At 47.4% G+C, this 143,444-nt stretch overlaps 4 protein-coding genes across 17 annotated transcripts; 3 read left to right on the top strand and 1 right to left on the bottom strand.

Moving 5' to 3' along the window:
• Positions 1–27,040: 27,040 nt before the first annotated feature.
• Positions 27,041–37,109, top strand: LOC140207107 (uncharacterized). 5 transcript variants are annotated; one of them, XM_072275438.1, is made up of 4 exons: positions 27,041–27,425; positions 28,016–28,146; positions 31,621–32,022; positions 33,183–37,109. In XM_072275438.1, exon 4 carries the CDS (start codon positions 34,030–34,032, stop codon positions 34,630–34,632), a length of 603 nt encoding a protein of 200 aa, XP_072131539.1. In that variant the 5' UTR covers positions 27,041–27,425; positions 28,016–28,146; positions 31,621–32,022; positions 33,183–34,029; the 3' UTR covers positions 34,633–37,109. The 5 variants fall into 5 exon arrangements, with proteins under 5 accessions (XP_072131539.1, XP_072131541.1, XP_072131542.1 ...); XM_072275440.1 differs by having other exon boundaries at positions 27,041–27,406; positions 31,621–37,109; XM_072275441.1 differs by lacking the exon at positions 31,621–32,022 and having other exon boundaries at positions 33,631–37,109.
• A 7,352-nt stretch (positions 37,110–44,461) lies between these two features.
• LOC140207105 (uncharacterized) lies at positions 44,462–52,365 on the top strand. Its single transcript, XM_072275436.1, has 2 exons — positions 44,462–44,549; positions 48,810–52,365. Exon 2 carries the CDS (start codon positions 49,177–49,179, stop codon positions 50,128–50,130), a length of 954 nt encoding a protein of 317 aa, XP_072131537.1. The 5' UTR covers positions 44,462–44,549; positions 48,810–49,176; the 3' UTR covers positions 50,131–52,365.
• Positions 52,366–65,751: 13,386 nt separating this feature from the next.
• On the bottom strand, positions 65,752–79,439 carry LOC140207730 (uncharacterized). 5 transcript variants are annotated; one of them, XM_072276282.1, is made up of 4 exons: positions 79,403–79,439; positions 78,630–78,846; positions 77,658–77,810; positions 65,752–67,805 (listed from the first exon to the last, which is right to left on the bottom strand). In XM_072276282.1, the coding sequence occupies exon 4, from the start codon at positions 67,246–67,248 to the stop codon at positions 66,616–66,618; it is 633 nt and encodes a 210-aa protein (XP_072132383.1). In that variant the 5' UTR covers positions 67,249–67,805; positions 77,658–77,810; positions 78,630–78,846; positions 79,403–79,439; the 3' UTR covers positions 65,752–66,615. The 5 variants fall into 5 exon arrangements, with proteins under 5 accessions (XP_072132383.1, XP_072132384.1, XP_072132386.1 ...); XM_072276283.1 differs by lacking the exon at positions 79,403–79,439 and adding an exon at positions 79,148–79,222; XM_072276285.1 differs by lacking the exon at positions 77,658–77,810.
• Positions 79,440–101,498: 22,059 nt separating this feature from the next.
• On the top strand, positions 101,499–129,073 carry LOC140207099 (uncharacterized). 6 transcript variants are annotated; one of them, XM_072275426.1, is made up of 5 exons: positions 101,499–101,655; positions 103,756–103,782; positions 104,676–104,835; positions 116,425–116,591; positions 120,898–129,073. In XM_072275426.1, the coding sequence occupies exon 5, from the start codon at positions 121,304–121,306 to the stop codon at positions 122,774–122,776; it is 1,473 nt and encodes a 490-aa protein (XP_072131527.1). In that variant the 5' UTR covers positions 101,499–101,655; positions 103,756–103,782; positions 104,676–104,835; positions 116,425–116,591; positions 120,898–121,303; the 3' UTR covers positions 122,777–129,073. The 6 variants fall into 6 exon arrangements, with proteins under 6 accessions (XP_072131527.1, XP_072131526.1, XP_072131525.1 ...); XM_072275425.1 differs by having other exon boundaries at positions 104,672–104,835; XM_072275424.1 differs by having other exon boundaries at positions 103,756–103,928.
• Positions 129,074–143,444: the final 14,371 nt, after the last annotated feature.

The raw sequence follows: 143,444 nt of genomic DNA, 5'->3' as shown, positions 1-143,444 counted from the left end.
AGCACAGAGTGTAAAGGGGACGGGGTGTGTGTGTGTGTGTTTGTGCGCTGAGGGTCGGAGAGACCGTCACGGGAGCACAGAGAGTAAAGGGGACGGGGTGTGTGTGTGTGTGTGTGTCTGTGTGTGTGTGTGTGTGTGTGTGTGCTGAGATTGGAGAGACAGTCACGCGTGCGCAGAGAGTAAAGTGGACAGAGTGTGTGTGAGAGTGCTGAGGGTCGGAGAGACGGTCATGGGTGCACACAGAGTAAAGGGGACGGTGTAAGTGAGTGTGCTGAGGGTCGGAGAGATGGTCACGGGTGCACAGAGAGTAAAGGGGACAAGGTGTGTGAGTGTGCTGAGGGTCGGAGAGATGGTCATGGGTGCACAGACAGTAAAGGGGACGGGGTGTGTGTGTGTGTGTGCTGATGGTCGGAGAGACGGTCACAGGTGCACAGAGAGTAAAGGGGACGGGGTGTGTGTGAGTGTGCTGACGGTCTTAGACATGGTAATGTGTGCACAGAGAGTAAAGGGGACAGAGTGTGTGTAAGTGTGCTGAGGGTCGGAGAGACAGTCACGGGTGCACAGAGAGTAAAGGGGATGGGGTGTGTGTGTGTGCGTGCTGAGGGTTGGAGAGACGGTCATGGGTGTACAGACAGTAAAGGGGACGGGGTGTGTGTGAGTGTGCTGAGGGTCGGACAGACAGTCATGTGTGCACAGAGAGTAAAGGGGATAGGGTGTGTAAGTGTGCTGAGGGTCGGAGAGACAGTCACGGGTGCACAGAGAGGAAAGGGGACGGGCTGTGTGTGATTGTGCTGAGGGTCGGAGAGACGGTCGTGGGTACACAGAGAGTAAAGCAGACGGTGTGTGTGTGTGTGTGTGTGTGTGTGTATGTGTGTGAGAGTGCTGAGGGTCGGAGAGACGGTCATGGGTGCACATAGAGTAAAGGGGACGGTGTGTGTGAGTGTGCTGAGGGTCGGAGAGATGGTCACGGGTGCACAGAGAGTAAAGGAGACAAGGTGTGTGAGTGTGCTGAGGGTCAGAGAGACGGTCGTGGGTCCACAGAGAGTAAAGGGGACGGGGTGTTTGTGAGTGTCCTGAGGGTCGGAGAGACGGTCATGGGTGCACAGAGAGTAAAGGGGACGGGGTGTGTGTGTGAGTGCTCAGGGTCGGAGAGATGGTCACAGGTGCACAGAGAGCAAAGGGGACAGGGTGTGCGAGTGTGCTGAGGTTCGGAGAGAAGGTCGTGGGTCCACAGAGAGTAAAGGGCACGGGGTGAGTGTGTGTGCTGAGGGTCGGAGAGATGGTCACGCGTGCACAGAGAGTAAAGGGGACGGAGTGTGTGTGAGTGTGCTGAGGGTCGGAGAGACGGTCACGGGAGCACAGAGAGTAAAGGGGACGGGGTGTGTGTGTGTGTGTGTGTGTTTGTGCGCTGAGGGTCGGAGAGACAGTCACGCGTGCACAGAGGGTAAAGGGGACGGGGTGTGTGAGTGTGCTGAGGGTCGGAGAGACGGTCACCGGTGCACAGAGAGTAAAGGGGACGGGGTGTGTGTGAGTGTGCTGAGGTCTGGAGAGACGGTCACGGGTGCACAGAGAGTAAATGGGATGGTGTGTGTGTGTGAGTGCTGAGGGTCGGAGAGACGGTCACGGGTGCACAGAGAGTAAAGGGGACGGGGTGTGTGTGTGTGTGTGTGTGAGTGTGTGTGTGTGTGTGTGTGTGTGTGTGTGTGCTGGGGGTCGGAGAGACAGTCACGCGTGCACAGAGAGTAAAGGGGACGGGGTGTGTGAGGGTGTGCTGAGGGTCGGGGAGACGGTCACGGGTGCACAAAGAGGAAAGAGGACGGGGTGTGTGTGTGTGCTGAGGGTCGGAGAGACTGTCAGGGGTGCACAGAGAGTAAAGAGGACGAGGTGTGTGAGTGTGTGTGCTGAGGGTCGGAGAGACGGTCACGGGTGCACAGAGAGTAAAGTGGACAGAGTGTGCGTGAGAGTGCTGAGGGTCGGAGAGATGGTCATGGGTGCACATAGAGTAAAGGGGACGGTGTGTGTGAGTGTGCTGAGGGTCGGAGAGATGGTCACGGGTGCACAGAGAGTAAAGGGGACAAGGTGTGTGAGTGTGCTGAGGGTCGGAGAGACGGTCACGGGTGCACAGAGAGTAAAGTGGACAGAGTGTGCGGGAGAGTGCTGAGGGTCGGAGAGACGGTCATGGGTGCACATAGAGCAAAGGGGACGGTGTGTGTGAGTGTGCTGAGGGTCGGAGAGACGGTCACGTGTGCACAGAGAGTAAAGGGGACGGGGTGTGTGTGTGAGTGCTGAGTGTCAGAGAGACGGTCGTGGGTGCACAGAGAGTAAAGGGAGCGGGGTGTGTGAGTGCGCTGAGGGTCGGAGAGATGGTCACGGGTGCACAGAGAGTAAAGGGGACGGAGTGTGTGTGAGTGTGCTGAGGGTCGGAGAGACGGTCACGGGAGCACAGAGAGTAAAGGGGACGGGGTGTGTGTGTGTGTGTGCTGAGGGTCGGCGAGATGGTCATGGGTGTACAGACAGTAAAGAGGATGGGGTGTGTGAGTGTGCGCTGACGGTCGGAGAGACAGTCATGGGTGCACAGAGAGTAAAGGGGACGGGGTGTGTGTGAGTGAGTGCTGAGGGCTGGAGAGACGGTCACAGGTGCACAGAGAGTAAAGGGGACGCAGTGTGTGTGTGTGTGCTGAAGGTCGGTGAGACGATCACGGGTGCACAGAGAGTAAAGCGGACAGGGTGTGTGTGTGTGTGTGCTGACGGTCGGAGAGACAGTCACGGGTGCACAGAGAGTAAAGGGGACGGGGTGTGCGTGAGTGTGCTGAGGTCTGGAGAGACGGTCACGGGTGCACAGAGAGTAAAGGGGACGGAGTGTGTGTGAATGTGCTGAGGGTCGGAGAGACGGTCACGGAAGCACAGAGAGTAAAGGGGACGGGGTGTGTGTGTGTGTGTTTGTGCGCTGAGGGTCGGAGAGACAGTCACGCGTGCACAGAGAGTGAAGGGGACGGGGTGTGTGGGGGTGTGCTGAGGGTCAGAGAGACGGTCACGGGTTCACAGAGAGTAAAGGGGACGGTGTGTGTGCGCGCTGAGGCTCGGAGAGACGGTCACGGGTGCACAGAGAGTAAAGGGGACAGGGTGTGTGTGTGTGTGTGTGTGTGTGTGCTGACGGTCGGACAGACAGTCACACGTGCACCGAGAGTAAACGGGACGGGGTGTGTGAGGGTGTGCTGAGGGTCAGAGAGACGGTCATGGGTTCACAGAGAGTAAACGGGACGGGGTGTGTGTGTGTGCTGAGGGTCGGAGAGACGGTCACGGGTGTACAGAGAGTAAAGGGGAAGGGGAGTGTGTGTGTGTGTGTGTGTGCTGAGGGTCGGAGAGACAGTCACGCGTGCACAGAGAGTGAAGGGGACGGGGTGTGTGGGGGTGTGCTGAGGGTCAGAGAGACGGTCACGGGTTCACAGAGAGTAAAGGGGACGGTTTGTGTGTGTGTGCTGAGGAGCGGAGAGACGGTCACGGGTGCACAGAGAGAAAAGGGGACGGGGTGTGTGTGTGTGTGTGTGCTGAGGGTCGGCGAGATGGTCATGGGTGTACAGAGAGTAAAGGGGACGGGGAGTGTGTGTGTGTGTGTGTGTGTGTGTGCTGAGGGTCGGAGAGACAGTCACGCGTGCACAGAGAGTGAAGGGGACGGGGTGTGTGGGGGTGTGCTGAGGGTCAGAGAGACGGTCACGGGTTCACAGAGAGTAAAGGGGACGGTTTGTGTGTGTGTGCTGAGGAGCGGAGAGACGGTCACGGGTGCACAGAGAGTAAAGGGGACGGGGTGTGTGTGTGTGTGTGTGCTGAGGGTCGGCGAGATGGTCATGGGTGTACAGACAGTAAAGAGGACGGGGTGTGTGAGTGTGCGCTGACGGTCGGAGAGACAGTTATGGGTGCACAGAGAGCAAAGGCGACGGGGTGTGTGTGCGTGCTGAGGGTCGGAGAGACGGTCACGGGTGCACAGAGAGAAAAGGGGACGGGGTGTGTGTGAGTGAGTGCTGAGGGCTGGAGAGACAGTCACAGGTGCACAGAGAGTAAAGGGGACGCGGTGTGTGTGTGTGTGCTGACGGTCGGAGAGACAGTCACGGGTGCACAGAGAGTAAAGGGGACGGGGTGTGTGTGAGTGTGCTGAGGTCTGGAGAGACGGTCACGGGTGCACAGAGAGTAAAGGGGACGGGGTGAGTGTGAGTGCTGAGGGTCGGAGAGACGGTCATGGGTGCACAGAGAGGAAAGAGACAGGGTGTGTGATTGTGCTGAGGGTCGGAGAGACGGTCGTGGGTGCACAGAGAGTAAAGGGGACGGTGTGTGTGTGTGTGTGTGTATACTGAGGGTCGGAGAGACAGTCACGCGTGCACAGAGAGTAAAGGGGACAGGGTGTGTGAGGGTGTGCTGCGGGTCAGAGAGACGTTCACTGGTTCACAGAGAGTAAACGGGACGGGGTGTGTGTGTGTGCTGAGGGTCGGAGAGACGGTCACGGGTGCACAGAGAGTAAAGGGGACAGGGTGTGTGTGTGTGTGTGTGTGTGCTGAGCGTCGGAGAGATGGTCATGGGTGTACAGACAGTAAAGGGGACGGGGTGTGTGTGAGTGTGCTGAGGGTCAGAGAGACAGTCACGGGTGCACAGAGAGTAAAGGGGACGGGGTGTGTGTGTGAGTGCTGAGGGTCGGAGAGACGGTCACGGGTGCACCGAGAGTAAAGAGACAGGGTGTGTGAGTGTGCTGAGGGTCGGAGAGACGGTCGTGGGTGTACAGAGAGTAAAGGGAGCGGGGTGTGTGAGTGTGCTGAGGGTCGGAGAGACAGTCATGGGTGCACAGAGAGTAAAGAGACAGGGTGTGTGAGTGTGCTGAGGGTCGGAGAGACGGTCACGGGAGCACAGAGAGTAAAGGGGACGGGGTGTGTGTGTGTGTGTTTCTGCGCTGAGGGTCGGAGAGACAGTCACGCGTGCACAGAGAGTAAAGGGGACGGGGTGTGTGGGGGTGTGCTGAGGGTCAGAGAGACGGTCACGGGTTCACAGAGGGTAAAGGGGACGGTTTGTGTGTGTGTGCTGAGTGTCGGAGAGACGGTCACGGGTGCACAGAGAGTAAAGGGGACGGGGTGTGTGTGTGTGTGTGTGCTGAGGGTCGGAGAGATGGTCACGGGTGTACAGACAGTAAAGAGGACGGGGTGTGTGAGTGTGCGCTGACGGTCGGAGAGACAGTCATGGGTGCACAGAGAGTAAAGGGGACGGGGTGTGTGTGAGTGAGTGCTGAGGGCTGGAGAGACGGTCACAGGTGCACAGAGAGTAAAGGGGACGGGGTGTGTGCGTGTGTGCTGAGGGTCGGTGAGACGGTCACGGGTGCACAGAGAGTAAAGCGGACAGGGTGTGTGTGCTGACGGTCCGAGAGACAGTCACGGGTGCACAGAGAGTAAAGGGGACGGGGTGTGTGTGAGTGTGCTGAGGTCTGGAGAGACGGTCACGGGTGCACAGAGAGTAAAGGGGAGGGTGGGGGTGTGTGTGTGTGTGTGTGTGTGTGTGTGTGTGTGTGTGTGTGTGTGTGTGTGTGCTGAGGGTCGGAGAGACAGTCACGCGTACACAGAGAGTAAAGGGGACGGGGTGTGTGAGGGTGTGCTGAGGGTCAGAGAGACGGTCACGGGTGCACAGAGAGGAAAGAGGATGGGGTGTGTGTGTGTGCTGAGGGTCGGAGAGACTGTCAGGGGTGCACAGAGAGTAAAGAGGACGGGGTGTGTGAGTGTGTGTGCTGAGGGTCGGAGAGACGGTCACGGGTGCACAGAGAGTAAAGGGGACGGGGCGTGGGTGAGTGTTTGCTGAGGGTCGAAGAGACAGTGACGGGTGCACAGAGAGTAAAGTGGACAGAGTGTGCGTGAGAGTGCTGAGGGTCGGAGAGATGGTCATGGGTGCACATAGAGTAAAGGGGACGGTGTGTGTGAGTGTGCTGAGGGTCGGAGAGATGGTCACGAGTGCACAGAGAGTAAAGGGGACAAGGTGTGTGAGTGTGCTGAGGGTCGGAGAGACAGTCATGTGTGCACAGCGAGTAAAGGGGACGGGGTGTGTGTGTGCGTGCTGAGGGTTGGAGAGACGGTCATGGGTGTACAGACAGTAAAGGGGACGGGGTGTGTGTGAGTGTGCTGAGGGTCGTACAGACAGGGTCATGTGTGCACAGAGAGTAAAGGGGATAGGGTGTGTAAGTGTGCTGAGGGTCGGAGAGACAGTCACGGGTGCACAGAGAGGAAAGGTGACAGGGTGTGTGATTGTGCTGAGGGTCAGAGAGACGGTCGTGGGTACACAGAGAGTAAAGCGGACGGTGTGTGTGTGTGTGTGTGTGTGTGTGTGTGTGTGTGTGTGTGTGTGTGTGTGAGAGAGTGCTGAGGGTCGGAGAGACGGTCATGGGTGCATATAGAGTAAAGGGGACGGTGTTTGTGAGTGTGATGAGGGTCGGAGAGATGGTCATGGGTGCACAGAGAGTGAAGGGGACAGGGTGTGCGAGTGTGCTGAGGGTCGGAGAGACAGTCATGGGTGCACAGAGAGTAAAGGGGACGGGGTGTGTGTGTGTGCTGAGGGTCGGAGAGATGGTCATGGGTGTACAGACAGTAAAGGGGACGGGGTGTGTGTGAGTGTGCTGAGGGTCGGAGAGACAGTCATGTGTGCACAGAGAGTAAAGGGGACGGGGTGTGTGTGTGTGCGTGCTGAGGGTTGGAGAGACGGTCATGGGTGTACAGACAGTAAAGGGGACGGGGTGTGTGTGAGTGTGCTGAGGGTCGGACAGACCGTCATGTGTGCACAGTGAGCAAAGGGGACGGGGTGTGTGTGAGTGTGCTGACGGTCTCAGACATGGTCATGTGTGCACAGAGAGTAAAGGGGATAGGGTGTGTAAGTGTGCTGAGGGTCGGAGAGACAGTCACGGGTGCACGGAGAGGAAAGGGGACGATATGTGTGTGTGTGTGTGTGTGTGTGTGTGTGTGTGAGTGAGTGCTGAGGGTCGGAGAGACGTTCATGGGTGCACATAGAGTAAAGGGGACGGTGTGTGTGAGTGTGCTGAGGGTCGGAGAGATGGTCACGGGTGCACAGAGAGTAAAGGGGACGGGGTGTTTGTGAGTGTCCTGAGGGTCAGAGAGACGGTCATGGGTGCACAGAGAGTAAAGGGGACGGGGTGTGCGTGTGAGTGCTCAGGGTCGGAGAGATGGTCACGGGTGCACAGAGAGTAAAGGGGACAGGGTGTGCGAGTGTGCTGAGGTTCGGAGAGACGGTCGTAGGTCCACAGAAAGTAAAGGGAGCGGGGTGTGTGAGTGTGCTGAGGGTCGGAGAGACAGTCACGGGTGCACAGAGAGTAAAGGGGACGGGCTGTGTGTGTGTGTGTGCTGAGGGTCGGAGAGACGGTCACGGGTACACAGAGAGTAAAGGGGACAGAGTGTGCGTGAGTGTGCTGAGGGTCGGAGAGACGGTCACGGGTGCACAGAGATTAAAGAGGACGGGGTATGTGAGTGTGCGTGCTGAGGGTTGGAGAGACGGTCACGGGTGCACAGAGAGTAAAACGGACGGGGTGTGTGTGTGTGTGTGTGTGTGTGTGTGTGTGTGTGTGTGTGTGTGTGTGTGTGCGCGCGCGTGTGCTGAGGCTCGGAGAGACGGTCATGGGTGCACAGAGAGTAAAGGGGACGGGGTGAGTGTGTGTGCTGAGGGTCGGAGAGATGGTCACGCGTGCACAGAGTGTAAAGGGGACAGAGTGTGTGAGTGTGTGCTGAGGGTCGGAGAGACGGTCACGGGTGCACAGAGAGCAAAGGGGACGGGGTGTGTGTGTGTGTGTGTGTGCTGAGGGTCGGAGAGACGGTCACGGGTGCACAGAGAGTAAAGGGGACGGGGTGTGTGTGTGTGTGTGTGTGCTGAGGGTCGGAGAGATGGTCATGGGTGTACAGACAGTAAAGGGGACGGGGTGTGTGTGTGTGCTGACGGTCGGAGAGACAGTCACGGGTGCACAGAGAGTAAAGGGGACGGGGTGTATTTGAGTGTGCTGAGGTCTGGAGAGACGGTCACGGGTGCACAGAGAGTAAAGGGGACGGTGTGTGTGTGTGTGTGCTGAGGGTTGGAGAGACTGTCAGGGGTGCACAGAGAGTAAAGGGGACGGAGTGTGTGTGTGTGTGCTGAGGGTTGGAGAGACTGTCAGGGGTGCACAGAGAGTAAAGGGGACGGAGTGTGTGTGAGTGTGCTGAGGGTCGGAGAGACGGTCACGGGTGCACAGAGATTAAAGGGGACGGGGTGTGTGTGAATGTGCTGAGGGTCGGAGAGGGTCAGGGGTGCACAGAGAGTAAAGGGGACGGGGTGTGTGTCTGAGTGCTGAGGGTCGGAGAGACGGTCACGGGTACACAGAGAGTAAAGGGGACAGAGTGTGTGTGAGTGTGCTGAGGGTCGGAGAGACGGTCACGGGTGCACAGACAGTAAAGGGGACAGGGTGTGTGTGTGTGTGTGCTGACGGTCGGAGAGACAGTCACGGGTGCACAGAGAGTAAAGGGGACGGGGTGTGTTTGAGTGTGCTGAGGTCTGGAGAGACGGTCACGGGTGCACAGAGAGTAAAGGGGACGGGGTGTGTGTCTGAGTGCTGAGGGTCGGAGAGACGGTCACGGGTGCACAGAGAGTAAAGAGACAGGGTGTGTGAGTGTGCTGAGGGTCGGAGAGACGGTCGTGGGTGCACAGAGAGTAAAGGGGACGGTGTGTGTGTGTGTGTGTGTATGTATGTGTGTGTGCTGAGGGTCAGGGAGACAGTCACTCGTGCACAGAGAGTAAAGGGGACGGGGTCTGTGAGGGTGTGCTGAGGGTCAGAGAGACGGTCACGGGTTCACAGAGAGTAAACGGGACGGGGTGTGTGAGTGTGCTGACGGTCTTAGACATGGTCATGTGTGCACAGAGAGTAAAGGGGATAGGGTGCGTAAGTGTGCTGAGGGTCGGAGAGACGGTCACGGGTACACAGAGAGTAAAGGGGACAGAGTGTGTGTGAGTGTGCTGAGGGTTGGAGAGACTGTCAGGGGTGCACAGAGAGTAAAGGGGACGGAGTGTGTGTGAGTGTGCTGAGGGTCGGAGAGGGTCACGGGTGCACAGAGATTAAAGGGGACGGGGTGTGTGTCTGAGTGCTGAGGGTCGGAGAGACGGTCACGGGTGCACAGAGAGTAAAGACCCAGGGTGTGTGAGTGTGCTGAGGGTCGGAGAGACGGTCGTGGGTGCACAGAGAGTAAAGGGGACGGTGTGTGTGTGTGTGTGTGTGTGTGTGTGTGTGTGTGTGTGTGTGTGTTTATGTGTGTGTGCTGAGGGTCAGGGAGACAGTCACTCGTGCACAGAGAGTAAAGGGGACGGGGTCTGTGAGGGTGTGCTGAGGGTCAGAGAGACGGTCACGGGTTTACAGAGAGTAAACGGGACGGGGTGTGTGAGTGTGCTGACGGTCTTAGACATGGTCATGTGTGCACAGAGAGTAAAGGGGATCGGGTGTGTCAGTGTGCTGAGGGTCGGAGAGACGGTCACGGGTACACAGAGAGTAAAGGGGACAGAGTGTGTGTGAGTGTGCTGAGGGTCGGAGAGACGGTCACGGGTGCACAGAGAGTAAAGGGGACAGGGTGTGTTTGAGTGTGCTGAGGTCTGGAGAGACGGTCACGGGTGCACAGAGAGTAAAGGGGACGGGGTGTGTGTCTGAGTGCTGAGGGTCGGAGAGACGGTCACGGGTGCACAGAGAGTAAAGAGACAGGGTGTGTGAGTGTGCTGAGGGTCGGAGAGACGGTCGTGGGTGCACAGAGAGTAAAGGGGACGGTGTGTGTGTGTGTGTGTGTGTGTGTGTGTGTGTGTGTGTGTGTGTATGTATGTGTGTGTGCTGAGGGTCAGGGAGACAGTCACTCGTGCACAGAGAGTAAAGGGGACGGGGTCTGTGAGGGTGTGCTGAGGGTCAGAGAGACGGTCACGGGTTTACAGAGAGTAAACGGGACGGGGTGTGTGAGTGTGCTGACGGTCTTAGACATGGTCATGTGTGCACAGAGAGTAAAGGGGATAGGGTGTGTAAGTGTGCTGAGGGTCGGAGAGACGGTCGTGGGTACACAGAGAGTAAAGCGGACGGTGTGTGTGTGTGTGTGTGTGAGTGAGTGCTGAGGGTCGGAGAGATGGTCACTAGTACACAGAGAGTAAAGGGGACAGAGTGTGTGTGAGAGTGCTGAGGGTCGGAGAGACAGTCACGGTTGCACAGAGAGTAAAGGGGACGGTGTGTGTGAGTGTGCTGAGGGTCGGAGAGACGGTAATGGGTGCACAGAGAGTAAAGTGGACAGAGTGTGTGTGAGTGTGCTGAGGGTCGGAGAGACGGCAATGGATGCACAGAGAGTAAAGGGGACCGGGTGTGTGTGAGTGTGCTGACGGTCGGAGAGACGGTCATGGGTGCACAGAGAGTAAAGGGGACGTTGTGTGTGTGAGTGTGCTGAGGGTCGGAAAGACGGTCACGGGTGCACAGAGAGTAAAGTGGATGGGGTGTGCGTGAGTGTACTTAGGGTCGGAGAGACGGTCATAAGTGCACAGAGAAGAAAGGGGACGGGGTGTGTGTGTGAGTGCTGAGGGTCGGAGAGATGGTCACAGGTGCACAGAGAGTAAAGGGGACAGGGTGTGTGAGTGTGCTGAGGGTCGGAGAGACAGTCACGGGTGCACAGAGAGTAAAGGGGACGGAGTGTGTGTGAGTGTGTGCTGAGGGTCGGAGAGACAGTCACGGGTGCACAGAGAGTAAGGGGGACGGGCTGTGTGTGTGTGTGTGTGTGTGCTGAGGGTCGGAGAAACGGTCACGGGTAAACAGAGAGTAAAGGGGACAGAGTGTGTGTGAGTGTGCTGAGGGTCGGAGAGACGGTCACGGGTGCACAGAGAGTAAAGGGGGGGTGTGTGTGTGTGCGTGCTGAGGGTTGGAGAGACGGTCATGGGTGTACAGACAGTAAAGGGGACGGGGTGTGTGTGAGTGTGCTGAGGGTCGGACAGACCGTCATGTGTGCACAGAGAGCAAAGGGGACGGGGTGTGTGTGAGTGTGCTGACGGTCTCAGACATGGTCATGTGTGCACAGAGAGTAAAGGGGATAGGGTGTGTAAGTGTGCTGAGGGTCGGAGAGACAGTCACAGGTGCACAGAGAGTAAAGGGGACGGGGTGTGTGAGTGTGCTGAGGGTCAGAGAGACAGTCACGGGTGCACAGAGAGTAAAGGGGACGGGGTGTTTGTGAGTGTGCTGAGGTTCGGAGAGACGGTCACGGGTGCACAGAGATTAAAGAGGACGGGGTGTGTGAGTGTGCGTGCTGAGGGTTGGAGAGACGGTCATGGGTGCACAGAGAGTAAAGGGGACGGGGTGTGTGTGTGTGTGTGTGCTGAGGGTCGGAGAGATGGTCACAGGTGCACATAGAGTAAAGGGGACGGGGTGTGTGTGAGTGTGCTAAGGGTCAGGGAGACAGTCACGCGTGCACAGAGAGTAAAGGGGACGGGGTGTGTGTGTGTGCGCTGAGGGTCAGAGAGACGGTCACGGGTTCACAGAGAGTAAACGGGACGGGGTGTGTGAGTGTGCTGACGGTCTTAGACATGGTCATGTGTGCACAGAGAGTAAAGGGGATAGGGTGTGTAAGTGTGCTGAGGGTCGGAGAGACAGTCACGGATGCACAGAGAGTAAAGGGGACGGGGTGTGTGTGTGTGCTGAGGGTCGGAGAGACAGTCACGGGTGCACAGAGAGTAAAGGGGACGGGGTGTGTGTGAGCGTGCTGAGGGTCGGAGAGACGGTCGTGGGTGCACAGATAGGAAAGGGGACGGGGTGTGCGTGAGTGTACTTAGGGTCGGAGAGACGGTCATGGGTGCACAGAGGGTAAAAGGGACGGGGTGTGTGTGAGTGTGCGCTGACGGTCGGAGAGACGGTCATGGGTGCACAGAGAGTAAAGGGGACGGGGTGTGTGTGAGTGTGCTGAGGTCTGGAGAGACGGTCACGGGTGCACAGAGAGTAAAGGGGACGGGGTGAGTGTGAGTGCTGAGGGTCGGAGAGACGGTCATGGGTGCACAGAGAGGAAAGAGACAGGGTGTGTGATTGTGCTGAGGGTCGGAGAGACGGTCGTGGGTGCACAGAGAGTAAAGGGGACGGTGTGTGTGTGTGTGTGTGTGTATACTGAGGGTCGGAGAGACAGTCACGCGTGCACAGAGAGTAAAGGGGACAGGGTGTGTGAGGGTGTGCTGCGGGTCAGAGAGACGTTCACTGGTTCACAGAGAGTAAACGGGACGGGGTGTGTGTGTGTGCTGAGGGTCGGAGAGACGGTCACGGGTGCACAGAGAGTAAAGGGGACAGGGTGTGTGTGTGTGTGTGTGTGTGCTGAGCGTCGGAGAGATGGTCATGGGTGTACAGACAGTAAAGGGGACGGGGTGTGTGTGAGTGTGCTGAGGGTCAGAGAGACAGTCACGGGTGCACAGAGAGTAAAGGGGACGGGGTGTGTGTGTGAGTGCTGAGGGTCGGAGAGACGGTCACGGGTGCACCGAGAGTAAAGAGACAGGGTGTGTGAGTGTGCTGAGGGTCGGAGAGACGGTCGTGGGTGTACAGAGAGTAAAGGGAGCGGGGTGTGTGAGTGTGCTGAGGGTCGGAGAGACAGTCATGGGTGCACAGAGAGTAAAGAGACAGGGTGTGTGAGTGTGCTGAGGGTCGGAGAGACGGTCACGGGAGCACAGAGAGTAAAGGGGACGGGGTGTGTGTGTGTGTGTTTCTGCGCTGAGGGTCGGAGAGACAGTCACGCGTGCACAGAGAGTAAAGGGGACGGGGTGTGTGGGGGTGTGCTGAGGGTCAGAGAGACGGTCACGGGTTCACAGAGGGTAAAGGGGACGGTTTGTGTGTGTGTGCTGAGTGTCGGAGAGACGGTCACGGGTGCACAGAGAGTAAAGGGGACGGGGTGTGTGTGTGTGTGTGTGCTGAGGGTCGGAGAGATGGTCACGGGTGTACAGACAGTAAAGAGGACGGGGTGTGTGAGTGTGCGCTGACGGTCGGAGAGACAGTCATGGGTGCACAGAGAGTAAAGGGGACGGGGTGTGTGTGAGTGAGTGCTGAGGGCTGGAGAGACGGTCACAGGTGCACAGAGAGTAAAGGGGACGGGGTGTGTGCGTGTGTGCTGAGGGTCGGTGAGACGGTCACGGGTGCACAGAGAGTAAAGCGGACAGGGTGTGTGTGCTGACGGTCCGAGAGACAGTCACGGGTGCACAGAGAGTAAAGGGGACGGGGTGTGTGTGAGTGTGCTGAGGTCTGGAGAGACGGTCACGGGTGCACAGAGAGTAAAGGGGAGGGTGGGGGTGTGTGTGTGTGTGTGTGTGTGTGTGTGCTGAGGGTCGGAGAGACAGTCACGCGTACACAGAGAGTAAAGGGGACGGGGTGTGTGAGGGTGTGCTGAGGGTCAGAGAGACGGTCACGGGTGCACAGAGAGGAAAGAGGATGGGGTGTGTGTGTGTGCTGAGGGTCGGAGAGACTGTCAGGGGTGCACAGAGAGTAAAGAGGACGGGGTGTGTGAGTGTGTGTGCTGAGGGTCGGAGAGACGGTCACGGGTGCACAGAGAGTAAAGGGGACGGGGCGTGGGTGAGTGTTTGCTGAGGGTCGAAGAGACAGTGACGGGTGCACAGAGAGTAAAGTGGACAGAGTGTGCCTGAGAGTGCTGAGGGTCGGAGAGATGGTCATGGGTGCACATAGAGTAAAGGGGACGGTGTGTGTGAGTGTGCTGAGGGTCGGAGAGATGGTCACGAGTGCACAGAGAGTAAAGGGGACAAGGTGTGTGAGTGTGCTGAGGGTCGGAGAGACAGTCATGTGTGCACAGCGAGTAAAGGGGACGGGGTGTGTGTGTGCGTGCTGAGGGTTGGAGAGACGGTCATGGGTGTACAGACAGTAAAGGGGACGGGGTGTGTGTGAGTGTGCTGAGGGTCGTACAGACAGGGTCATGTGTGCACAGAGAGTAAAGGGGATAGGGTGTGTAAGTGTGCTGAGGGTCGGCGAGACGGTCATGGGTGTACAGACAGTAATGGGGACGGGGTGTGTGTGAGTGTGCTGAGGGTCGGACAGACAGTCATGTGTGCACAGAGACTAAAGGGGACGGGGTGTGTGTGAGTGTGCTGACGGTCTTAGACATGGTCATGTGTGCACAGAGAGTAAAGGGGATAGGGTGTGTAAGTGTGCTGAGGGTCGGAGAGACAGTCACGGGTGCACAGAGAGGAAAGGTGACAGGGTGTGTGATTGTGCTGAGGGTCAGAGAGACGGTCGTGGGTACACAGAGAGTAAAGCGGACGGTGTGTGTGTGTGTGTGTGTGTGTGTGTGTGTGTGTGTGTGTGTGTGAGAGAGTGCTGAGGGTCGGAGAGACGGTCATGGGTGCATATAGAGTAAAGGGGACGGTGTTTGTGAGTGTGATGAGGGTCGGAGAGATGGTCATGGGTGCACAGAGAGTGAAGGGGACAGGGTGTGCGAGTGTGCTGAGGGTCGGAGAGACAGTCATGGGTGCACAGAGAGTAAAGGGGACGGGGTGTGTGTGTGTGCTGAGGGTCGGAGAGATGGTCATGGGTGTACAGACAGTAAAGGGGACGGGGTGTGTGTGAGTGTGCTGAGGGTCGGAGAGACAGTCATGTGTGCACAGAGAGTAAAGGGGACGGGGTGTGTGTGTGTGCGTGCTGAGGGTTGGAGAGACGGTCATGGGTGTACAGACAGTAAAGGGGACGGGGTGTGTGTGAGTGTGCTGAGGGTCGGACAGACCGTCATGTGTGCACAGTGAGCAAAGGGGACGGGGTGTGTGTGAGTGTGCTGACGGTCTCAGACATGGTCATGTGTGCACAGAGAGTAAAGGGGATAGGGTGTGTAAGTGTGCTGAGGGTCGGAGAGACAGTCACGGGTGCACGGAGTGGAAAGGGGACGATATGTGTGTGTGTGTGTGTGTGTGTGTGTGTGTGTGAGTGAGTGCTGAGGGTCGGAGAGACGTTCATGGGTGCACATAGAGTAAAGGGGACGGTGTGTGTGAGTGTGCTGAGGGTCGGAGAGATGGTCACGGGTGCACAGAGAGTAAAGGGGACGGGGTGTTTGTGAGTGTCCTGAGGGTCAGAGAGACGGTCATGGGTGCACAGAGAGTAAAGGGGACGGGGTGTGCGTGTGAGTGCTCAGGGTCGGAGAGATGGTCACGGGTGCACAGAGAGTAAAGGGGACAGGGTGTGCGAGTGTGCTGAGGTTCGGAGAGACGGTCGTAGGTCCACAGAAAGTAAAGGGAGCGGGGTGTGTGAGTGTGCTGAGGGTCGGAGAGACAGTCACGGGTGCACAGAGAGTAAAGGGGACGGGCTGTGTGTGTGTGTGTGCTGAGGGTCGGAGAGACGGTCACGGGTACACAGAGAGTAAAGGGGACAGAGTGTGCGTGAGTGTGCTGAGGGTCGGAGAGACGGTCACGGGTGCACAGAGATTAAAGAGGACGGGGTATGTGAGTGTGCGTGCTGAGGGTTGGAGAGACGGTCACGGGTGCACAGAGAGTAAAACGGACGGGGTGTGTGTGTGTGTGTGTGTGTGTGTGTGTGTGTGTGTGTGTGTGCGCGCGCGTGTGCTGAGGCTCGGAGAGACGGTCATGGGTGCACAGAGAGTAAAGGGGACGGGGTGAGTGTGTGTGCTGAGGGTCGGAGAGATGGTCACGCGTGCACAGAGTGTAAAGGGGACAGAGTGTGTGAGTGTGTGCTGAGGGTCGGAGAGACGGTCACGGGTGCACAGAGAGCAAAGGGGACGGGGTGTGTGTGTGTGTGTGTGTGCTGAGGGTCGGAGAGACGGTCACGGGTGCACAGAGAGTAAAGGGGACGGGGTGTGTGTGTGTGTGTGTGTGCTGAGGGTCGGAGAGATGGTCATGGGTGTACAGACAGTAAAGGGGACGGGGTGTGTGTGTGTGCTGACGGTCGGAGAGACAGTCACGGGTGCACAGAGATTAAAGGGGACGGGGTGTGTGTGAATGTGCTGAGGGTCGGAGAGGGTCAGGGGTGCACAGAGAGTAAAGGGGACGGGGTGTGTGTCTGAGTGCTGAGGGTCGGAGAGACGGTCACGGGTACACAGAGAGTAAAGGGGACAGAGTGTGTGTGAGTGTGCTGAGGGTCGGAGAGACGGTCACGGGTGCACAGACAGTAAAGGGGACAGGGTGTGTGTGTGTGTGTGCTGACGGTCGGAGAGACAGTCACGGGTGCACAGAGAGTAAAGGGGACGGGGTGTGTTTGAGTGTGCTGAGGTCTGGAGAGACGGTCACGGGTGCACAGAGAGTAAAGGGGACGGGGTGTGTGTCTGAGTGCTGAGGGTCGGAGAGACGGTCACGGGTGCACAGAGAGTAAAGAGACAGGGTGTGTGAGTGTGCTGAGGGTCGGAGAGACGGTCGTGGGTGCACAGAGAGTAAAGGGGACGGTGTGTGTGTGTGTGTGTGTATGTATGTGTGTGTGCTGAGGGTCAGGGAGACAGTCACTCGTGCACAGAGAGTAAAGGGGACGGGGTCTGTGAGGGTGTGCTGAGGGTCAGAGAGACGGTCACGGGTTCACAGAGAGTAAACGGGACGGGGTGTGTGAGTGTGCTGACGGTCTTAGACATGGTCATGTGTGCACAGAGAGTAAAGGGGATAGGGTGCGTAAGTGTGCTGAGGGTCGGAGAGACGGTCACGGGTACACAGAGAGTAAAGGGGACAGAGTGTGTGTGAGTGTGCTGAGGGTTGGAGAGACTGTCAGGGGTGCACAGAGAGTAAAGGGGACGGAGTGTGTGTGAGTGTGCTGAGGGTCGGAGAGGGTCACGGGTGCACAGAGATTAAAGGGGACGGGGTGTGTGTCTGAGTGCTGAGGGTCGGAGAGACGGTCACGGGTGCACAGAGAGTAAAGACCCAGGGTGTGTGAGTGTGCTGAGGGTCGGAGAGACGGTCGTGGGTGCACAGAGAGTAAAGGGGACGGTGTGTGTGTGTGTGTGTGTGTGTGTGTGTGTGTGTGTTTATGTGTGTGTGCTGAGGGTCAGGGAGACAGTCACTCGTGCACAGAGAGTAAAGGGGACGGGGTCTGTGAGGGTGTGCTGAGGGTCAGAGAGACGGTCACGGGTTTACAGAGAGTAAACGGGACGGGGTGTGTGAGTGTGCTGACGGTCTTAGACATGGTCATGTGTGCACAGAGAGTAAAGGGGATCGGGTGTGTGAGTGTGCTGAGGGTCGGAGAGACGGTCACGGGTGCACAGAGAGTAAAGGGGACAGGGTGTGTTTGAGTGTGCTGAGGTCTGGAGAGACGGTCACGGGTGCACAGAGAGTAAAGGGGACGGGGTGTGTGTCTGAGTGCTGAGGGTCGGAGAGACGGTCACGGGTGCACAGAGAGTAAAGAGACAGGGTGTGTGAGTGTGCTGAGGGTCGGAGAGACGGTCGTGGGTGCACAGAGAGTAAAGGGGACGGTGTGTGTGTGTGTGTGTGTGTGTGTGTGTGTGTGTGTGTGTGTATGTATGTGTGTGTGCTGAGGGTCAGGGAGACAGTCACTCGTGCACAGAGAGTAAAGGGGACGGGGTCTGTGAGGGTGTGCTGAGGGTCAGAGAGACGGTCACGGGTTTACAGAGAGTAAACGGGACGGGGTGTGTGAGTGTGCTGACGGTCTTAGACATGGTCATGTGTGCACAGAGAGTAAAGGGGATAGGGTGTGTAAGTGTGCTGAGGGTCGGAGAGACGGTCGTGGGTACACAGAGAGTAAAGCGGACGGTGTGTGTGTGTGTGTGTGTGAGTGAGTGCTGAGGGTCGGAGAGATGGTCACTAGTACACAGAGAGTAAAGGGGACAGAGTGTGTGTGAGAGTGCTGAGGGTCGGAGAGACAGTCACGGTTGCACAGAGAGTAAAGGGGACGGTGTGTGTGAGTGTGCTGAGGGTCGGAGAGACGGTAATGGGTGCACAGAGAGTAAAGTGGACAGAGTGTGTGTGAGTGTGCTGAGGGTCGGAGAGACGGCAATGGATGCACAGAGAGTAAAGGGGACCGGGTGTGTGTGAGTGTGCTGACGGTCGGAGAGACGGTCATGGGTGCACAGAGAGTAAAGGGGACGTTGTGTGTGTGAGTGTGCTGAGGGTCGGAAAGACGGTCACGGGTGCACAGAGAGTAAAGTGGATGGGGTGTGCGTGAGTGTACTTAGGGTCGGAGAGACGGTCATAAGTGCACAGAGAAGAAAGGGGACGGGGTGTGTGTGTGAGTGCTGAGGGTCGGAGAGATGGTCACAGGTGCACAGAGAGTAAAGGGGACAGGGTGTGTGAGTGTGCTGAGGGTCGGAGAGACAGTCACGGGTGCACAGAGAGTAAAGGGGACGGAGTGTGTGTGAGTGTGTGCTGAGGGTCGGAGAGACAGTCACGGGTGCACAGAGAGTAAGGGGGACGGGCTGTGTGTGTGTGTGTGTGTGTGCTGAGGGTCGGAGAAACGGTCACGGGTAAACAGAGAGTAAAGGGGACAGAGTGTGTGTGAGTGTGCTGAGGGTCGGAGAGACGGTCACGGGTGCACAGAGAGTAAAGGGGGGGTGTGTGTGTGTGCGTGCTGAGGGTTGGAGAGACGGTCATGGGTGTACAGACAGTAAAGGGGACGGGGTGTGTGTGAGTGTGCTGAGGGTCGGACAGACCGTCATGTGTGCACAGAGAGCAAAGGGGACGGGGTGTGTGTGAGTGTGCTGACGGTCTCAGACATGGTCATGTGTGCACAGAGAGTAAAGGGGATAGGGTGTGTAAGTGTGCTGAGGGTCGGAGAGACAGTCACAGGTGCACAGAGAGTAAAGGGGACGGGGTGTGTGAGTGTGCTGAGGGTCAGAGAGACAGTCACGGGTGCACAGAGAGTAAAGGGGACGGGGTGTTTGTGAGTGTGCTGAGGTTCGGAGAGACGGTCACGGGTGCACAGAGATTAAAGAGGACGGGGTGTGTGAGTGTGCGTGCTGAGGGTTGGAGAGACGGTCATGGGTGCACAGAGAGTAAAGGGGATGGGGTGTGTGTGTGTGTGTGTGCTGAGGGTCGGAGAGATGGTCACAGGTGCACATAGAGTAAAGGGGACGGGGTGTGTGTGAGTGTGCTAAGGGTCAGGGAGACAGTCACGCGTGCACAGAGAGTAAAGGGGACGGGGTGTGTGTGTGTGCGCTGAGGGTCAGAGAGACGGTCACGGGTTCACAGAGAGTAAACGGGACGGGGTGTGTGAGTGTGCTGACGGTCTTAGACATGGTCATGTGTGCACAGAGAGTAAAGGGGATAGGGTGTGTAAGTGTGCTGAGGGTCGGAGAGACAGTCACGGGTGCACAGAGAGTAAAGGGGACGGGGTGTGTGTGAGCGTGCTGAGGGTCGGAGAGACGGTCGTGGGTGCACAGATAGGAAAGGGGACGGGGTGTGCGTGAGTGTACTTAGGGTCGGAGAGACGGTCATGGGTGCACAGAGGGTAAAAGGGACGGGGTGTGTGTGAGTGTGCGCTGACGGTCGGAGAGACGGTCATGGGTGCACAGAGAGTAAAGGGGACGGGGTGTGTGTGAGTGTGCTGAAGGTCAGAGAGACAGTCATGGGTGCACATAGAGTAAAGGGGACAAGGTGTGTGAGTGTGCTGAGGGTCGGAGAGACGGTCATGGGTGCACATAGAGTAAAGGGGACAAGGTGTGTGAGTGTGCTGAAGGTCAGAGAGACAGTCATGGGTGCACATAGAGAAAAGGGGACGGGGTGTGTGTGAGTGTGCTGAGGGTCGGAGAGACGGTCGTGGGTGCACAGAGAGTAAAGGGGACGGGGTGTGTGTGTGAGTGTGCTGAGGGTCAGAAAGACGGTCATGGGTGCACAGAGGGTAAAAGGGACGGGGTGTGTGTGAGTGTGTGCTGAGGGTCGGAGAGACGTTCATGGGTGAACAGAGACTAAAGGGGACAGGGTGTGTGAGTGTGCTGAGGTTCGGAGAGACGGTCATGGGTGCACAGAGAGTAAAGGGGACGGGGTGAGTGTGAGTGTGCTGAGGGTCACAGAGACGGTCAGGGATGCACACACAGAGAGTAAAGGGGACGGGGTGAGTGTGAGTGTGCTGAGGGTCACAGAGACGGTCAGGGATGCACACACAGAGACTAAAGGGGACGGGGTGAGTGTGAGTGTGCTGAGGGTCGGAGAGACGGTCAGGGGTGCACACAGAGTAAAGGAGATGGGGTGTGTTTGAGTGTGCTGAGGGTCGGAGAGACGGTCGTGGGTGCACAGATAGGAAAGGGGACGGGGTGTGCGTGAGTGTACTTAGGGTCGGAGAGACGGTCATGGGTGCACAGAGGGTAAAAGGGACGGGGTGTGTGTGAGTGTGCGCTGACGGTCGGAGAGACGGTCATGGGTGCACAGAGAGTAAAGGGGACGGGGTGTGTGTGAGTGTGCTGAAGGTCAGAGAGACAGTCATGGGTGCACATAGAGTAAAGGGGACAAGGTGTGTGAGTGTGCTGAGGGTCGGAGAGACGGTCATGGGTGCACATAGAGTAAAGGGGACAAGGTGTGTGAGTGTGCTGAAGGTCAGAGAGACAGTCATGGGTGCACATAGAGAAAAGGGGACGGGGTGTGTGTGAGTGTGCTGAGGGTCGGAGAGACGGTCGTGGGTGCACAGAGAGTAAAGGGGACGGGGTGTGTGTGTGAGTGTGCTGAGGGTCAGAAAGACGGTCATGGGTGCACAGAGGGTAAAAGGGACGGGGTGTGTGAGTGTGCTGAGGTTCGGAGAGACGGTCATGGGTGCACAGAGAGTAAAGGGGACGGGGTGAGTGTGAGTGTGCTGAGGGTCACAGAGACGGTCAGGGATGCACACACAGAGAGTAAAGGGGACGGGGTGAGTGTGAGTGTGCTGAGGGTCACAGAGACGGTCAGGGATGCACACACAGAGACTAAAGGGGACGGGGTGAGTGTGAGTGTGCTGAGGGTCGGAGAGACGGTCAGGGGTGCACACAGAGTAAAGGAGATGGGGTGTGTTTGAGTGTGCTGAGGGTCGGAGAGACGGTCACGGGTGCACAGAGAGTAAAGGGAACGGGGTGTGTGAGTGTGTGCTGAGGGTCAGAGAGATGGTCATGGGTGCACAGAGAGTAAGGGGAACGGGGTGTGTGAGTGTGCTGAGGGTCAGAGAGATGGTCATGGGTGCACAGAGAGTAAACGGGACGGGGTGTGTGAGTGCTGAGGGTCGGAGAGACGGTCAGGGATGCACACACAGAGTGTAAAGGGGACAGAGTGTGTGAGTGTGTGCTGAGGGTCGGAGAGACGGTCACGGGTGCACAGAGAGCAAAGGGGACGGGGTGTGTGTGTGTGTGTGTGTGCTGAGGGTCGGAGAGACGGTCACGGGTGCACAGAGAGTAAAGGGGACGGGGTGTGTGTGTGTGTGTGTGTGCTGAGGGTCGGAGAGATGGTCATGGGTGTACAGACAGTAAAGGGGACGGGGTGTGTGTGTGTGCTGACGGTCGGAGAGACAGTCACGGGTGCACAGAGATTAAAGGGGACGGGGTGTGTGTGAATGTGCTGAGGGTCGGAGAGGGTCAGGGGTGCACAGAGAGTAAAGGGGACGGGGTGTGTGTCTGAGTGCTGAGGGTCGGAGAGACGGTCACGGGTACACAGAGAGTAAAGGGGACAGAGTGTGTGTGAGTGTGCTGAGGGTCGGAGAGACGGTCACGGGTGCACAGACAGTAAAGGGGACAGGGTGTGTGTGTGTGTGTGCTGACGGTCGGAGAGACAGTCACGGGTGCACAGAGAGTAAAGGGGACGGGGTGTGTTTGAGTGTGCTGAGGTCTGGAGAGACGGTCACGGGTGCACAGAGAGTAAAGGGGACGGGGTGTGTGTCTGAGTGCTGAGGGTCGGAGAGACGGTCACGGGTGCACAGAGAGTAAAGAGACAGGGTGTGTGAGTGTGCTGAGGGTCGGAGAGACGGTCGTGGGTGCACAGAGAGTAAAGGGGACGGTGTGTGTGTGTGTGTGTGTATGTATGTGTGTGTGCTGAGGGTCAGGGAGACAGTCACTCGTGCACAGAGAGTAAAGGGGACGGGGTCTGTGAGGGTGTGCTGAGGGTCAGAGAGACGGTCACGGGTTCACAGAGAGTAAACGGGACGGGGTGTGTGAGTGTGCTGACGGTCTTAGACATGGTCATGTGTGCACAGAGAGTAAAGGGGATAGGGTGCGTAAGTGTGCTGAGGGTCGGAGAGACGGTCACGGGTACACAGAGAGTAAAGGGGACAGAGTGTGTGTGAGTGTGCTGAGGGTTGGAGAGACTGTCAGGGGTGCACAGAGAGTAAAGGGGACGGAGTGTGTGTGAGTGTGCTGAGGGTCGGAGAGGGTCACGGGTGCACAGAGATTAAAGGGGACGGGGTGTGTGTCTGAGTGCTGAGGGTCGGAGAGACGGTCACGGGTGCACAGAGAGTAAAGACCCAGGGTGTGTGAGTGTGCTGAGGGTCGGAGAGACGGTCGTGGGTGCACAGAGAGTAAAGGGGACGGTGTGTGTGTGTGTGTGTGTGTGTGTGTGTGTGTGTGTTTATGTGTGTGTGCTGAGGGTCAGGGAGACAGTCACTCGTGCACAGAGAGTAAAGGGGACGGGGTCTGTGAGGGTGTGCTGAGGGTCAGAGAGACGGTCACGGGTTTACAGAGAGTAAACGGGACGGGGTGTGTGAGTGTGCTGACGGTCTTAGACATGGTCATGTGTGCACAGAGAGTAAAGGGGATCGGGTGTGTCAGTGTGCTGAGGGTCGGAGAGACGGTCACGGGTACACAGAGAGTAAAGGGGACAGAGTGTGTGTGAGTGTGCTGAGGGTCGGAGAGACGGTCACGGGTGCACAGAGAGTAAAGGGGACAGGGTGTGTTTGAGTGTGCTGAGGTCTGGAGAGACGGTCACGGGTGCACAGAGAGTAAAGGGGACGGGGTGTGTGTCTGAGTGCTGAGGGTCGGAGAGACGGTCACGGGTGCACAGAGAGTAAAGAGACAGGGTGTGTGAGTGTGCTGAGGGTCGGAGAGACGGTCGTGGGTGCACAGAGAGTAAAGGGGACGGTGTGTGTGTGTGTGTGTGTGTGTGTGTGTGTGTGTGTGTGTGTATGTATGTGTGTGTGCTGAGGGTCAGGGAGACAGTCACTCGTGCACAGAGAGTAAAGGGGACGGGGTCTGTGAGGGTGTGCTGAGGGTCAGAGAGACGGTCACGGGTTTACAGAGAGTAAACGGGACGGGGTGTGTGAGTGTGCTGACGGTCTTAGACATGGTCATGTGTGCACAGAGAGTAAAGGGGATAGGGTGTGTAAGTGTGCTGAGGGTCGGAGAGACGGTCGTGGGTACACAGAGAGTAAAGCGGACGGTGTGTGTGTGTGTGTGTGTGAGTGAGTGCTGAGGGTCGGAGAGATGGTCACTAGTACACAGAGAGTAAAGGGGACAGAGTGTGTGTGAGAGTGCTGAGGGTCGGAGAGACAGTCACGGTTGCACAGAGAGTAAAGGGGACGGTGTGTGTGAGTGTGCTGAGGGTCGGAGAGACGGTAATGGGTGCACAGAGAGTAAAGTGGACAGAGTGTGTGTGAGTGTGCTGAGGGTCGGAGAGACGGCAATGGATGCACAGAGAGTAAAGGGGACCGGGTGTGTGTGAGTGTGCTGACGGTCGGAGAGACGGTCATGGGTGCACAGAGAGTAAAGGGGACGTTGTGTGTGTGAGTGTGCTGAGGGTCGGAAAGACGGTCACGGGTGCACAGAGAGTAAAGTGGATGGGGTGTGCGTGAGTGTACTTAGGGTCGGAGAGACGGTCATAAGTGCACAGAGAAGAAAGGGGACGGGGTGTGTGTGTGAGTGCTGAGGGTCGGAGAGATGGTCACAGGTGCACAGAGAGTAAAGGGGACAGGGTGTGTGAGTGTGCTGAGGGTCGGAGAGACAGTCACGGGTGCACAGAGAGTAAAGGGGACGGAGTGTGTGTGAGTGTGTGCTGAGGGTCGGAGAGACAGTCACGGGTGCACAGAGAGTAAGGGGGACGGGCTGTGTGTGTGTGTGTGTGTGTGCTGAGGGTCGGAGAAACGGTCACGGGTAAACAGAGAGTAAAGGGGACAGAGTGTGTGTGAGTGTGCTGAGGGTCGGAGAGACGGTCACGGGTGCACAGAGAGTAAAGGGGGGGTGTGTGTGTGTGCGTGCTGAGGGTTGGAGAGACGGTCATGGGTGTACAGACAGTAAAGGGGACGGGGTGTGTGTGAGTGTGCTGAGGGTCGGACAGACCGTCATGTGTGCACAGAGAGCAAAGGGGACGGGGTGTGTGTGAGTGTGCTGACGGTCTCAGACATGGTCATGTGTGCACAGAGAGTAAAGGGGATAGGGTGTGTAAGTGTGCTGAGGGTCGGAGAGACAGTCACAGGTGCACAGAGAGTAAAGGGGACGGGGTGTGTGAGTGTGCTGAGGGTCAGAGAGACAGTCACGGGTGCACATAGAGAAAAGGGGACGGGGTGTGTGTGAGTGTGCTGAGGGTCGGAGAGACGGTCGTGGGTGCACAGAGAGTAAAGGGGACGGGGTGTGTGTGTGAGTGTGCTGAGGGTCAGAAAGACGGTCATGGGTGCACAGAGGGTAAAAGGGACGGGGTGTGTGAGTGTGCTGAGGTTCGGAGAGACGGTCATGGGTGCACAGAGAGTAAAGGGGACGGGGTGAGTGTGAGTGTGCTGAGGGTCACAGAGACGGTCAGGGATGCACACACAGAGAGTAAAGGGGACGGGGTGAGTGTGAGTGTGCTGAGGGTCACAGAGACGGTCAGGGATGCACACACAGAGACTAAAGGGGACGGGGTGAGTGTGAGTGTGCTGAGGGTCGGAGAGACGGTCAGGGGTGCACACAGAGTAAAGGAGATGGGGTGTGTTTGAGTGTGCTGAGGGTCGGAGAGACGGTCACGGGTGCACAGAGAGTAAAGGGAACGGGGTGTGTGAGTGTGTGCTGAGGGTCAGAGAGATGGTCATGGGTGCACAGAGAGTAAGGGGAACGGGGTGTGTGAGTGTGCTGAGGGTCAGAGAGATGGTCATGGGTGCACAGAGAGTAAACGGGACGGGGTGTGTGAGTGCTGAGGGTCGGAGAGACGGTCAGGGATGCACACACAGAGAGTAAAGGGGACGGGGTGTGTGTGTGTGTGCTGAGGGTCGGAGAGACGGTCACGGGTGCACAGACAGTAAAGGAGATGGGGTGTGTGTGTCTGAGCTGAGGGTCGGAGAGACGGTCACGGGTTACATAGAGTAAAGGGGACGGGGTGTGTAAGTGAGTGCTGAGGGTCACAGAGACGGTCAGGGATGCACACACAGAGACTAAAGGGGACGGGGTGAGTGTGAGTGTGCTGAGGGTCGGAGAGACGGTCATGGGTGCACAGAGAGTAAAGGGGACGGGGTGTGTGTGAGTGTGCTGAGGGTCGGAGAGACGGTCACGGGTGCACAGAGAGTAAAGGGGACGGGCTGTGTGTGTGTGTGTGCTGAGGGTCGGAGAGACGGTCACGGGTACACAGACAGTAAAGGGGACGGGGTGTGTGTGAGTGTGCTGAGGGTCGGAGAGACGGTCACGGGTGCACAGAGAGTAAAGGGGACGGGGTGTGTGTGTGTGTGCTGAGGGTCACAGAGATGGTGGTGGGTGCACAGAGAGTAAAGGGGACGGGGTGTGTGTGTGTGTGCTGAGGGTTGGAGAGACGGTGGTGGGTGCACAGAGAGTAAAGGAGATGGGGTGTGTGTGTGTGAGCTGAGGGTCGGAGAGACGGTCACGGGTTACATAGAGTAAGGGGGACGGGGTGTGTGTGAGTGTGCTGAGGGTCGGAGAGACGGTCAGGGATGCACACACAGAGAGTAAAGGGGACGGGGTGTAAGTGAGTGCTGAGGGTCGGAGGGACGGGCTGAGGGATCCACTCTGACCACCTGCCGGCCATCCGACAGGATCCAGATACACAAGGCCGGTGTCTCCGAGCTCCTTGTCGATACCTCACGCCTTCGCATGTCTCCTCCTACCTCTCCATGATATATCAGACTCCGGCAGTAGGAGACGCTTCACAAACGCCCCAACTTCCCTCGGAGGGAAATGGAAATGTCAGAAAACGGGACATTTACTTTGTGATTTGTTCGCTTTGACGGAGAGATCGACGCCAAAACGGAAGACGGTTTCTGCGGGGGTACCGCCCTCTCGGCTGGTCCGCTTCTGCTATTGGTTGTAACCAGTGATTGACATTCCTTTTCACCAATGGAAATATTTCGCAGATCCTGAAGCTTTGGTTTTCAGCGGTGGGGGAGGCGTGGTCACGTGATTGGTTGCTCAGCCGTTAAGCCGACCAAGCTCGAGCACTGCAGCGCGTGGGTGACGTAGGGTACGGCGCACGTGAGGGAAGATCCCGGTGTGGGTTACCCAAGTGGGATGTCAGGCGCTCGGGGGGGGGGGTGGCTGTGTGACGTGAGTGTTGGGGAGCGCTCGTATTTAAAACACCTTAATGGATGTTTCTTATGATTTCAGTGGTACAACAACATTAATCACGGGTTTCATCACTGAATCCAGTGTTGTGAGATGTAAAGTCCCCTGTTATGTGTCCGGCTGTGCCGTGTTGTTGGTGGAGTGGGCAGCGTGGTGTTTGTCTCGATTCGGGTCACAACACCAGAATTGCCAGCGGGGTCCACACACAGTGTGTTAGTGACCAGAAAACCTCCCGTCCCTGCAGTCTTTGTCTCCTGGTAAACTCAACACCCTGACAATGTGGACCATAGACACCCCTTCCTCACCCGTCCCGTTTTTACTCAGATATGTTTCCCCTTCCTTCTCGGTCCTGAAGAAGGGTCTCAAATTAAAACGTCGACTGTTGACCCTTTTCCTTAGATGCTGCCTGACCTGCTGAGTTCCACCAGCATCTTGTTTGTGTGGCTCTGGCTTTCCAGCACCTGCAGACGTTCTCATGTTTGTGATTTACCACTCCGTTGTCCCTCCAGCTCCGGCCACTGGTGGCGCTGCATGGACCTCCGGCTACCGGCGGGGATTTGCAGACCTCCGGCCACCGGTGGCGCTGTGTGGACCTCCGGCCACTGGTGGCGCTTTGTGGACCTCCGGCTACCGCCCGCGATTTGCAGACCTCCGGGCACGGGTGGTGCCGCCGCAAACCTCCTGCTGAACGCAGCGCGGTGCCGACCGCAGCTGTCGCCGGCGGCCGTGAGGAAGGGTCTGATCCGGATATTGTGTGAATCGGGGGCTTGCTGCAGTGGGAAAGGCCCGGGGTCGAGTTCTGCCGGACGGCTGCAGGCTCCGGGCTCTCCGGTCCCGCAGCCCTTGTTTTAGCTTTGCACCCGAGCCCGGCCTGTCAGATCAGTTCGTTGTGGTTCCCAGACTGGGAGGGGGTTTGCTGATCTGTATCCGAAAGTCTGTGCAATTCCTCGCAGTCATGGGCAGACTAATTACCATGCAAATGCGTGAAGTGTCCGGATGAGAAACTTCCAATGGTGTGTTGATAAAAATTTGGTGAGGGTCAAAGTTCATATGTCAGTTCTTATTGTTTGTTCTAATTTTGTCATTTTAGGATCTTTTGTGCAGGAGTATGTACTATTCATTCACTATCTGTGTATTGTTGGAGGATCATCAGTGATCATCGGAGAATTCTTCCCCACATGGTTCTGTCTGCGCATCCCTGCCCATCTTGTTCAACCTTTGTCCTGTCTCCCCACCCTCCCGCTTCAGTGAGATACATCAACCATCTGGGTCAACCTTGGTCCACCCTGTGTCCCACCTCCTTAATGTTATATATCAGCAATCTTTCTTCTAACCTTTGTCTTCATTGCGAAGTGTTCTTTTGCACCTTTGGCCTCGATGAGTTATTTCCAGAATCAGTTTCTGTTAGCTGGAATGCCAGAGGGTAATCAGGTACCAGTTCTGTTGTGCATTGGTGTGGAGATGCTAGTTTCTGAACTGTGACTGGCTGAAACACTGCAACATTTTACTGGCAGCGAAGAGTACTGGGAGAGTTGGTGCTCAGGCTATAATCCTGTGATCTACATTCCAGGCACACGGAACTGTTGGTGTTCTGGCTTTGACTTTGGTTACTGTTTCTACAGGTGGGGCTGGATGGTCGTCCTTCTGCAATGAAGCAGAAATTTCGAGCAGCTGGACATTGGTTGTGGGGAAATCCCGGATTGCACTACCCAGTCTGAGATGTGGGGACGATGTGTGAGGCTGTCAGGGTCTGGTGAGTGGCAGGTTCAGCTGTGTGACCCTGTGAGGTTGGGTCCTGGGATATCACAGTTTTTCATCCAGGTAAAATGGACCCGGGGATCAAGCTGCCAGGGTTTATGAGGTGTTGAGCGAGAGTTTCTGGTCTAGGATCAAATGTTTGTTTCTGGAGTTCGTCTGGAAGCAATGGCTGTTAATCTGAGAAGAGAATGAGTGTGTACTCCATCCCTCACAAGGAGAGGCTGTGATTAAATGGCCTGTTCTGTGCTTGCACCAGTAGAAATAGACCTGTGGGTTCAGTGTTCGAACTGTGTTTGTAAATTCCTCCTCACTGTCACCTGTCTGTCAGACAGTGGAAATCAAAGAGAAGCTCAAGTTGTTGGAGATCTGCACCAAAAGTGGAAAATTCTGAATCCATTCTGACAAAAGATTGTGAACCTGAATCGTTAAATTTGTTGCTGTCCCCACAGCAGTTCCTCTCCTGTCGAGCGATTCTGGTGATTCCAGTTTATTTTTATTACGTTGACTCTGGAATGGTTTAAATTTCCTGATTGTCTGTTATACTTGGGAATGTGTTCAGTACAGTTGTTGCTCAGAAGGTTCACACGAATAATCTCAGGAATGATCGGCTTTATGTATGAGGAGCATTTGATGGTTATGGGGCTGTGCTCAACTGAGTTCAGATGGGGTGATGAAAGGGGAGGTGGTTAAGTAAACCTACTGTCTGAAAAGCCTGGATACAGTGGACATGGAGAGGATGTTTCCATTCGACGGAGAGTCTGTGATCTGACAACACACTCAGAATAAAGATGCTTCCCTTTAAAACTGAGATGAGAAAAATTTCTTCAGCCAAATGTTGGTTCATTGATGAAACCTGTTAAGTTTCCTTTGTTCACCCCCTGAAATCATTAAAAGTGTCCATTAAACAAACTCTCACCCACACGTGACATCATTTTGGTGCCCCCACATAAACATCGGAGCAAAATTAGGCCATTGGTGTCATTGCTCCTGCTGTGCCATTTAATCATGCCTGTTCCAATTTTCCTCATTCCCAGTTTCCTTCCTTTTCTCCGTAAAGCATCATCATTCAAGAATCTAGCGACCTCTGCCTTTGATATCCATAAATACTTGGACTTCACAGCTGCCTGTGGCAAAGGATTCTACAGATTCACCACTCTCTGGTTAAAGAAATTCCCCCTCATCTCCTTCCTAAAAGAATGCCCCACTATCCCCTTTAATCTGAGGCTGCGTCCTCTGGTCCCAGACTCTTCCCAATACAGGAAAAATCCTCTCCACGTCCACACGATCAAGGCCATTCACCATTTGATAGGATTCAATGAAATCATCCTTCATTCCTCTGAATACAGGTCCAAGAGCCATCAAATGCTCTTCATATGGCAGGCCATTCAATTCTGCACTCATTTTTGTAAACCTGCTTTGAACTCTCTCCAGTGTCAGCACATCCTTTCTGAGATAAGGGGCCCAAAACTGCTGAAAATAATCCAAGAGCTTTATAAAGCCTCAACATTACATCTGCACTTTTATATTTTAGTCTTCCTGGACTGAATGTGAACATCATGTTTACCTTCCTTCCTAAAGACTCAACCCACAAATTAACCTTTAGGGAATCCTGAACAAGGACTGCCAAGTCCATTTGCACCTCAGATTTTTTTTGTACATTCTCTCCATTTAGAGAATAGTCAACCCTTTCATTTCTTCTAGCAAAGTGTATAATCATGCACCTCCCGACACAGTATTCTATCTGCCATTTCCTTGCCCATTTTCCTGATCTTTCTGTAGCGTCCCTACTTCCCCAAAACGACCTGCCCTTCCACCTATCTTAACATCTCCTGCAAACTTTGCAACAAAGCCATCAATTCCATCATCCAAATCATTGGCATATAACATGAAAGAAATGATCCCCAACATAGACCCCTGTGGAACTCCACTAGAAACTGGTAGTCAGGCAGAAAACGTTGTCTGTATTCCCACTCGTTTCCTCCTGCCAATCAGCCACTACCTTTTTCCTTTGTCTACCCTGCTTATTATTTCTTCAAAGCATTCCAACAAATTTATCAGACAAGATTTTCCCTTGAGGAAACAATGCTGACTCCGGCCTATTTTATCTTGTGCCTCCAAGTACCTCGAACTCACATCCTTACCAATCAACTCCAACATCTTCCCAACCACTGTCAGATTGAGTGGCCTATAGTTTCCTTTCTTCTGCCTCTCTCCCTGCTTGAAGAGAGGAGTGACATTTGCAATTTTCCAGTCTTCCAGAACCATTCCTGAATTCGGTGATTCTTCAAGGATCATTACTGATTCCTCCATAATCTCTCTGGCCATCTCTTTCAGAACAGTAAGTGCAAACCGTCTGCTCCAGGTGACTTACCTGCCTTCAGATCTTCAGTTTCCAAAGAACCTTCCCTTTTGTTGTGGTCCCTTCTGTACAGGTCCCACCTTGCCTGGAAGAGAGCCATGGAACCAAAAATCTTATCCCCTCCCCTTCCTTCCCCCCTCCACACGGCTGATGTCATGCATGGTTTTGCTACACCAGGGTCTGACTTCATGTGTGCTGTTCCTTACATCTGCAGGTTTGTTTCTCATGGCTGTGCAGTTTAATCTTTCTTCCATTCAGACGAGGGAGTGGGATCCAGATCTGTCACGTTCTCTCATTGTAGGTGGGCACTTTTTTTTTCATTGACTCTATTCCACTGTTACAAATTGCCGAAGGGCAGCCAATTTTTCGAGGTATATAGCCCTATTAATGAAAGAAGGAAGCCTTTTCTGTTTTTCTGGGCTTCTCAAACATTTGTACACTTCAGTGAAATCTTCCTCCAGAAGTTCCAGAGGAGAAGCTCGGTCTATCTAATATTTCCACACAATTAAAGTGGGGTGTCATTTACTATTGTCATGTACGGAGGTTTAATGAATATCTTGTCTTGCATACCATCCTCTCAGATCAACACATTACAACAGTAGAAAATAGTAAAACATTAACAGAGTGTAACAAAGCATTATGGTTACAGAGAAAATCCACTGCAGGTAGACGTATGGTGCAAGGTCACATCGACTTACATTATGAAGTGAAGAGTCCATCTTATACTGCTGAGGAATATTCAGTTTGCTTATAACAGCAGAATGCAAAATGTCCCTAGATCTGGTGGTATGTTTTCTGTTTTTTTATTTTCATTTATCTTCCACCCGATGGGTGGTTGATAATCGATAATGTCTGGTCTGGAGTTCTGGGAATCTTTAATTATGTTGCCTGATTTACTGAGGCAGTAGGAAGTATAGAGACAGTTCATGGAGGGGAGGCTTGCTTCCATGATGTGTCCACAGTTCTCTGCTATTTCTTGAAGTCAGTAGAAGAGAGTAACTGTGCAAAGGTGTGTAGTATCTGGATGGGATACTTTTTATGGTGTAAACGTAAGTTCGCTGGACCAATAACCGCATCACAAACAGTTCTTTACTTTATCCTTTTCACCAGTTTATTTGTTTGAACTCAGCCGGCGAGAAGCTCGGAGCCAAGCGTCAGAGAGACAGAATTCCTCTCCTTCTGGCGGCTCATGACGAACCGACAATTTACAGAACTAGCGAAACAAAGAGGACTTCAGTTCAACTGGTATTCCCAACGAGTCTGTTGGAGCAAAACTTAATTTCTGAGATAAGAGGGTTTTAATTACAAATGAATGTTCTGTCCAATCCTTATCAGTTATTCACTTTTGTTAGACAAAGGAGGGAGCTTAGTTCAGTTTGTGTCTCATGAGAACTCAACTCTACATAACGTTCCCAAGAGACATCTGTGAGTCGCTAATCTAAACAAGCTGCAAGCAGATTCCTCAGTGAAGGACAGAACAGAAATTTGCACACTATCCAGAACAGAGCACGCGTAAGTTGGCACTTAGTTTTAACCCATTATTTACAAGAGTCCAAGAATCATTTCTTACATCCCCCAATACCCTTAAAACTTCATCACCAGAGTGTTGTAGCAGATAGTTGCCTTTCTGACTGAAAACCTGTGACTAGTGGAATGCCACATGGATCAGTGCTGGATCTGTTGTTGTTTGTCATCTCTATCAGTAACCTGGATGATAGTGTGGTTAACTGGATCAGCAAATTTGTGGATGACACCAGGATGGGTAGTGCAGTGGACAGCGAGGAAGAATATCATGGCTTGCAGTGCAGTCTGGACCGCTGGAAAAAATGGGTTGAGAAATGGAAAACGGAATTTAATGCAGACCAGTGTGAGGTGTTGTACTTTGGTAGGAGCTGCCAGTGTAGGTCTTACACAGTGACTGGTAGGGCACTGAGAAGTATTGTAGAAGAAAGGGACATGGGAATACAGGTCTATATTTCACTGAAAGTGGTGTCACAGTTCAATAGGGACAGAAAGAAAGATTTTGGCACATTGGCTTTCATAAACGAAAGTGCTAAGTAGAGGAGATGGATGTTATGTTGACATTGTACAAGACATTGGTGAGGCATAATTTGGAGTATTGTGTGCAGTTTTGGTCACCAACCTACAGGAAAGATGTAAAAGAGTGTGAAAGAGTTCAGAGGAAATTCACAAGGATTTTGCCAGGTCTGGAGGTCTTGGGTTATAAAGAGAGACTGAACGGGACTGGGCTTTATTCTTTGGAACGTAGAAGATTGAGGGGAGATTTGATGGAGGTGTACCAAAATTATGAGGGTTATAGATGGGGTAAATGCAAGCTGGCTTTTTCCACTGAGATTGGTTGTGACTACAACCAGGACCATGGATTAAGGGTGAAAGATGAAACATTAAGGGGAAAATGAGGGGAAACTTCTTCACACAGACGGTCATCCAGGTGTGGAATGAGCAGACAGCCCAACTGTTGCATGTGAGCTCAATTTCAACATTTAAGAGGTTTGTATAGGTGCCTGGATATTAGGGGTATGGGGTAAACAGTTTAAATAGTTCAACACAAACTAGATGGGCCAAAGGGCCTGTTTCTGTGTTGTACTTTTCTATGACTCTGTGACAAGGACATGAAATAAAACTAATATTAATGTAATTCCTTTTAACAGCTGTGCAGACCAACCATTCATCGGGGCAGGAAATGTTTACATGGCTTTAAAACTGTGGCACTTCGCATTGACAGTAGATAATAGAAAATCCCAGCTGCACGTCAACAAAGGCTATTTGTGTGAGAGTGTTTCAGTTACGGCGGGGCCAGGCACCCATGCAGCTCAGTGGGAACAGGGAATATTACCAATGGAGAGTGTTAAACTGAGCCAAGTCACAGATTGGAGATGCAGAAATGCCCCATTCTTACAGAGACAGGAAGAGCTTCAGAGAGTTTAATGGTCATTCCAGATACCAGCACAGTGCCCGGTTAGAAGATGATTTCTCTCTGCAACTTGTGTTGAACCTCACTGTAACAGTGTGATGCCAGATCACAACTGGACAACTCGAGTGATCTCATCTTAAGTGTTGTCCTTCACTCATTGATAGATTTTATAAATCGTTTTTCAGGTTAAAAACGACAAGGAATATATCTACGGGAATCTCAAACACAACACACCAGTGTTGCTGTCTCTATCCAGATATTTAAGAAATGGAGCAGGGGATTCACTCGATCATCCTTCCTGCTCAGACTGTGAGGAGGGATTCACTCTATCATCTGACCGACTGGCACACCCGTCATTTTACACAGGGGAGAGGCCGTTCACCTTTTCAGACTGTGGGGATTCAAGGTCAATTCATGAAGTTACATCAGCAAGTTCACACTGGGACAAGCCATTCACCTGTTCTGTGGGTGAGAAGGGATTCAGTTGGTCATCCCAACTGTGGACACACCAGTCAGTTCACACCAGCCAGAGGCTGGTCATCTGCTGAATTTGTGGGGAAGGATTCACTCAGTCATCTGACCTAATGGCCCACCAACGAGTTCGCACTGGGGAGTGGCCGTTCACCTGCTCGGACTGTGGGAGGGGATTCACTCAGTCATCTCATCTACTGAGACACCAGTCAGTTCACACTGGAGAGTGGCCATTCACCTGCTCGGAATGTGGGAAGGGATTCACTCAGTCATCTGAACTGAAGGTACATCAGAGAGTTCACACTGGGGAGAGGCCATTCACATGCTCAGACTGTGGGAAGAGATTCACAACGTTTGCTAGCTTACAAGCACACCAGCGAGCTCACACTGGGGAGAAGCCATTCACCTGCTCAGACTGTGGGAAGGGATTCATTCAGTCATCTCAACTGAAGGTACATCAGCGAGTTCACACTGGGGAGCGGCCATTCACCTGCTCAGTCTGTGGGAAGGGATTCACTCAGTCGTCTAAAGTACTGAGACACCAGTCAGTTCACACTGGGGTGTGGCCATTTACCTGCTCAGAGTGTAGGAAGGGATTCACTGAATCATCCTCCCGACAGAGACACCAGTCAGTTCACACTGGGAAGTGGCGGGTCACCTGCTCAGACTGTGGGAAGGGATTCAATCGGTCATCTCATCTACTAAGACACCAGTAAGCCCACACAGGGAAAAGGGCCATTCACCTGCTCAGACTGTGGGAAGGGATTCACTCAGTCATCTCTATTGAAGATACATCAGCGAGTTCATAATGGAGAGAGGCCTTATGCCTGCTCAGACTGTGGGAAGGGATTCATTTTGTCATCCCAACTGAAGGTACATCAGAGAGTTCACAATGGAGAGAGGCCATTCGCCTGCTCAGACTGTGGGAAGGGATTCACTTTGTCATATCACCTACTGAGACACCAGTCAATTCACACCGGAGAGTGGCCATTCACGTGCTCAGTTTGTGAGAAGGGATTCACTTCGTCATATCGCCTACAGAAACATCAGTCAGCCCACACAGGGAAATGACTGTTCACCTGCTCAGACTGTGGGAAGGGATTCACTCATTCATCTCAACTGAAGTTACATCAGCAAGTTCACACTGGAGAGAGGCCGTTCACCTGCTCTGAATGTGGAAAGCGATTCACTCAGTCATCTAACCTTATGTAACTTTCGCTTCGGCTAGCAGCTTAATAGGGGGTGATAGACCCCCAGCCCAGCAAAACTTAAGAAATCTCGTTTGGGTGGATGCTGCGTGATGTGTCCCCTGTTACAAGTCAGTACCCGGAAGTAACAAACAGTACACAATATATGATTGAAAGATTGAGCTTTATAATTCTTACTTTGACTAGAAGGTTAGTGAAGTTAACAAAAAAAAAAAGAAAATGGGCCCACTCTCTCCATTCACGTCTTCTCATCTCTCCCCAGCAAAAGACCATGAAAATCTCTCTTCCAGACTCACAAGGAAGAACATTTCTGTCATTGGATAGCCCCACACTCCAAAACCCTGTTATCTCTCATCATAACCTAAACATTGCTGCTACAGAGAAATCGTTACCTCAGCAGTGAAGCATTAGAGGAAGGCCATTACATGAGCAGTGAAACCTACATCGTGTTACACTTGTGACACACTACTGGGTTCACACTGGGGAGAAAGTTTCAATAAGCTGCATGCTCGATATTTGTCCATCATTGTTTCAAAAGTAATTTCGAGAGTGACTGTCAGTGCTGAACTCTGCAATTATTGCTGCTGCTCACCACACCCAGTTCTGCACCCTGGTCACTGGGCATGGGAGGAGTTTCTTCCGCTGCATATTCACCTTTAATGGGACTGGAGTTTAATATTCTGGATCTGAGACAATTAAATCAGTTCTATTTTAAACTCTGTCTCTAGTACTTAATTAATTTATAACATACCTCGTGTACAGTAGAGAGTCAACTTAGGCTGGTTGGACCCTGCCAGCGATTCAGTTCCACAACAGTCCATTTAAATCCTCCCCTGTTGTTCACTTCTTGCTCTCCCTGTGGTGATGGGTTCCAAACAGTCACCACTCTGTGAGTTAAGAGGTTTCCCTTGAATTTTCTGCAGACTGAAGAAGTCGAGCTGACTGCAGTTCTGTCTGAGATATTCTTCGCCCCTCTAATCTCTGGGCTGAGGAAGAATGACATTGGTAGTTAACCTCCTTAATCATGACTCATTCCCACATTATCGGTCATTTTCCCTGCTTGTAAAGGGTTGTTAGAAAACACTACTGTCCTTTAAAGACATGGGAACAGAATGGGAAACCATCAGTTGGATGTTCAACAAAGCAGGGTCAGAAACCGGAGGCGGGTCTGCACAGGGCAGAGTTTGAGGCTGTGGGCGATGGTCAGGGTAAGAATGTATAATGAGGAGAAGGGAATCAGCAGCGGGGCTTAACAACATTTGGAAGCTGATTGACAGGGAAAATAATTTGTTTGTCTGACTGATGACACAAACAATGATTATGGTGAGGTGCTCCACTAGTTGAGGAACATGAGTGTGTTGGGAATGATTGTATCTACTGAGGGAGTTGGTCCTGCTTGTTTATCCTGTAATATTATATCCAGATGGTTATTATGGATTGTCCTATTAGTAGTTATGTATTGATTATCATACAATTTGTAAGATTTTGACTCTAAAACTGGATCAGGCTTGAATTTATTGTGCCTTTATGATGTTACAGTGGTCATTCATGAGTTTGTATTTTAAAGCAAGATTTTGGTGAATGATATTTGTCACTTGATTGTACCTACGTAAGTAATCAGATTGAGTTAAATTGCTGCAGGACTGTGTCTGGTTTCTCTTGGCATTTTCTGCATTTATTGCCTGTTTTGTTTGCCTTTAATGTAATTTTTATATTTTAAAATGTTAACTACTTTCTCCTGTATTCCCCAAGGAACCCCTGTTTCTGGGAAGAGGTCTCCAACTCTGAGTCAGGCTCGCAATGCTTCCCTGTCACCAGTTAGTCTGCTCAGATCATTGGGATGTCTCCCATGGAGGTCACACTCATTCCACTGGTTAATGTTTTCTTCCATAGTGATGATTCATTTTTCTGAGTTGGCCTCTCATTTAAGTTTTCTGGTCTGTATTTCTTATCAGAATTGTATATACTCGCATGGACTGCTGAATCCTGTTTATCTTTGATGAAAATATATACTTTAGAAATCTTATCAGACTGTTGAGTGATTTTTTTTAATGTCTGTTATAGCTCTTCCTCCTTCTGTCCTCGGTAGTGTTAGTCTAAGTGTGTTTGAATGTAAATAGTCTTTTCTGAATTTGTCATTTCAGTTCTTATTTTTCTTTGTGAAGTTTCCAGATCGGAATGGAACAAGATATTTTGCCAAGGGAATATGTTAATATGGGAATAATGGGAGAGTTTATTGCCTTTGTTGTATTTGCTATACCACGGAAATATGTTAGGCAAATGTTCTTAAGCCTTGAAGTAAATTTTGAAACATGTTTTTGCTTTTTCACACTACTTTCTATTTTCTCTGCTTGTTAATATTCAAGATACCTGTGTATCAAGCGATCTGATGAAGAGTCTTGGCCCAAAATTTTGATTCCCAACCATAGATGCTGCCTGACCTGCTGATCTCCTCCAGCACATTGTGTGTATTGCTCTAGATTCCCAGCACCTGCAGGGTCTCATGTGTCCCATATACTTGTATGTTTCTTGAATAGGACACACAGGTAGGCAGAGAAGGTTGTATGGTTCTGTTGGTAAAAAATAAAATCAAATCATTAGAAAGAGTTGGAAAGTGTTGAGTCATTGTGGGTAGAACAGAGGAACCGCAAGAGTGAAAAGACACCGATGGGATTTTTATAGAGACCCTCCCCCCGCCCCCATCAGTAGTATGTATATGTTCCACAAATTACAACGGGAGAGGGAAAATGCATGTCAAAGCAGCAATATTGCAGTATTCATGGGAGATAGTCATGCAGATATATTGGGAAAATCAGGGAGGTGCTGTATCCCAAGAGCGAGATTTCCTAGAATGCCCACAAGATGGCTTTTTAGAACAGCTTCTGGTGGAGCCCTGCTGGGGATCAGCCATTCTTGATTGGGTGTTGTGCAATGAACAGGAATTAATTACAGAACTTAAGGCAAAAGAACTCAGAGGGGGTAGTGGTCTTAATATAATAGAATTCACCCTGAAATGTGAGAAGGAGAAGCTAATGTGAAATATATCAGTATAACTGTAGAATAAAGATAATTACAGAGGCATGAGAGAAGAATTGGCCTAAATTGGTAAGTAAGGAACACTGGAATGGATGAGAACAGAATGGCTGGAATTTCTGTAAGTAATTTGGAAGACACAGGATTTATAAGAACCAAAGAGGAAGAAGTATTCCAAAGACAAGGTGATACAACTGTGGTGAATAGGAAGGCAAAGCCAACATAGACACCAAAGAGAAGGCGTATATTGGAGCAAAAATGGTGGGAAGTCAGAGGATTGGGAAGCTTTTAAAAACCAACAGCAGGCAACTAAAAAAATAATTAAGGAAAATATGGAATACAACGGTAAGCTAACCAATAAAGAGGATACTAAATGTTTCTTCAGGTGCATAAATTGTAAAGGAGAGGTCAGAGTGCATATTGGGCCAATGGAAAACGATGCTGGAGGGGTGGTAATAGAGGCAAGGAGCTCGCGGATGAACTGAGAAAGTATTTTGCATCAGTCTTCACTATGGAAGACACCAGCAGGATGGTGGAAGTCCAGATGTCAGTGGTCAGAAATGTTTATAGTACATTGCTCAGGAGCAGGGTTCTTGGGAAACAGAAATGTCTGAAGGTAAACAGGCCACCCAGAGTTCTCAAAGAGGTGACTGAAGAGATTGTGGAGGGATTAGTAATGATGTTTCAATAATCAATTGAATCTGGCATGATTCTGTACGACTGAAAATTTGGAAGTATCACTCCACTCTTCAAGAAGGGAGGGAGGCAGATGAACGGAAATTATAGACCAGTTAGTCTGACCTCACTCTTTGGGAAGGTATTGGAGTGGGATGTTAAGGATGTGTTTTCAGGGTATTTGGGGCACATGAAAAAATCAACCGTTTTCAGCAAGGGAGAAGCTTGCCTGATGAGTATGTTGAAAGTATTTGAATTCATTGAAGAAGTGACAAGCAAGATAGACAAAGCAGATTCAGTTGATGATGTGCAGCTGAAGTTTCAGAAAGTCCTTGACAAGGTGCCACACATGAGGCTGCTTAGCAAGTTATGAACCCATGATATTGCAGGAAAGATTCTCGTGTGGATAAAGCAGCGGCTGATTGACAGGAGGAAAAGAATAGTAATAAAGGGAACCTTTTCTGATTGGCTGCTGGTGATCAGTGGTGTTCCACAGGGATCTGTGCTGGGACCGATTCTTTTATGTTATATGGCAGTGACTTGGATGACAGAATTGATGAGTTTGTTGCAAAGATGCGGATGATACCAAGTCATTTGGAGGGACAGGAAGTTTTGAGGAAATTGAGAAGCTACAAGAGGACAGACAGATTAGGGAAATTTACTTTAGTCAAAGGATGGTAAATGTGTGGGATTTTTTGCCATGAGTGGCTGTGGAGGCCAAGTCATTGGCTGTGTTCAAGGCAGAGATGGATAGTTTCTTGATTAGTCAGAGTATCAAAGGGTATGGGGTGAAAATAGAGGAGTGGGGATGACTGGAAGAATTGGAGCAGCCATGATTGAATGGCGGAGCAGACTTGATGGGCCGAATGGCCCACTTCTGTCCCTGTATCTTATGATCTTATGATTTGAAGGCGGTGAAGCCTGGAATTCTAATCCTGCTAAGAAATAGACACTGCAGAAAGTGCGTCTTTAGAATGTTACATACCTGGAGTATTGTTTTATTCCATTTCCATCAGATCAGCGACGCCCAACATGTCTTATTTGTAATACTGAATTGTCTAATAAAACAACGAAACCATCAAGATTGCAGCAACACTTCCATAAAAGACACACTGAAAAAGCTACTCATGGTTTTACTCAGTCCCGGGAGACGAAAGAAGCATCTGAAAAGCGTAGCACACTCGAGTCATTTGGAAAGAAAGCTGCAAATGACTTTGATCGTGGTCTCACTGCTTCTCATAACATTTCCAAAATGATAGCAAAAGTCTGCAAGATCTCATACAATTACTGAAAGATTAGTAAGTCCTGCCGTTTCATTCCTCTGAGTATTAAATCTTTAGTTCGTCATAGTGATGAAACGAGTAAAGACATTGAGTATCACTATGCACAGAGCTACAAGAAATACAGAATTTGGGAGTCAACTGTGCGAGACAACAAGGCGTTGATAACGGCATATGAACAGTTCATCAAAACTGGAAAAATTGATCAAAAGATTCTCAATTGTAATAAGTTGAAAATGGATATCAACGGAGAATCAGTCCACGACGAGCTCAAAGTGAAATTGATAACAAAATTATTCTGACTAGGAACATGATTTCTTATGCAACGGACAGAGCACCATATATGACAGGATGCCATGCTGGTTTAGTGGAATTTATGAAAATAAAATTGCAAGTTTATTGTGTCATTTATCGTCAACATCCCGCAGCTACTGTGCAGCAGGCAGGTGCTGTGAAATCTAGATTTAAAGATAAGTAAGAAGTTAAAGCAGAATATTTTTCTCATGTTAGCATATGGTAGCCATGTTTTTACACTATGGGGGCGACGCAAAGTATATTGGGCCTAAGAGGGGCGTTGCAAAGTATGAAGGTGCTTCGGGAGAGTATGTGGGTGTTGGGCTAAAAAGGTTGGCAAACACTGCTATAGAAGAAACAGTTAGCCAACAGATGAGCATAACCGTCCATAGTGAAATCCCTGCGATCTGAGCAGACGAGGTGTCAACGAGAAAGCGTCCAAAGACTGGCTCAAAGTTGGAGACGTCTTCTCAGAAACAGAATGTTTCCTTGTCGCAATGCAGGACCAGGTGGTTAAGACAAAGACATCAAAAAATTGGCAGTAAAAAACTAACAAATTCAAGACGATAAAAGTAGAATATATCATGTGAAACCAGAAAATATCCCACACATTACAGTATCCTGCAACAGTTTAATTCAGTCTTACACGGGTACAATCAAGTGACAAACATTTTTCACCAAAATATTGCTTTAACATACAAAATCATGAAACATTCTATGGGTTATTATAAATACAATCCTAATCCAGTTTTGGAGTCTATTACGGCCAATCCATGATTAGAGATGTGGCAACACCTGGAGCCCGTCCGGATCTAATATTGCAGGATAATAGGTCTGGCCATTCCGAACACACACAACACATGAAAATCAAATAGTGAGAAACAGCAGAAATATGCTAACCTTAAAGAGGAAAATGAAAGGCTAAGGTACACGAGCAGGGTATACATTGTCCTATTTGTAATATACACGACTGGCATCATTCCAAAGTCATTACACAACAGTATTAAACAATTCGACCCGCACGACAATATTTATGTAAATCTCCAGACAGCCGCAATACGCAACACCATCAGAATCGGCCGAGAGTTCCAAGCGACTGAGAAATCAGTGGGCTTGTCCGTGTCCATACCGCGATTTTTATCAGTTTGAGCTGAGATAAAAAATAAAAATAAACACGCGATTCTACTGGAGTGAATGCAGAGGAGAGTCAACACGCAATCTGATCGGATGGAATTTTATTAGAAATCAGGAAGGGAGATGACATTATTTTCCTTGAAGCACAGCAGGCATCGGAGGTTTCGGTGAAAATTGCCCAATTATGCATGGGTTCTGTGGTGTTAAACTTTCCTCCGTAACATCGTTGTCTAATGCGATGGACAAGTGCAAGCTTTACTGTAAGTTAGTGTAGACTGTTGACTTTTTTTTTCCATTTCATTCTTATGCAAAAGACGAAAGTAACTAATGAGTTGCATTTTTGCCGATATGGTCCTGAATGTCCCCAGAACCTGTCTCGCTTTCTCATGACCGAGAAGGGTCTGGCGGTGACGAGGGCGGGGATATGGTGTAAAACTGAAAATAAAAGGGAGGATGAGTTTAATAATCGGTAGGAGAGGAGGTCGCGGGGTGCGGGTGTCGGAGACTCTGTTCCTGGGCTGTGTTTCTCTTCGACTCTAAACCAGATTTACTCTCCCCGCTGCCAATTCCTCCGATGATCATTGGTTCTGTAGAGTCAAGATCGAAAACATTGCGACCGCCGCCGAGAAGAGCTTAGATATGTTATCTGTTAATTAGTTGAATAATTGACGTGAGCGGACATTTCGCCGCGCTGATGAACTGCTCTCTGAACTTGGACTGAGTCACCCCATAAATAAACGTGTTTGCGCAGCAACTTAATATCATCAGCATGTCTCCGGTGTGTTGAAACATGTATTCAGAATCGTTGTAATTATTTTGATCCAACCGGCGATGTTGTTATAAAGGAACTCGGCAACACTCACCGACCACAGGATAGTGAAGCTTCCGAAGGTGGTGAGAAGTAAGATCACAGACCCCCTCCTGCTCTCCATCTCCGGGTCACTGCGGTTCTCCGCCTTGCTCTGACCCCTCAGCCCCTTACGGACACGACTAGTCACTAAATTGTGTCTGACTGTCAGGGCGTTGAACAGTATTAACACGAACGGGAGTGATGGCGTTAGGACGGTAGAAAGCCGGTCATATCCCACCCACCCGGGATCCGTATAGTAGCCCGGTATTTCAATACAGTCCCGGGGTATATTGTCAATCACTTTCACAGGACGATATATAATAAATTCGGGCACATTATTAAGACAGAGCAGAACGCCGGTTGTTGTCAGAACCACAGCCGCAGTTTTCCCGGTGCAATATTTTATTTTCCGCTTCTGACAACAAATGGCGACAAACCGATGAAAAGTAAAAGTGACGGTGAACCAGACAGAACTTTCTGTGGCTGCCTCTCCCAGGACAGCGATTACACTGCACACGGGGGTGATGTCCAGGAAAGTCCCGGGGAAGTAATAATAACCGACCCGCCACAATATCACCGCAAACACGATGGTCAGTAGATCCGCCGCTGCCGTGGCCACCAGGTAGCGAGTGGTGCGGGTGGAGAGGCCGCACTTTCCCCGGGACAGGATCACCGTCGCAACTAAATTCACTGGGAAACAACAGAGAGAGAGAGTGAGTTGCTGTCTGTCCGCTCCGTGGGTCTCGGGGCAGGGACATGCTGGAAATGGAGAGCAGCTCATTCCCGAAGGTTTAAAACGCGGAAGGCGGCGATCGCCGGCGCCTCAAAGGTGCCGATGCCGGGAGTAACGTTCCGGTCCGGGGCGCTGCACGGAGAGCAGGGTTCGGGAAGGAGGCTGGGAACGCTTTGGAAAATCAGTGTAACTCTCTGCCCATCGGGTTTCTGACTGATATGCAAAGCCGGGAAAGCCTCGGCAACTTACTCAGCGACAATGATTCCCGCGATCCGGTCACATCTGTTCACACTGTCCGGTCCCGCTCAGCCCCGCTGTCTCCGACTTTGTCCACGGACAATTTCCAAAGCTCGTTGCAGATTTACTTCCCCCGTTCGCAGGCATCGATCTCCTTCTCGGCTTCCGCCCACAGGGGCCCAGCTCGGCTCGCTTATTTTAAATTCCGCAACTACTCTTCGCCGCGGTTCCTTCACACTCTGTCAGGGGATCGGATCAGAAAGTGCCCATGTTGGTTTTATTTAATATTCTCCCTGACTTGCTCCGAATTACTGCGGCGTTACTCTAAATGCTCCGGAGCGGAGTGTCGCCTGTAACTTACCCCGTCTGACCTGTATCGGACCCCGCTGTGTCGGCTCTGAACTCCCGCTTCACTCCATAGATATCAGGACAGACAGCTGAGTTGTTGCAACGCGCCTCTAAAGTCTGACATCAGACTAATGAGTGAATCTTCGATGGAGGGGAGTCAGAAACCAAAGAGTTACCAGCCTGAGTCAGGGGTTTGGGGCTCCAGAAAGAGGTGGGAACTAGAGTTTACAAGGAGGAGGAGGAAGAGGAATCAGATCAGCAGGATGCGGCTAAAAACGAAAGATCAGAAACATTTGGAAACTGGTTGATCGAAAAAAAAAGTGTTTAATTTCTGCAAAATACCGGTGGAAATCAACAGATCAGGCGATCAATGTGGAGAAGAATAAATAGACAACGTGTAGGCCGAGCCCCTTCAGCATGCATTGGCTGTGTACTCCTCTGCTCAGTTGCTGCCTGAACTGCAGAGTTCCTCCAGCATTTTATGTGTATGTGTCTACATCTCCAGCAACAGCAGAATCTCTTGTGTTTAATATCTGCATTTGTAAGAACGTTCTACTTTGGCATTAAACACGCGGAACGTTTGCTGATATTAAGTGTATTGTTTTATGGGAGCTGCTTTCTGCGTTAAAAGAGGTGCTGAGTTTTCTACACAAAAAAACACTGAGGTATGTGCTTGAACCGGTGCTTGCAGAAACTTTCAATGACTCCGTGATTAACCTGAAAGCTCTGCAACAATTCTCGCTGTCGCTGAAGCACCGATCGAATGCGCAGGCGTCAGGGTTGCGGCCGCTCCCGAATATCGCGCATGCGCAGCACACAAAAGGCCTCGGATATCGCTGTGGTAAGTGTTTCTCCGTGAGACCGTTTTCACTACCGACTGAGGGGCAATTGCAGTGACCCGCGCTCCCGGGACAGTCCTGTTCTCTTCCCCCTCTCTCAGCCCCACGATCCCTGCACGGGCCCCGGGGAGCTTCCGGCTGATGAGGGAGTGGGAACCGATGGATCTCTCAGACAGAGCTGAGCTCCAGCTGTCTAAATGCAAGGATTGGGAACTCGGAGAAAGGGAACAAAATCTTTTACATCAGCAGTTGAGAAAATCACCTTTGTTCTAATTCCAATGACAAACAAGAGAAAATCTGCAGAAATCCAAGCAACACGCAGAAATTACTGGAGGAACTCAGCATTAGTATATTTTTCATAGATGCTGCCTGGCCTGCTGAGTTCCTCCAGCATTTTGTGTGTGTTACTTGTTCTACCTCCTCTTGTTCTGGATCTTTCTACCGTGGGAAAATGTTTTGACCAATTCTCTGGGTACATAATGATATCAAACACCTTTGCCCTGGGCAACAAATAGTTTTCACATCACAAATGTGCCAGACTCCAGTGAGACAGAATACTGCGTTTCCCTTTATATTCATTGGCATTACCATCAATGAGTTCACCACCGTCAGTCATTTGGGGGAGGGTTCAGGGGAAATATTTATGTACAATACAGAAACTGGTGTTACCTGCGTGTATTGCGGTGATGCAAAAGTTGCTGGAGAATTTGCAAGTGGGAAGAAGTGGAGTGATATTTTGAAATCTGACTTTTTAAAGAATAATTTAGCAAGCAAACCACATATGGACAATGTGCAAAAGCTCTGGTGAGAAAATCCTTCATTACCTGTTACAAGCCTGCTACATAGGTTGTGTGAGAGTGTAGATGAACCTGATCATACCCAGATGAGATTACAGTTCCTATCGACAGTGATTTGCTAGTTGTTAAAATGAATACTTCTCCTATATAAATTTACTGTGAACATGTTGTCACTGAGTGAAAAATGCACAGTACAAGATTAATGTGCACACAGGTCATTACAAATTAGAAGGGACATTGGTGGGAAGGTGGGGAGACCTCCAGTGTCCCTGATGCCCTCACCTACAAGATGTGCATCCAGCTGCAGCTTGCAACCCTGCACTCTAAGGAGTTGAACTTGAAATGGATGAATTCTGGATCATCCAGGAGTTGGAGGGGGTGATAGATATGACATGAAGAGAGGTGAGTTACACCCAAGGTGCAGGACACAGGAAACTGGGTGAGAGTCAGGAAGGGGAATGAAGTTAAATAGCCACTGCAGAGTACTCTTGTTGCTATCCCACACAACAACAGGTGGACCACTTTAGAAAATGTTGGCGGGGGGATTACCTGGCAGAGGAAAGTCAAAGGGGTGACAGGGGATATGTTAGTTAGGGGAACAGAACAAGAGGGGACTAATATCCTAGTGCAGGGGTAAGACTTGCTTGTGCTATTTTGGGGGGAGAGGTGATGTGGTTGAAATAAGTTGTAGGGGGAATGGGAGCCCAAATGACAGAACGGATACTGGAGAAGGTGATTTGAATTGAATTGACATTATTACATACATCCTTCATATACATGAGGAGTGGAAATCTTTACGTTACATCTCCATCTAAATGTGCAACGTGTAATTTATAGTCATTTATAATGAATAGTTTGTACGTAGGGCAGTCAGTATAACACAGAAGTGCAATTGTATCAGCATGAATTAATCAGTCTGATGGCTTGGTGGAAGATGATGTCCCAGAGCCTGTTGGTCCTTTTGCTGTGGTACCGTTTCCTGGATGGTAGCAGCAGGAACAGTTTGTGGTTATGGTGAATTGGGTCCCCAGTATCCTTTGGGCCCTTTTTACACACCTGTCTCTGTAAATGTCCTGAATAGTTGGAAGTTCACATCTACAGATGTGCTGGGCTGTCCGCACCACTCTCTGCAGGGTCCTGCGATTGAGGGAAGTACAGTTCCCATACCAGGCAGTGATGCAGCCAGTCAGGGTACTCTCAATTGTGTCCCTCTAGAAAGTTCTGAGGATTTGGGGCCCCATCCCAAACTTCTTGAACCATCTGAGGGGAAAGAGCTGCTGTTGTGCTCTTTTCACAACACAACTGGTATGTAGAGACCACGTGAGATCCTTGGTGATGTTTATGCCTAGTAGCTTAAAGCTGTTCACCCTCTCAACCCCAGATCGATTGATGTCAATAGAGGTTAGCCTGTCTCCATTCCTCCTGTCGTCCACAATCAGCTCCTTTGTTTTTGTGACAATGAGGGAGAGTTTGTTTTCTTGACACCAGTCAGATGTTGTTCAGACCTCAGATAGAGTCAGCAATCAAATGATTGAGCATGGTGCGATGAATGTGCTGAGCTGAGTATATCACACTGCAAGAAGCATCGTAGGAAAGCCAGATGAGCTCAGGACAGGGAATTATGATGTTGTAGCCATTATTGGGACTTGGTTGTACATAACAGTCTGAGGGATTTAGAGGAACAAATTTGTAGAGAGAGCGCAGAGCATGCCAAGAAACAAAGGTTGATTCAGTAACTGATTTTAACTTTCCATATATTGATTGGAACTCATGTTCTGTAAAAGGACTAAATGGGGTAGAGTTTGTCAAATGTGCCCTTAATCAGTACGTAGAATTCCTGACGTAGAAGTGTGCAATAAGCTGTTAGGAAATGATCCAGGGCTGGTGACAGAAATCAGTGATCATAATGCCATGAGATTCAAAGTAAATATGGAAAAAGAGAGGTCTGGACCACGGGTTGAGATTCTAAATTGGACAAAGGTCAATCTCGATGGTATCAGAAAGGATCTGACAAGTGTGGTTTTGGGCAGGCTGTTTCCTGGCAAAGGAGTACTTGGTAAGTGGGAGGCCTTCAGAAGTGAAAGTTTGAGGGTGCAGAGTTTGTATGTGCCTGCCAAAATAAAAGTTGAAAGGTAACTGGTGCAGGGAAACTTGGTTTTCAAGAGATATTGAGACCCCGGATATTTTATTCCTCTAAATGCCTCAGACTGTTGGGTGCTACCAAGACTCATTAATGACTACAATATCATCATTTCACGCCTGAGCTCATCCGACTTTTTTTTTTAATCATCTTCAGTAGGTTTCTAAAAGTTTCCCAATAGTTTTTGCTCTTTTATTTTCCCTCTCTTTGGCTTTGATGTTGGCTTTGGTTTCTCATTTCAGCCACGGTTGTGTCCTCCTGCCTTTCCAATGCTTCCACTTCTTTGGGATGTATCGATCACTCAGCTCCAGAATTGCTTCCAGAAACTCCAGCCATTGCTGCTCCATTGTCACTCCTATCTTTCCCTTCCAAACAAGTTTGGCCAGCTTCTCTGTCATGGAAACATGGAGAAGTTCAGGAAGGAAACAGGCTATTTGGCCCATCTAGTCAATGCCAAAAAAAAAATTTAAGCTGTCTAATGCACCAATCTGCACCGGGACCATCACCCTCCATACCCCTACCATCCAGACCCCCATCTGAACTTCTTTGAAATGGTGAAACTGAGCTCATATTCACCACTTCTGCTGGCATCTCATTCCACACTCTCACGACCATTTCAGTACAGAGCTTTTACACATGTTCCTGTTAAAATTTCACCTTCCCCACTTACCCATGACCTCTGGTTGTCATCCCACCCAATCTCCGTGGAAAAAGCTGCTTGCATTTATCCTATCTATACCCTCATAATTTTGTATACTTCGAACAAATCCTCAAAGCAATGTATAACTTCCTTGTTTATGTTTGGAGCCTTTTTTAGGTGTATAAGATGATGAGGAGCATTGATGTTGTGGATAGACAGAGTTTTTTTTTCCCAGGGATGAAATGGCTAACATGAGGGGGCATGGTTTTAAGGTGCTTGGAAATAGATACCAAGGGGATGTCAGGGGTAAGTTTTTTGCACAGAGAGTGGTGGGTGTGTGGAATACACTGCCGGCTATTTGTGTGAGAGTGTTTCAGTTACTGTGGGACCAGGAACCCATGCAGCTCAGTGGGAACAGGGAATAATACCAATGGAGAGAGTCAAATTGAGCCAGGTCACAGATTGGAGACGGCAGAAATGCCCCATTCATTCAGGAAGAGCATCAGAATTTGATGGTCATTCCAGATACCAGCATTGTGCCCATTTAGAAGATGATTTCTCTCTCTAACTTGGGTTGAACCTCACAGTAACAGTGTGATGTCAGTTCACACCTTGACAAATCAAGTGATCTCATCTGAAATGTTGTCCTATACCCATTGATCGGTTTTGTAAATCGTTTTTGCAGGTTAAAAATGACGAGGAATTTGTTTCCAGGAATCTTGAACACAACACACCAGTTTTGCTGTCTCTGTCCAGACATTTAATAAGTGGAGCAAGGGATTCACTCGATCATCTGACCTGCTGGCATGCCTGTCATTTTACACAGTGGGGAGCCCATTCATTTGCTCAGACAGTAGGAATGAATCAGTCGGTCATCTCAACTGAAGGTACATCAGCAAGTTCACACTGGGACAAGGTCATTCACCTGTTTTGTGTGTGAGAAGGGATTCAGTCGGTCTTCCCACCTGTGGACACACCAGTCAGTTCACACTGGGCAGACACTGGTTATATGCTGAATTTTTGGGGAAGGATTCACTCAGTCGTCTGACCTAATGGCACACCAGCGAGTTCACACTGGGGAGAGGCCATTCACCTGCTCAGACTGTGGGAAGGGATTCACTCAGTCATCCCACCTACTGAGACACCGGTCAGTTCACACAGGGGAGAGGACGTTCACTTGCTCTGACTGCGGGAAGGGATTCACGGAATCATCTCAACTGAAGGTACATCAGCGAGCTCATACTGGGGAGAGGCCATTCACCTGCTCAGACTGTGGGAAGACCTTCACTCGGTCATCCCAACTGAAGATACATCAGCATGTTCACACTGGAGAGAGGCCGTTTACCTGCTTAGACTGTGGGAAGGGATTCTCTTCGTCATCTCAGTTACTGAGACACCAGTCAGTTCACACCGGAGAGTGGCCATTCACCTGCTCGGACTGTGGGAAGGGATTCACTAAATCTTCTCACCTACTGAGACACCGGTCAGTTCACACAGGGGAGAGGCCATTCACCTGCGCAGACTGTGGGAAGGGATTCACTGAATCATCTCATCTGAAGGTACATCAGCGAGTTCACACTGGAGAGAGGCCATTCACCTGCTCAGACTGTGGGAAGGGATTCACTGAATTATCTCAACTGAAGGTACATCAGCGAGTTCACACCGGAGAGAGGCCATTCACCTGCTCAACCTGTGGGAAAGGATTCACTTCGTCATCTCATCTGAAGGTACATCAGCGAGTTCACACTGGAGAGAGGCCATTCACCTGCTCAGAGTGTGGGAAGGGGTTCACACAGTTAGCTAGCCTACAAGCACACCAGTCTGTTCACACCAGGGAGAGGCCATTCACCTGCTCAGACTGTGGGAAGGGATTCACTCGGTCATCTCGCCTACTGACACACCAGTCAGTTCACACTGGGGAGAGGCCGTTCACCTGCTCAGTGTGTGGGAAGGGATTCACTCGATCATCTCAACTACAGAGACACCAGCAAGTTCACACTGGGTAGAGGCCGATCACCTGCTGTGAATGTGGGAAGCGATTCACTCAGTAATGTAATCTTATGTAACTCTCGCTTCGGCTAGCAGCTTAATATAGGGGGTGATAGCCCACCAGCCGGGTGAAACTTATGAAACCTCGTTTTGGTGGATGCTGTGTGATGTGTCCTCTGTTACAAATCAGTACCCCGAAATAACAAACAGTACACAATATGTGATTAAATGAATGAGATTTAAAATTCTTACTTTGACTGTAGGGTTAGTAAAGAAAACAAAAAAAAAAGAAAATGGGCCCACTCTCTCCATTCACGTCTTCTCATCTCTCCCCAGCAAAAGACCATGAAATCTCTCTTCCAGACTCACAAGGAAGAACATTTCCCTCACTGGATGACCCCGCACAACAAAACCCTGTTTTCTCTAGTCATAACCTAAATATTGCTGCTACAGAGAAACCATTACCTCAGCAGTGAAACACTGCACAGAGGCCGTTACTTTAGCAGTGAAACCTTACAGCGTGTTACACTTGTGATACACTACCGGGTTCACACTGGGGAGAAAGTTTGATTAAGCTGCATGCTGGATATTTGTCCATCATTGTGCTGAATGCAATTTCGAGAGTGACTATCGGTGCTGAACTCTGCAATAATTGCTGCTGCTCCCCACACCCAGTTCTGCACCCTGGTCACTGGGCATGGGAGGAATTTCATCTGCGACATATTCACCTTTAATGGGACTGGAGTTTAATATTTTGGATCTGAGACAAATAAATCAGTTCTATTTTAAACTCTGTCTCCGGAACTTGGTGAATTTATAATACACCTAGTGTACAGTAGAGAGTCGACTCAGGCCGGCTGGACCCTGCCAGTGATTCAGTTCCACGACGGTCCTTTGAAATCCTGCCCTGTTGTTCATCTCTCGCTCTCCCTGTGCTTATGGGTTCCAAACAGTCACCACTCTGTGGGTGAATTGGTTTCCCTTGAATTTTCTGCAGACTGAAGAAGTCGAGCTGATTGCAGTTCTGTCTGAGATGTACTTCGCCCCTCTTATCTCTGGGCTGAGGAAGAATAACATTGGTAGTTAACGTCCTTATTGATGGCTGATTTCCACATTATGGGTCATTTTCCCTGCTTCTAAAGGGTTGTTAGAAAACACCACTGTCCTCTAAAGACTGAAAGCAGAATGGGAAACCACCAGTTGGATGTTCAGTGGAGCAGGGTCAGAAACCAGCGGCGGGTCTGCACAGGGCAGAGTTTGGGGCTCTGGACGATGGTCGGGGTAAGAACGTATGATGAGGAGAAGGGAATCAGCAGCGGGGTGTGGCAACAAATGACAGAGTAACAACATTTGGAAGCTGATTGACAGGGAAAATAATTTGGTTGTCTGACTGATGATACAATACCCGTGGGTGAGGGTGTGTTGGGAATGGTTTCATCTATTGAGGGAGTTGTTCCTGCTTGTTTATCCTGTAATATTATATCTGGATGGTTATTATGGATTGTCCTATCTGAAATAATGTATTGATTATCATATGTTTTGTCAGATTTTCTGGATCTGGCTTGAATTTATGGTACCTTTACGAATTGATGGAGGGCGTTCATGAGTTGGTATTTTAAAGCAAGATTTTGATGAATGATATTTGCCACTTGATTGTACCTTTGTAAGTAATTAGATTGAGTTAAACTGCTGCAGGATCCTGAAATATGTTGGATTGTGTCTGGTTTCTCTTAGGATTTTCTGCACTTACTGCCTTGTTTGTTTGTATTTCATGTGTTTTTGATTTTTTTTTTCCTTTTTGTTAACCACCTTGTCCTGTATTTCTGCAAGGAACCCCTCTGTTTCTGGGAAGAGGGATCCAACTCTCAGTCAGGTGCTCGATGCTTCCCTGTCACCATCCCGTCTGCTCAGATCGTTGGGATGTCTCCCATGGAGGGTCATACTTCCATAGTGATGTTTCATTTTTCTGATTTGACCTCTCATTGAAGTTTTCTGGTCTGTATTTCTTACACGATTGCGTATACACACAGGGAGTGATGAATCCTGTTCATTTTTGATGAAAATATATTATGAGGGGTGATTGATATGTTCGCGGCCTCGGGTAGGAGTCAATTTTAGAAAACCGAGCACATTTATTTTTCAACATAGTCCCCTCCTACACACTTAGTCCAGCAGTAGTGGAGCACACGGATCTTGGACCTCCAGAAAGTGTCCACAGATGGGCGATTGATAAGTTCATGGCCTCAGCTGGAAGGAGATGAGTTATAAAGCTCTCGTTACATGCACGTGCAGGTCAGCTCTTTGAGTGATTATGCGGAAAGTTTGAAGTTAATAACTCATTTCCTTCTACCTTGGGCACAAACCTATCAATTACCCCTGATGAGTTCTTAACTTCAAACTTTCTGCATAATCACTCAAAGAGTTGAACTGCATGTGCATGTAACGAGGGCTGTATAACTCATCTCCTTCTACCTTAGGCCATGAATTTATCAATCACCCCTCGTACTTAGAAGTTTTATCTGACTGTTGAGTGATTTTTTTTTAATGTGTGTTATTTTACTTCCTTCTTCTGTCCAAGGTAGTGTTAATCTAAGTGGGTTTAGTGTAAATAGTCTTTTCTAAAGTTTTCCAAAGTTCTTATTTATCTTTATAAATTTTACTGATTGAAATGGGACGAAGATATTTTCACTTTAAAAAAGCTAATGTTGGTATTGATGAAAGTGTTTATTGCCTTCGTTGTATTTGGTAACTATTGAGCTCTGTTTGGCAGGGGTTTTTTAAGCCTTGAACTAAATTTTGTCGAAGGTTTTCCCTATTTCACACTACTTTCTGTTTTCTTTGCTTGTTGATATTCCAGATACGTGGGGATCAAGAGTCCCAGTGAAGGGTCTTGGCCCGAAATGTTGATTTCCATCCATAGATGCTGCCTGACATGCTGAGCTCCTCCGGCACTTTGTGTGTAGTTCTCTAGATTTCTTGCATCTGCAGGTCCTCTTGTTTCCCAGATACTTATATGTTTCTTGAATGAACAAGCCAAGAACAAGCTGGTAGTGGGGTTGTGTGGATCTGTTGGTAAAATATTAAATAAAATCATTAGAAAGAGGTGGCATAGGGTTGGAAGGTGTAGAATCTGTGGGTTGAAGTAAGGAACAGCGAATGTAAAAAAAATCCCTGATGGGAATTGTATAGAGACCTCCAAACGGTAATAAATATGTGGTCCACAAATTAGAATGGGAGATAGAAAATGAATGCCAAAAGGGCAATGTTACAATAGTCATGGGGGATTGTCATGCAGGTGATTCGGAAAATTAGGACGGTGTTGATCTCAAGAGGAGGAATTCCTAGAATGCCTACAAGATGCTTTTTTAGAGCAGCTGGTGGTTGAGACCACTTGGGGATCAGCTATTCTGGATTGGGTGTTGCAATGAAGCGGAATTAATTAGGTCACTTAAGTTCAAAGAACCCTTAAGGGAAAGTGATCTTTATATGATCAAATTCACCCTGACATTGGAGAAGGAGAAGCTAAAGTCAGATTTGGAATTAAAGAAAATTAGAGAGGCATGAGAGATAAATTGGTCGAAATTGATTTGAAAAGAACATGGGCAGGGATGAAAACAGAGCAGCAATGGCAGTAATTTCTGGAAGCAATTCGGAAGGCACAGGGTATGTACAGTGGCATGCAAATGTTTGGGCACCCCCGGTCAAAGTTTCTGATACTGTGAACAGCTAAGGGAGTAAAAGATGACCTGATTTCAAAAAGGCACAAAGTTAAATATGGCACATTTCTTTAATATTTTCAGCAGGATTACATTTTTATTTCCATCTTTTACAGTTTCAAAATAGCAAAAAAGGAAAAGGGCCCGAAGCAAAAGTTTGGGCAACCTGCATGGTCAGTACTTAGTAACACCCCCCTTGGCAAGTATCACAGCTTGTAAACACTTTCTGCAGTCTTTCAATTCTACGAGTCTTTCAGTTCTTGTTTGGGTAAATTTCTGGGTTCAGTCATTAGCAGCAAAGCACTGACTGTGGAAATTACAGATCAGAATATTATTAGAGTCACAGAGCCCAGCAGCACTGAAACAGGCCCTTCGGCCCTTCTAGTCAATGCTGACCTGTTTATGTTTTTACTGCCCAGTTCCAACTACGTGCACCATAGCCTCCATACCCCTGCCATCCATCTCATCACCCAAATTTCTCTTTAGTGTCTCAATTGAATCCACATCCACCACTTTCACTGGCAGCTCATTCCACACTCCCACAAACCTCTGAGTTAAGAATTCCCCTTCAGACTCCCCTCAAAGAATTCACTTTCACCCTGAACTTATGTCCAATGTGGGGGTGAGCGGGAGGACGGGGTGGAGAGGGAAGACTGTAAGGGGACAGTAATGTTGCCTCCTTACAACAAAACTAACCCTCTCACTGTGTGAGAATCAATGATTAAATCCGGCACCAAACACTGTGTTTTCATTCCTGCGCATTGTAACTCTCACTGAGGGTCTGATGGAGACACAACCCCTGCCCTCTGCACATGTGATCACATCTCCCCTGCTTCTGACATTTCAAATACCCTCAGAATGGTTTTCTGATTCAGTCTGAAGGTTATGGTACATTCAGCTCATCGTCAGACCTGACAAACCATGTCTTCCCACAGCTGGTTCCACCTGTTGGTGTGTCCTCTTTCCTCCACCTCCAGGGAAGCTGCATCTCCACACAAACTCCTCACTTGAGATGACTGTCCGCACCCGTGACACAGGAAATCACATCACTGTCTCTCTCCTGATACCATCCGGGAAGCGGTACCGCAACATAAAAGCCAGGACCAACAGGCTCCGGGACAGCTTCTTCCACCAGGCCGACAGACTGATGAACTCACGCTGATTTGAGTGTACTCTATATTACATTGTCTGTTTTATTTATTATAAACTATTATAAATTACTATGATTGCACATTGCACATTTAGATGGAGACTAACGTAAAGATTTTTACTCCTGATGGATGTAAGAAATAAAGTTAATTCAATTCAATTCCTGATTCCGTGTCTGAGCTGCTCGCCTCCGGGTATCCTCCCTCAACAAGCTTCTTCCTCAGTCACCATCTGTGAGATTATAAAAAACAATTAAAAACGATCTATCAGACAGCTCCTGTACCCCTCCACCCCTGTTAAAACTCTCTGCTCAGCCCCTTCCCTATTCCCTTTCCCTTTCAGACTCCCGCTGTGCCAGCAGATCCGAATTCACCGTGTGGACATTTCTACCCCACAGGAGGCTGTACAAACCCGTGTCCTTCTCTGATGCACAGCTCAGTGACCCCAATCCCTGTCTGCACTCGCAGCCCATGACGGTGACAGCTGTCCTAGACTCTGTAACTCACAATCTTGTAACACAGAATCTTGTTCACAGCAAGTTTAGACAGTCATTAATATGAAGAGAGAATTGTTGTTTCCTGAAAGGACAGGCGAGCGAAGCTGTCTGATCCAATTCACCAGATGGTCCGGTGTTTACAAGTTAATTTGTCCCGGGACCCACTCATAACCCCGACCCACACAGACAGACAGACAGACAGACAGACTGTCCCTTCGCCCCAAACCCCCAGCAGAACCACAAGGAATTGACCCACGGCCCGGGCTCGGTCGCAAAGTGAAAACCGGGGCTGAGGAGAGCCCGGAGACAAACACCCCGCTGCCCACTCCACCAACAACACGGCACAGCCGGACACATCTCACAACACCGGATCCGCTCCCGATGAAACCCGAATTTAATGTTGTTGTTCCAGATCGGACCCAACAAAAGGTGTTTTAAAATTGAAGCGCTCCCCTCACGTGACGTCACACAACAGACCCCCCCCCCACGCGCCTGACGTCACCCATGGTCTCTCCTCATCTGCATCTGCTGTCACGAGCACGGTGCCTTACGTCACACACGCGCTGCTGTGCTCGAGCTTTTTCGGTTTAACGGCTGAGCTACTGAGCACGAGCCGCGCCCCCCCCCCCGAGCAGTCAGCAGAGGAATTGAACTGATTGCAGAGCTGCGCTATTCCCATTGGTGCGAAGCGATGTCAATCACTGGTTACACCCAATAGTGGAGGCGGACCAGCCGAGAGGGCGTTACCCGGTCTCCTGCTGTAAATCCCAAAGTAAATGTCCGCTTTCTGATTTATTTCCATTTCCCTCCGAGGGAAGTTGGGGCGTTTGTGAAGCGTCTCCTGCGGCCGGAGTCTGATGTATCGCTGAGAGGTAGGAGGAGACCGCTCGGCCCGTCGGTTTGATGCCGGTTCCCCGGGGAGGGAGAGGATGAAGACGGTGAGAGAGGGGGCGGACAGGATGTTTGTCCCGGTGGGGACAGGAGGGGCTCATCTGTGGAAATGTCTGAGCCCACGGTGGTGGCGATTCACCACATTGGGGGGCAAACACCGGCAGACTGTTGCTCTGCAAGCGGGGCCAATGGTCCGGGCAAAGTGACAATTATTTGTGTTTTGTTGAGATTGTACCGGGAATATGGTGTAAAATCCCGCTCCCCACACTAACACGGGTTATACAGACCAAAGAACAAACTGCCGGAGGAACTCAGTGGGTCGGGCAGCATCTGTGGAGGGAAATGGACCGTCAACATTTCCGGCCGAGACCCTCCCTCTGGACTGAGAGTGGACGGGAAATAGTCCGAGAAAAGAGGTGAGGGGTGGGGATGGGGCAAGAGCTGGGGACTGAGAGGTGGGTCCAGGTGAGGGGGAGGTGGGAAGGTGGAAATAGTGACAGGGGTGGGAGGTGAGTGGTTGGGGCAATACGGGGCTGCAGAAGATGGAAATTAATTCCATAGAGGATTAACAAAGAGTTAGAGAGTATTTGTTACAGAGAGTGCAATGAAGATTCACCAGACTGATCCCTGGGGTGTTGGCGTCATCATATGAAGAAAGATTAAATGTGATAACCCTTTCATTTCGAAAATCGAGGACTGAGAGGTGAACACATTGAAATGCACAACATCATTACCGGTTGAACCAGGGATCCCAGTCTCTGAAAAAGGGGGTGGACTGTCTGGGACTGAGATGAGGGGAAATGTCTCCACTCCGAGGGTGGTGAATGTCCGTAAATCCCCACCACAGAGGGCGGTGAAGATTCGGTGATCATCCTCACATAAAACAGAGGCCGGCAGATGTGTGGAGACCGAAGGGATCGAGGAAATGAGGATCAGGCAGAAACATGTGGCTGAGATGGGAGAGCAGCCGCCATCTTGTTGATGGTTAGAGGGGCTGAATGGCCACCTCCTGCTGTTTCTCACTTGACGTTTCAGTGTTCCTGTCCAGTGAGGCCGAAGGAATGTGAATAGAAATGAGTGTTTTTAAACACAGACTGATGTAAATGAAACCTGCACATTTCCTGTTTGGGTCTGAATTGTGTGTTGGATCGGAATGGGAATCGAACCCTTGACTCTGTGACTTGGAGGTGGAGGGACAGGGAGAGGGAAGATATGGAGGGAAAAGGTAAATACGTATCTGGTGTAGATATGGAATAATGTGGAAAATGCAGCGGATGGGTCGGGCAGCGGGTGAGGGGCGAGGACCAGAGTCACCGGTTCAGGTGGGAGACCCTCCACCCATCACCTGATCCCGTTTCCTGTTCACATTTCCCCGCAGATCTGCAGCATCTGCCGGTCACTACTCTACATGTCCGTGTAGCTTCATCTTTCGCCCGTTCAGACAAGGCAGTGAGATCCGGATCTGTCACGTCCTCTTGTCGTGGGTGGACAATATGTTTTTTATCTAAATATTTTCAGCATGTTTCATTCCACTGTTTTTACCTGCTGAAGTGCAGCCAATGTTTCTGTGTGTATGACCAATTTGTGTGAGAATTTAGCCTTTTCTATTTATCTGAGCTTCTCATAAATGTGTAGTTTAGTTAAGCTTCACTCTAGAATTTCCAAAGCAACAACCCAGTCAGTATTTAGTTCCACACAATTAAAATAGTTTAATATATTTTTTTTATTTTGTACTGCTTATATAATTTAACTGTTTAATATGTATATTCTTATCTTAAATCACATTTGATAAAAGCTATTGTTATGAATTGGGTTCTATTGCTGCCGCAGAGACAACAAATTTCATGACATATGCCGGAGCTATTAAACCTGATTCTGATTATCGGTATGGGAGACCCACCACCAGTCACCTGATCCCAGTTACCGCAGATTGTAATGCGAGATTGAAGCCTTTTCTATTTATCTGTATTCTGCAGAAATAACAAAGGTTAAGTTTCCTTCTGTGGTTCCAAAGCAGCTCAGTCTGTCTAACATTTCCACACAATTAAAATGGGGAATTTGTTTCTTCTAATCACGTACTGAGCTACAGTGAAAATCTTGCCTGACGTACCATCCACACAGATCGATACATTACGACAGTACATTGAGCTGATCTACGACAAAACGATAACTGTAACAAAGCATTATGGCTGCAGAGAAAGTGCAGTGCAGATAGACATATGGTGCAGGGTCACGTTGAGTTACATTGTGAGGTTGAGTCCATTTTTTTGGCTTATAACCGCAGACAGGAGGCCATCCTTGAGGCTGGTGGTATGCGCTTTAAGGCTTTTGTATCTCTTCCCTGATGGGGGAGTGGGTTTGCAGCAAGAACGTCTAGGTTATGAGGGTCTTTGAGTACATAGTCTGCTTTTCCGAAGCAGGGGAAGTGCAGGAAGAGTCTATGGAGGGGAGGCTTGTTTCTCTAATGGTCTCTGTTCCCCAAAGTTCTCTGCAGTTCCTTGCAGTCATGGGCAGAGCAGTAGCCATACAAAGGCGTGAAGTATCGACAAGAAGCTCAGAGACCTCGGCCTTCACCCTGCCTTGTGTAGCTGGATCCTGGGCTTCCTGTCAGATCGCCGGCAGGTGGTAAGAGTGGGCTCCCTCACCTCTGTCTCTCTGACCCTCAGGACACATATCCCACAGGGTTGTCTCCTTGGCCCCCTCCTTTACTCTTTTTATACCCATGACTTGTGTCACCACCCACAGCTCCAATCTGCTAATTAAATTTGCTGACAACCCTACATTGATTAGCCTAATCTCAAATAATAACATTCAATCGATCAAATGCCTCCTGACAAGGCTCGGTCCAAACAAACTTTTCACCCTTCTTCAGGAGATTAGTCAGAGGAAGAGCGATATCAGCAAAGTTCTTACAGAACTTACGATAATATCCAATCATTCCCAGAAATCTTCTGAGAGCCTTCATACCAGTTGGAATAGAAACTTCAGAAATTCCCTGGACTTTTGCCTGAACAGGAGCCAACTTGCCTTGACCTACTACATAGCCAAGATAGGTCACAGTGGCATGGCCAAATTCACTATTAACTGTAAGGTTGGCCTGGGAAAGCCTGTCAAACAGCTTTTCTACTGCAGAGATATGCTCTTCCCAAGTGTCACTCCCTGTGACCAAGTCACCAATATAGGCACCTGTGTGTTCTAACCCTCGAATTACAGAATCAATCATTCTCTGGAATGTTCCTGGAGCATTTTTCATTCCAAATGGCAAAACATTGTATTCATACAACCCAGAAGCTGTCACTAACGCGGAAATTTCTCTACCTCCATCTGTCAATGGAATGCACCAATACCCTTTCAACAGATCAATCTTTGTAAGAAATTTAGCTTTTCTAACTTTATCGAGGCAATCATCCACCATAGAGATAGAATAGGCATCTGTTTTTGTTACTGCATTTACCTTCCTATAATCAGTGGAAAATGTAACACTACCATCAGGTTTGGGCACAATAACACAGGGTGAGCTCCTATCTGATTTTGAAGGCCTAATAATACCATTTTTCAGCATATATTCAATTTCTTGCTCAGCCAATTTACGCTTTTCTACGTTCATGCAATATGGGTGATGTTTAATTGGTTTGGCTTGACCAATATCTACGTCATGTACTGCGACCGTGGTTTGCTTGGGAACGTCGGGAAATAAATCTTTAAACTTCAGAATTAATTTCTCAGCTGTTGTTCTTGCTTTGGCTGCAGATGAGCCAACTTGTTATCAATGTTTTCTAGAACAACCAAGTTCATTAGCCTAACTGGGACCATGTCTGGCTTGTGAAAAGTCTCAGGCTACGTCCACACTAGACCGGATAATTTTGAAAACGCCGGTTTGGCGTAAAAACGACAGGTGTCCACACCAGGCAATTTTCAAAATACCTCCGTCCTCATTAGAATGGATATTTGGGTGAATCTCCTCCTACTGGGCATGCGCAAGACACACGGAAAACAAGCAAAGAGGAAACGGTGTACTTGGTGCGCGTTTGTCCAGTTAGACTAGAGAAACTTAAATGGAAATTGCCAAACAAAAGACTTGGTGTGCATTTGTCCAGAAACACTTTCTACAGCCATAGTCTCTTCACTGATGAAAGGGACGACAGGTACAACTAAATGGAACAAGGCTTGTTACTGGGCAAAAGTGAAATTTGCTGTTACCTCATTTGTTTGCCTTTACCTTTGCCATGTCTTTGTGTATTATTTTGCTGTATTTAACATGTGCAATAGAATGAGTTACTGGGCAAAGGTGACAATTGCATCTATTGAACGTTTGCACAAGCAATACATTAATCATGTTACACAAGCGTAGCGGTGGACGAACCCAAGTGCAGAACACGGGCGTGGGGACAGAGTCGGGAGGCGTTATCACCATAGTGAGCATGGAATCGGTTCCCAGGGGAGTCTTTACCTGAAGTCTTGGGTTTGGAGAGAATCCAGGAGCGATGCTAGACTTAGAACTAACAGTCCTAAGAACCATGAACCAAGGTTTCTCACATTGGAGTCGACCAACGAACTGACAGCTCGTTGTTGTGATCACAGGGTCTTTATCCTGCATTTTCTGATGGAAAGCAGGTGTGTGTGTAGGTAGTGGAACCTGGGAATGATTGGAAATTAAACGAGGGGATTGAAGACCAATTCCTGAGGTAAATAGTAAGGTGGGGGATTGCCAGAAGGGTCCGTGACAAATAAAGTGCCTTGTTAAATGTATAAAACATGTCTGCATCAGTGTTATCTTGTATTTCCATATGATGTTACATTAGGCTGTTACACATCTATTGTCAGTTGTGTACATACATCTATTGATGCTTCTGGACACATCTTCAGTGATGTTCCTGGAATCATCGGGTGTTTCAGGTCTGTCAACATCATACAACCTCCTCCAGATGACCCAGCCGGGGCTGATCAGACCCCAGCTTGTGTCCAGATGGCTAGCTACTTATGAATCCATGGCTCCCCTCTTTTGAGCCACAGCCCTCTTGAGGCCCTCTCTGCCGCATTGGTGGTAATGCGGATGGCTCTCCTCTTCCTCGATGCCCAAAATGCTGAAGGCTCTAACTAAAGAACGGGCTACGAATCCCCTGCAACCAACCTCCACTGGGAGACACCTTGCTCTCCATCCAGCCTGCTGACAGTAGCTGACCAGTCTTGCATACTTGGAGAGCTTCCTTTTAAAGGCCTCCTCCAAGCTATCTTCCCATGGGACTGTCAGCTCCAGCAGAACCACTTGCTTAGTAGACTCAGACACTAGGACAATGTCTGGTCGCAGGGTGGTGGCTGCGATATGGTTGGGGAACTTCAGCTGCCCATCAGAAGTACTTGCATAAATAGGTAAACTACCTTCATACAAGCAAGGACAGAAAACAGGGCAAAGTTAGTATACTTATTTATTCAGTAAGCTATGGGTCAAAGTATTTGGTAAGTACATTTCTAATTCTTCTGGCTTCAGTATTGTTTCTGTCTGTTCTGAAATTGTTAGGTTGTGTGGGGGGTTGCGTTCAAGAAAACAATGAAATGCCGTGCTGCCGCCATCTGTTCCGGCACGTCATGACAGTGTTTTAAAAAATATCCGTTTACCCCGTCCACACTGCTCTGCACAATCGACGTCTACGGATTTACACACTTTGGAGGGCATTGAAGAAAATCTCCGTTTTTGGGGGAGGAAAACACCATTTCAGTGTGGACAGAGGGTCAAAACGAAGACAGAAAGCTTTGGTTATGAATTTATCCAGTCTAGTGTGGACATAGCCTTAGATGAGTCAATTGTTTCATTCTCAGGGTTGCCAGATTCATATATTTTGACAACACTCACGGTTGGTGCCTGCTTGACAAAATAAGGCTTTATCATATTTATGTGTACCACCTGTGTTAGTTGACGTCGGTCGGGTGTTTTAGTAACATAATTCACATCATTACTTTGAGAGACCATTTCATACGGTCCATTGAATTTCGCCTGAAGTGGATTCATCAACATTGGAAATAGGGCAAGCACCTTATCCCCCACCTGGTATTTTCTTTCGCAAGCCCACTTATCAAACCAACACTTCATCTTGTTTTGAGAAATCTTTAAGTTTTGTCTCGCTAGACTACAAGCTTGGTGTAGTTTATTTTTGAACTTCAAAACAGTCTAACAGGTTAACATGTACATCCCCATCAAACCACTGTTCCTTTAACAAGGCCAAAGTTCCCCTCACTCTATGACCAAATACAGGTTCAAAAGGACTAAAGCCCAGTAATTCCTGTACCGACTCTCTTACTGCGAACAAAAGCAAATGTATTCCTTCAGCCCAGTCTTTTCCATTTTCAACACGGTATGTCTTAATCATTGTTTAGAGGGTAGAAGGAAATGTTTCTAAAGCCCCTTGTGATTCCGGATGGTACTCAGACAATGTAATTTGTTTAGCTCCCAGTTCATAAAATACCTGCTGGAACAATCCAGGTGTAATATTACTTCCTTGATCAGACTGGATTTCTTTAGGTAAACCAAATAAAGTAAAAAACCTGTTAAGAGCTTTCGCCACAGTTTTAGCTTTAATATTTCTGAGAGTTATTGCTTCTGGGAATCTGGATGCAGTACACATAATATTTAGCAAATACTGATGGCCAGATTCAGTCTTTGGCAATGGGCCAACACAATCCACTATAACTTTGGAAAAGGGTTCACCGAATACAGGTATAGCCAGAGTGGGCCACTGGGGTGACCTGATTAGGTTTACCCACAAATTGATAAGTGTGACAGGTTCTGCAAAAGGTCACAACATCTTTCCTTAAATTAGGCCAGTAAAATTTTTTCATAATCCTGTTTACAGTTTTATTCACTCTGAAATGGCCACCTCAGGGCATACTGTGGGCCAAAGCTAAAATTTTAGTCCTATAAACTTTAGGGACAACAACTTGGTGAACAATTGCCCATTCCTCACTCACAGGTATAGCAGGTGGTCTCCACTTCCTCATTAACACTCCACCCTTGAGATAATAGCCAACTGGCACTTTCTTAATCTCATTATCTGAGAAAGCTGTTTCTTTTAAAGCTTCAGTCTCAGGGTCTTGGTTCTGTTCTGCTATAAACTCCTTCTTAGACAGGGATAAATCTTTCTCATAAGATTTACTACCTGAGTCCTGTTGAAACAATGAAGGCAGAAAAGTCCCTGACAAGTCACCATAACCTGAATCCCGATTTTGGCTGTTATGGGTATCAGAATCATGCTGCACAGAACTGTCTGCATTGGCAGACTTTACAGCCATACTTCGAGTTACTGCGCAAGAAGGATAAATGTTAAAATCCAACTGTGGGTCATCACTGGTTGGCTTAGTTGTCAACTGCACTGCAGGAACAACTTTACCATCTGCAAGGTCATTTCCTAACAGCAATGTAACATCTTTCACCAGTAAACTGCAGCATAGTCCTATCTTAACAGGTCCCAAAAACAACCCTGACTAAAGTTACCCTGTGCAATGGCACAGAAACCATGCTGCCCCCAATGCCTGTCATAAGATTTACCTCACCTATGTCAGTCTCATCACCAAACTTCAGAACACTGTCTAATGTAAGTGACTGAGAAGCCCCAGTACCTCAAAGAATTTTCATAGGTACCAGGGTTGACCTTTCCTTTCCTAATACAAACCCAACTGACATAAAATGATCGAATACCTTCTGAACAAGAGGAATTCTGCAGATGCTGGAAATTCAAGCAACACACATCAAAGTTGCTGGTGAATGCAGCAGGCCAGGCAGCATCTCTAGGAAGGGGTACAGTTGACGTTTCGGGCCGAGACCCTTCGTCAGGACTAACTGAAAGAAGAGCTAGTAAGAGATTTGAAAGTGGGAGGGGGAGGGGGAGATCCAAAATGATAGGAGAAGACAGGAGGGGGAGGGATGGAGCCAAGAGCTGGACAGGTGATTGGCAAAGGGGATATGAGAGGATCATGGGACAGGATGTCTGGGAGAAAGACAAGGGGGAGGGGGAGAACCCAGAGGATGGGCAAGGGGTATAGTCAGAGGGACAGAGGGAGAAAAAGGAGAGTGAGAGAACAAATGTGTGTATAAAAATAATAATAAATAACGGATGGGGTACGAGGGGGAGGTGAGGCAAATACCTTCTGAACTCAGTCAGACCTCTCAGTCCTTAACTGACCCTCAACAGAATGTGGGTTTATAGGTGCTTCAACATACTGATCACGGGCATTTGGAACTGACTCCTTTTCCCTTTTCTTCTTCAGGATGGAAAAATTAAGACATCATATGACCAGCTTTCTTACAATAGTAACAAGTAAGACCAGAATATTTCTCCTTCAACTGCTTCCCTTCATCCTTACTCTTGTTATTAGTTCCAGCATTAATTTCTGGTTTACCCTGGTTATCCCTGCTACTCTTTTGGAAGCTCTTATTCAGGGTAAACTCATGAGTTATGAGTTAAAGCAAACTCATCTGTGAATCTAGCAGACTCCTGCAAAGTGGCAGCATCCTTTTCATCTAAATATGTCTTTATGTCATCAGGGATGCACCTTTTGAGTTCTTCAATTAAAACCAACTCTTTCAAGCTGTTAAAATCATCATTTACATTTTTATATATGCGCCAGTGGTCAAAACACACAAACTTCTCATAAGCAAATTTCATACAAGTCTGGTTCAGAGATTTCCTCAAATTTCTAAACTTTTGCCTGTGTGCTTCTGGGACCAATTCGTAAGCTTTGAGCACAGCCTGTTTCACTGTGTCATAATCAGCTGCTTCATCAACTGTCAAAGCAGAATAGGCTTGCTGAGCCTTCCCCTTAATTACACTTTGTAAGAGAATAGGCCAACCCTCTTTTGGCCACTTTATACTCTGAGCAAACTTCTCAAAATGCTGAAAGTATTTATCAACCTCTGCCTCATCAAATGGAAGTACCAATTTAACTTCCGGACTGGACTCAAACTTATCACCAGAGTCTAACACTAGACCCCTTTGCTGCAATCTTTCTTATCTTTTCCAGCTCAAACAGCCTCTGTCTTTCTGCTTCCTCCCTCAGTTTTTCTGCCTCTCTAGCCTCAAACTACCTCTGCCTTTCTGCAGCCTCCATCTTTAATTTTTCTAACTTGTACGGAAGCTCAAGCTCACTAAGTTTACTTTCCAGAAACACCTCCAACTCTTCCACTTTAAACACACCCTCATATACATAATGTTCAGCTATTGTCCTCTGCATCTGTGCCTTCCTCATTGTCGATTTCACCTTAGCAAGTTCACACCTTTTAGCAATACTCAACAACTCAATCCTTCTGGCATCCTCTAATGCCTCAGAGGTTGGTGCTTCCAGAAATCTATCAACATCCATTGCTGGTGATTTTCCACACACAAATAAATCAAAAGGGATTTCCCCAAAGAAATTGATAATTAATCAATCAACATGCCCCCAAATTTGTTCATATCCCAGACGCAGGCCCTAATTTTGTTACGAACCGTAATGCTTTAGAAATGAACCAGCAGCAATAGACTGGAGTCTGGTTTTGATGTGAAAACCACTATCTTTATTAGTGTCTACCTATAAATAATAACTTAAGCAAGATAAACAAAAGTTAACAGTGTTACGTGTATATATGTGTGTAAGTATTACTCCCAAACTATTGAACTCGGGGGAAACAAGGCTTAGGATCTTGAGATGATAAAGTATGAAAGTTCAATTCATCCATGGAATAGGTGATGAGAGAGAGAGATTTGTAATCTAGGGTAAATGTCCAGAGGAGGGAATTGTGTCGAATTCCACAGGTTCCACGGTGGTAAAACAAGAGAACAGTCGCTGTAGATTTTATCTGTCATCGTTCCAAATCCACATATGAATTATCACCGAAAGTGACTTGTCACAAGGGGTATCGTCTTCAAGTGAATTCCCACATCACACGCAGTCAAGGGTTAACACACAACTGGTCTTCACAGGATACCCCAAATCCAATCCACTCCTATAGTTCAAAAGAGGTGATAACCACACATTCGATGTACGCTGAATCGATAATTAACCCACCCTTGTGGGCATAGGAAAGTTCTAAACAGTGACCCTTGGCCACTAGTTCCTTTGTTTCGATCCTTCCATTTTTCCTCCTTCGTCTCCGTCTGACTCTGAGTGTCTGTGTCCTGGTTAGAACTAAACAAGCTGTAAGTCAGACTGATTCGCCTTTTTATTCTCTCTCTCTCTCTCTCTTTTAAAATGAATGTCCATAGCAAACAAAACCAAGGGATTCATAACAATGGCCACTCCCCAGTGTGAACTGACTGGTGTGCCAGTAGTTCGGAAGATTGAGTGAATCCTTTACTGCATTCTGAGCAGGTGAATGGCTTCTCCCCAGTGTGAACTCCCTGGTGTCTCTGTAGGTGGGATGAATGAGTGAATCCCTTCCCACATTCTGAGCAGGTGAATGGCCACTCCCCACTGTGAACTGACTGATGTGCCAGTAGTTCGGATGACCGAGTGAATCTCTTCCCACATTCTGAGCAGGTGAATGGCTTCTCCCCAGTGTGAACCCGCTGGTGACTCTGTAGGGTGGATGACTGAGTGAATCCCTTCCCACAGACTAAGCAGCTGAACAGCTTCTCCCCAGTGTGGACTCGCTGGTGTCTCAGTAGGGTGGATGACAAAGTGAATCCCTTTCCACAGTCCGAGCAGGTGAATGGCTTCTCCCCAGTGTGAACTCGATGGTGTCTCTGTATGGCAGATGAATCAGTGAAACTCATCCCACAGACTGAGCAGGTGAACGGCTTCTCCCCAGTGTGAACTCGCTGATGTGTCAGTAGTTGAGATGACAATCTGAATCTCTTCCCACAGTGCGAGCAGGTGAATGGCCGCTCCCTGGTGTGAACTCGCTGGTGAGCCATTAGGCTAGATGAAAAAGTGAATCCCTTCCCACAGACTAAGCAGGTGAACAGCTTCTCCCCAGTGTGAACGCGCTGGTGACTCTGTAGGGTGGATTACAGTGTGAATCCCTTCCCACAGACTGAGCAGGAAAATGGTTTCTCTCCTGCGTGAACTCACTGGTGTAACATTAGGTCAGATGATCGAGTGAATCCTTTACCAGAAATTGAGCAGATGACCAGTCTCCGACTGGTGTGTCCACAGGTGGGATGACCGACTGAATCTTTTCTCACACACAAAACAGATGAATGGCCTTGCACAGTGTGATCTTGCTGATGACCCTCAACTGAGATGGCCAAGTGAATCCATTCCCACTGTCTGAGCAGGTGAATGGCCTCTCCCCGTGTAAAACGACAGGCATACCAGTTGGTCAAATGACCGAGTCAATCCCTCCCCACAGTCTGAGCAGGAAGGATGGTCGATTGAATCCCTTGCTCCACTTCTTAAATATCTAGACAGACAGCAAAACTGGCGCGCCGTGTTTGAGATTCCTGTAGACAAATTCCTTCTTGTGTTTAACCTGTAAAAAAATTTACAAAATCCATCAATGGGTGAAGGACAACATTTCAGATGAGATCACTTGAGTTGCCAAGGTTTGATCTGGTATTACTGTTAGTGAAGTTCAACCCAAGTTGAAGAGAGAAATTATCTTCTAACTGGGCACAGTGCTGGCATCTGGAATGACCATCAATTTCCCTGATGCTCTTCCTGTCTCTGTAAGAATGGGGCATTTTGCTGTCTCCAATTTGTGCCTTGGGTCAGTTTGAATCTCTCCATTGGTATTATTCCCTGTTCCTGCTAAGCTGCATGGGTGCCTGGCCCCAGAGTAACTAAAACAGTCTCATGCAAATAGTGTTTCTTGACGTGCAGCTGGGATTTTCTTTTATGTGTTATTAACTTAAAGTGCCACAGTTTTAACACCATATAAAAAATTCTTGCTCAGATAAATGGTTGGTCCACACAGCTGTTAAAAGGACATAGAGCGTATTTTTCTATTATTTCAGGTTCTTGTAGGAAAGTACAACACAGAAACAGGATCCTTTGGGCCACCTAGCTTGTGCTGAATTATTTAAACTGCCCACTCCCATACCCCTACCGTCCAGGTACCTATAGAAACCTCTTAAATGTTGAAATTGAGCTCACATGCACCACTTGTGCTGGCTGCTCATTCCACACCCAGGTTGCCATCTGTGTGAAGAAGTTTCCCCTCATGTTCCCCTTAACGTTTCACCTTTCACCCTTAACCCATGGCCTTTGGTTGTAGACCCACCCAATCTTAGTGGAGAAAGCCAGCTTGCATTTACCTCTATCACAATCAAATCTCCCCTCAATCTCCTACATTCCAAGGAATGAAGTCCTAACCTGTTCAAACTTTCCTTATAACCCAAGTCCTCCAGACCTGACAACATCCTTGTGAATTTTCTCTGAACTCACTGAACCTCTTTTACATCTTTCCTGTCGGTTGGTAACCAAAATTGCACACAATATTCCAAATTAGGCCTCACCAATGTCTTCTACAAGTCAATATAACATTCATCTACTGCTGTCAGTACTTTGGTTCATGAAGGCCGATGGGCTGAAATCTTTCTTTCCGTCTCTATCTTACTGTGATACCTCTTTCAGTGAATTAAGGACTTGTACTCCCATATCCCTTTCTTCTACAACACTCCTCCATGCCCAACCAGTCACTATGAAAGATCTCCCTTGGTAGGTCATACCGAAGTGCAACAACTCACCCTTGTCTGCATTAAATTCCATTTTCCATTTCTCAAACCATTTTCCCATCTGGTCCACATCCCACTGCAAGCCATGATAGTCTTCCTCACTGACCACTACACCACCAGTCTTGGTGTCAGCCACAAATTTGCTGATCCAGTTAACCACACTATCATCCAGATTACTGATATAGATGACAAACAACAACAGATCCAACACTGATCCCTGTGGCACACAACTAGTCACAGGCCTCCAGTCAGAGAGGCAACCATTTGCTACCACAGTCTGTCCTCTCCCAAAGACAGTGTCTCATTCAATTTACTATCTCATCTTGAATGCTGAATGACTGAACCTTCTTGACCAACCTCCCATATGAGACTCTGTCAAGTGCCTTGCTAAAGTCCATGTAGACAACATCCACTGCCTTGCCTTCATCCACTTTCCTGATAACTTCCTCGAGAGACTCTATAAGATTGGTTAGACATGACCTACCATGTACAAAGCAATGCTGTCGATCCTTAATCAGTCCACATCTATCCAAATACTTAGATATCTGGTTCCTGCACATACATTCCAATAACTTTCCCACTACTGATGTCAAGCTCACTAACATACAATTTCTTAGTTTACTTTCAGAGCCTGCCTTGAACAGCGGAACAACATTGGCTGTCCTCCAGTCCCTCACCTGTCACTAAGGATGATTTATATACCTGTGCTTGGGCCCCGACAATTTCTGCACCTATCTTCCACATGGTCCCAGGGAACAACTTGTCAGCCCCTGGGGATTTACCCATGGTAATTTGCCTTAAGACAGGAAACACCTCCACCTCTGTAATCTGTACAGGGTCCATGAAGTTGATGCTGCTTTGCCTCACTTCTATAGACTGTGTCCACCTCCTGTGTAAATAGGGATGCAAAAAAAATCTCCCCCATCTATGTTGTTTCCTCATATGGATTATCATTCTGATTCTTCCAGAGGATTAATATTTTCCCTTGCAACGTTTTTGCTCTTAACATGTCTGCAGAATCCCTGAGGAGTCTCCTTCACCTTGTCTGCTGGGGCAACCATGCCTTCTTTTATTTCTTTCGTAAGTGTTCACTTGAATTTCCTGTACTTCATAGGAAGGAAGGAAGGAACGTCGACTCAGACCATGAGAGGCCTGCATCGGGCATCTTCATGCCTTACAAGGTGCAGGTTGGAAGTCTGTGTGGGGCGCCACTCCTCGCACAGACACTAGAGCAATGTGTGGTTAAGTGCCTTGCTCAAGGACACAAACATGCTGCCACAGCTGAGGCTCGAACTTCATAAGTATCCCATTTGTTCCTATTTTCCTGAACCTGGTATGCACCTCTTTTTATTGATCGGGGAGATGAAAGCCAAAGGGGTGATAGAGCTGCATGTCGAGAGGTGGGGGTAGGGGGGGATGTTTAAACTAAAGTTGCAGGGGGAATGGGAGCCTGAATAACAGAACAGATAGTGGAGGGGTTGTGGAGACAGATGTTGTTCAGTCCTCAGACAAAGTCAGAAATGAAAAAGTTGAGCATGGTGCAGTGAATATGCTGAGCCCTGTATATTTCAATACCAGGAGCAGCGTAGGAAAGGCGGATGTGTTCAGGGCATGGATCAACACCTGGAATTATGACAGTAGGATCTGGCAACTGTGGACTGGGACAGGCTGCTTTGTGGCAAAGGTGTGCTTGGTAAGTGGGAAGCCTTCAAAGTGAAATTTTGAAAGTACAAAGTGGGTATGTGCTTGTCAGAATAAAAGGTGAAGATAGAAACTGTAGGGAATCTTGGTTTTCAAGAGATATTGAGATCTTGGTGAAGCACAAAACGGAGTTGCATAACAGGGATAGGCAGGTAGGTTCTTATGGAGTATAAGAAAAGCAAGAGAACACATAAGAAATAAATCAGGATGTCTAAAAGAAGGCATGAGTTTGCCCTCACAAAAAAGATGTAGGATAATCCTAAGGGATTCTAGAGATAGATTAAGAACAAAAGTATTGCAAGGGACAAAGTTGGTCCTCTGGAAGACCAGAATGGCAATCCGTGTTTGGAACCAAAGCAGATGGGGAAGATCATATCTATTTACTCAGGAGATGGGTACAGCATCTATCGAAGTGTGGGAAAGCAGCATTAACATCGTGGACCCTGTACAGATTTAAAGAAGAGGGGATGTTTGCTATCCTGAGGCAGATTAGGGTGGATAAATCTCCAGGGCATGACAAGGCGCTCCCTCGGACCCTACCGGAGGTAAGTGCAGAAATTGTCAGGGCCCCTAGCAGAAATAATTAAATCATCCTTGGTGACAGGGGGAGGAACCAGAGGATTGGAGAACAGCCAATGTTGTTTCGCTGTTTAACATAGAACATAGAAATCTACAATATATTACAGAGTCTTCAGCCCACAAAGTTGTGCCGACCATGTAACCTACTCTGGAACCTGCCTAGGATTTCCCTAACGCATAGCCCTCTGTTTTCCTAAGCTCCATGTACCTATCGAAGAGTCTCTTAAAAGATCCATTGTATCCGCCTCTACCACCATTGCTGGCAGCGCATTCCACTTACGCACCATTCTCTGTGTGAAAAACTTACCTCTGACATCCCCTTGGTACACATTTTCAAGCACCTTAAAATTGTGCCCCCTCGTGTTAGCCATTTCAGCCCTGGGAAAAAAGTCTCTGGCTATCCACACGATCAATGCTCCTCATCATCTTATACAAGTAAAAACGGCTCTGAACATAAACAAGGAAATTATACATTGCTTTGAGGATTTGTTCAAAGTATACAGAATTACGAGGGTAAATGCAAGCAGGCTTTTTCCACTGAGGTTGGGTGGGACTATAACCAGAGGTCATGGGTAAGTGGTGAAGGTGAAAATTTAAGGGGAATACGTGGGAAAACTCTTCACTGAAATGGTTGTGACAGTGTGGAATGAGATGCCAGCACAAGTGGTTCATGCCAGATCAATTTCATCGTTTAAGAGAAGCTGGGATAGGTATCTTGATGGTAGGGGTATAGAGGGTGATGGTCCTGGTGCAGGTGGTTGCATTAGACAGCTTAAATGTTATCATCATTGTCTAGAGGGGACAAATGGCCTGTTTCTGCACAGAATTTCTCCATGCTTCCTTGACAGCGAAGCTGGCCAAACTTGACTGGAAGGGGAAATTGGTAGGAATAACGATGGAGCAGCAATGGCTGGAGTTTCTGGGAGCAACTCGGGAGGTGAGTGATAGATACATCCCAGGTAAGTGGAAGCATTGGAAAGGCAGGAGGACACAACCGTGGCTGAAATGAGAAGCCAAAGCCAAAGCCAACATAAAAGCCAAAGAGAGGGCAAATAATACAACAAAAACTACTGGAAAGTTTTTAAAACCAACAGAAGAGGAATTTAGAGGAACAAAATATCCAGGGCCTCAGTATCTCTTGAAAACCAAGGTTCCCTACACCAGTTACCTTTCAACTTTGCTGTGCAGTGTGGTTTGCCAGCTGCACAGAACAGAACAGGAAGGATTTGCAGCGGGTGGTGAGGGTAGCAGAGCGGGTTATTGGCACAACATTACCCTCCCTCAGAGACATTTATACTGGCAGACTTCAAAAGAAGGCTACTTGTATTCCAAAGGATCCCACTCATCCTGGACATCACCTGTTTTCCCCTCTACCTTCCGGGAAGAGATACAGAGCATTAAGGACGAAAACAAAGAGACTCCTTAACAGCTTCTACCCACAAGCAGTGAAATGTATAACACCTCCTTCCCTTCTCCCGCCCCCCCCTCCTAAGACGGCGGCAGCTAAATGCATCACACTTCCAGGAATGGCAGGTGTGCAATAGTCCTACCCCCCCCCATCCATATATTATTAATTTTGGACTGCATTCCTGAGGTTTTAGAGTTTATTTTATGTATATATTCTTTGTCATGCTGCAAAACGTTGAGCTGCTAAACTGTGTTTCATTGCTCCACAACAATGACAATAAAGATATTCTATCTTTAATTTGGCATGCTCATATAAATTCTACACATTACTATTCCACTTCTGAAGGCCTCCCACTTACCAAGTACACCTTTGACAGAAAACAGCCTTTCCCAATACATACTTGTCAGATCCTTTCTGATGCCATCAAAATTGACCTTTCCCCAATTTAGAATCTCAACCCGTTGTCGAGACCTCTCTTTTTCCATATTTACTTGGAACCTCATGGTATTATGATCACTAGATACAAAGTGTTCCCATAAACTAATTTCTGTCACTAGCCCTGGATCATTTCCTAATAGCTTATTGCACACTTCTACATTGGGAATTCTACATGTTGATGAAGGATACAGTTGACAAACTCTACCCCAGATAGTCCTTTTCCAGTATGGTCGACCCAGTCAATATTTGGAAAGTTAAAATCAATTACTATATCAACATATTTTTCTTGGCATAGTCTGCAATCTCTCTACAAATTTGTTCCTCTAAATCCCTCAGACTGTTGGATGCAACCAAGTCCCAGTAATGGCTACAATATCATGATTCCATGTCCTGAGCTCATCTGGCTTTCCTACGATGCTTCTTGGATTGTGAAAAACACAGCTCTGCACATTCATCACATGCTCAATCTTTTCATTGCTGACTTTGTCTGAACAACATCTGTCTGGGTGTCAAGACAAAAACAAAGGAACTGGTTGTGGACTACAGAAGGAATGGAGACATCAAGTTGAGAGAGGAAACAGCTTTAAGTTCCTCGGCATGAACATCATCGAGGATCTCATCTGGTCTGTGCACACCAGCTGTGTGGTATGTGGCTGTGTACCTCTTCCACCTCAGAAGCTTGAAGAAGTTTGGGATCGGGTCCCAAATCCTAAGAATTTTCTACAGGGACACAATTGAGAGCATCCTGACTGGCTGCATCACTGCCTGGTATGGGAACTGTACTTCCCTCAATCGCAGGACTCTGCAGAGAGTGGTGCAGACAGCCCAGCGCATCTGTAGATGCGAACTTTCCACTATTTAGGACATTTACAAAGACAGGTGCGTATAAAGGCCCGAAAGATCATTGGCGATCCGAGTCACCCCAACCACAAACTGTCCCAGTTGCTACCCTCCAGGAAATGGTACTGCAGCATAAAAGCCAGGTCCAACAGGCTCCTGGACAGCTACTTCCACCAGGCCATCAGACTGATTAATTCATACTGATGCAATTGTATTTCTATGTTATAATGACTGTACTATTTATTATAAATTACTAGAAATTACACATTGCACATTTAGATGGAGAATTAATGTAAAGATTTCTGCTCCTCATGTATATTAAGGATATAAGTCATTTCAATTCACACTCTCCACCATCTGTTCTCACATTCTGGCTCCAATCCCGCTTGCAACTTTAATTTAACCACCATCCCCTGCCACACACTAGCACTAGCTAGCAAGCCTTACCACTAGGATATTAGACCTCTGCTAGTTTTAATTCCCTAACTAACAAATCCCCTATCATGCCTTTGACATTCCTCTGCTAGGTAATCACCCACAACAGTTTCTAAATTGGTCCACCTGCTGTTGTGTGGGATAGCAACAAGAGTACTCTGCGATGGCTATTTAACCTCATTCCCCTTCCTGACTCTCACCCAGTTTCCTGTGTCCTGCACCTTGGGTGTAACTCACCTCTCTTCATGTCATATCCATCACCCCTTCCAACTCCCAAATGATCTGGAATTCATCCATTTCCAGCTCAAACTCCCTAACGTGCAGGGTTACAAGCTGCAGCTGGATGCACACCTAGCAGGTGAGGGTGTCAAGGACACTTGAAGTCTCCCACCAATGTCCCATCTAATTTGTAATGAGCGGTGTGCCAAAAAATCTTGGGCTGTGCAATTTTTACCCAGTGACAACAATATGTGCACACTGAACTTTAAATAGAGGTACTCATTTTAACAGCTAGTAAATCACTGTCAATAAGAACTTTGATATCCTCTGGGTTTGATCAAGTTCATCTGCATTCTCACACAACCTACGTAGCAGGCCTCTTTATCGCTAACTGCCGACGGGACATCAACTGTCTCGACTTTACCGCACCTTGTCCCCATTCCAACCTCACTCCTTCGGAACGCTCTGCTCTCCACTCCCTCCGCACTAATCCTAACCTTATTATTAAACCCGCCGATAAGGGGGGTGCTGTTGTAGTCTGGCGTACTGACCTCTACCTTGCCGAGGCACAGCGACAACTCGCGGATACCTCCTCTTATTTACCCCTCGATCGTGACCCCACTAAGGAGCACCAGGCCATTGTCTCCCACACCATCACCGACTTTATCCACTCAGGGGATCTCCCATCCACTGCTACCAACCTTATAGTTCCCACACCCCGCACTTCCCGTTTCTACCTCCTACCCAAGATCCACAAACCTGCCTGTCCTGGCCGACCTATTGTCTCAGCTTGCTCCTGCCCCACCGAACTCATTTCTGCATACCTCGACACTGTTTTATCACCCCTTGTCCAATCCCTTCCGACCTATGTTCGTGACACTTCTCACGCTCTTAAACTTTCCAATGATTTTAAGTTCCCTGGCCCCCACCACTTTATTTTCACCATGGATGTCCAGTCCTTATATACTTCCATCCCCCATCAGGAAGGTCTCAAAGCTCTACGCTTCTTTTTGGATTCCAGACCTAATCAGTTCCCCTCTACCACCACTCTGCTCCGTCTAGCGGAATTAGTCCTTACTCTTAATAATTTCTCCTTTGGCTCCTCCCACTTCCTCCAAACTAAAGATGTAGCTATGGGTACCCGTATGGGTCCTAGCTATGCCTGCCTTTTTGTTGGGTTTGTGGAACAATCTATGTTCCGTGCCTATTCTGGTATCTGTCCCCCACTTTTCCTTCGCTACATCGACGACTGCATTGGCGCTGCTTCCTGCACGCATGCAGAACTCGTTGACTTTATTAACTTTGCCTCCAACTTTCACCCTGCCCTCAAGTTTACCTGGTACATTTTCGACACCTCCCTCCCCTTTCTAGATCTTTCTGTCTCTGTCTCTGGAGACAGCTTATCCACTGATGTCTACTATAAGCTAAGGCCCCACCTCCCCCTCGTACCCCATCTGTTACTTATTTTTATGCACACATTCTTTCTCTCACTCTCCTTTTTCTCCCTCTGTCCCTCTGAATATACTTCTTGCCCATCCTCTGGGTCCCCCCCCACCTTGTCTTTCTTCCCGGACCTCCTGTCCCATGATCCTCTCGTATCCCCTTTTGCCTATCATCTGTCCAGCTCTTGGCTCTATCCCTCCCCCCCTGTCTTCTCCTATCATTTTGGATCTCCCCCTCCCCCTCCAACTTTCAAATCCCTTACTCAGTCTTCCTTCAGTTAGTCCTGACGAAGGGTCTCGGCCTGAAACGTCGACTGCAGCTCTTCCTACAGATGCTGCCTGGCCTGCTGCGTTCACCAGCAACTTTGATGTGTGTTGCTTGAATTTCCAGCATCTGCAGAATTCCTGTTGTCTACTATAAGCCTACTGACTCTCACAGCTATCTGGACTATTCCTCTTCTCACCCTGTCTCTTGCAAAAACGCCATCTCCTTCTCGCAATTCCTCCGTCTCCGCCGCATCTGCTCTCAGGATGAGGCTTTTCATTCTAGGACGAGGGAGATGTCTTCCTTTTTTAAAGACAGGGGCTTCCCTTCCTCCACTATCAACTCTGCTCTTAAACGCATCTCCCCCATTTCACGTACATCTGCTCTCACTCCATCCTCCCGCCACCCCACTAGGAATAGGGTTCCCCTGGTCCTCACCTACCACCCCACCAGCCTCCGGGTCCAACATATTATTCTCCGTAACTTCCGCCACCTCCAACGGGATCCCACCACTAAGCACATCTTTCCCTCCCCCCCTCCCTCTGCATTCTGCAGGGATCGCTCCCTACACAACTCCCTTGTCCATTCGTCCCCCCCATCCCTCCCCACTGATCTCCCTCCTGGCACTTATCTGTGTAAGCGGAACAAGTGCTACACATGCCCTTACACTTCCTCCCTTACCACCATTCAGGGCCCCAAACAGTCCTTCCAGGTGAGGCAACACTTCACCTGTGAGTCGACTGGGGTGATATTCTGCGTCCGGTGCTCCCGATGTGGCCTTTTATATATTGGCGAGACCCGACGTAGACTGGGAGACCGCTTTGCTGAACACCTATGCTCTGTCCACCAGAGAAAGCAGGATCTCCCAGTGGCCACACATTATAATTCCACATCCCATTCCCATTCTGACATGTCTATCCACGGCCTCCTCTACTGTAAAGATGAAACCACACTCAGGTTGGAGGAACAACACCTTATATTCCGTCTGGGTAGCCTCCAACCTGATGGCATGAACATCGACTTCTCTAACTTCCTCTAAGGCCCCACCTCCCCCTCGTACCCCATCTGTTACTTATTTTTATGCACACATTCTTTCTCTCACTCTCCTTTTTCTCCCTCTGTCCCTCTGAATATACCTCTTGCCCATCCTCTGGGTCCCCCCCCCCCTTGTCTTTCTTCCCGGACCTCCTGTCCCATGACCCTCTCGTATCCCCTTTTGCCTATCACCTGTCCAGCTCTTGGCTCTATCCCTCCCCCTCCTGTCTTCTCCTATCGTTTTGGATCTCCCCCTCCCCCTCCAACTTTCAAATCCCTTACTCACTCTTCCTTCAATTAGTTCTGACGAAGGGTCTCGGCCCGAAACGTCGACTGTACCTCTTCCTACAGATGCTGCTTGGCCTGCTGCGTTCACCAGCAACTTTGATGTGTGTTGCTTGAATTTCCAGCATCTGCAGAATTCCTGTTGTTAGCAGGCCTGTAGAGGGTTAGGAAGAATTTTCTCACTCCAGCTTTTGCACACCATCCATATCTGATTTGCTTGCTAAATGACACTTTTAAAAGTCAGATTTCCAAATATCACTCCACTTCCTCCCACTTGGAAATTTTCCAGCAACCTTTGCATCGCCACAATACACACAGTTTCTGTATCATACATATTACCCCTGAACCCTCCCCCCAGGTGACTGACGGTGCTGAGCTTATTGATGGCAATGCCAATGAATATGAAGGGAAAGGCAGTACTCTGTCCGGCACATTTGTGATGTGAAAGCTACTTGTTGCCCAGGACAAAAGTGTTTGATATAATTATGTACCCAGAGAGAGTGGGTCAAAACGTGTTCTCATGAGTAGAAAAGTCCAAAACAAGAGCAGGTAGAAGAAGCAACACACACAAAATGCTGGAGGAACTCAGCAGGCCAGGCAGCATCTAAGGAAGAGTACTAATGCTGACTTCCTCCAGCATTTTGTGTGTGTTGCTTGGATTTTCAACATCTGCAGATTTTCTCTCGTTTGTGATAGGAGGTAGAACAAAGGTGATTTAAAAGATTTGTTCCCTTTCTCCGAGTTCCCAATCCTTTGCATTTAGACAGCTGGAGCTCAGCTCTGTCTGAGAGATCCATCGTTTCCATTCCCTCACCAGCTGGAAGCTCCCCGGAGCCCATGTACGGATCGTGGGGCTGAGAGAGAGAGGGAAGAGAACAGGACTGTCCCGGGATTACGGGCCACGGTGTTCGGAGCTCACAGCAATTGTCCCGAATTCGGTGTTGAAAATCCCCACCAGCAAACTGTCTCTTACCTGGAACCGATTTTCCGAGGCCTTTAGTGTACTGCGCGCATGCGCGATATTCGGGCACAAACATCAACCCTGACGCCTGCGCATTTGATCGGTGCTTCGGCGACGGCGAAAATTGTTATGCAGAGCTTTCTAGGTAATCACGGTGCCATTAAATGTTCCGGCAAGCTTCGGTTCCATGTCCAGACCTCCGTTTTAGTTTGCGTAGAGTACTCAGTAGCTGTTTTAACACAGAAAGCGGATCCCATAAACGATTTGCTCAATATCAACAGGTATTCCGTGTATCTACTGCCAAAGTACAATCCTCTTACAAATGTAAGAGATTCTGCAGTTGCTGGAAGTACAAAGACGCACACACACACAATGCTGGAGGAACTCTGCAGTTCAGGCAGCAAATAAGCAGCGGCGTTCACAGGCTAAGCATATTGAAGGGGGTCGGCCTAAACGTAGTCTATTTATTCCTCTCCACATTTGCTGCCTGATCTGTTGATTACCACCAGTAATTTGCAGAAATTAACCACCTTTTTTTTCATTCAACCAGTTTCCAAATGTTTCTGATCTTTAATTTGGAGCCATATCCTGCTGGTCTGATTTCTCCTCCTCCTCGTAAACTCTAGACCCCATCATTCTCTGGAGCCCCAAAGCCCTGAATCATACTGCCAACTCTTTCTGACTCCGCTCTATCGAAAATTCATTCGCTAGTCTGCTGTCAGGCTTGAAAGGCGCATTGTCCCGAATTCGATGTTGAAAACCCCCACTAGCAAACCGTCTCTTACCTGGAGCGGATTTTCCGAGGCCTTTAGTATACTGCGCGCATGCGCGATATTCGAGAACAATCATCAACCCTGACGCCTGCTGTCTGAAGGTCCTTTGAAATTAGTGAAAATGACACAAAACGTTGGAAAGAGCGGGGAATGAGTTTAACCAACTTCGTCCAGAGTCTTGAAGAACATCAAAACCACAGTGAGCACATCGTCTTATTCAGCCTGGAGACAATCATGCAGGTGTATAGGATGATGAGAGGCATTGGTTGTGTGGATAGCCGCAGGCTTTTTCCCAGGGCTGAAACGGCTAACACGAGGGGGCATATATTTAAGCTGCTTGGAAGTAGGCACAGAGGAGATGTCAGAGCTAAGTTTTTTTTTAAACAAGGAGTAGTGTGTGCGTAGAATACACTGCCAGCGACGGTGGTAGAGGCGGATACAATACGGTTTTTTAAGAGATTCTTAGATAGGTACATGGAGCTCGGGAAAACAGAGGGCTGTGCGGTAGGGTAATTCTAGGCAGTTTCTAGAGTAAGTTACATGGTCGTCACAACGCTGTGGGTCAAAGTGTCTGTAATGTGCTGTAGATTTCTATGATTCTATGAAATTCAAGGGAGATCTCTTCTCCCACGGAGTGGTGACTGGTTGCAACCTGTCATCACAGGGAGAGTGAGAGGGGAACGGCAGGGATAGATATTGATACACTGATATGGAACAGAAACATGGGCAGGGATCAGATAGTCTGAGTGGCCTCCCTAGTTTACATTTTGAGTGTGGCAGAGACAGTAAGTACCTGAGACACGGGATTTGATACAGAACTGATTTATCTTTCACAGATCCACAATATTAAACATCAGTCTAGTTTAAGGCTAACATCAGCAGAAAAGACTCCTCCAAAGGTCAGTGACCAGGGTTCAGTCCTGGGTGCGATGAGCAGCCGCAAGAACTGCAGAATCTTTCAGTAACAGTCCCTCATGAACCTGCAGCTGCCGTCAGTCACCGTGATGGTTAAACATTTAACACGGAACTGATTTGAACTTCTTCTCTGATGTGAAGTTGCTGGTGCTGCAGCTGATGGGATGATTCAGTAAAACTCTTCGCTCACTCCGGACAGAAATTTGGCCTCTGCTTATATTGAACTCACTGGAGCATCACAAGGTGGGTTAACTGAATGAGTCTCTTCGTTCACACGGAGCAGGTGAACGGCCGCTTCCCAGTGCGAAGCTGTTGGTGTATCTGCAAACACGAAGAAATCTGCAGATGCTGGAATTTCAAGCAACACACATAAAAGTTGCTGGTGAACGCAGCAGGCCAGGTAACATCTCTGGGAACAGGTACAGTCGACGTTTCGGGCCGAGACCCTTCATCATGACTAACTGAAAGAAGAGCTAATAAGAGATTTGGAAGTGGGAGGGGGAGGGGGAGATCATAAATGATAGAAGAAGACAGGAGGGGGAGGGATGGAGCCAAGAGCTGGACAGTTGATTGGCAAAAGGGATATGAGAGGATAATGGGACAGGAGGCCCAGGGAGAAAGAAAGGGGGACGGGGGGGGCGGGGTGGAACCAGGAGGATGGGGAAGGAGTATAGTCAGAGGAACAGAGGAAGAAAAAGTAGAGAGAGAAAAAGAATGTGAGTATATAAATAAATAAATAACGGATGGGGTTCGGGGAGGGGACGTGGGGCATTAGCGGAAGTTAGAGAAGTCAATGTTCATGCCATCAGATTGGAGGCTACCCAGACGGAATATAAGGTGTTGTTCCTCCAACCTGATTGTGGCTTCTTCTTGACAATAGAGGAGACAGTGGATAGACATATCAGAATGGGAATGGGACATGGAATTAAAATGTGTGGCCACTGGGAGATCCTGCTTTCTCTGGGGGACAGTGGGTAGGTGTTCATTGAAACGGTCTTCCAGTCTGCGTCGGGTCTCGCCAATATATAGAAGGCTGTATCGGGAGCACCGGACGCAGTATATCACCCCAGCCGACTCACAGGTGAAGTGTCACCTCACCTGGAAGGACTATCTGGGGCCCTGAATGGTAGTGAGGGAGGAAGTGTAAGGGCATGTGTAGCACTTGTTCCGTTTACAAGGATAAGTGCCAGGAGGGAGATCAGTGGGGAGGGATGGCGGGGTGGAGGAATGGACAAGGAAGTCGCGTAGGGAGCGATCCCTGCGGAAAGCAGAGGGGGGGGGGAGGGAAAGATTTGCTTATTGGTGGGATCCCGTTGGAGGTGGCGGAACAAGGAGAATTATATTTTGGACCCGGAGGCTGGTGGGGTGGTAGGTGAGGACAAGGGGAATCCTATTCCTAGTGGGGTGGCGGGAGGATAGATCTGCGATGGTCGACTGAATCCCTTCCAAAGTGAGTCAGTGAATGACATCACACTGCTATCAACGTCATGGCAATGTATCCAAACAGATCACGGATATGGACACGTGATCGGGCTCTCCTTGTAGCGAGTGGGGCGCTGTCTTCTCCAGCATCTCAGCCTCCACATTCAAGGATCGGCGGCTTTCAAGCGCTGGTGAACTGACAGATACAGCGGACCTAACGTGATGTTGTGTTTGAGATTCCTATACACAAATCCTTTGACTCTTCTACACTGTTAAATGTTTACAAAACACGTCAGTGGGTGAAGGACAACATTTCAACTCAGATAATTTTAGTCTGTATGGTTTCTTGTGATAAAAACACTGTCACAGCGCAAAACAATTTGGAGGAACAAGACTTCATTTTCTAACTGGCTACAGTTCCAGCATCAGACACAATATCAAACTCTCTGCTTTCCTCTCTGTATCAAAATGGATCATTCCTCCCCTTCGTCAGTCTGTGACTTGGCTCAGTTTGTCTGTCTCCTTCGCATTCTGAGCATGCGCCAAACACCCACTGAGAGCACATTTTATTTACACGGCTGCGACTAGAGACTTTCTGATTATTATGTCCCTCCTGTCATTTAACGGTAGTGGCGGGTTCCATTGCTGGGATCAGTGTACAGTCACTGTGGTCTATGAGGATTTTGTGAATAAAGCGCCATTCTCCAATTTAGAATCTCAAGCCGCGGAGCAAGCCTATCGTTTGTATATTTAAGCTGTATTTAGGGCATTGTAATAACCAGATACTATCGCCGTCTCTATCTAGTCCTTTCAATATTCGACTAATTTAAGTTCAATTTAACACAACCCCTGCTTCTGAATCGGAATCAGAACCAGATTTAATATCACAGGCATATGTCGTGAATTGCTTAACTTTACGGTAGCAGTACAAGGAAATGCAGGATAAAGAAATATAGAGAAAAATGCCTTACAGGTGACAGAGGGGCAGAAACTGTTCCTGAATGACTGAGCGTGAGCTTTCAGGCTTCTGTATCTCCCTCCCGATGGTAACACTGTGCAGAGGGCAGTCCTGGTCAGAGCAACTTTAATGATGGACGCCGCTGTTACAAGGATCGTCCCTTTTAATAATGATCAGTGAGGTACAAAGGATCGGTATTTACCAACAAGTAACTTCTATTATTTCAACTAAAAATCACGTAGGTTTACACGACATCCCCTGACACTCCGTGAACAGTAAATTAAGAGAAAAGATATTACCCAGGAAAGGAGTCGGCGTTGGTCAGAGAGCCGGGAGAGAGGGACCGGGCCAGAGACTGGTAAGGTAGCGAGAGAAGAGGAGGGTAGAGTAAGTCTATGGGGAGGGAGGTCCGGTGTGGAGAAAGATCGGGAATTGGGGAAAGATTTTGGATGTGGAGAGAGATCGGAGTCAGGAGTTTGGTGTCGGTAGAAAGCGGGAAGGGGGTAGCCGGGAGATAGAAACGCGGATGAAGAGGGAGATTCTGCAGAGACCGGGGGCAGGGGGAGTGACTGAATGAGAAACAGAATGGTGGAGGGAAAGTTAGGAGGAGGGCGAGGGGATGGGGTGGGTAGAGAGAGAGGCTGAGAAAGAGAGGTCGCGGTTACGGAGAGATGGGGTAGAGAGAATGTGAGAGACGGGTGGGAGGAGAAAGAGACTGGAGAATGTAGAGAGACGGCGGCGAGAGACTGAGAAAAGAAGGACGGGGAAGAGAGAGAGAGAGAGAGAGGGGGGGGAGAGAGAGAGAGAGGGAGAGAGAGAGAGAGAGAGAGATGTCCATAAATGCATTGAGCGATTAGAGGACGTTCCTTCCTGCAGGGCATTCTGGGATTACAGTGTTTCCATTTTAAGTTCTCTCTGAAACAAGCAACCCGTGTCATCTCGCTGACCTCTCTCAAACCGCCTGCCTGACCCCACTCCTTCCCACACCTTATCTGCGATCTCCCTTTCCTCAACCAGACATCGCGATCTTCACCCTCCTCTCCCGTCTCTGTGCCCACACCCATTGGCTCCTGTTACGAACGCGCAAAGTAGTACGATGGAACACTGACATTGAGTCATATTAGTAATGGGACACTCGGGCAATTTACAGTGTGGGACCGAACCGAATCCACCCGAGACGATAAACATACACTGGAAAGTCCGCGCGGAGACAGCGCCTCATACGCGCAAGAAGTCCAATCGATACACACCGCGCTATCAAACAGCCGCATGCGCACTTGCCGCATAGTCGCAATTGATCTGATGGAGACGTTCGCATCCTTCCACTGCGCTTCTTCCCATCTCCACAACACCTTCTCTTTCCTCCGACCTGACCCTCGCTCCCTCGCGTCACAGGGATAACCTTCCCTTCATTCGAGCCCTGCGCTTCTCGGACATCACTGTCTCCCTGCCTATCGGCGGGAGGCGGAGGTTCTCCAGGAGGATCACGCCGGGGACAGAGCCAGCATCTTGTCCAGTCTGGAGTTGCAGATGGTGCTCAGTGCACCCTGGAGTCGGCACGGAATGGAGCTTGGGGAGAGCTCCTTGACGAGGATCTGGCCTCGATCGTGGTCGTTCATACCCCGGAGCACCTCAAACCCTTCCGTTTCCATCTACCTCTCATGGATATGGAGACCCGCCGGTATTTATCCTCAGTCCTGGTCCAAAACACCCCAGTCTCCTGTGTGGCCTTTCGGAGCTAACGCATGCTTCTTTCCCAGGCGCTGAGGGAGCGGGAGGAGGGGACACCTCACGGGACTGTGTACAGAGAGGCTTCTCAACCCTTTCGGGCCCATGAGGTGTAGGCGGCGGGTTTCGGGTATTTACCTCAGCTTCAGCTTCCCGGGACGTAGTGGAGGCTTTTACCAGAGGGTGTGCGATCATCCAGACGGCCGGAAGGGTAATGGCAGGCTCTTGCTTTCTCTGACCCGGCGAGAGGGGGGAGCTGAAAACCCCTACAGAAACAATGCGGGTTGATAGGGTCCTGAGGCCGGCGGTATCGAACAAAGGGGATGGAATTACGGAGATTTATCTGACTTCCGTGGGGCTGATTCATGGAGCCAGCAGAGGCAGGGAAAGTGGGGGTGGGTTGGGGAATCCCGGATTCCCGGCACTTGTGGGGTGGGCGATGCTCCTGGGCTTGGGATTCCGTGGTCCTGAGCTCAAAGCAAGTGTGGAGTGAGAGCGCGGTAATGTGGTGCTGGACCGTGAGGGCGAGCTCCTCGGTGGAGAGGAAGGAGTTCGTTATGTGGTCTTAATTTAGCTCGATAGATGATTTTAACTATTTATGGAATAACACAAACAGAGGACATGTGTAAAATATAATATTTTTTTTGTGATTAACTCTGTTCCAGCAGCCTCCATTCATAAACAGGGAACACACATTAATCCCAGAGCCCTACGTCATCCTCAAAATAATTCCACAGACACGTGTCAGACCCAAAGTAATCACCCTGCACCACAATTGCCCCACAGCCTCGTGTAGGACTCCAAACTAACAACACTGTCCATCTCATTACCAACAGACTTGTCCGTCGCCAAATTAATCACATTATCCCACTCTCTCCCCACAGCCCGTGTCAGTCCATGAACTAATCACATTGTCAGACTCTCTCCCCACAGGCCGTGGCAATCTCCAAGCTAATCACACTGTCCCACTCTGTCTCCCCACAGCCCCTGTCAGTCCCCGATTTAATCACACTGTTCCACTCTCTCCTCACAGGTCGCGTTCCTAAACTAATCACTTTGCCCCTCTCTATCCCCCACAGCCCGTGTCAGTCTTCAAACAAATCGCACTGTCACACTCTCTCTCTCCCAGAGCCCATGTCAGTCCCTCGACGAATGCCACTGCCGTACTCTTTCCCTACAGCCCGTATAAATCCCTAGATTAATCCCGAGGTCCCGTTCTCTTCCCACTGGCCCACGTCTGTCCTAAACTAATTCCACTGCCCCTCTCTCTCCACCCATCCCCGCCTTGTCAGTCTCCAAACTAATTACACTGTCCCACGACCTCCCCTCAACCCGCGTCAGACCTCGAATCACACCGTCCCACTATCTCCCCGCAGCTCTGTTTGAATTCCGAAAGTAATTAGTTGTGCGATGCTATAAATCTTGAAGCGGACTTTAAATCGGGAACAGACGTGCTCTGGGAAATACACAACGGAAATGTGGAGGATATTTAGGCAGCACTTGCATGGGGTTCTGGATAGGTTTGTCCAACTGAGGCAGGGAAAGGATGGTAAAGTGAAGGAACCATGGGTGACAAGAGATGTGGATCATCTCGTCAAGAGAAAAACGAAGCTGATTTAAGACCTCGGAAGCAAAGATCAGACAGTTCTGTAGCAAGTTACAATTTAGCCAGAGACGAACTGAAGAATGGAATTAAGAGAGCATAAAAGGTCTTTAGAAGGATTTAGCAAAGAGGATTAAGGAAAGCCCCAAGGCATTCTCGGTTTATGTGAAGAAGAAGAGGATGCCTGGACTGAGGGTAGGACCGGTCAGCGATAGAAGATGAAACGTGCTCCTGCAGTCGCGGAGGTGGGGCAGACAGGCCGACTACAGACTGCGCATGCCAAACAATCCTTCCACCCCACCCTGTCCTTTCTGCTTTATTTCACTGTCAATGCAGGGGTTAACTGCACCTGCTCATGCATTGGATTAATTAACTGAACATCCACGTGGTCTGATTGCGTCATCGGAGTGTGCTTCTTTAGTACAAATAGGGGTTTCCTACAATGATTGTCAGTACGAGCAACGCCTCCGGGAATGACATTGTTCAACAGACCTGGGAATCGGAGTTCCGACTCACCGATCCTGGAGACTAGAGCGGGACAGTTGAAGAATGGGTCGGAATCTGGAATCAGTTCAGTGGAAAGTTACGGCAATGGATGAGAACGTTTCAATGGGTATGCTTACTTCAAAACTCATTCAATTGAACTAACATTATCACAGCGGATCGAAATTGCGCTCTTGGAATTTGCGCCGATTTACTATCCAATTCTTGCTGTGGTTGCCATCCCTGGTAAGTCAAACTCTCATGTTGAAACTATTTCGAGCGGTAGCTGTACCACGGTCTTATCATCACACACAACACGCATGTCACATCCACTCCTCCCCATGTTCCCCACAAATACACATTGTCCTTTTTGTTTGCTTGTTTGCTTATTCGTAACTCCACGTTCGGTAAGTGTTGAAAACGCCCGTGTCAAACTCACGACTTATTTTCTTTTCCGACAGTTAGGGATGCTGTCAAATCTTTACATTCAATTTCTGTTTTATTTGCTCAAGAGCCGTGAATTTCTCAAGCTGACCCGACATTGTATTGTCCATCCGTACCTCTCTTAGAGAACGGGCGTGTCAGTTGTCTTGTGGAGCAGCTGATGTACTTGAGGACTGGGTATCCCACATGGCTGTTGGGGAGAGAGTACCAGGGTCCTGACTCAGAGACTGTAAGGGAATTGCGATATTCTTTTCCGCGTTAGAATGGTGTATTTTAGAGGGAAATGTCCAGGCAGCGGAATCCCCATGCTGTGCTGCTCCTGAACTTCCAGATGGTCGCAGTCGTAGGTTAGGAATTTGTCAACGAGCCTTGCTGAGTTGCTCCAGTGTATAGTGCAGACGGCACCAATTACCGCAGATTTTCAAAGATACGCGCCGTACTCTTTTCTTGTGTTGCTTTTTACTTATCGAAAATGTAAACTTATCTTTGCGCCGATTCAAAAATCCGTCCCTGTCCGCTGCACTAACCTTCCATAAATATCACACGCAGCTGCAATGGACGTCTTCATCCGCCTGTTTGTTTTTGAGTCTGATCACAGTACAAGCCTCTGTCCTCTCCATTACTCCATAATTGAACTAAACCTCACAAATCAGCTCCTCACGTTGACAATCGACGTCCTTCGTCTGATAAAGGCTTTGATTCTCTCTGTCACCGGACATGATGAACCCATAATCCCCTATTAAATTCCCGGCTTCGGAGAGAGTGGGAAATCTCATCCACACTCTGTCCCCCTCCCGAAGCTCTAAACAATTTCTGTGCAGCACTTCAAACCCTGTTCTTCACGAAGACTTGGGCCATGTCTGACTTTCTCGCTAAAGGCCGGTCAGACACGCAATGTATTCAGCGCCAACCAAATAATGATACGTGAAGAATAAAATAAAGAAAAAATCCTTACGCCTTTCTATGGATTGTTAGTCCAAAACACGGGTTACAAACTCTGATAGGGTTAAAGCAACAAACAATACATGGCATCTGCACCGCTGACAGACAGTCGGACATTTTCTATCCGCAGAAATAGTAACTGTGGAACAAATCAGGAAGATTAGTATATACGGATTAATGACCTTAGCGAAAGAAGTAAAATAGCCTAGAAATAACAGCTCTATCAGTCCGGGGGTGGGTGGGGTGTGGGTGTGGGAGTTGGGTGGTTAGAGCGTTTGAGATATTACGGTCGGATCTGGAACTGAATGCAAAACGACAGTGGGTGAGACTGAAAATCTGTGGGTTTAGAATTAATGAAAACTTGAAGACCATCTATTCAGTGTCTGCATCCCGCCCCATTAAAATTCGTGCTTCTTGGTCCACTAATATTGTCAAGACAGCTTCTTGCCTTGACCCGGCGGCTTTGAGGAAATTGAAATAGACCACCTAGCCATTCACAATGCGTTCACTGCATGTTGAATCTACCCGCATCTCAGTTACTGTTGGTCACGTTGCCTTACTAGTTCCACTGGATCTCAACCTGACTATTTCATTTTACACTTTGGGTTGACCTAAATATTCTTGTTTTTGTTCATGCCACCACTTTCGATTCCCTGCAGCCTTCTCACACTCTCGTTGTGTCCCCGTGTGTTCATTCGGTATTAATGCTTTCCATCACTCTCCATATGTACTCCACCTGTGGTCTAATAGCCGAGGAGCTCTATGAGAGTCCGACAGTTTCCGCAGCAACTTTATCCGAGTGTTTCTCAGCATTACTCCCATCTGAAACATCACACTGCAGTACTCTACTGTTTCCAGCTTTTCTATGCACCCGATCACTGCTTTTTCAAAGGGACCGAGGAGTCGGTCAATTATAATATACTGATCAGATCCTTGCCTTTTGGTGAGATGTTTGATTTGATAACGCAGGAGCAAAAGCAGTAGCAGATGCAAAGGCTGCGGCATTTACCCGAACCATGTCCAGCTGAAATGTTATGAGTTTTATTGACCCCAGTACCATTCTGTATGCAGCCACGGTGTTCGATCAAAAAGGACAACCTCTGCCTTATTGACTTTGGCCGTTTGTTACCATGATGTACGGAGATCGGTGATACTGCACTGAACCGGGGCAAATATCAGCTCGAATTGTTCGACTGAATTTGGCTCATTGTTGAACTTAATATTTGCAGCTTCTCTCAGATTGTATATTTTATTTGCGAAGAGAAATGACGAAAACGAATTCCGCTTATTTTAGTCCTCCCTCAGATATCGGATTTCAAAGCGTCTTCTGTCCAGTGGGTGACGTCACTTTCAGTAATTAGCATTCACTATTGAATATTAATCACTGACCCAAAATCCGTCTCCAATCAGCGATACATTCTTCTACCTCTGAATCGTGCAAGTGTCTGATTTTGTTCTTAGTAAATTCTACAACGATGCTCTCAATTTGATGTATAATTTCTGTACTTCTGCTTTTCACAGTGAACGTGGTGACGATTGTCATACTGTCACGGGGAAAGTGCGGACTCTCTAAAACTGTCACCCGCTATCTGTTGGCCATGTCAGCGGCAGACCTGGCGGTGGTTTTCCTGGACGTTATATTGATGGAAATTCCGAAAGCTTTTCCTGATGACTTTTCCTTCTTGTTTCACATCCGCGTGTGTAGAACCCACGTCTTCTTATTGCAGGCCGCCACAGATTGCTCTGTTTGGTTCACCGTCGCCTTCACCTTTGATCGATTTGTGGCCATTTGCTTCCAGGATCTAAACACTATCTATTGCACTAGGAGAACGGCGGCTGTGGTTCTCAGCACAGTGATTGCACTGAGTTGTTTAAAGAACGTTTTCTGGTTCTTCATGGTCCAAGATATATATACTTCCTCTAACATAAGGTGGCCTTGCATGCGGAAATGGGAATTACTGGGGTCACTATTCTGGATAGCAATCGATGTCGCTCGTACCGTCTTTTCAACTGTGATCCCCTTCTTCGTTGTTATCCTGATCAATACTTTCACCATTACAAACGTTTTACTGGCCAGTTGAGCCCGCGGCAGACTCCGGGCTTCCAGTAATGGTCAGAGTTCCAGAGACCCGGAGATGCGGAGCCGCAGAAAGTCCCTCATTTTACTGCTGGTCGTCTCGGGAAATTTCATCCTGTTATGGGCCTTGTATGTGGTGACGGCTATCTGGAACAGAATGGCTTATGTAGTGAACCCCCGGTATTGGGTGACGATGCCTTATTTTTTCAATGAACTGTGCTACATGCTGCAACTTCTGAGCTGCTGCACAAACACCGCTCTTTACGCCGTCAGCCAGACTAAGTTCAGGCAGCAGCTGAAGCAGGTGCTGAATTCTCCTCTCACTCTCATTTGGAAACGGATTCGAAACTGAGGGCCCATGTGACCAGCATCCGTCTCTTCTACTTTCAAGAAGGAGGTCAGAATGTTGCCCATTGATGCTCCGTGTCGCTCCAGATTCTCCCTGGATGGACGGACACAACTCTCTGATTCAACATTTCCTGACACTGACGCTGCCCTGATACAGTCTCATCTGTTGTCATCTGCAACTCTGTTGATTTGTTTCAATACCTTAAGCAGCCCAATTGTTTCAGGCAGGTGCAGCCTTTCCTTTCCGTGTCACAACTCGGAGCCGTAAAACTGACCAATAAATTCAACACTGTCTACCTGCAATATAATATCAGACAAATGACCATCTCAAATCACATAGTGAGAACAATGACAACCTGGTGCTCATGAGAGTAACTAGTTTCAAATTGTTGTAGCTAGAAGGATGGAACGTTCCTGGCCTCTGAAACACCTTATATGAGTGTAAGTTTCCATAGTCATTAACAAACTGAAGATTATAGAGAACAGATTTTTAAAGCAAGTTCAATATTGAAGCACAACGAGGCATCACTGGCTCAAAGGGAACATTACAATAACGCATTTGAATCGGATTTTCCGTCACGATAACTCACTACTAAATATTATAAGCAATACACACAAAATGCTGGAGGTACTCGGCAGGTTAGATAGCATCCATGCAAGTGAAAAAATAAACAGTTGGCGGTTCTGTCCAAGGTACTTCTTGAGAATTGGAAAGGAAGGGTGAAGACGGCAGAATAGAAAAGCTGGTGGAGAGGAAGGAGAATAGCAAGAACGTGATAAGTGACGCCAACAGGACAGGGAAGCTGAAGGGCTGGAGAGGAAGGACTCGGATCGGAGAGGAGAAAGGGAAGTAGGAAGGGACCACGAGACGGTGATAGGCAAGTGAGAAGACGCCAGTGTGGAGAACAGAACAAGAGCGGAGAGAGAGCACTTTTACCCGTAGGAGACTCGATATTCACGCCATTAGGTTGGAAGCTTCCCAGACAGAACTGAAAAGCGTTGCGCCTGAACCGTGCGGAAAGCGGAGAGTTGGGAGTGGGGGAGAGTTAAATATAAGTTTCTTGGTAGGATGGTGGAAATTGCAGTGTAGAATATGTTGAATGCGAGGTGATATTGGGTGGTTAGTAGTGACAAGCGAAACTCTGTCACTGTTAAGGCGGCGGGAAGATTAGGTGAGCGCGGATAGGCTGACCATATTTATAAAGGGATGCTACAAAGAAACATATCACTACCTCCCATCCCCATCACCCCGTTTTCGGCAGGGATCGCTCCCTCCGTGATTCCCTTTGTCATCTGTCCCTCACGACTAATCTCCCTCACGGTCCCTTTCCCTGCAAGCGGCCAGCCCACTACACCTGACATTCACCTCCTCCTATTCCGGTCCCCCGGACAATTCTGCAAAGTGAGGTGGCAGTTCACCTGATTATTAGCGGCCTTCTCCAAATTGGCTAGGCCCGTGATTAACTGCGCTTCATTTTATCGAGCACCAGCGCTCCAGCAGTGAAAAGCGAAGATATCCGGTGTCCAAACATTTGAATTCCGGTTCCCAATCCCGACCTGATATTTTCAGTCCATGGCTTATTCTTCTGCCACGGTGAGGATACACTCAAGACGTAGGAGGGACAACCTGATGTCATGAATGTCAGTTAAAAAATCCATCCACCTCCCCTCTACTTCTGTTCACCGCTCCGGCCTCATGTTTATTCTCACCCGCCTTTATCACCTCACACTCCGTCCCCGTCCTGTTTCCGTTTTCCCTGTGCTTCTCTGTCTTCGCTTCCCAGATTCCTTCCGCTCCAGCGCTTTATCTTTTATACCTCATCTATCACCTTTTTCCTCCCCACGTCATTTATTCTGGCGTCTCCCCACTTACTTGTCGGACCTGAAGAAAGGTCTTGGGTAGATGATGGAATAAACGTCAACTACTTATTCATGTCCGTAGATGCTGCCTGACCTGCTGAGTTCCTCCAGCATTTTGTGTGTTGCTTTGGATTCCATCATGTGCAGAATTTCACATGTTTAAAATATTAAAATATATGTATTTTGAAAATTTGAAATGGATGGAGAGGCACGGATGAGAGAATCATTCACAAATACTTCCCACTGAATGTAATTTCATAGATTAACTTGTCGGGGTAAATGTGAAATGAAGAAATTGAGGCAGGAATAAATTTCAGCGCAAAAATAAACAAAATATATCCCGACTGATTTTCTGCTGCCAATAGTGAAGGAATTTATCAGAACAACAAAGCACCCTGTAGTAATACAAGACCTCACACCGCTGCTGTACATCAAATAATACATAGCCAGTCATACTTCATCTTTTAGAAAAAAAAACATAGAAAACGTACAACACAATACAGGCCGTTCGGCCCACACAGCTGTTCCGAACATGTCCCTACCTTAGAACTTCCTAGGCTTTACCTGCAGCCCTCTATTTTTCTAAGCTCCATGTAACCATTCAGAAGTCTCTTAAAAGACCATATCGTTTCCACCTTCACCACCACCGTCGGCAGCCTATTCCATGCACTCACCACTACAGCGTAAAATAACTTACCCTTGACATCTCCTCTGTACGTACTTCCAAGCACCTTAAAACTATGTCCTCTCGTGCTAGCTATTTCAACCCTGGGGAAAAGCCTCTGACTATCCACACGATCAATGCCTCTCATCATCTTATACACCTCCATCAGGTCGCCTCTCATCCTCTGTCGCTCCAAGGAGAAAAGGCCGATTTCACTCAACCTATTCTCATAAGGCATGCTTCCCAAATCCAGGCAACATCCTTGTAAATCTCCTCTGCACCCGTTCTATGGTTTCCATATCCTTCCTGTCGTGAGAGACCGGAATTGAGCACAGTACTCCGAGTGGGGTCTAACCAGGGTCCTATACAGCTGCAACATGACCTCTTGGCTCTTAAACCCAATTCCACGATTGATGAAGACAGGTGCACCGTATTCAGACAGTTGCGCTTCTAAGGTCGTAACTAAATACATATAAATGTTTGTAAATATGCGAAAACCAGGGAAATTCAGAATCACACTGCCACATGTCAAGATCATCAGATCCGATTGCAAACTGATGGAGACAGGATCTAAATTCGAATCAGCGATGCACCCCGACAAAGAAATTGCGACTGTGCAGAGCACTGCGGAAAACGCTTTCAGCATCTTCAGCTGAAATCGCACCTCCAGCACCGCGGGCCGACAAAGCGTCTATATTGCAGTCTAGCATTGACCACGGCAATAATAAATGTTGACGGAACATGGAACAAATAAAACAAGGATCAGATGGAACACGTTAGTTGAAATTGTGCAACTGTTTGGGCCAAAGAGGGCATGAAAATCACACAGAACAGCATGATCAGTGATCTCCCCGTATTAGACAGTGACTCTGGTACCGTAATATACAGAATATACTTCAATCTGAATTGAAGTCAAACAATGTTCGAGATTCAGAATAAAACATTCAAAATAAACATTCTAACACACCATGTAGGTCATTCCCCAAATAAATACAATATCTCAGGACAAACACATAAAATGCTGGAGGAACGCAGCAGGCCAGGCAGCATCTTTATGAAGAAGTACAGTCGACGTTTCGGGAAGAGACCCTTCGTCAGGACTAACGTAAAAAAAGAGATAGCAAGAAATTTGAAAGTCTGAAATGATAGAAGAAGACAGGACGGGGAGGGATGAAGCTAAGAGCTGTAAAGTTGATTAACAAAAGCGATACAGAACAGGAGAAGGGGGAGGATCATTGGACGGGAGGACCAGGAGAGACATAAAAAGGGGTTGGGGAGCTCAGAGGAAGATAGAGAGCAGGCAATGAGTGAATGTGAGAGGGACAGAGAGAGAAAAAAAACGTGAGAGAAAAGAAAGGGAGGGCGTAATAAATAAACAAAGAAACAAACAAGAAACAAACAAACGAACAAATTAATAAAGAAGGAATGCCAAACACGAGGAAATCTGCAGATGCTGGAAATTCAAGCAACGCACATCAAAGATGCTGGTGAACGCAGCAGGCCAGGCCTCATCTCTGGGAACATGTGCGGTCGACAGTTCGGGCCGAGACCCTTCGTCAGGACTAACTGAAGGAAAAGCTAGTAAGAGATTTGAAAGGGGGAGGGGGAGGGGGAGATCCAAAATGATAGGAGAAGACAGGAGGGGGAGGGATCGAGCCAAGAGCTGGACAGTTGAATGGCAAAAGGGATATGAGAGGATCATGGGACAGGAGGCGCGGGGAGAAAGATAAGGGGGAGGGGGAAACCCAGAGGATGGGCAAGGGGTATAGTCAGAGGGACAGAGGGAGAAAAAGCAAAGAGAAAAAAAGAATGTGTGTATGCAAATATATAAGGAATGAGGTCCGAGGGGGAGGTGGGGCATTAGCGGAAGTTTGAGAAGTCGATGTTCATGCCATCAGGTTGGAGGCTACCCAGACGGAATATAAGGTGTTGTTCCTCCAACCTGAGTATGGCTTTATCTTGACAGTAGAGGAGGCCGTGGATAGACATATCAGAATGGGAATGGGATGTGGAATTAAAATGTGTGGCCACTGGGAGATCCTGCTTTCTCTGGCGGACAGAGAGTAGGTGTTCAGCAAAACGGTTTCCCAGTCTGCGTTGGGTCTCGACAATATATAGAAGGCCACACCGGGAGCACCGGACGCAGTATATCACCCCAGCCGACTCACAGGTGAAGTGCTGCCTCATCCGGAAGGACTGCCTGGGGCCCTGAATGGTGGTGAGGGAGGAACTGTAAGGACAGTTGTTGCACTTGTTCCGTTTACAGGGATAAGTGCCGGGAGGGAGATCGGTGGGAGGGCATGGGGCGAGGGGACGAATAGACAAGGGAGTCGCGTAGGGAGCGATCCCTGCGGAAAGCAGAAAGTGGAGGAAGGGGTGGGAAAGATGTGCTTGGTGGTGGGATCCCGTTGGAGCTGGCGGATGTTATGGAGAATTATATGTTGGACCCGGAGGCTGGTGGGGTGGTAGGTGAGCACAAGAGGAACCCTATCCCTAGTGGGGTGGCGGGTGGATGGAGAGAGAGAGCAGATGTGCGTGAAATGGGGGAGATGCGTTTGAGAGCAGAGTTGATGGTGGAGGAAGGGAAGCCCCTTTCTTTAAAAAAAGGAAGCCACCTCCTTCGTCTCGGAATGAAAAGCCTCATCCAGACAGCAGATGCAGCAGAGACGGAGGATTTGCGAGAAGGGGACGGTATTTTTGCAAAGGCAGGGTGGGAAGAGGAATAATCCAGGTAGTTTATAGTAGGCATCAGTATACAGACAACAGCTGTCTCCAGAGATAGAGACAGAAAGATCAAGATCAGGGCCTTGCCCCATTTTACATGTAACACCGCACAAAGCTGCTTTAACATACTGGATGCAGAATTTTGTTCAACAGTGTAATAACGGTCTTTATTTTCTCTCCGTATACAAAACCCGATACAATCTTAAAACCGGCAAAAATACTAAATAAACAGAAATAAAATCCGCTCAAAAGAACAAACCGCACAGGGGCATGACTCAAATAAGTAGCAAGTCAGGTGCAATTTTAAACTCCTACGAAGTGATACATTTCCTCACAATGATGTCACTCTGGTGGTAATTTCATAGCGCTGAACCGCAATTCTTCTCAGCACGACACGCATCCTGGTAACTCATCAAACAGTAGAAAGAAATATGTCGGCAAACTATTTGAAATTCAAAACCACAGCTTTATAAATCGGGATGATTGGATGAAATGTTAAACGGCCAAACTATTGAGCATAAATTTTATATTGACACTTCTGTCCGAGAAAACTCTCTGCAGTAACACAATGCCGAATGCTGATAGTGTTTCTGTGAAAATTATCCGAATGATTGAACCGTACAATGCCAAAAACAGCTTCTATGTGTAAAGTAAACTCCCGATACGGCCACGTAATTCAGCCTTCTGTCCCTGGAATAAGACAGGAATAACACACCTCAACATTTCCAGATGAGTTCAAATAGTGGATCTGCCTGATCTATACATAACAATGAATGAGGGAATTCCTTCCAAGGTAGCAGAACAGGACAAGAATAGATGAGAATAACAAGAACCTTCCGATATTGCAACAAATATATTGAAACATCCCCAATTACCTCAAATCCTCGGACTGATTGACCTGAGCGAGTGTTACGAGACAGGAATTCTAACCAAGCAAAGCAATTAATTATACAGAATAAATCCGGTCCATAACATAAATCTTCATAACGCTATCCCGGACTCAAACCCCTCCAGCAAAGTTAACATCTGACATGCATGAAGTACGTGGAATCATACACTGCGCTGAGGTCCTCAAGGGTAAATGGAATATCTACTCCAAATGTAAATTAATTCCAAACCATTTTTAAGAGACTCCGAGATAGGTACTTAGAGCTTAGAATAATAGAGCTATGGGTCACCCGAGGTAATTTCACAGCATTGCGGGCCGAAGGGCCTGTATTGGGCTGTAGGTTTTCTATCTTCCGGTGTTTCTATTTTCCACAGTCATGCCGCATCATACATATCCCCTTTCTTCACTGCGAATTTGTTCCATATCCCGTTGCAGCTCCCTTGGTTAACACGGAAACTAAACCCATCAACATTTTAGAGATTCTCAGTGCAATCGTCTAAGACCAGTCCGGCCAGTTAAATGCTGCGGAAACGCATAATCCGCACAACAACATCAGAATGACTGAGGGACTGATGGCAGCACTCCGGGAGAGGAATTCGGGAGAAAACAGCAACCCTCGTTGATGGCTCAGCAGTGGACACGGAGAGCAGTGTCAAAATCTCGGGTTATAATTTGTCAGAGGATCGAACATAGGTCCAGCACAGTAATGCAATCGTGATAGCATGACAGGGGTTCGATAGCATTAGTTGCTTGTTTAAATACAGTATATCACGGCTGTCCGAAAACAGTGAAGCTCCCTCGACACTGTCCTATCACACACTCTCCCAGGATCAGTGACAGAGTGTAGCTCCTGCCGCACCATCCCATCACACTCCACGAAAAAAATATGCAAAATATATTACAGACCAGCCTGAAGCTGTCATAAGAAAATCGAAAGGAATATTATATTATTTATGAATGGGACATTGCTCGAATAAATTAATTTCAATATTTTGTTTATTTTCATTCAACATTTAAGAAGTTGTGTTGCCAAGCCATGTAAACTTTCAGATCAGAGGCTGCTCAATTGGCTCTATGTGGTTAAGCAACGAATAGCGTGCAGAATGAACTCGGGCCGAACGGTCTGTTATCATATGACTCTATTGTACAGGATGTACTGCTCCATAAAACGTCATCATTCATAAGTGAACTGTCCATCTCACAATTTTAACATAACCAACTGCAGAAGACTCGTCTTCTAAAAAATAGCTCTGGGAATATAGAATGTGTTTTTTTTTAAACCAGATTTACTATATTTAGTTGACTTGAGGAAGAGCGAAAATGATGAAAAAATATACTCCCGCTCACACTGAATCAGAGGTTCGCAGGTACTAGACAGAGACGACACACTTTCTGCCCGAACAGAGCCTGACAAACACAAAATGAACCCCACGCTCTCGCCCAGTAGCGGAGACCGAGAGACGCCGAAAGAATCCACCGCCCCCTGCACTTTAGCAGAGACTGATTTTTACAGAATGGATTCACTGAACCAGAGAATTGCACCTACAGAACACCACACTCTGTCAGTCTATACCAGGGGCTTATATCAACAAAATGAACCCCACACTCTAACGTTGCACCGGAGACTGGTGGGTGCAGAATGAACAACCCCCTTCACGCTCTTCACGCGACAAGCACGTGGAGATTGAAACGCACACTCTCATATTATCCGACTGAACGTCTCCAATTTGTTCATTGTCTCTGCACTGCTATTGTTCTCTACCGCTGATCCGTATTTTATGTGAATTGCAAATCAACCTCCTCTTCATTTTCGGATTGAAACGTACTTTCTGTTCCCCCAACTCACTGTTTTTGTTTTCATTCATGCTGCTATCGTTGCATTCTTTATGCAACATGGCCGTGCGGCCGTTTCAAAGTCGTTTCGGGTTTGTTTTCTGTCTTTTAATATATTTGCAGACTCAACCGTAAAATATCTTGTTTAGTGCCTTCGGTGTCGGGAGAGAAAGGCATGAACAGGGACATTTGCAAATAGTTTAGTGAGTGAACTGGTAAGACATCGAGCACGTGAGGGAGAGAGAAAGGGGGTGGGGGAGCGGGAGAGAGACAGAGAGAGAGATAGAGGAAGTGAGTGCCTGTGTGTTCTAGAGAGAGAGAGTTAGTGAGAGGAAGAGGGAGATGAAGAAGGTGAGTGTGTGTGAATGTGAGAGGGTGTGCGTGTGCGAGAGAAAGATGGGAAAAGTGCGTGTGTGTGTGTGTGTGTGTGTGTGTCCCCGTGGTGATAATGATCTCTATATTCACTTTATTTCGTGTGTGACCTGGTTTGGCTGTCCAGAGAAAATCGTGTTGATGGTTGTGCTCGAATGTGAGAGGGTGTGCGTGTGCGAGAGAAAGATGGGAAAAGTGTGTGTGTGTGTGTGTGTCCGTGGTGATAATGATCTCTAAATTCACTTTATTTCGTGTGTGACCTGGTTTGGCTGTCCAGAGAAAATCGTGTTGATAGTTGTGCTCGTAACCCACAGGACAGTGAATGACAGCCTTATCAGCCAATTGTATTCCTATAGACATTCGAACGCCACAGTATTTCAACATCTAACTATTCGTCAGGTGAATTCAACAGCTGCTGTCTGCATTACCTTACCGTTTCAAAATCCACGGCAGGAATCGGGAATTCATATACTTTAAAAGATATAAGAGGAACTTCTGCACAGAAACACTCATATAGTCACACATACACGGATAGCTATACATACACAATTAAACACACACATACAGACACACACAGACACCCACACACACACACACACAGACACAAATAAACAGGCTCGGACATACACACAAAGATACTACAGATATGGAGAAGATAGCTTAAGAGATGAAGGAAACTGATAAGCTCTGGACTTCAAGGTAGCGAAAACAAATATTATTCAGGGGAGGCTGATCAAAATGACGTAAACATCGATATCGTCCAGGGCTGATGAAGAACTGGACAGAGTGTCTGTGCACACAGCGGGTATGTTTTCTGTCCGGTGTCACATAGTCCGGTGGGGTGGGGTGGGTTTGTTCCCTGAGCGGCGACGCCAGTTTCCTAATAATTCATCAGCAGTCAATTCTTGCCATTACTACAAATTTGAAACTTGAGTTTCCCTCACATTCCTGCTCCCAAACTCTCTCAGTACTGCTCAGAAAAAGGCTGTCACTATTTTATCGATGAAACATGGATGGCGCGATACAGACAAATCTGAAGCTTTCAGAAGAAAATCGAAATGAATGTGATATAATTCATGAGTGGGACATCACTCGAACAAACTCATACTCTGGGGCACATTGAGGGACTGATAACAGAATTCGCAAACACAGGAGTGCAGAGATTCACGGTGAAGGTAGCAAATCAGAATTGTTCAGAGATATGTATGCCTATAAATGCTACTGGAACATGACACACGCTGCCTCTGTGGGTTTTATTTCTACAATTTTATGAATTTATTTACGCACTTATATATTAACATTAAACAATTTATGTAATTTGTTTATATTCATTCAACATTGAAGTAGTTGTGTTATCAAGCCACAGGAAGTTACAGAGACTGACAGATACAGAGGGAAACCCACACTCTCACACTGTAGCACAGACTGGTATGTACAAAATGAAATGCACACTCTCACACTGAACCAGGGAGTGAGAACTAAAGTAGCCCACATCTCAGTCTGTACCAGAATGAACCACCGCTTGGCACCCTAGACCCGCGAAAAACAGATAGAGCATGAAACACACACTCTCATATTATCCAAGCAACACACATAAAAGTTGCTGGTGAACGCAGCAGGCCAGGCAGCATCTCTAGGAAGGGATGCTGCCTGGCCTGCTGCGTTCACCAGCAACTTTTATGTGTGTTGCTTGAATTTCCAGCATCTGCAGAATTCCTGTTGTTTGCTCTCATATAATCCGACTGAATGTCTCCCGTCTGTCGATTGTCTCTGCACTGCCGTCGTTCTCTATCACTAATTCTGCAATTCATGTAAACTGCATATCAACCTTCTTTTCCCTTTCACATTGCATCGTATTGCATCGTGAATGCTTTGCTCTCCGGTAGACTGAGCTATTGCTCTCCGTTCTCCCATTTTACGTTTTCTTTGTGTCATTCAGCTATGAATATCTGTTCCAGCAACATTGTCCTGTGACTGTTTCAATGTCACTTCTGTTTTCCCTGTCCATTAATCATCATGTTGACTCAACGGTACAGTACTTTGTTTACGCGGTCGGATTAGGAAGGGAAAGGCATGGACAGGAAGATCGGCAAATAATTTAATACATGCAGTCGCGTTTATTTGCCTGCGCCCCCCCCCCCCCCCCCCGGTGAGAGAGAGACAGAGAGAGAGAGACAGAGAGAGAGAGAGAGAAACAGTTGGAGGACCAGCGGACTGCAAGCTGCAGTTTGCTAAAGTAATGGGTAAAAGTTTGATACTGGGTGAAGGAGCGGCACGCAGTGCATATTGAATGTGTGACTGTCACCATTTTGATCCAGAAGTGGACTGTTGGAGTTTTCCTGTGGCGACCACTTTCGTTAACACTTGCATGGACACTTACATGTTGTGTAGTAACCACTTGTTCTAAAGAATATTCCTGTGTCTGTCACCTTGTACAATCTCTTCGTGGATTTTGGAATACGATTCGGTGACTGAAAATCTTCTGTGACTTTTACTTCGTTTTCCCAGCGTGGAACCAGAGAAATTCTTCGTGATAACTTCCTCGTTGCATTTTAATGTGGATTTACAAATTTCCCCATTCCGTGGATAACTGAAACTTACCATCTTGAAACTTTAAGTACTTGTTCCTAAACTTGACAGTGTGGGAGGCACAAACGCATGTTGACATTAAAACTGAGTTTGTGGTCTATTACTGATGGTACATAACACAAGTTTGTTTCTTTCCCCAGAGTGGCGGGTAGCTGGAGTCTCTGCCCCCACAGGTCACGTGATCCCATTCGCCCCTCCCATTTAACCGCAGACGGGCAGCAGCTGCGCGTCCGTTCCTGAGGCCCCGCCCTCCGGATGACGCAACAATCACTCCGCGCCTGCTCACAGTCTCCGGATGGACGGTGTTTGCCTTTCCGCTCGGTGCTGAAGTGATTCGTCTGCGGAATCGGCAAAGGATTATCGCCTCCTGGATCGGGGCCCCGGGGTTCGGGATCATTGTCTGCGGGCCCATCGGTGAGTATTGAGACCGATCCCGAGCGGGGAGATCTGATGTTGACAGTGAGGCCCAAACTCATTTATTTTCCAATTATCTGGGCTCGTCAGAAATGTGTCGACTTCACTTAATCTGCATTGAACGATCCAAACCGGGAGCCCAGGCTGTCTATTTCCGCAGAATTGTAATGGGTGTCCCGCCAACTGGTCACGTGAGGCTTTTTACCGCAGATCTGCCCGCCCTCCGCTTTGTGACGCAAGATCACGTGGCGTCGTTAAATAATTCCCGGATAGATGGTGATGCTTCCTCCTTGTTGTGTTGGGGGAATCCGATGTTGGCCCCTGAGTCCCGTTAACTTCCCCCAAGACGCCTCTCTTCCTGAGGCTCCTCGCATTTGTCCTTTGAGCTTTATGGCTGTTGTGTTTTCTCCCGGACTGGGGAGGGTGAGAAAGGAGAACAATCCAGGTTATGGGGATCTTTGATTTCACTGTCTGCTTTACAGAAGGATTGGGAAGTCTAGGGGGGAGAATGGTTTCTGTGATTGCTGATCTGTATCCAAAGGTCTCTGCAGTCCTTCACAGTCATAGGCAGAGTAGTTACCATGCAAAGATGTGAAGTGTCTGGATTGGAAATTTTCTATGGTGTATTGATAAAAAATTGGTGAGGATCAAAGTATATATGGCAAAGTTCTTGTTCTTTGTGCTAACTTTGTCATTTTATACAGTAGTATGTACTATTGTAATTCCACCAAGATACAACACCGAGCATCATAGGAAGTCATTCCTGCCTGTGGCCATCAAACTTTACAACTCCTCCATTGGAGGGTCAGACACCCTGAGCCAATAGGCTGGTGCTGGACTTATTTCATAATTTACTGGCATAATTTACATATTACTATTTAACTATTTATGGTTCTATTACTATTTACTATTTATGGTGCAACTGTAGCGAAAACCAATTTCCCCCGGGATCAATAAAGTATGACTATGACTATGATACTATTCATTCAGTATCTGTGTATTGCTGGAGGACCATCAGTTATTGTCTTTGATCCCTTCTCTCACCTGGTTCCATCTGCTCATCCCTGCCCATCTTGTTCAACCTCGGTCCAGTCTCCTAATCCCCAACCCCGCCCAGCCCCCCGACCCTCACCCCAGCTTCAGTGATGTACATCAACCATCTGGATCAACCTTAGTCCACCCTGTATCTCACCACCTCAATATTATATATCAGCAATCTTTCTTCTAACCCTTGTCTTTATTGTGAAGTGTTCATTTACAACTTTGGCCTCGCTGTGTTATTTCCAGAATCAGTTTTTATTAGCTAGAATGCCAGAGGGTCATCAGGTACCGGTTCTGTTGTACATTGGTGAGGAGGTGCTAGTTATTGAATTGTGACTGGCTGACACACTGCAGCATTTTACTGGCAGTAAAGAGTACTGGGAGAGTTGGTGCTTGAGCTATAATCCTGTGATCTACATTCCAGGGATATGGAACTGTTGGTGTTTTGGTTTTGACTTTGGTTAGTGCTTCTACAGATGGGTCTGGATGATGGTCCTTCTGCAATGAAACAGAAATTTTGAGCAGCTGGACATTGGTTGTGGGGAAATCCCGGATTGCACCACCCAGTGTGAAATGTGGGGATGATGTGTGAGACTCTCAGTGTTGGTAAGTGGCAGATTCAGCTGTGTGACTCTGAGTTTGGGTCCTGGGTTATCACAGTTTTTGATCCAGGTAAAATGGATCCGGGGATTGAGTTGCTTCGGCTTATGAGGTGTTGAGTGAGTATTTCTGGTCTGGGATCAGATGCTTGTTTCTGGAGTTCCTTTGGAAGCAATGATTGCTAATCTGAGGAGAGGATGAGTTCCCATTCCATCCTCACAAGGAGAGGCTATGAGTAAATGGGCTGGTCCGTGTTTACAACAGTACAAATAGACCCGTGAGTTTGGTGTTCAAACTGTGTTTGGAAATAACCCGCTCACTGTCACCTGTCTGTCACTTGGTGGAAATCAGAGAGAATCTTGAGTTGCTGGAGATCTGCACTAAAAACAGAAAATGTTTGAAGTCATTCTGACAAAATGTTATTAACCTGAATTGTAATGTTTGTTCTTCTCCCCACAGCTGTTCCTTACCTGCTGAGTGTTTCTGGTAATTCCAGTTTATTTTTATTACATTCACCCTGGACTGGTTTATATTTCCTGAAATGGACCTGTTTTAATCTGGGAATGGAAATGGCTTGTTCTGTGACAGTAGAACAGTAAAGAAAGCACAACTTTTCCCTGTAAATTATACAGGTACCAATCTGTCTGTTATTCTTGGAAATGTGTTTTGTGCAGTTGTTGCTAATGAGGTCTACAAGAATAATCTAAAGAATGATCGGTTTTATGTATGAGGAGCATTTGATGGTTCAGATCCTGTGCTCAATGGAGTTCAGAGGGACAGTGGGGGTGGTGGAGAGATGTATGGTTAAGTAAACCTACCGAATGCTGAAAAGCCTGGATACAGTGGATATGGAGAGGATGTCCCCATTAGACAGAGAGTCTGATCTGACAGCACAGTCTCAGAATAGATATGCTTCCCTCTAAAACTGTGATGAGGAAAATATTTTGGCCTAAAGAAGTCTGATCTCTGGAAGTTGTTGCTGCAGAGGTTGGTTGAGGCTGCCATTTGGGTATATTTATGACAAAGATTGATATATTCATGATTGCTAAGTAGCTTCAGGGTTACAGGAGGAAGGCAGGAATATGGTGTTGGAATAAAAATCGGCCATGGTTGAGTGGTGGGGCAGACCAGATGGATCGAATCACCTAATTCTGTTCCTGTGTCTTATGTCTTACCATGATTGAATAATGGCTCCTTCTTATCCCATATCATTTTGTGATGTGTGAGGGACAATAAAAGATTGTTCACTGAGATCATTACAGTATATTTGCCTTTAACATTAAAATTTCTGGAGTTTTGTTCTTTGTAACATTAAGGAGACATGTTTGTTTCTCCTTTATATTGTTGATGTGCTTCAATATCTTTCATGTTAAAGTTAGACCTGTGGTGAGAGATTTATTGGAAGAAGAACCCCAACTGGAAGCAAACCACGACTCAAATGAGGGAATAACAAGCGAACCAGCCCAAGGATTGAGAACATCAACTGGAGAGAACCCATCTGACTCTGAGAATCCAGTGATTCAGTTGGGAGAAAGTTTGGTGAGTCTCATTTACTCAAACTCTGGTCCTTTAGACATTGCATACCTGTACAAAGGAAGGTAGGAAATAGTTGAAGTGAGACTGAATGTGCCCAGAAGAACCAGTTATGCCTCTGTCAGACCCAGTTGCAATCACTCCAAGTCTGGTAATGTGCTTCCAGCAGCCCAGCCCTTTAAAACCACTCCCATTCTGTGGAAGTTGAATCCGGATAAAGTCACTCAGAGACCGTATAAGTACAAACTTGTTTTTCCAAGCACCTGGGGCTTACCCCGTTATTCGCTCAAACAGGAACAGTATATGACTGTTCCTGCCCAATCCACTAACTGACTAACAATTCCACTTACAACATAGGTATATCCGTCCAGATACCCCCCACACAAGACAGGCTGGAGCCAAAGTAATTTACTACATAACAGACCCTAAAGACAAATTACAAAATATTCATCATGGCTTGAACACAGAGAACAGACTGAAGTTGTCCTGTCTCTACTCATGAGTGCACATGGAGATAAGCATCCTGAAACTCTAGCTAGCGACCCTCAAGAAGAAATATGGCTCAGCACATCTGTTGATCATCTGCAGTTTCTTTCAGAAAAACAGGCTGCTATTGTTTAACGAAGTGTTGAGCCTTTTACATACTTTATCATTCCCACTTTACATGATCAACAAAGCAGTAATTTTTTACAGAGAAAGCAAACGAGTACAGCATTGACTTATCAGTGGTTAAAAACAGCATACAACAGTAATTGTAAAAATGATATGTACAACTGTTGGGCCATAATGCAATATCATGCCCCATATATTACTGAACAGGAATTCAAAGACCACCATTTCGACCCTTCGGTGAACTCATGTAAATCCTGCCCTACTCTCTTGATGTTGTCAGTCTCCTTGGCAGTGTGCTCGGAGAGGGATGTAATGTTAGTAGACTCATCAGGGATATAGGTGCAGCATTCTGTGTCAGTAACAGCACAGGTTCCCCCTTTTCTCAGCTGGGATAAATTCTAAAGCCATACAATTCTGTATGACAGTTTGCCGGATTGCAATCATTTCAGTGGATATTTCTGTTACTTGGACCTGTGTTTCTGTCAGGGCCTCTGCAGTATTGTGGCCAGCTCCTCAAGTGCTGTAGCCAAATTGATTATCTCCTGAGTTTCCTGCTACTCCGTAGGAGAAAAAAGTGATCATCCAAAATCGCTCAGTCTCAGTTATTCCTCTCCGCTGCTGGGCACCTGCAAGTATGGCCAGGATGCATGTTTCCCGGTATAGGAAGTTCTGTTTGGTTGGAGCCTGAGATACCATCCCTCAAAACACTGACAGCCACAGTCATCTCTGACTGGACACAGTTCTTCACCTCACTTCCCCGGGTGTTACTTGAGAAAGCCCAGGCTGGGAGTTCCTCACTCTGGTTGAGCGTGATTACTGACATTGGAATCATAGTTTTACCATGCTGGGGAATTTCACCACAAACCCAGCAGGCCCCTAGCTCTACCTGTTTGGCATAGGTGTGACAGAGAGACAGAAAGGTGTTAACATGGGGGCCCCCGGATGCTGGGGTGAGCCCTCTCAAAGTCATAAAATGAACACCACTATCAACCAATACATTTTTCTTTAGTCCGAGAGAGTCCTTCTACTCAGTTCCTTCAGTAACACGTTTGCAGTCTCTTCGATGTATCCACCGAGATTGCCCCTTCAGTTTCACAGCTGTGGGAGTGGTCAGTAACACCTGACATGGTCCTCTCCACCGAGGTCCGAGTTTCCCTCAATCCCAGTTCTTGATCAGGACAAAATTCCCAGGTTCTATGGTGGGATAGTCACTCTTCTCTGTGGGGTAGTTCTCTTCCTTGTAAGCCTGTTGTACCTGTGAATGTAATGTTTAGAAAATTTTGGTTAGTTGGCATATGTATTTCCCCATCTCTTCCCGGAGGGTATGCATGTGCAGTTTTGCTGGTAGACTTTCTGGGAGCTATGGTAAACAAAGTCTTGGTCCCCAGGGTGTCCTCATGGGCCGTCCATAAAAGTATTCAGCTGGTGACAATCCTGTTTTCCCCTGTGGGGTAACCCTCAGGGGTAACAGTAGGACCTTCAACCAAGTGAGTCCAGTCTCTGCTGTTAGTTTGGCCAATTTACTATTCAGAGTGCCATTGGATCCCTCCACTATGCCAGCGGCCAGTGGGTGGTGTACACAGTGGAATTGTTGCTTCATAGCTAGTTCGTTACATACCTGTTCGTTTACTTTCACCACAAAGTGTCAGAGCTCAGCATCTCTGGCAGGCCATACCTGGGAATTATTTCCCCTAATAATACCTTAACAACAGTATTATTGGTAGTTGGAATAGCTTCAATCCATCTACTAAACACATCGGCAGTAACTATGCAGTATCTATAACAATGTACTCTTGGCAATTCAATAAAATCAACTTGCAGACATGATAAAGGTCCACCTGTCAAGGGAGTTGTACCTGGTGTACAGGGTACAGGTTACCAACCATTCCCTCCTTTCCCAGGTGTGTACAATTATGTATATAATCAACCAAAATTGGTAAAAACTGTGTATGGACACAAACCTGTCCCGCTGGGGTGATACAAAAACCGAGGTCGGGGTCTTTTTGGCACCCCATCTGGGACCACAGTTTGTGCTCCTCCTCAGAGGCGTCCCCCTGAAAAGTACGTACCTCCCGCATGTCTGGCAAATCCGTTCTGCTTCAGTCACACAGTGTTGTTTGACGGGAATCCAAGGGGACTACAACTACCAAAGATTGACTTTTTGCTGTCTTATTTGCTAAAGCATTGCCTTTAGTGACCTGGTTGGACATGCGGGTGTGGGCTGCACATTTAGTAATAGCCAAAAATCAAGGTAGCTGTAGAGCGGTGAGTAAGTTGTTTACAAAGGTGGCATTACTAATGGGGTGGCCAGAGGAAGTCAGGAATCCCCATCTTCCCAGAGAGCCCGGTTGTCATGTACAATTCCAAATGCATAACGGGAGTCTTTGCAAACGTTCGCACTTTTGTCTGTTGCTAGGATACAGGCACGAGTCGGAGCAAGCAGCTCAGCCTTCTGGGCGGAGACAGCTGCCTCAAAAGAGGCCTGCTCAACTATTTCACTGTCCGTCACTATCGCATAGCCAGAATATCGTTTTCCTGCTGGATCCACAAAAGAGCTTTCATCCTCATAAAACGTTGCCTCGGGCTTGAGGGGGTATTGCAGAATGGATGGGAGAGTCTGCCCGTTTTTTACGGTGATCCGGACAGGGGGGCAGTGGTACGGCCGACTTCATGGCCTGAAATTGCCCAGAGATGGGGAACAACATCTTGGATTCGGTCAATATTAAAAGAATGCCTTGCCAGATGTTCCATCTTCACCTCCAACTCCTTTCAGTATTGAAGTTGGCCCACGGCCAAGTCATGCCAGTCTCCCTTGGTGCTGGAGGCTTGTTTCATCAGGGTGTTGGCAAGGAACTCCAGGTTCTTTGGCTTGAACCCAAGGCAAACCCTAACAGTGGTATGGGGAACCACCACTCCCGTCTGTCGCCAAAGGAAATCCGGAACTTTGGCCAGTAATGCACTGCCCTCTCTTCTTTTCACCTCTCCAATCACCGTGACCGGGAACTTCTGTCACTCAAAGGGTGCATAGTATTGGCTTTCCTCAGTTGAGCACCCCGTAGGGTCATAGCACAGAGTCACATGAGAGTCAACCGCTGGGCAGAAGGGGTTCAGAGGCAGTGGAGTCCAGATTAATTGCCCACCACTGGGGGGGGTCGGAAACTGGGGAAGCTGTCAGTTGTTTGCTCGTCCCAGGGTGATACCCTTGTCCGTGCATAGAATCTCAACTTCCAATGGACAGAGAAAGTCTCTTCCTGCTAGATTACACCCCCGACTGGTGGTGACTGCAAATGAAACCTCACACTGGTTCCCCTGGAATTCCACCTGCAGTAGCTGGGTACGTGAATACGTACGTTCCACGCCTTTGAACCCAGACAGAGTGATTGTGCCATCTGATAGCTGGAATCTCTTTCCCGATACTCTTTCCTGATCGAGAGTAGTTGTGGTTGCCCCCGTATCAATCATAAATGGAATTGGAATTCCAGAAACCTGCAATATTACATTTCCTGAGGGGTGGCACTCTCAGTAGGAAGCATCCTTGCTTGTCAATTTCTAAACAAGTTGTTGTCTCCGCCTGTCCCTTGGTAGGTTTTTGTTCCCATTTCTGATCCCCAGATATAGTCCACTCGCATCCTGCTTCCCACTGAACATATTCCCCTTCAGTTCCCTTCAGGGTTGATCGGGTTCGGAAGCCGGGTCCCAATAGTATGTCCAAGCTTGTTGCATTCGATTTCGTTCACTGTCAGGCCAATCCATATTATTGGTCTTAATCATGTTGGCTAACTTGGTTGGTAAGCATTGGAGCAGTAAGGCATTAAACTGGGGGGACGGATTCCCATCATTAAAGGCTTGGTCTCCTGCGAAAGTGCCGTAGCAGGCCACAAATCGCTCCCAATAGTCTGGTCCCGATTCCCCAGGCTTAGGTTTGTATTCAAGTACTTTAGTGATGTTTACAGGTTGTTGGAGAGCCCTTTCCAAGGCTTGAACCATCCTGTCTGTCTGTTCATTCTCATTATGGTTTCCCACTGGTAACTCCTGATAGGTTTGGTATCTCAATTCTGCCTTTCATTTCCCCCTCCTCAGCTGAGAGAATCGTGCAGCAGAGACCCCTCATCACGGTGACTGTCCTCAGACAGGGTCGGTGTGCCAGACATGGGTTCGGGATCCTTTCATTTCCCCCTCCTCAGCTGAGAGAATCATACAGCAGAGACCCCTCATCACGGTGACTGTCCTCAAACAGGGTCGGTGTGCCAGACATGGGTTCGGGATCCTTTGTTTCCCCTCCTCAGCTGAGAGAATTGTGCAGCAGAGACCCCTCAGCACGGTGACTGTCCTCAAACAGGGTCGGTGTGCCAGACATGGGTTCGGGATCCTTTGTTTCCCTATCAGTTCGAAGTTTAGACCGACGTTCCTGCCCTTTTCTCCTATCTAGGCTGCCCTTGGTTTGCTTACATTGTTTTCTCTGCTCTCGTTTTCGGTGCCCATCCACCCGTTCACGCTCCGGTTTTAGCCTCTCCCAACCTTTGGCATTCCTTTTGCAGTACATACCTCTATCCCTTTGTCACGTGCAGTTTTCCTCCCACTTGCTAATAATATACTGTTCCACTTTACATCTGCCTTTTCCTTCCATTCCCTTTTCAACAATTTCCACTTCTTTCTGCAGTTCTTTTTCCATATCAAATTTACTGCTTGTTCTCATGAGATAATATCCCACCACAGTCTGCTTGGCACTCCCGATATTGGGATCCTGTTCACGACTCCAAATGTTAAAGTTGAATCTGAATAAAACTCAGGAGACCAGCTTCTTATCATCACCACAGTTTAATGCACATTCTCCTGCAGGAGATTGAGACCCAGTTTTCAAAGGAAAGGCATGTAAACATTGCCACAAACTGACAAGTGGAATGACTTAGGTTACAGCCGAATATTTATACATAGTAAGCATACATTACTATTGAAAGATGTTATTTGAACTGGTATGCCCACAAAGTCTGTTGGTGCAAAATTTAATTAATTAGATAAGAGAGTTCGCTAAATCAATGTTTTAGTTACAGATGGATGTCCAGTCTTTATCAGTCATTCCCTTTGCAAGGCCCTGATTTACTTACCAACAGATGTTCATTCCTGTTCTTATTGGCGAGTCCTCCTCTCTTTACTCAAACGAGGGTGCAATGTATAATGTTATCAGCTCTCAGTGTGTCTCTCTGCAAGCCGCAGAGAACTGGTAATGAACCTGTCTTAGCTAACCGCTGAGGACAGAGTTTACTTCAGTTCAAACATTCCGATTCAGTCCCTATTATTCTTTTACCTGGAGGTTGCATAGGTTCAAAATGATTTTTTTATATATCCTCAATTCCTCTGGAGGGTTCAGGGGAAATATTTATGTCCAATATAGAAACTGGTGTTACCTGTGTGTATTGTGGCGACACAAAAGTTGCTGGAGAATTTACAAGTGGGAAGAAGTGGAGTGATATTTGGAAATCCGACTATTTGTTTTTTTTTTAAATTTTATTTTTATTTGGATAAGGAATTCACAAATATGTACTTTTTTCACACATATAACCTTTTCCATTTTTTATATGTATAAAACTACAATTATTTATACATTCTTAAGTACACATTGAGATGATATAAAAGGAAATTAGACACTTAAATAGATAATTATGTACTGTGGTAATTCTAATCTATTAGGCTAAGTAATGGTATTAGTTGTTGAGAAAAATAGTAATAATAGTTTCCATATAACTCTTCTGGACCATTTCCACTGGTCCAAAATGTTGTATGTAAGCCTATGTAACAACCATTGTAGGTGTTTATATCCTAATTTGTTCACGCTTGCTCCTGCCCGCAGACATAATTATCCAATCCCTATGTACTTATTTACTTAATTTTTTTCATTTTTTATCCCTTTCCCAAATCTTTCCCTTTACTTATGTTAATTCTCTATTTTCCAAAAGAAAACAAAAAAAAAGATATTTAGACTAGGGGTGCTTACGTTAGCAATATTACTGTGTTGATGAGAAGAGCAGTATAAATCATTAGGAGAGTCATCTAAAGTCTGCTCGCATTGGGGTTATATATTCAATCCATTTAGTCCAGATTTGATAAAATTTTTCTTTTTGAATTCTCAGGGAGTAAGTCAACTTTTCCATTTTAAATATTTCCAAGATAATTTCGTGCCAATCTTCTAATGTAGGTGGTATTGGATTTAGCCACTTTCTAGTGATTGATTTCTTACTTGCCGCTAAAAGGGCCTGCAGCAACTTTATATCTTCCTTCTGTTCAAGAAACAATACATGCCCCAAATAGAGTGTCTCAAAGTTCAGAGGTATCTGGAAACTAAGTACCTTAACTAATGTTCTATGAATACCTTCCCAATACAGACTTAATTTAGGGCAATCCCAGAAAATATGAAAATGATTTGCCTCCTTGGAGCCGCACCTTCTCCAACACGTCACGTTTGTATCTTTATATTTTTCCTGATATGGGGTCTTGAAGTATCTTATAATGTTTTTCCAACAATGTTCTCTCCAAGTCAAAGAATTAGTCGAGGACCATTGAAAGCTGCAGATTTTCCCTGAAGCCTCCTCTGAAAGTACCAACCCCGCTTCTTTCTCCCACTTCTCTTTAATATACAGTGTATTTACATTTTTAGCATGGGACAGTGCATTATATAATCGAGAAACTGATTTACTAGGTATTGAACTGCAAGCCGAATTCAAAATCTTGAAAAATTCTAATTCTACTGTTGATAGGTCTATATATCTACAACTCTGGTTAACATGGTTTCGTACTTGAAGGTACCTAAAAAAGTCATTGTGTTCTAGGCCATGTTTGTCCTGCAGGATTTGGAAACTTTATAGTACTCTTTTATCTATAAATGAGAGGTAGGTTGTAAGACCTTTCTTTATCCATAGCTCAAATCTTTTATCTCCTCTGTTGGGAAGGAATTCGGTATCATATGCACACCATGTAAAGTGTTTTAACATGTTATTAATTCCACATGAATTAACCACCTTCTGCCATACTTTTAATGTAAGATTTATCCAACTGTTTTTAAATTTTTCCAACTGGGCCATCAATCCTTTGTCAGCTATTGAGGCCTGTAGAGGAAAACTGTCAACTAATCCAAATTCTATTTCCTTCCATCTAGCCTTATATTCCCTATTACACCAATATAACAGAGGGGTTATCTGTGAGGCATAAAAATAATTTCTCAGACCTCAAGAGCCATACCTCCTCCTTCCTTCCCTAACTGTAAGGTGTTATATCGAATTCTAGGTTTCTATCCTTGCCAAATGAAGCGGGAAATCCATTTGTCCCATTCCCTGAATTGATTATCATCCACCTCCACCGGTAAAGTACGGAAAAGATACAATAACCGAGGAAGAATATTCATTTTTATAGTATTTATCCTTGAATTCAAACTTAAAAAGGGGATAAGATTCCATCTATGCATATCTGCTTTTATCTCTGAGATTAATGGCCCATAATTTACCTGTGACAGTGTTGAAAGATCCTTCGGCAGGGTTATTCCTAAATATTTTAATGATTTAGCTTCCCACTTAAGATCGTACGTATCCTGCAATTTTTTTGGATGGTGTATAATTTTGGGACATAACCTGCGTTTTCTTTACATTTATTTTATAACCTGATATTTTCCCAAAGTCATTCAACAGTGTAAACAATCCTATAAATGATTTTTCTGGTTCATTCAGATAAACCAAAACATCATCTGCGAATAACGCCACTTTCTGTTCAATCCCTGCCACCCTGATACCATTTACGATTTCGCTCTGTCTTATTAGTTGGGCAAGCGGTTCAATATATAGCGCAAAAAGGAGAGGAGAAATTGGGCATCCCTGTCTAGTGCCTCTCTCTAAGATGAAGGAGTCAGAGAGGTCCCCATTTATCTTAATTCGGGCTGTAGGGCTGTCATATAGAGTCTGAATTACTTTAATAAACTTTTCTTGAAAGCCGAATCTTCCTAACACTCTGTATAGGAATGCCCAAATAACCGAATCAAAAGCTTTCTCAGCGTCCAACCCTACTACCATTGTCTCTGTCTCTGTCTCGTTCTTATTAACCTGTTCTAATATGTGCAGAGTTCTCCTTATGTTGTCCTGTGTTTGTCTTTGTTGAATAAATCCAGTCTGGTCTAAGTGGATTAGGCCAGGTAAAAGCTTTTCCAATCTGCGCGCTAATATAGATGTAAATAGTTTGTAATCTAAATTAAGAACACTAATTGGATGATAATTGCCACATTCTAGTTTATCTTTACCCTCTTTAGGAATAACTGAAATAATCGCTTCTCTCCAGGAAGGTGGAGTTTCTCCTCTCTGCAAGATCCAATTAAAGGTGTTAAGTAGTAATAGGGCTAACTGTGTCTTCAGGGACTTGTACCACTCTGTGGTAAACCCATCAGAACCCGGGGACTTTCCAGCCTTTAACCTAGAGATGGCCACGTTCAGTTCTTTGACAGTTACTGGTTCTAATAAACTTTCATTTTGTAAATCTGTAAGTTTAGGTAGATCTAAAAAATTCAATACACTGTCTATATAGGGCTCATTGGGGGCCCGGGGTTGGGACTACAGCTCTCGATAATATGTTTCAACACTCTCTTGAATTTTCCCTATTGTACTCTCCACAAGCTTTGTCTTTGGATTCTTTATTTTATGTATTGTCTGCTTGTTGTTTTCGTAATTTATATGCTAATAATCTAGCTGATTTACCTCCTACTTCATAATTCTTTTGTCTCAGGTAAAGAAAATTTCTTTGAGTTTCCAATGTATAAATATCGTCAATTTCACTTTGCAATTTCCTAATTTCCTGTTTTCGATTTGAATTACTTTTGTTGCTATCTACAACTTGAAGTTGTTTTAATTTTCCTTGAAGGTCTGCTAATTTTTGTGCATTGATTTTTTTCATGTGAGTGGTAATGGAAATAATTTTCCCTCTCAGTACAGCTTTCAATATATCCCATAAGATCACTGGTGATGTTTCTCCCGTGTCATTAAGGTCTAGATATTCTTTGATTTCTCCCCTTAATGTCTCCATTACTTTCGGGTTATTGAGTATATGTGAGTTTAACCTCCATAGTGTTTTCCTCATTTTCCTTTCCAGGATTAGAGACATAGAGACTGGGCTATGATCCGACAGATCAATTGTTGCAATATTACAGTTTTTTATCCTGAGTCTATCTGTATTAAAGATAAAGAAATAGTCTATCCTTGAATAGGCTGAATGAGGGAAAGAGTAATGTGTATAATCTCTACTAGTCGGGTGTAATTCCCTCCAGACATCTATAATTCCCAACTCCTCCATCAATGAATTCATTTTCCGAGTCAGAGGTTTATTCTGAGTAACTATGCTTGAAGAATCTAATACAGGATTTAATCTAATATTAAAATCCCCTCCACAGATTACTACCCCTTGAGAACTGACCATTAGGTCAAAAATGTGTCTATAAAATGACCATTCACAACCTGGAGGAGCATAACATTCAGCAATGTTATTTCTGTACCTTGTATTCTTCCTGTGATTTTTACAAACCGTCCTCCTTTGTCTTTAGTCTCTGAAATATGTTCATAATTAAGAGTACTTGATATTAAAGTAGCTACCCCTTTTTTGTGGCTCAATTCATATGATGAATAAAATACATGCTTAAAGCCCATTCTTTTTAATTTTCCATGTTCAGATTGGCTGATATGTGTTTCCTGGAGGAAAGATAGTTGTGCACTCTTTTTTCAATTTAGACATAATCTTATTTCTTTTAATTGGATTCAAAACCCCATTAACATTATAGGAAATTATTTTTACCAATTCAGTTTGCATTTTTCTCTAATAGAAAAAAAACACTGTCCACCCATGACTGTGTCGCCACCCACAGCGCCAATCTGCTAATTCAATTCGCTGACGACACCACATTGATTGGCCTAATCACAAATAATAACGAGGCAGCCTAAAGATAAGAAGTCATCACCCCGGCACAGTGGTGTCAAGAAAACAACCTCTCCCTCGTTGTGACAAAAACAAAGGAGCTGGTAGTGGACTACAGGAGGAATGGAGATAGGGACCAAAATTCAACATTTCCAAGTCTGTTATTGACACGAAATGCACATTTTAATATTGATCACGACACAATGTATTTTATATATTGTTAATGACATAAAACGTATTTATAGATTGTTACTGACAGAGCATCGTATAATTTGTGTTCCGTGTGTTATCTGAATGTACTTGCCTGTGATGCTGCCACAAGTCAGTGTTTCTCTGTACCTGTACCTTCCCGTACTTGTGCACTTGGCAATAAATTCAACAGGACCTGAGAAATCTCAGTGAGATTTGATTAGTGATGATCATCTTGGCAGCTCGGTAGGTCGAATGTATGAGACAGTACACTGTTAAATGTAAAACCCTGAACAGTGTTGATGATCAGAGGGATCTTAGACTCCAAGTTCATCGCTCCCTGAAAGAGACTGCACAGATTGATCGGGTGGTTAAGAAGGCAAATGACGTGGTTGTCTTTATTAGTTGAAGCACTGAGTTGAAAAGTCGGGAAGTTGTGTTGCGGCTGTTCCGAGCCTGCGGTCGGACTGTGACTGTGTCTTTAAGAGCACCGGAGTGAGGAAGCAGGACTATGACGTCAGATGTTTGTTTCTGGAAAGGATGAGTAGCTTCAGGGTTGCAGGAGGAAGGCAGGAATATGGTGTTGGAATAAAAATCAGCCACGGTTGCGCGGTGGGGGCAGACCAGATGGATCGAATCACCTGATTCTGTTCCTGTGTCTGATGTCTTACCATGACTGAATGATGGCTCCTTCTTATCCCATATCGCTGTGTGAGACAATAAAAGGTTGTTCACTGAGATCCTTATATTTGCCTTCAACATTTAAATTTCAGTGAGTTTTGTTCTTAGTAACATTGAGCAGAAATGTTTGTTTCTTCTTTTTATTGTTAATGTGCTTCTTTATCTTTCATGTTAAAGTTAGACCTGCGGTGAGGGAGTTATTGGAAGAAAAACCCCAACTGGAAGCAAACCACGACTGAAGACGAGGGAACAGCAACAAGTGAACCAGCCCGAGGATTGAGAGCATCAACTGGAGAGGACCTTCTGACTCGGAGAATCCAGTGATTCAGTCAGGAGAAAGTTTGGTGAGTCTCATTTACTCAAACATTGGTCCTTTAGACATTACATACCTGTACAAAGGAAGGTAGGAATGTCCCCAGAAGTTATGCCTCTGTCAGACCCAGTTGCAATCACTCCAGGTCTGGTAATGTGCTTCCAGCAGCCCAGCCCTTTAAAACAACTCCCATTCTGTGGAAGCCGAATCCGGATAAAGTCACTCAGAGACCGTATAAGTACAAACTCTGTATTCCAAGCACCCGGGGCCTACTCAGCTAGTCACTCAAACAGGAACAGTCTTTGACTGTTCCCGCCCAGTCCACTAACTGACTCACAATTCCCCTTACACCACAGATATATCTGTCCAGATACCCCCTGACACAAGACAGGCTGGAGCCAGTTATTTACTACATGACAGCCCCTAAAGACAAATTACAAAATAGTCATAATGGCTTTCACACACAGAACAGACTGAAGCTGTCCTATCTCTACGCATGAGTGCACATGGAGATAAGCATCCTGAAACTCTAGCTAGCGACCCTCAAGAAGAAATATGGCTCAGCATGGCTTAGCACATCTGTTGATCATCAGCAGTTTCTTTCAGAAAAACAGGCTACTATTGTTTAACAAAGTGTTAACCCTTTTACATACTTTATCATTCCGTCCTTTTGATCATTACATGATCAACAAAGCAGTAATTTTTTACAGAGAAAGCAACCGAGTACAGCATTGACTTATCAGTTGGTAAAACAGTGTAAACAGTAATTATAACGATGATTAGGCCATAATGCAATATCATGCCCACATATTACCGAACAGGCCTTTGAAGACCACCATTTCAACCCTTCGGTGAACCCGTGTAAATCCTGCCCTACTGTCTTGATGCTTTCAATCTCCTTGGCAGTGTGCTTGGAGAGGGATGTAATGTTAGTAGAGTCATCAGGGATATAGGTGCAGCATTCTGTGTCAATAACAGCACAGGTTCCCCCTTTCTCAGCTGGGATAAAATCTGAAGCCATAGGATTCTGTGGGATTGTTTGCCGGATTGCAATCATTTCAGTGGATATTTCTGTTACTTGGGCCTGTGTTTCTGTCAGAGCCCCTGCAGTATTGTGGCCAGCTCCTCAAGTGTTGTAGCCAAATTGATTACCTCTCGTGAATTCCTGGCTACTCCATCGGAGAGAAAAGCGATCATCCAAAATCGCTCAGTCTCAGTTATTCTTCTCCGCTGCTGGGCATCTGCAAGTATGGCCAGGATGCATGTTTCCCAGTATAGGAAGTTCTGTTTGGTGGGGGCCTGAGATACCATCCCTCAAAACACTGACAGCCACAGTCATCTCTGACTAGACCACTGTTCCTCACCTCACTTCCCCGGGTGTTATTTGAGAAAGCCCAGGCTGAGAGTTCCTCACTCTGGTTGAGTGGGATTACTGACATTGGAACCATAGTTTTACCATGCTGGGGAATTTCACCACAAACCCAGCAGGTCCCTAGTTCTACCTGTTTGGCACAGGTGTGACAGAAAGGTGTTAACATGGGATCTCCCGGATGCTGGGGTGAGCCCTCTCAAAGACATAAACACGAACACCACTATCAACCAGTACATTTTCCTTTAGTCGGAGAGAGTCCTTCTACTCAGTTCCTGCAGTAACACGTTTGTTGTCTGTTCGATGTATCCACCGAGATTGCCCCTCCAGTTTCACAGCCGTAGGAGTGGTCAGTAACTCCTGATATGGTCCTCTCCACCGAGGTCCGAGTTTCCCTCGATCCCAGTCCTTGATCAGGACAAAATTCCCAGGTTCTATGGTGGGATAGTCCCTCCTCTCTGCAGTGTGGTTCTCTTCCTTGTAAGCCTGTTGTATCTGTGAATGTAATGCTTGGAAAATTTTGGTTAGTTGGCATATATATTTCCCCATCTCTTCCCCCAGGGTATGCATATCCAATTTTGCTGGTAGACTTTCTGGGAGCAATAGTATACAAGGTCTTGGTCCCCAGGGTGTCCTCATGGGCCATCCATAAAAGATTTCAGCTGGTGACAACACTGTTTTCCCCTGTGGGGTAACCCTCAGGGCTAACGGTAGGACCTTCAACCAAGTGAGTCCAGTCTCTGCTGTTAGTTTGGCCAATTTACTCTTCAGAGTGCCATTGGCTGTTTCCACTATGCCAGCGGCCCGCGGGCGGTGTACACAGTGGAATTGTTGCTTCATAGCTAGTTCATTACATAGCCCTTCATTTACTTTCGCCACAAAGTGTGGGCCATTGTCAGAGCTCAGCATACCTGAGAGTTATTTCCTGTAATAATACCTTCACAACAGTCATAGTAGTATTATTGGTAGTTGGAATAGCTTCAATCCAACTACTAAACACATCTATAATAACTAAGCAATATCTATAGCAATGTACTGCAGGCAATTCAATAAAATCAACTTGTAGACATGAATAATGTTCACCTGTCAAGGGAGTAGTACCCAGTGTGCAGGGTACAGTTTACCAACCATTCCCTCCTTTCCCAGGTGTGTACAATTATGTATTTAATTGACCGATATTGATAAAAACTCTGCAGGAAAATAAAACTGCCCCACTGGGGTGATCCAAAAACCTAGGTCAGGGTCTTTCTGGCACCCATCTGGGAACACAGTTTGTGCTTCCCCTCAGAGGCGTCCCCCTGAAAAGTACGTACCTCCCGCATGTCTGGCAAACTCGTTCTGCTTAAGTCACGGAACGTTGCTTGACGGGAACCCGAGGGCACCACAACTACCGAGGATTGTGCCGCACTTTTCACTGTCTCATCCACTAAAGCATTGCCTTTAGTGACCTGGTCGGACATGCGTGTGTGGGCTGCACATTTAACAATAGCAAAAACTCAAGGTAGCTGTAGAACTGTGAGTAAAGTTGTTTACAAAGGTGGCATTACTAATGGGGTGGCCAGAGGAAGTCTGGAATCCCCATGTTCCCAGAGAGCCCCGTAGTCATGTACAACTCCAAATGCGTAACAGGAGTCTCTGTAAACGTTCGCACTTTTGTCTGTTGCTAGGATACAGGCACGAGTCAGAGCAAACAGCTCAGCCTTCTGGGCGGAGACAGCTGCTTCAAAAGAGGCCTGCTCAACTATTTCAGTGTCTGTCACTATCGCATAGCCAGAATATCATTTTCCTGCTGGATTGACAAAAGAGCTTCCATCCTCATAAAATGTTGCCTCGGGCTTGAGGGGGTATTGCGGAATGGATGGGAGAGTCTGTCCTTCTTTCATGGTGATCCAGACAGGGGGGCAGTTGGTGTGGTCGAATTCATGGCCTGAAGTTGCCCAGAGATGGGGTACAACGTCTTCAGTTCGGTCAATATTAAAAGAATGTCTTACCAGATGTCCCGTCTTCACCTCAGACTCCTTCCAGTATCGGAATTGTCCTGCAGCCAAGTCTTGCCAGTCTCCCTCAGTGCTGGAGGCTTGTTTCATTGAGGTGTAGGCAAGGAACCCAGGTTCTTTGGCTTGAACCCAGGGCAAACCCTAACGGTGGTCTGGGGAACCACCAGTCCTGTCTGTCGCCAAAGGAAATCCAGAACTTCGGCCAGTAATGCACTGCCCTCTCTTCCTTTAACCTCTCCAATCACCATAACTGGGAACTTCTGTCCCTCGAGGGGTGCATAATATTGGCTTTCCTCAGTTGAGTACGCCATAGGGTCATAGCACAGAGTCACAGCGGGTGGACCGCTGGCATTGGGGTTTCAAATGGAGTGGAGTCCTGATTAAGTAACCACCAGTGGGGGGGTCAGTAACTGGGGAAGCTGTCGGTTGTTCACTGGTCCCAGGGTTCCAGTAATATGTCAAAGCTCGTCTCATTCAATTTCAATCATAGTCAGGCCAATCCATATTATTTGTTTTAATTATGTGGGCGAACCAAACATTCATCTCAGCAGTAATTTTTTTACATGGCATTAAAACTGTGATACTTTAAGTTAATAATACATAAAAGAATATCCCAGCTGCACATCAAGGAAGACTATTTGCGTGAGCGTGTTTCAGTTACTGTGGGAGCAGGAACCCATGCAGCTCAGTGGGAACAGGGAATAATACCAATGGAGAGAGTCAAACTGAGCCAGGTCACAGATTGGAGATGGTAGAAATGCCCATTCTTATAGAGACAGGAAGAGCATCAGAGAATTTGATGGTCATTCCAGATACCAGCACTGTGCCCAGATAGAAGATGATTTCTCTCTCCAACTTGGGTGGAACCTCACTTTAACAGTGAGATGTCAGATCACACCTTCGCAAATCAAATGATCTCATCTGAAATGTTGTCCTGCACACACTGATGGATTTTGTAAATCTTTTTACAGGTTAAAAATGAGAAGGAATTTGTCTCCTGGAATTTCAAGCATGGAACGCCAGTTTTGCTGTCTCTGTCTAGATATTTAAGAAGTGGAGCAAGGGATTCAATCAATCATCCTTCCTGCTCAGACTGTAGGGTGGGATTCACTTGGTCATCTGATCGAATGGCACACCCATCATCTTACATAGGGGAGAGGCCATTCATCTGCTCAGACAGTGGGAATGGATTCATTCAGTCATCTCAATTGAAGGTATATCAGCAAGTTCACACTGGGAAGGCCATTCATCTGTTCTGGGTGTGAGAAAGGATTCAGTCAGTCTTTCCGCCTGTGGACACACCAGTCAGTTCACACTGGGCAAAGGCTGGTCATCTGCTAAGTTTGTGGGGAAGGACTCACTCAGTCATCTGACCTAATGGCTCACGAGCGAGTTCACACTGGGGAGCTGCCGTTCAGCTGCTCAGACTGTGGCAAGGGGTTCACTTGCTCATCTAAACTGAAGGTACATCAGCAAGTTCACACTGGAGAGAGGCCGTTCACCTGCTCATTCTGTGAGAAGAGATTCACTCACTCTTCCACCCTACAGAGACACCATCGACTTCACACCGGGGAGAAGCTATTCACCTGCTCAGTCTGTGGGAAAAGATTCACTGATTCATCCACCCTACAGGGTCACCAGCGAGTTCACACTGGGGAGAAGCCGTTCACCTGTTCAGTCTGTAGAAAGGGATTCAGTCATTCATCCCACCTACAGAGTCATCAGCGAGTTCACACTGGAGAGAGGCCGTTCACCTGCTCAGAATGTGGGAAGAGATTCACACTGTCATCCACCCTACAGAATCATCAGCGGGTTCACACTGGGGAGAAGCCATTTACCTGCTTAGAATGTGGGAAGGGATTCACTCAGTCATCCAACCTACAGAGACACCAGCGAGTTCACACTGGGGAGAAGCCATTCACCTGCTCAGTCTGTTGGAAGAGATTCACTCACTCATCCACCCTACAGAGTCATCAGCGAGTTCACACTGGAGAGAGGCCATTCACCTGCTCAGAATGTGGGAAGGGATTCACTCAGTCATCCCACCTACAGAGACACCAGCGAGTTCACACTGGGGAGAAGCTGTTCACTTGCTCAGAATGTGGGAAGGGATACACTCAGTCATCTGAATTATTGGCACACCAGTCAGTTCACAGTGGGGAGTGGCCATTCATCTGCTCAGAATGTGGGAAAGGATTTACTCAGTCATCCCAACTATTGGCACACCAGTCAGTTCACACTGGAGAGTGGCCATTCACCTGCTCGGAATGTGGGAAGGGATTCACTCGGTCATCACAACTACTGGCACACCAGTCAGTTCACACTGGGGAGAAGCCATTCACCTGCTCAGTCTGTGAGAAGAGATTCACTCAGTCATCCCACCTACAGAGTCATCAGCGAGTTCACACTGGGGAGAGGCCATTCATCTGCTCAGAATGTGGGAAGAGATTCACTTACTCTTACACCCTACAGAGACACCAGCGAGTTCACACTGGGGAGAAGCTGTTCACCTGCTCAGAATGTGGGAAAGGATTCTTTCAGTCATCCAACCTACAGAGTCACCAGCGAGTTCACACAGGGGAGAGGCCATTCACCTGTTCAGTCTGTGAGAATAGATTCACTCACTTATCCAGCCTACAGAGACACCAGCGAGTTCATACTGGGGAGAAACCGTTCACCTGCTCAGAATGTGGGAAAGGATTCACTCGGTCATCCAACCTACAGAGTCATCAGCGAGTCCACACTGGGGAGAAACCGTTCACCTGCTCAGAATGTGGGAAAGGATTCACTCAGTCATCCCAACTACTGGCACACCAGTCAGTTCACAATGGGGAGTGGCCGTCGTTATGAATCCCTAGGTTTCGATTGCTGTGAACTGTCAATTTAAGAGAGATAGAGAGATTAAAAAGGCAAATCAGTGTGACTTGCAGCTTGCTAACATCGCTCGCAGCTTCTTTAGTTTTAACCGAGGACACAGACACTCAGAGTCAGATGGAGACGAAGGAGGAAAAATGGAAGGATCGAAACCAGGGAAATGGTGGCCAAGGGTCACTGTTTAGAACTTTTCAATGCCCACAAGGGTGGGTTAATTATCGATTTAGCAAACATCGAATATGTGATTATCACCTCTTTTGAACTATAGGAATGGATTGGATTTGGGGTATCCTGTGAAGACCACTTATGTGTTAACCCTTGCCTGGGTGTGGTCTGGTAATTCACCTGAAGACGATACCCCTTGTGACCAGTCACTTTCGGTGATAATTCGTATGTGGATTTGGAACAACGACAAATAACATCTACAGCGACTCTTCTCTCATTTTACCACTGTGGAACCTGTGGAATTCTATATAATTGCCTTCTCTCAACATTTACCCTGGATTACAAATATCTCTCTCTCATCACCTATTCCATGGATGAACTGAACTTTCATACCTTACCATCTCAAGACTCTAAGCCTTGTTTCCCCAGAGCTCAATAGTTTGGGAGTTGTATTTAAACACATATATACACATAATACTGTTCACTTTTGTTTATCTTGCTTAAATTACTATATTATAAGTAGATACTCATAAAGACAGTGATTTTAACATCAAAACAAGACTCCAGGTGTAGTCTACTGCTGCTGGTTCATTTCTAAAGCGTTACGGTTTGTAACAAAATTGGGGCCTGCGTCCAGGATATGAACAAATTTGGGGGTGTATTGATTCATTAATTATTGATTTCATTGGGGAAATCCCTTCTGATTTATTTGTGTGTGAAAAATCAGCAGCAATGGATGTTGATAGATTTCTGCAAGTGCCAACCTCTGAGGCATTAGAGGATGCCAGAAGGATTGAGTTGTTGAGTACTGCTAAAAGGGTAAAACTTGGAAAGGTGAAATTGACAATGAGGAGGTCCCAGATGCAGAGGATAATACTGAGCATTACGTATCTGAGGGTGTGTTTAAAGTGGTGGAGTTGGAGGTGTTTCCTGAAAGTAAACCTATTGAGCTTGAGCTCCCGTACGTTAGAAAAAATAAAGATGGAGGCTGCAGAAAGGCAGAGGCAGTTTGAAGCTAGAGAGGCAGAAAAACAGAGGGAGGAAGCAGAAAGACAGAGGCTGTTTGAGCTGGAAAAGATAGAGAGATTGCTGCAAAGGGGTCTAGTGTTAGACTCTGGTGATAAGTTTGAGGCCAGTCAGGAAGTTAAATTGGTAACTCCATTTGATGAGGCAGAGGTTGATAAATACTTTCAGCATTTTGAGAAGGTTGCTCAGAGTTTAAAGTGACCAAAAGCAGGTTGGCCAATTCTCTGACAAAGTGTAATTAAGGGGAAGGCTCAGCAAGCCTGTTCTGATGTGACAGTTGATGAAACAGCTGATTATGACGTTGTGAAACAGGCTGTGCTCAAAGCTTAGAAGTTGGTCCCAGAAGCATACAGGCAAAAGTTTAGAAATTTGAGGAAATCTCTGATTCAGACTTGTATGGAATTTGCTTATGAGAAGTTTGTGTGTTTTGACCACTGCTGCACATCTAAAAATGTAAATGATTTTAACAGCTTGAAAGAGTTGGTTTTAATTGAAGAATTCAAAAGAGTCCCTGATGACATGAAGACATATTTAGATGAAAAGGATGCTGCCACTTTGCAGGTGTCTGCTAGATTAGCAGATAAGTTTGCTTCAACTCATAAGGTTGAGTTTACCCCGAATAAGAGCTTCCAAAAGAGTAGCAGGGATAACCAGGGTAAACCAGAAATTAAAGCTGGGACTAATAACAAGGGTAAGGATGAAGAGAAGCAGTTGAAGGAGAAATATTCCGGTCTTACTTGTTACTATTGTAAGTAAGCTGGTCATATGATAGCTAATTGTTCCATCCTGAAGAAGAAAAAGGAAAAGGAGGCAGTCCCAAATGCCTGTGTTCAGTATATTGAAGCACCTATAAACCCACAGGGTTCTGAACATTCTCGAGGCTCAGTTAAGGACTGAGAGGTCTGACCGAGTTAAGAAGGGATTCGATCATTTTATGTCAGATGGGTTTGTATTAGTAAAGGAAGGGTCAACCCCAGTACCTATGAAAATTCTTCGATATACTGGGGCTTTACAGTCACTTATATTAGACAGCGTTCTAAAGTTTGGTGATGAGACTAACATTGGTGAGGTAAATCTTATGAAAGGCATTGGGGGTGGCATGGTTTCTGTGCCGTTGCACAAGGTAACTTTACAGTCAGGGTTGGTTTCGGGACCTGTTAAGATCAGATTATGCTCCAGTTTACCGGTGGAAGATGTTACTTTGCTGTTAGGGAATGACCACAGAGATGGTAAAGTTGTTCCTGTAGTGCAGTTGACAACTAAGCCAACCACTGATGACCCGTAGATGGATTTTAACATTTATCCTTCCTGCACAGTAACTTGAAGTAGGGCTAAAAAAATCTGCCAATGCAGACGGTTCTGTGCAGCATGATTCTGATACCCATGATAGGCAAAATCGGGATTCAGGTTATGATGATTTGTCAGGGACTTCTTCTGCCTTCATTGTTTCAACAGGATTCAGGTAGTAAGTCTGATGAGAAAGATTTATCCCTGTCTAGGAAGGAGTTTATAGCAGAACAGAACCGAGACCCTGAGATTGAAGCTTTAAAAGAAACAGCTCTCTCAGATGGTGAGATTAAGAGAGAGCCAATAGGGTATTATCTCAAGGACGGAGTGTTAATGAGGAAGTGGAGGCCACCTGCTATATCTGTGAGTGAGGAATGGGCAATTGTTCACCAACTTGTATTCCCTAAAGTATATAGGACTGAAATTTTAACTTTGGCCCACAGTATGCCCTTAGGTGGCCATTTTGGAGTGAATAAAACTGTAAGCAGGATTATGAAAGAATATTACTGGCGTAATTTGAAGAAATATGTTGTGACCTTTTGCCCTTTTGCAGAACTAGTCACACTTATCAATTTGTGGGTAATCCTAATCAGGTCACCCCAGTGGCCCCACTCGGACTATAGCTGCATTTGTTGAACCCTTTTCCAAAGTTATAGTGGATTGTGTTAGCCCATTGCCAAAGACTAAAGCTGGCCATCAGTATTTGCTAACTATTATGTGTACTGCATCCAGATTCCCAGAGGCCATACCTCTCAGAATGTTAAAGCTAAATTTGTGGTGAAGGCTCTTACCAAGTTTTTTTTTACTTTATTTGGTTTGCCTAAAGAATTCCAGTCTGATCAACAAAGTAATTTTACATCTGGATTATTCCAGCAGGTAGTTTATGAACTGGGAGCTAAACAAATTACATCATCTGCATACCATCCGGAATCACAAGGGGTTTAGAAAGATTTCATTCTACCCTCTAAACAATGATTAAGACATACCGTGTTGAAAATGGAAAAGACTGGGATGAAGGAATACATTTGCTTTTGTTCGCAGTAAGAGAGGTGGTACAGGAATCACTGGGCTTTAGTCCATTTGAACTTGTATTTGGTGATAGAGTGAGGGGAACTTTGGCCTTGTTAAAGGAACAGTGAATTGATGGGGATGTACATGTTAACTTGTTAGACTATGTTTTGAAGTTCAAAAATAAACTACACCAACCTTGTAGTCTAGCAAGACAAAACTTAAAGATTTCTCAAAACAAAATGAAGTGTTGGTTTGATAAGTGCGCTTGCGAAAGAAAATACCAGGTGGGGGATAAGGTGCTTGCCTTATTTCCAATGTTGACGAATCCACTTCAGGTGAAATTCAGTGTACTGTATGAAATAGTCTCGCAAAGTAATGATGTGAATTATGTTATTAAAACACCCAACTGATGTAAACTAACACAGGTGGTACACATAAATATGATAAAGCCTTGTTTTGACAAGCAGGCACCATCTGTGAGTGTTGTTGTAAAAGCATGCAAGTACACCGTTTCCTCTTCGCTTGTTTTCCGTGTGTCTTGCGCACGCCCAGTAGGAGGAGATTCACCCAAATATCCATTCTAATGAGGACGGAGGTATTTTGAAAATTGCCTGGTGTGGACACCTGTCGTTTTTACGCCAAACCGGCGTTTTCAAAATTATCCGGTCTAGTGTGGACGTAGCCTGAGACTTTTCACAAGCCAGACATGGTCCCAGTTAGGCTAATGAACTTGGTTGTTCTAGAAAACATTGATAACAAGTTGGCTCATCTGCAGCCAAAGCAAGAACAACAGCTGAGAAATTAATTCTGAAGTTTAAAGATTTATTTCCCGACGTTCCCAAGCAAACCACGGGTGCAGTACATGACGTAGATATTGGTCAAGCCAAACCAATTAAACAGCACCCATATTGCATGAACGTAGAAAAGCGTAAATTGGCTGAGCAAGAAATTGAATATATGCTGAAAAATGGTATTATTAGGCCTTCAAAATCAGATAGGAGCTCACCCTGTGTTATTGTGCCCAAACCTGATGGTAGTGTTAGATTTTGCACTGATTATAGGGAGGTAAATGCAGTAACAAAAACAAATGCCTATCCTTTCCCTTGGGTGGATGATTACATCGATAAGGTTGGAAAAGCGAAATTTCTTACAAAGATTGATCTGCTGAAAGGGTATTGGTGTGTTCCATTGACAGATGGAAGTAGAGAAATTCCTGCGTTTGTGACACCTTCTGGGTTGTATGAATACAATTTTTTTCCGCTTGGAATGAAAAATGCTCCAGGAACATTCCAGAGAATGATTGATTCTGCAATTCGAGTGTTAGAACACACAGGTGCCTATATTGGTGACTTGGTCACAGGGAGTGACACTTGGGAAGAGCATATCTCTGCAGTAGAAAAGCTGTTTGACAGGCTTTCCCAGGCCAACCTTACAGTTAAGAGTGAATTTGGCCATGCCACTGTGACCTATCTTGGCTATGTTGTAGGTCAAGGCAAGTTTCTATTCCAACTGGTATGAAGGCTCTCAGAAGGTTTCTGGGAATGATTGGATACTATCGTAAGTTCTGTAAGAACTTTGCTGATATCGCTCTTCCTCTGACTAATCTCCTGAAGAAGGGTGAAAAGTTTGTCTGGACCGAGCCCTGTCAGGATGCATTTGATTGATTGAAAGTTATTATTTGACATTAGGTCAATCAATGTAGTGTCGTCAGCAAATTTAATTAGCAGATTGGAGCTGTGGGTGGCGACACAAGTCATGGGTATAAAGAGAGTAAAGGAGGGGGCCAAGGAGACAACCCTGTGGGGTATGTGTGCCGAGGGTCAGAGAGACGGAGATGAGGGAGCCCACTCTTACCATCTGCCGGTGATCTGACAGGAAGTCCAGGATCCAGCTACACAAGGCAGGGTGAAGGCTGAGGTCTCTGAACTTCTTGTTGATACTTCACGGCTTCGTATGGCTACTGCTCTGCCCATGACTGCAAGGTACTACAGAGAACTTTGGAGAGCAGAGAACATCAGAGAAACAAGCCTCCCTTCCATGGACTCTTCCTACACTTCCCCTGCATCGGAAAAGCAGGTCATGTACTCAAAGATCCTCACAATCTGGACATTCTTGCTGGAAACCCGCTCCCCCATCGGGGAAGAGATACAAAAGCCTTAACGTGCGTACCACCAGGCTCAAGGACAGCTTCCTGTCTGTGGTTATTAGTCAAATGAATGATAAAATGGACTCGACCTCACAATGTAACTCGACGTGACCCTGCGCCATATGTCTATCTGCACTGCACTTTCTCTGCAGCCATAATGCTTTGTTACAGTTATTGTTTTGTCTTATATCAGCTCAATGTACTGTCGTAATGTATCGATCTGTGTGGATGGTACGTCAGGCAAGATTTTCACTGTACGTGATGATAATAAACAAATTCCGCATTTTAATTGTGTGGAAATATTAGACAGACTGAGCTTCTGATTTGGAACCACAGTAGGAAACTTAACTGTTGTCATTTCTGAAGAATGCAAATAAATGGAAAAGGCTTCAATCTCGCATTACGATCTGCGGTAACTGGGATCAGGTGACTGGTGTTGGGTCTCCCAAACCAATTATCAGAATCTGGTTTAATAGCACCAGCATATGTCATGAAATTTGTTGTCTGTGGCAGCAATAGAACCTAATTCATAACAATAGATTTTAACAATTGTGATGTAAATAAGAATATACATATTAAATTGCTAAATTATATAAGTAGTACAAAATTTAAAAAGATGTAATAAATTATTTTAATTGTGTGGAACTATTTCACTGAGTGGGTTGTTGCCTTGGAAATTCTAGAGTGAAGCTTAACTAAACAGTACACATTTATGAAAAGCTCAGATAAATAGATTAGATTATGAGGACACACAGTCCTCTTTTATTGTCATTTAGTGATGCATTCATTAAGAAATAATACAATGTTTTTCCAGAGTGTTAACACAGAAAAAACATGACAAACCGACTTAAAAACTAGCAAAAAACACATAATTGTAACATATAGTTACAACTATATGGGAGGGGGGAAAAGAGGAGAGCGATAGTGATAGGGGACTCGATAGTTAGAGGTGCAGATAGAAGGTTCTGTGGTCGTGACAGAGAATCCAGGATGGTTTGTTGCCTCCCAGGTGCCAGGGTCAAGGATGTCTCTGATCAATTGCATGACATTCTGAAGTGGGAGGGTGACCAGCCAGATGTCGTGGTGCACATCGGTACCAATGACATAGCAAGGAAGAGTGAAGAGGTCCTGGACAGTGAGTATAGAGAAGTTGAAAAGCAGGACCTCAAGGGTGGTAATCTCAGGATTGCTACCTGTGCTAGGTGCCAGTGAGGGTGGGAATAGGATGCTCTGGAGGAGGAACAAGTGGCTGAGGAACTGGTGTAGGGGGCAGGGATTCAGATTTCAGGATCATTGGGACCTCTTCTGGGGCAGGTGGGACCTGTACAAGAGAGACGGGTTACACTTGAACTACAGGGGGACCAATATCCTTTCAGGGAGATTTGTTAGTGCTATTGGGGAGGCTTTAAACTAGATTTGCAGGGGGATGGGAACCAGAGTGCCAGAGCTGACAGTGTGGCTGGGGTGAAGATAAATGATGTTGAAAGTTTAAGCAAATCTGCTGATAGAAAGGTTGTGAGTGGTGGTAAAAATCTTCTGAGGTGTATATATTTCAATGCTAGGAGTATTGCGGGGAAGGCAGATGAGTTGAGGGCGTGGATTGATACGTGGAATTATGGTGTTGTAGCAATTAGTGAAACTTGGCTACAGGAGGGGCAGGACTGGCAGCTTAATATTCCAGGGTTCCAATGTTTCAGATGTGATCGAGGTAGAGGAATGAAAGGTGGGGGAGTAGCATTGCTTGTTAGGGAAAATATTACAGCAGTGCTCAGGCAGGACAGATTAGAGGGCTTGTCTACTGAGTCCTTATGGGTGGAGCTGAGAAACAGGAAAGGTATGGCCACATTAGTGGGATTGTATTACAGACCACCCAATAGTCAACGAGACTTGGAAGAGCAAATCTGCAGAGAGATAGCAGGCAACTGCAGGAAACATAAAGTTGTGGTGGTAGGGGATTTTAATTTTCCATACATTGATTGGGACTCCCATACTGTTAGGGGTTTAGATGGTTTAGAGTTTGTAAAATGTGTTCAGGAAAGTTTTCTAAATCAATATATAGAGGGACCAACTAGAGGGGATGCAATATTGGATCTCCTGTTAGGAAACAAATTAGGGCAAGTGACAGAAGTCTGTGTAGGGGAGCACTTTGGTTCCAGTGATCATAACACCATTAGTTTCAATTTGATCATGGACAAGGATAGATCTGGTCCTAGGGTTGAGGTTCTGAACTGGAAGAAGGCCAAATTTGAAGAAATGAGAAAGGATCTAAAAAGCATGGATTGGGACAGGTTGTTCTCTGGCAAAGATGTGATTGGTAGGTGGGAAATGTTCAAAGGGGAAATTTTGAGAGTGCAGAGTTTGTATGTTCCTGTCAGGATTAAAGACAAATTGAATAGGAATAAGGAACCTTGGTTCTCAAGGGATATTGCAACTCTGATAAAGAAGAAGAGGGAGTTGTATGAAATGTATAGGAAACAGGGGGTAAATCAGGTGCTTAAGGAGTATAAGAAGTTCAAGAAAATACTTAAGAAAGAAATCAGGAGGGCTAAAAGAAGACATGAGGTTGCCTTGGCAGTCAAAGTGAAGGATAATCCAAAGAGCTTTTACAAGTATATTAAGAGCAAAAGGATTGTAAGGGATAAAATTGGTCCTCTTGAAGATCAGAGTGGTCGGCTTTGTGCGGAACCAAAGGAAATGGGGGAGACCTTAAATAGGTTTCTTGCATCTGTATTTACTAAGGAAGCTGGCATGAAATCTATGGAATTGAGGGAATCAAGTAGTGAGACCATGGAAACTGTACAGATTGAAAAGGAGGAGGTGCTTGCTGTCTTGAGGAAAATTAAAGTGGATAAATCCCCGGGACCTGACAGAGTGTTCCCTCAGACCTTGAAGGAGACTAGTGTTGAAATTGCGGGGGCTCTGGCAGAAATATTTAAAATGTCACTTTCTACGGGTGAAGTGCCGAAGGATTGGAGAGTGGCTCATGTTGTTCCGTTGTTTAAAAAAGGATCGAAAAGTAATCCGGGAAATTATAGGCCGGTGAGTTTAATGTCCGTAGTAGGTAAATTATTGGAGGGAGTACTAAGAGACAGAATCTACAAGTATTTGGATAGATAGGGGCTTATTAGGGAGAGTCAACATGGCTTTGTGCATGGTAGGTCATGTTTGGCCAATCTGTTGGAGTTTTTCGAGGAGGTTACCAGGAAAGTGGATGAAGGGAAGGCAGTGGATATTGTCTACATGGACTTCAGTAAGGCCTTTGACAAAGTCCCGCATGAGAAGTTAGTTAGGAAAATTCAGTGGCTAGGTATACATGGAGAGGTGGTAAATTCGATTAGACATTGGCTCGATGGAAGAAGCCAGAGAGTGGTGGTAGAGAATTGCTTCTCTGAGTGGAGGCCTGTGACTAGTGGTGTGCCACAGGGATCAGTGCTGGGTCCATTGTTATTTGTCATCTATATCAATGATCTGGATGATAATGTGGTAAATTAGATCAGCAAGTTTGCTGATGATACAAAGATTGGAGGTGTAGTAGACAGTGAGGAAGGTTTTCAGAGCCTGCAGGGGGACTTGGACCAGCTGGAAAAATGGGCTGAAAAATGGCAGATGGAGTTTAATACTGACAAGTGTGAGGTATTGCACGTTGGAAGGACAAACCAACGTAGAACATACAAGGTTAATGGTAAGGCACTAAGGAGTGCAGTGGAACAGAGGGATCTGGGAATACAGATACAAAATTCCCTAAAAGTGTCGTCACAGGTAGATAGGGTCGTAAAGAGAGCTTTTGGTACATTGGCCTTTATTAATCGAAGTATTGAGTATAAGAGCTGGAATGTTATGATGAGGTTGTATAAGGCATTGGTGAGGCCGAATCTGGAGTATTGTGTTCAGTTTTGGTCACCAAATTACAGGGAGGATATAAATAAGGTTGAAAGAGTGCAGAGAAGGTTTACAAGGATGTTGCCGGGACTTGAGAAACTCAGTTAGAGAGAAAGGTTGAATAGGTTAGGACTTTATTCCCTGTAGCATAGAAGAATGAGGGGAGATTTGATAGAGGTATATAAAATTATGATGGGTATAGATAGAGTGAATGCAAGCAGGCTTTTCCCACTGAGGCAAGGGGAGAAAAAAAAACAGAGGACATGGGTTAAGGGTGAGGGGGGAAAATTAAAGGGAACATTAGGGGGGCTTCTTCACACAAAGAGTGGTGGGAGTGAGGAATGAGCTGCCAGACAAGGTGGTAAATGCGGGTTCTTTTTTAACATTTAAGAATAAATTGGACAGATACATGGATGGGAGGTGTATGGAGGGATATGGTCCGTGTGCAGGTCAGTGGGACTAGGCAGAAAATGGTTCGGCACAGCCAAGAAGGGCCAAAGGGCCTGTTTCTGTGCTATGGTTTCTATGGTTCTAACAGTGCAAAGCTATACCGTAATTTGATAAGAACAGACCATGGCACGGTAAAAGTCTCAAAGTCTCTCAAAAGTCCCATCATCTCACGCAGACGGTAAACCTCCAGAGCTGCAAACTTGCCGATGCAGCACACTGGAAGCATCTGACCACAGACCGGCTCCAAGTCCGTCCGAAAACTCTGAGCCTCCGACCAGCCCTCCGACATCCAGCAATATCTCTGCCGAGCGCCTTGACCCCGGCTCTGGCAACAGGTAATAGGCAAAGCTGAGGATTTGGGGCCTTCCCCTCCGGATATTCTCGATCGCACAGTAGCAGCGGCAGCGAAGCAGGCATTTCGGAAGTTTCTCCAGGCTAAATTCTCACATAAATAGGTCATACACACAGAAACATTGGCTGCACTTCAGCAGGTAAAAACAGTGGAATGAAACATGCCGAAAATATTTAGATAAAAACATTGTCCCCCCACGACGAGAGGACGTGACAGATCCGGATCTCACTGCCTTGTCTGAATGGGTGAAAGATGAAGCTACACGGACACGTAGAGCAGTGACCAGCAGATGCTGTAGATCTGCGGGGAAAATGTGAACAGGAAATGGGATCAGGTGACGGGTGGAGGGTCTCCCACCTGAACCGGTGACTCTGCTCCTCGCCCCTCACACGCTGCCTGACCCATCCGCCGCATTTCCCACATTATTCCATATTTACAACAGATACATATTTACCTTTTCCCTCCATATCTTCCCGCTCCCTTTTCCTCCACCTCCAGGTCAGAGTCACGGGCTCAATTCCCATCCTGGTCCAACACACAATTCAGACCCAAACCAGAAATGTGCAGGTTTCATTTAAATCAGTCTTTGTTTATAAGCACTAATAAAACTGCAAGCCGGTCCATCCTTGCTCCCCAACACCACTCCCATCCCCACTTTGCCCGGACCATTGGCCCCGCTTGCAGGGCAACAGTCTGCCGGTGTTTGCCCCCCAATGTGGTGAATCCCTCTGCTCGCCACCACCGTGGGCTCAGACATTTCCACAGATGAGCCCCTCCTGTCCCCACCGGGACAAACATCCTGTCCGCCCCCTCTCTCACCGTCTTCATCCTTTCAATAAAATCCCCCTCTCCCTCCCTGTAATATTTATGTGACTCAGACACCAGTGTAGATTGAACAACCAACATTTATTCACCAGACTTCCATTTTTTTAAACCCTTTTCCACGTCCTGACGTCATACACACTCTGATACTACGAATACTCACACAATACATTACATCGCCCTTCTCAAGATTTTTTTTACAACACTGTGAATTACCAAAACAATGCCTCTAGGTATGCCCTTCTTACAGTGCAACAAGTATGACATAAACTAAAAAAAAATCTTACCTTCTTGTACTGTATTCTGCATTGTATTTTACAATACTAACAGCAGTGTATTTTCTTTTACTAACATAGACTAATAAACCTTTTATTTCACACCTTGGAACTTATGACAAGTGTGACTTTGCCTCAAACTGTATGTCGAGTCTTTGTATCTAGCTGGAGGTTTGACCTGTCTCCCAGACCATGTGCGATACAACTGTGACTGTGCTTGTCCTTCATTCCTGTCAGTCTCTCGAGTGACCTCTGTGTTTTTGGGGTCTGCATCATTCTTGGTGTCGTTTGTTTCCATGTCTGTATCTGTGGAAATGTCCTGTGCATCTGTACGTGGAAACTCACTCTGGCCTGTCTTCAGCAGATGCTTCCTGTTCCTCCCGTAGACTCTTCCATCCGGCGTGTGAACTATGAAGGATCTTGGTTGCTGATGTCTGTTCACAACCACAGCTGGTTGCCAAGTGTCTCCTCTCTGTATTCTGACATTTTCACCAGTATACAGATCTGGCAACTGTCTTGTATGTCTGTCATAGTAGATCTTTTGCTTTATTTGCTTGTACTTCTGCTTATCATGTACTTGAGCATTACCTTCAGGAGTCAGTAGAGTTGTGGATGTTGGCAGTTTGGACTTCAGACCACGTCCCATCAACAGCTGTGCGGGAGAGAACCCCACACCCTCAATCGGTGTGTTGCGGTATTCAAGCAGAGCAATGTAAGGGTCACCGTTGCTGCTTTGTGCCTTCTTGAGCATGTTCTTGACAGTTTGTACAGTTCTCTCTGCTTGTCCATTAGACTGAGCGTGCCCTGGACTGGAAGTAACATGTTGAAATTCCCAGCTTTCTGAGAACCCTCTGAACTCACCACTGGCATATTGTGGACCATTGTCACTAACGACAATATCTGCAATCCCATGTCTTGCGAATGTCGACTTCATTGCAGTAATGACACCTCGACTGGACATGTCACTTAACTTGGTGATCTCCAGATATTTTGAATAGTAGTCCACACAAAGCAGATATTCTGTACCATTGTAGTGAAAGAGATCTGTGTCAACCTTCTCCCATGGTCTTCCTGGTAGTGGGTGGGGAAGCAGAGGCTCTCTTGGATTGCTGTTTTTGTTTTCATTACAGACAGCACACAAAGATACAATGTCTTCTATCTGAGTTGACATGCCTGGCCAATAGAGAATGTCTCTTGCTCTTTCTTTACATTTCACTATCCCCAGGTGTGACTCATGAATCCTGTTGAGCATTTCCTGTCTCATTTGGTTTGGTACGATGAGTTTTGCCATTTTGAACATTAGTCCTGATGCATAGCTGATTTCCTCTTTAAATGTCCAGTATTTCTGCATTTCCTTTGGAACATCTTTTCTTGCTGTTGGCCATCCATTCATTGTAATGTCTCTTAGCATTTGCATTTCAGGATCATCTGCAGTCGCTTTCCTGAACATGTTCAACTTCTCCTCAGATATGGGTAGCTGAGGTGTAACCCCGTTGACCTCCATCTCTCTTCCGAGCAACTCTTCCTTTTGCTCTTTGAGGTAAGCACGACTCAAAGCATCAGCAATGTACAGTTCTTTTCCTGGCTTATGGGTGACTGTGTGAGTGTACCTCTGTAGCCTGAGAAGCATCCTTTGCAGCCTCATAGGAGCTTGGTGGAGTGGCTTCTTGAAGATGCTCTCAAGTGGTTTGTGATCACTCTCAACCTGGATTTCTTTGCCATACACATATTGGTGAAACTTCTCACACCCATAAACTATGGCGAGTAATTCCTTCTCGATTTGAGCATATCGGCGTTGGCAATCCATAAATGCTCGTGATCCATACACCACAGGCCTCCCATCCTGCAGTATAACAGCTCCTATTCCCTCCGAACTGGCATCCACAGACATCATCACCGGTTTATTGACATCATAGAACTTGAGTACTGGTGCATTGGTAACCAACTGCTTCAATGTGTCAAAACTTTTCTTTTGTTTGTCTTCCCAATGCCATTCAGTGTTGCTCTCTAGTAGCTTTCAGAGTGGAGCGCTGACCATTGATAGGTTGGGAATGAATTTGGCAAGATACTGTATTATGCCCATGAACCTCAATAGTTCTTGCTTGTCTTTGGGTGGTGGTATCTATACCACAGCTCTGACCTTCTCATCATCTGGTTTTAGCCCATCAGCACTGAGCACATGACCTATGTATTTAATCTCTGTAGTTCTGATCTTACATTTACTTTTGTTCAGTTTTAGGTTGTACTCACGTGCTCTCTCCAGGAGCTTCCTCAGTCTCTGATCACATTCCTCAATTGTATCACCCATATCAGCAAATCATCAATGATGTTGACCACCCCGTCCAGGCCTTCAATCATTTGTGCCACGAATCTCTGGAATACCTCTGATGCAGAAGAAATCTCAAAGGGTAGACGCAGGAAACGATATCTCCCTATGGGCGTGTTGAAAGTGCATAACTTGGAACTTTCTTCATCCAGCTTGATCTGCCAGAAGCCTTGATTTGCGTCTAATACTGAAAAGTATTTTGCATTAGGCATGCAGGAGACAACCTCTTCAACCGTGAGCAGCGGATAGTGCTCTCTTTTGATGGCTTGGTTGAGATCCTGTGGATCCATGCAAATCCTCGTCTTTTTTTCTGTGACCACTGTCACCATACTACTCACCCAGTCGGTCGGTTCTATTTGTCTTGTTATGACTCCCATCTGTTCCATTCTATGTAGCTCCTCCGCTACTCGATCCCTGAGAGCTACTGGAATCTTTCTCGGGGCATGCACGACTGGTGCAATAGTTGGATCAATCTGGATATGGTGTTTCCCTGGTAAACATCCGAATCCAGAAAACAAGTCATCAAAGTCTTTGAGAATGTCATTTTATTTTTCAACACCATAGATTTGCTTCACCGGGCCTAGCTTTGTGCATGTTGCTTTGCCCAGTATTGCGGAAACATGTTGCTGTACTATTTCGAACTCAATCTTGTATTTTTGACCTTTGTATACACAGGTGAGAGCTTTTTTGCCCAGTGGCGCTGTCTTGTGGCCAAAATATACAACAAGCTTGCAGGTGGATTTTTCCAGTCTTCCTCTGATGTCCAGTGAGTTGAATGTTTCTACCGACATTACATTGCACTTTGCCCCAGTTTCAAGCTTAAATGTCACATTCCCCCATTTATTATCAGATCTTGGGTCCAATCATCTTCATCCTCCATCTCTGCATTGTCAATATTCCTGAAGCATACCTCCTGTCCAACTTCAACTGTGCCAATGAACACGTCACTGTTGCCCTCACTCTGTTCCACAGCATGCATTTTTCTTGCGTGCTTCTTCGATTTGCACATCTTTGCCGAGTCGTTTCTTTTCTGGCATAACTTGCATGTCTGACCAAAGGCTGGACATTTTCTGTATCCATGTTTATAACCACACCTGTTGCAATTAACTTCCTTTTGATCATCCTGTGGAGCTGGCTTTGTCCTGCTCTTGTCAGTTTTCAGTTTTTATTTTGTGCATTTCAGTCTCTTCATTGAGCACTTTAACCTGACTTGACGTGATCTCGCTGGCACGGCAAACTTCAATCGCCTTTTCTAATGTAAGATCCGCCTCTCTCAATAGCCTGCCTCTCACTTGATCATCTCGTATGCCGCATACAATCCTGTCACGTATTAAAGAATCATGCAGTTGTCTGAACTCACAGTCTTTCACCTTGCTCTTTAAACCTGTTACGTGGGCGTCTATGGTCTCCGTTGGTCCCTGAGCCCTCGTGAAAAACCGGTGTCGGATGAACGGTAAGTTTTTTCTCGGTTCGCAGTAATCTTGAAACTTTTTTTTCCAACACTTCAATTTTTTCTTGCTCATCGTCTTGGAAGACAAACGTGTTGCAAACCTTTATTGCCTCTTCTCCCGCTATGTGCAGAAACGTAGCACATCGCACTTTCTCCGTCTTTCCAGCTAGGCCACTAGCGGTGCAAAACAGCTCAAACTTCTGGATCCATATTTTTCAGTTTTCAGCAAGATGACCTTGTAGGCTTAAACTTGACGGTGGCTGTAACTGTGACATCTTTTACGTGTCTTCTCTTCCTTTTTATTTTTCCCGTTTTCTTCTGACACCATGTAATATTGATGTGACTCGGACACCGGTGCCCATCCAGCCAACATCCACCCCACCTGGTTCCGCCACTTCATCTCCCGCTCCCATGTTTCTTATTCTGATTTCCTGACCCGCACCCACCCCTTTTCGGTGATGATAACGTCGACTGCTTCGGCAGCATGCGTTTTGTGTGTGTTTGTGTGTGTGTGTGTGTGTGTGTGTGTGTGTGTGTGTGTGGGTGTGTGTGTGTGTGTGGGCATGGGAGTGTGGGTGTGTGTGTTTGTGTGTGTGTGTGTGAGAGAGAGAGAGAGAGCAGTAAAGAAGAATATAAAAGCAAGGATGTAATGCTGAGGCTCTATAGGGTGCTGATCATACCACATTTGAGATATTGTGAGCAGATCTGGGCCCCCTATCCAAGAGAGAATGTACTGGCATCGGAGCCAGTCCAGAGAAAACTCAGGAAAATCCAGGACTGGAAGGGGTAACGTATGAGGGGTGTTTGATGGAATGAGGGTGAGTTTGAAACCTGTCGAAGGCCTAGACAGAGCAGACGTGGAGAGGATATGTCCTATTGTCGGAGAGACTAGGAGGACCAGAGGGCGCAGCCTCGGATCACAAGAACGTCCCTTTAGAACAGAAACGAAGAGGAATTTCGTAAGCCAGAGGATGGTGAAAATGCGGGATTTATTGCCACTGATCGCTGTGGAGGCCAAGTCCCCACGTCACTGCGTAAACGTAAAGCGGACTTGATTTTTTTTTTGCTTCATCAGAGTGTCGAAGGTTATGGGGAGGGGCAGAAGAATGGGATCCAGAGGGGTATTAAATCAACCACGACAGGGAGTCAGAGCAGACTCAATGGGCCAAATGGCCTATTTCTACTGCTATGTCTTATTCTCCCATCTCCAGCCACCCTGCTCTTCCTGGACGGCCCACTCTGGGTTGTCTGCCTGCTCCTGGTCATTCCATCTGTAATCACCAACAAGGCACCGACCGGATAGACGTCAGCACTGCTCCCTCTGCTTCGAACCCCAGCCCCTCTGCACCAGCCCCACCCTCATCTCCAAAGGGGGTGGAACTGCCAGATCACAGACTCAGCTCTACCTTGGCCAAAGGCCAGGTAGCTACTCATGCCCTGCCGTCAAGCACCCCGCTCCGAACCGTCTCCCGGAACCACTCACTGTAGAGGTCTCCCACCCACAGCCACCAAACCTCCTGATCCCCGACCCTGCAGTTTCTCCTTTCTACCTCCTACCCGAGATCCACAACCCTGACTGTCCGAGTAGGCCCACTGTCACTGCCTGCTCCAGCTCCTCTGAGCTCCTGCCCACATACCTCGACTCCATTTGGTTCAGTCCCTTACTACAGGGGCCCCCAACCACCGGGCCGCGAGGAAACGAGATGACTTGGCGATATGAGTCAGCTGCACCTTTCCTCATTCCCTGTCACGCCCACTGTTGAGCTTGAACGCACGCGAGGTCATTACCCGCGCGTCATCCATGTGAGTGCGGGAAGAAGATCAACTCCTCGAGCTTGCGAATGACGGCGGGCTGAAAAGTATGTTTGACACAACATCTCTGCCAGCATTCTGGATCAAAGTCAAGGCTGAGTATCCTGAAATAGCCACGAAAGCACTGAAAACGTTGCTTCCATTTTCAACATATCTCTGTAATGAATGCAACGAAAACTAAATTGCAGAATATACAGGACAGAAGGAACTCCGTTTGAGTATCGCTGTCTGCCATCAGCCCTCGATAGGACCGTGGTGTTGCAGGAAAACAAGTATTCAGCCCAGGGCTCCCACTGATTCAGCGATATTGGTGCGTTGCAATGATTTTATATGTTCATACGGGGAAAATATGTACTGTGTGTTTAAATATCCAAACGTAACTTAAAATGTTATGATGCTATTGACTTATAAGTGACTTATATAATCATATAACAATTATAGCACGGAAACAGGCCATCCCTCCCCTTCTAGTCCGTGCCGAACGCTACTCTCACCCAGTCCCACCGACCTGCACTCAGCCCATAGCCCTCCATTCCTTTCCTGTCCATATACCTATCCAATTTTTCTTTAAATGATAATATTGAACCTGCCTCTACCACTTCTACTGGAAGTTCATTCAACACTTACTTCAAGTTCCCCTGATAATTGACTTATCTCTATATTCATGTGAGGAAAATATGCACTGTGTGTTTAATATTAAATTCATTAGATAAACCCTTTTAGAAATGAAATTGAGTGTATTAGCCACTTATCACCGATATTCCGGTTGTGATTAACACTCCCCGCCACTCCCGAACAGGATCGCCAAAAACGATTTGCGGGAAAAATATCGGCACGTACACGCATGAACACTGGTGCCCGCGCAAGGCTTCATGGTCATTCTAGTATTTCTCGGGGTAAACACAACGTATTTGACTGCTACTCTTGTCCGTTGACAACCCTAACACCACCCGCCCCCCCCCCCACCTGGTTGGCCGGTCCGCAAGAATATTGTCAATAATAAACCGTTCCGCGTTGCAATAAAGGTTGGGAACCCCTGCCTTACTACCTCCATCCATGACCCTTCACACACTCTTGATGTCCCTTTGAAGCGTTCAGTTCCTTGGCTCTGATCGTTTCAATTTCACCGGGGCTGTCCAGTCCCTATGCACTTCTAACCCATCCATCCCCACACAGCAGGAAGGTCTTAAAGCTCTCTGCTTCCTTCCTGACAACATGACCAGCTCCCCTCCACCACAGCCCTCCTTCATCCTCACCCTGAATTTCTGCTTCATATACTCCCTCTTCTCCAGGCTCGAGGGCCAGTTGTGGATGTCCGCATGGGCCCCAGCTATGTCTCCCTTTCCACTGGCTATGTGGAAGAGTTCAAGTTACAGGCCTTCCCTATGAATACCCCCAACTCTTGCTCGCTACACAGACAACTGCACTGGTGCTGCTTCCTGCACCCATGCTGAGCTTGTCAATTCAATCAATTTTGCCTCCAACTTCAACTCGGCCTTTCAATTTACCTGGCCGGTTTCTGACGCTTCCCTCCCTGTCCTCCATCTCTCTGTCTCCTTCTCTGCAGACAACCTGCCGATATCTTCTGTGAGATCGATCTTGTCTACATTAGCAGCATCTCGCCAAAAGTGCACATTGAGGAGAATGGGGCAAGGGGTAGGGGAGGCCGGAGTGACAGCGAGAGGGGGCCAAGGGCAAGGCGGTTGATGGTGAGACGGGAGTGATGGCGAGAGGGGGCCGAGGGCAAGGTGGGAGTGACGGCAAGGCTGGTTGAGGGCAAGGTTGGGGTTGAACGCGAGAGGAAGGGAAGGCGAAGAGGAAGATGGACGAGGGGAACAGGGCTGAATGGGGGAGTGGGTAAGGCGGGGGAGACTAGGGGCAGATGAGGACGGGAGATGTGGTTGGAGGGGAAATGGAGAAATGGAGAGAGACAATCGGAGGTGGAGTGTTGAGTGGGAAGGGGAGGGTGGAGAGGGGAGAGGGGAGAGGGGAGAGGGCCAGTGGAAATCTGGATAAGGAAGACAGAAGTGAAAGAGGGGATAGTGAGACGAGGTGATTTGGACGTGAAGATGAAGTGGGAGGGGACAGGGAAGAAGGGAAGGGAAAGGGGAAGTGTGCGTAAGAGGGAGAAAGTGAAAAAGAGGAGAGTGTGAGGGAAAGGCAGTAACCGGTGTCGGAAAGGGAGACAGAGGGAAGGTGAGACTGTGTAGGAAGAGGGCAGAGTGTGGGGAAAGGGAGGATTGTGGGATCAGGGAGAGAGTGGGAAGCCAGAGAGGCTAAGAGGGAGAGGGGAAGAACGTGTGGGAAGGGGGATGTTTGTGAAAGTTGGGGGTGAGATGTTTTCAAAGCAGGGAAGAGTGTGTGTTTGTGTTTTTTTTAAAGATACGGCCGTGGTAACAGGCTCTTGCAGACAAATAAGCAAATAAGCACGTGATGCTCAATTACACCCACAGGACATTTAACCTGCTGTCCGATGTGTCTTTGAGCTGGGGAAGGAAACCGGGGCACCCGGAGGAAACGCACGCAGTCACGAGAAGGACACACAAACTCCTCATAGACAGCGGTGGAAACTGAACCCATGTGCTGGCGATGGGGGGAACAGGAAAGAACGTGTGGGGAGAGTGAAACTGCGGGAAGATGGAAACGTATGTTGGAAGTGGAGAGAGCCTGCTGGAGGTGGGAAAGGGGAGGAGGGGAGAGGCAAAGACGAGGGAAGAGGGAGATCCGGAGGGAGAGGAGACATAACAGTGGAGTGGGAAGGATGTAAAGGAAATGGGAGAAGGGAGAAGGGAGAAGGGAAGTCACGGGGAGAGAGATGAGAATGGGGTGGAAGAGGGATGGGGAGGGGATATGTAGAGTCGGGTATAGGAGAGGGAGCGGGCGTTGAGAGGTGGGCAGAGGGAGGGGGAAGGGAATGGGAGAGTGGGCACGGCCGGAGGGGAAAGGAGGAAGATGGGACAGAGGAAGGGGGAAAGGGAAGAGGGTGTGGGAGGGAGGTGAAGATGCTGTAAAAGGGAGGTGTATGTGGAGAGAGTGGGCGAGAGAGCGGGGAGAAGTGGGAGAAAGGCAGAGAGAGGGAAGGGCATCACCATCACCGTTATACAGACCCCAGGAATCAGACCCTTCCATCTCCTCTCCCTCCTGAAGCGCACATCCCCATCGTCCACCCACCGCCTCCCGGAAACCCCTGCCCTACCACATTATCCCTCACTCTGTGGCAGCTGGGCTGGCAGAACTCCTGGCATTCAGCGCCTGAGACCAGGGTTCGATCCCCACACTCCCCCACTTCAAGGTGCAGACAGCCCGTGAGGCTTGCAACTTCCATTCTCCACAGGGTAGAGCGAGGGGATGAGGGGGAGAGGGGAAGGGATTGGGGGCAGGGGCTGCCAGGCCATAAGTGAAGGGGCTGGAGTGAGGGAGGAATAGACAGTGAGGGGTGAGGGAAGGGTGGAGCGTAAGAAGGGGAAGGAGGAGGGGTGTAAGGGAAGGGGGAGCCTGTGAAGGGATGCAGGAGGGGAAAATGGGAGGGAAGGTTACGCGGGGGATTGGTGAGGGTTGGAGGCAAAAGTGCTGGGAGGAGGGTGGCTAGAGCTGTCGGGGGGGAAGGGAGGAGAGTGTGAGTGGAGAAAATGGTGTGAAGCAG

The sequence above is a fragment of the Mobula birostris genome, chromosome 13, assembly GCF_030028105.1.
Source record: "Mobula birostris isolate sMobBir1 chromosome 13, sMobBir1.hap1, whole genome shotgun sequence".
In the NCBI taxonomy this organism is placed as follows: domain Eukaryota; kingdom Metazoa; phylum Chordata; class Chondrichthyes; order Myliobatiformes; family Myliobatidae; genus Mobula; species Mobula birostris.
This window is presented reverse-complemented; position numbering and strand designations above follow the sequence as displayed.

Excerpts from the sequence above, each read along its gene's own strand:
- LOC140207107 (XM_072275440.1), top strand. The coding sequence starts at position 34,030 with ATGGCCCACCAACGAGTTCGCACTGGGGAGTGGCCGTTCACCTGCTCG.
- LOC140207105 (XM_072275436.1), top strand. The coding sequence starts at position 49,177 with ATGGCACACCAGCGAGTTCACACTGGGGAGAGGCCATTCACCTGCTCA.
- LOC140207730 (XM_072276282.1), bottom strand. The coding sequence starts at position 67,248 with ATGGCTCACCAGCGAGTTCACACCAGGGAGCGGCCATTCACCTGCTCG.
- LOC140207099 (XM_072275427.1), top strand. The coding sequence starts at position 121,304 with ATGGCTCACGAGCGAGTTCACACTGGGGAGCTGCCGTTCAGCTGCTCA.